General features: G+C 32.6%; 10 protein-coding genes and 3 long non-coding RNA genes across 22 annotated transcripts; 5 read left to right on the top strand and 8 right to left on the bottom strand.

The window, feature by feature from the left end:
- Positions 1-19,015: 19,015 nt before the first annotated feature.
- Positions 19,016-19,819, bottom strand: LOC105951574 (antimicrobial ginkbilobin-2-like protein). Its single transcript, XM_012975029.2, has one exon. It carries the CDS (start codon positions 19,795-19,797, stop codon positions 19,069-19,071), a length of 729 nt encoding a protein of 242 aa, XP_012830483.1. The 5' UTR covers positions 19,798-19,819; the 3' UTR covers positions 19,016-19,068.
- A 2,928-nt stretch (positions 19,820-22,747) lies between these two features.
- Positions 22,748-25,756, bottom strand: LOC105951238 (putative zinc finger protein CONSTANS-LIKE 11). Of its 7 annotated transcripts, none has more exons than XM_088821948.1 (6): positions 24,972-25,756; positions 24,596-24,877; positions 23,665-23,963; positions 23,281-23,468; positions 23,087-23,158; positions 22,748-23,002 (listed from the first exon to the last, which is right to left on the bottom strand). In XM_088821948.1, the coding sequence occupies exons 1-4, from the start codon at positions 25,509-25,511 to the stop codon at positions 23,339-23,341; spliced, it is 1,251 nt and encodes a 416-aa protein (XP_088678074.1). In that variant the 5' UTR covers positions 25,512-25,756; the 3' UTR covers positions 22,748-23,002; positions 23,087-23,158; positions 23,281-23,338. The 7 variants fall into 7 exon arrangements, with proteins under 7 accessions (XP_088678074.1, XP_088678078.1, XP_088678075.1 ...); XM_088821952.1 differs by having other exon boundaries at positions 23,669-23,963; positions 24,596-24,841; positions 24,972-25,749; XM_088821949.1 differs by having other exon boundaries at positions 24,596-24,841; positions 24,972-25,749.
- A 7,051-nt stretch (positions 25,757-32,807) lies between these two features.
- LOC105951239 (cyclin-U1-1) lies at positions 32,808-34,921 on the top strand. Its single transcript, XM_012974632.2, has 2 exons — positions 32,808-33,272; positions 34,553-34,921. The coding sequence occupies exons 1-2, from the start codon at positions 32,884-32,886 to the stop codon at positions 34,797-34,799; spliced, it is 636 nt and encodes a 211-aa protein (XP_012830086.2). The 5' UTR covers positions 32,808-32,883; the 3' UTR covers positions 34,800-34,921.
- A 64-nt stretch (positions 34,922-34,985) lies between these two features.
- LOC148768599 (uncharacterized) lies at positions 34,986-35,251 on the top strand. The gene is made up of 2 exons (XR_016033172.1): positions 34,986-35,039; positions 35,126-35,251. It is a non-coding gene; the product is annotated as an uncharacterized LOC148768599 (long non-coding RNA).
- Positions 35,252-39,140: 3,889 nt separating this feature from the next.
- LOC105951240 (uncharacterized) lies at positions 39,141-41,812 on the bottom strand. The gene is made up of 2 exons (XR_001172269.2): positions 41,638-41,812; positions 39,141-39,356 (listed from the first exon to the last, which is right to left on the bottom strand). It is a non-coding gene; the product is annotated as an uncharacterized LOC105951240 (long non-coding RNA).
- Positions 41,813-50,797: 8,985 nt separating this feature from the next.
- Positions 50,798-55,872, top strand: LOC105951241 (ubiquitin-conjugating enzyme E2 enzyme activator PEX22). Its single transcript, XM_012974634.2, has 9 exons — positions 50,798-51,087; positions 52,961-53,179; positions 53,294-53,341; positions 53,504-53,560; positions 53,797-53,898; positions 54,938-55,003; positions 55,128-55,229; positions 55,363-55,487; positions 55,577-55,872. Exons 1-8 carry the CDS (start codon positions 50,995-50,997, stop codon positions 55,465-55,467), a joined length of 792 nt encoding a protein of 263 aa, XP_012830088.2. The 5' UTR covers positions 50,798-50,994; the 3' UTR covers positions 55,468-55,487; positions 55,577-55,872.
- Positions 55,873-58,746: 2,874 nt separating this feature from the next.
- Positions 58,747-65,164, top strand: LOC105951242 (uncharacterized). Its single transcript, XM_012974635.2, has 9 exons — positions 58,747-59,429; positions 60,103-60,150; positions 60,313-60,372; positions 61,757-61,840; positions 61,939-62,043; positions 62,511-62,624; positions 62,735-62,835; positions 63,910-64,021; positions 64,699-65,164. The coding sequence occupies exons 1-9, from the start codon at positions 59,049-59,051 to the stop codon at positions 64,825-64,827; spliced, it is 1,134 nt and encodes a 377-aa protein (XP_012830089.2). The 5' UTR covers positions 58,747-59,048; the 3' UTR covers positions 64,828-65,164.
- Positions 65,165-66,661: 1,497 nt separating this feature from the next.
- On the top strand, positions 66,662-67,826 carry LOC105951509 (Ubiquitin-like superfamily protein). Of its 2 annotated transcripts, XM_088821955.1 has the most exons (2): positions 66,662-66,801; positions 66,981-67,826. In XM_088821955.1, the coding sequence occupies exon 2, from the start codon at positions 66,998-67,000 to the stop codon at positions 67,736-67,738; it is 741 nt and encodes a 246-aa protein (XP_088678081.1). In that variant the 5' UTR covers positions 66,662-66,801; positions 66,981-66,997; the 3' UTR covers positions 67,739-67,826. The 2 variants fall into 2 exon arrangements, with proteins under 2 accessions (XP_088678081.1, XP_088678080.1); XM_088821954.1 differs by lacking the exon at positions 66,662-66,801 and having other exon boundaries at positions 66,818-67,826.
- A 694-nt stretch (positions 67,827-68,520) lies between these two features.
- On the bottom strand, positions 68,521-73,839 carry LOC105951510 (syntaxin-132). Of its 2 annotated transcripts, none has more exons than XM_088821137.1 (13): positions 73,750-73,839; positions 72,493-72,606; positions 72,325-72,381; positions 72,040-72,088; positions 71,864-71,952; positions 71,696-71,769; positions 71,559-71,601; positions 71,415-71,475; positions 71,248-71,273; positions 71,089-71,166; positions 70,904-70,984; positions 70,737-70,802; positions 68,521-68,705 (listed from the first exon to the last, which is right to left on the bottom strand). In XM_088821137.1, exons 1-13 carry the CDS (start codon positions 73,765-73,767, stop codon positions 68,544-68,546), a joined length of 918 nt encoding a protein of 305 aa, XP_088677263.1. In that variant the 5' UTR covers positions 73,768-73,839; the 3' UTR covers positions 68,521-68,543. The 2 variants fall into 2 exon arrangements, with proteins under 2 accessions (XP_088677263.1, XP_012830420.2); XM_012974966.2 differs by lacking the exon at positions 68,521-68,705 and adding an exon at positions 70,399-70,604 and having other exon boundaries at positions 73,750-73,824.
- A 30,554-nt stretch (positions 73,840-104,393) lies between these two features.
- LOC105951575 (vascular-related unknown protein 1) lies at positions 104,394-105,895 on the bottom strand. Its single transcript, XM_088821956.1, has 3 exons — positions 105,362-105,895; positions 105,168-105,236; positions 104,394-104,902 (listed from the first exon to the last, which is right to left on the bottom strand). Exons 1-3 carry the CDS (start codon positions 105,707-105,709, stop codon positions 104,723-104,725), a joined length of 597 nt encoding a protein of 198 aa, XP_088678082.1. The 5' UTR covers positions 105,710-105,895; the 3' UTR covers positions 104,394-104,722.
- A 3,108-nt stretch (positions 105,896-109,003) lies between these two features.
- On the bottom strand, positions 109,004-112,193 carry LOC105951511 (septum-promoting GTP-binding protein 1). Its single transcript, XM_088821957.1, has 6 exons — positions 111,625-112,193; positions 110,982-111,102; positions 110,804-110,900; positions 110,144-110,183; positions 109,937-110,020; positions 109,004-109,356 (listed from the first exon to the last, which is right to left on the bottom strand). Exons 1-6 carry the CDS (start codon positions 111,952-111,954, stop codon positions 109,192-109,194), a joined length of 837 nt encoding a protein of 278 aa, XP_088678083.1. The 5' UTR covers positions 111,955-112,193; the 3' UTR covers positions 109,004-109,191.
- Positions 112,194-119,230: 7,037 nt separating this feature from the next.
- Positions 119,231-120,006, bottom strand: LOC148768600 (uncharacterized). Its single transcript, XR_016032870.1, has 2 exons — positions 119,631-120,006; positions 119,231-119,525 (listed from the first exon to the last, which is right to left on the bottom strand). It is a non-coding gene; the product is annotated as an uncharacterized LOC148768600 (long non-coding RNA).
- A 7,115-nt stretch (positions 120,007-127,121) lies between these two features.
- On the bottom strand, positions 127,122-133,514 carry LOC105951243 (glutamate receptor 3.4). Of its 2 annotated transcripts, none has more exons than XM_012974636.2 (6): positions 132,772-133,514; positions 130,543-131,906; positions 130,165-130,442; positions 129,924-129,955; positions 128,004-128,413; positions 127,122-127,812 (listed from the first exon to the last, which is right to left on the bottom strand). In XM_012974636.2, exons 1-6 carry the CDS (start codon positions 133,019-133,021, stop codon positions 127,330-127,332), a joined length of 2,817 nt encoding a protein of 938 aa, XP_012830090.2. In that variant the 5' UTR covers positions 133,022-133,514; the 3' UTR covers positions 127,122-127,329. The 2 variants fall into 2 exon arrangements, with proteins under 2 accessions (XP_012830090.2, XP_088678084.1); XM_088821958.1 differs by having other exon boundaries at positions 130,543-131,898; positions 132,772-133,502.
- Between the last annotated feature and the right edge of the window lie 10,665 nt (positions 133,515-144,179).

Here is a 144,179-nt window from a genome sequence, read left to right on the forward strand (position 1 = left end):
TAACACTCAAAATTTCCAACAATCCCCACATGAATGAAATTAATGCATGCAGACACATTCAAAGTCCAAGCGATTTGTTATTGCATCGGGAGATGTAGCTTATGGCTTTGAATATTCCTTAGTAAAATGCTGTCGGATTTACTTGTTGCTTAGTGAGCGCGGTGTCTTGAAATAATCAACTTTTATGTAAACCAAGACAACAACACTTACACAATAACATCTCTAACGTCTTTTGTTCTCACGTTGTGTCCATTTCGGCCTTGGACCAATTCTTGGACTCATAAGTGTTTCATTGAAGCGGCCCTATACTTCACACTTACATAGGTGATCTCCCGTAAAGAATACCCTGCCGTATTCCACTTTAAAAGGTCATAGGAATCATTAAAAGTCACTAGACTTAACCTCACCACATTCGACATGTAGCATTTGGATTTTAGGGAATGGTAGGAATTATTTCCAAATGCTCGGTTTGAATTTCCATAACTTAGTTGTCCCATTGAACCAAGATCTTGGGATCTCCAATCTACAAGGTTGGGTTACCATCATGGATTTTCGTTTGAGTTGTGGGTTTGTAGACCCATTCCCATCACTAACTACCACATTTGATCTATATTGATTCCTTCGTCAAGGATCACTCAAGTTATCTCTTAACTTCGTAAAGCCAACGTTTATAATTTCACTAGAGATCAATTTCTAAATGGTGTTACGTCTACGATCGAGAATTTACCATTTTACATATTATTATGTGCTCTTTGTATAGCCAACTGACTACTACAATTATTTTCAAGCACCAACTAAGTCCATCACATAATGTCCTCTAGAAAATTATGGAGTTATCCAACATTTTTCTTTAACTTTCAAGTTATAACTCAAATTCCATAGTGAATCGAGTTATACATTTATTTTGAGAACTTCCACAATACAAAATCATTTATGGACTTAGTATCTTTGTAGCACATATTCAATTCATAACAATATACTGTTCAAGTACAATTGGATATCTTCTATATTGTAATTTACGTGTGAGGCGAATCTGCTCTTCCAAGAACCCTTATTTAATCCACTTACTACTTATATGATTACTTATTTACTTGAATTGCTTAACGAGTCAATCAACATTTGGATGCACGTAGTTACAATCTCTTCAAGAATATTTTGGTCGAACCATTGTTCACCATTATTATTTATAGCATTATATTGATGACTTCAATATGACAACATTGTCTCAACATAATGAGAGTTCAATAATTCATCAATCCTTAGTGATTTTAATCTCTTATAAGATTGCATCAATAGGACCATATTTTCCACATTGAAATAATTTACTAATATTTCATTAGTTTTCATGATAATACCATGATTATACCACACGACTAACATGTCATTTACTCAAAAACATGTACTCTTATGTGCATATATCACACCCGTACTTTTCAAAACTCGCCAAGTTTAAAATAATTTGATAACAAATTCTTATCAAATATGATCCAATTTCTTTAGAACTTATTTAAGTTCATACTATACGAGTTTCACTAATTTTTCCTTTGTCTCAAAGACAATTAACCCCCAAGTGGACAATACTTCATTAGTTGCCCGAGGTTCATTTTCTAACTCATAAATTATAAAATCAAAATCAAACTGTTGATTTCTTAGCTCTCTTTTATTGAGCGTTTGGTTATTTATCACTTTATAAATTACCACTTGATCTCATAGAAAGATATATCTTTAGCTAACCATTTACACTTAATAAAGTGCTTTAAATGTAGCTCATTGTCAATGTGGGATGGTGACTATTTTCACCTCCCTATACGTTAATCTCTCATTTACCTCAAGTCGTGTTTGAGAAATTAAACATACTAGATTTATCTAGTCAAAATGTAGATTTTTTTTCCATAACTTATCAAATGGAATCCACTTACATTGTTTGTCAAACTTGGGTCAAAATCCAATTTTTCAAACACATTTAATTTCAAAGATCGTACATTTATTTGCATCAAGAATGACTATCTTGAGCACTTTCGTACTTAGCATATTCAATAAATATGCATTTCAATATGTTCAACTTAGGTACTTTTACCTTAGTCAAAACACCCCCACATTTCTATGGTCCAAAACCTTTATGTGGTAAAGTAATGAGAAAGTGGTGAGCCATAATCTCCCCCACTAATTCTAGCTTACTCTAGAATTATCAACATGGCTTTCTTACTCATTAAGAGTTCGAGTACTTCATTTCTCAATACTTTCAACCGTGGTTGATAAGGACTAGCGATTTGATAAGTACAAAACTTGTCAAAAAAAGACTCCATATAATCCACGTCAATCACTTTGAATAACAATTTTTATTCATATACCATGATCATTCTCATTTAAATGCTTCTAAGGCCTCATCTTTGTTACTTAACAAGGATACATGATAAAATTTTGGTTAAATACCACAAAAGTAACAAATACTTTTCTCATAAATTGTACAATCTTTTAAATCACTAATGTGATTTAACTTTATACTCACTGTATTTATTTTATCTTAATAGAACACACTATAAGAAACTTCTCAAGATACTCAAATCAAGAAAGTTCTTATCAAAGTGTGACAGTTTGTACACAATTCAAATCTATAGTTTAGGAACTCCTACCGTTCACAATATAGAAATATTGATCAACAGTGCAACTGTCCAAAATAATCTCTCATATAGAGATCGTTTCACATTTTCCTTAAGAAAACAACCATTGTTGTTTACAAATGGATCAGATGTTCAACATCATACAATTCGATTTCATTCATTCATAAGGTATACTTATGTCTTATGAATACAATATCCAAAATTCAATACGATCCAATAGATCGATCATCTTAGATGTTCTTTTAGATAACAACTGGTCAAATATTTCTTTAGAAATTGAGCTTCTTGAGTTTCGATTGTATATCAATTTCAAACATCACATGCCTCTAATTGCACACACATACGAAATTATCATTTTAAAGATAAAAGTGCATCAACTTGATCTCAATATACTAACTAATAAGTTTAAGCATAATAATATCACAAATAGCATTATATATCATAACATTTGGAACTAATCATGAGCTTATAAATATACATATATGCACGTAATCATAATTACATAATTCCAAATATTCACATGCATCATATAATTTATGCATACAAAATACTTATATGTACATAAGCATTTCAAAATTAAGATGCAATAAATAATCCGTTCATACATACAATAATTCATTATCCGATTAAACATCAATATGCATGCTGAAAATCATTTATATTCATAGCATAGATATTCATGTAATTTAATCACGTAGTACAACATAATTTCCAATTTGTAAACGATATGCTTCAACAAACATATATAATACACTTCTAATTCTATGTACTCATTCATATAGACATCATATATTAACAATATAACATATCATAAAAAATATATATGTGTTATTTCATGTGTGCGAAAATACTAACATCTCATAATATTATGCACTAATTTAATTTAAATAATGCATACGAATTTCAGCAAAATCTCATGCATATATCAAGAGTAATCCAATTATCTCTAGAAATCAAACATTTAATAGCACTATTAGTAAATATACATGCTTCAAGCATAAAAACATTGAAAATTTATCATGCTCTCATAAATAATGTTATCACGCCAATTATAACATCAGTGTAATATTATTACGCAATAACTCTATCATGCAAAATAACCATGTTTCTATCTCATATAATACCATATTATTTATCATATAATATTATCACTTAATTGCATGAGATACAGTTTTATAAATGAAAAGGCGTACCCGAAATAATTATAAACGTGTCATTTCAAACTTTTGGGATGAATTTGAAATTCTCGCATAGAGAATGCATCGGTAGTTTTGGCAGCACTGAAAAACCTTAATCATATCTTTAGCATCCGATGTCCCATTTTGTTGATTCAATATGATCCGAATAGCCAACGAAATTTCCTACAACTTTTGTCTTTAAGTTTTCTGAGATTCGGACTGGATCATTATCAAATTAAGCCTCCAAGTCGAAGTATTTGTGCTGTATAAGATTGCACCTACAATGGAACCATGAAAATATTAAATAATATTCATGAATCAAGAATAATATAATGCCTCATCATATTTAAGGTATGATTCCATCATTATTCTTGGATTCAATCTTCTTTCACAAACAAAAATTCGTGCATTGAGTTGCATCGGTCACGAACGGTTGCATTATTCATGAAAATGTGTGTTGGCAGTTCTGGCACCCTTTCGTGTTTCCATCATAACTCCTCCATATGATCTTCGATTGGGATTATTTAACATGTTCTGGAAAGCCAACTTGATTTTCTACAACTTTTGTGAAATAGTACGTTTACAGATTCTGACCGTATCATCTCCGAAAAAGGGCTGGAACATAGATGTTGTGTTCTGTCCGAAAATTACATTTTCCTCCAATTTGATTTTGTAACTTCTTGGATTTTGGGCAGAATATCTTCTTCTCTATCTCGAACATACAACTAAAAAAATATTGTCTTAATTAACCATGTTTCTATCATGTAAAATAACCATGTTTCTATCTCATATAATACCATATTATTTATCATATAATATTATCACTTAATTGCATGAGATACAGTTTAGGTACTTCAACTTTAGCCAAACACCCCCACACTTTGACGTATTTATAAGATGGTTTCGACCCTTTCATAATTCATATGGTGTTTTATCCATCTTTTTATGAAGAATTTTATTTAAGATGTAATTTGCCGAGAGTATGGCGTCCCCCACGTGTTTTGGGGTAAACCCGAGCTAATTAGCATAGCGTTCATCATATCTTTAAGAGTTTGATTTTTTCGCTCGGCAACTCCATTAGATTGCGGTGAATATGGCGCTGTCGTTTGATGAATTATACCATTAGAGGCACAAAACTCATCAAAAGGAGCGACATATTCTCCTCCTCTATCACTTCGAATCATTTTGATCTTTTCCCCAAAAATTTGTTTCTAATTCTATAATCTCTTATATAGAAGATCATCTTAAGATCCTTAATGTATTGAATTTGCCCCGTGCAGTGCTCTCGGTTACGGCAATTGTCTCCCAAGATACAACGACTATTTCAGTTCCAACAAAGTAGCACAACAATTATTGGAACACGGCTAACGAAACGACGTTTAGGACTTTATAAGACACGAAGAAATGGACTTGATAAATGCAACAATATGCAATGATATGCTATGACGAGAAGTGAATTCAATTAATGTGTTGAATTCGATGTGAAAAAATGAATTAATCAAATGGTGGATTTTGGAATCTATTTATAGATTTTCAAAGGTTATGACCACAAGTCACAACTCTTAGGAAAATAATTACATGAAAAGGTATCACACATTTTCTCATTAACCACACACCTATTCAATTTAATAGGTGTTTAAACACCTCCATCTCTTTCAATGTGGCATTTCACTTTCTTTATTTTCCATTATTTATATTAAGTGATTTTATTAATTTCTCATTCATTTAATTTTGAGAAACTAAATTTAATCCACTTAAATAATCAACCAAAATTGAGTCTAACACTCAAAATTTCCAACACATAGTTGATTAACGTTTCAGCCTGCGCGAAATTCTCTACATGCGCCGTCCTTCGCCCGATCCACCAAAAAACCCTAAATATGCCTCCCCATCATCACCACACCGCCGCCACAACACACCATCACCACCTTACTTTGATATTATGACGGTTTTTTTATTACAAATAAATAAATAAAATCACAACTCGCACCACCAACCAAAGCAGAACCACGACCTATCAAAATGCGATTCCGGCGACAAATCGACAATTTTATCTCTTTTCGCCGCCGATGTAGTAATTGTGGCATTTGAATTCATAATCACTATCAAAATCAATTATAACGTTTGATGGGTGCTTCCTCTTCTTTCTTTCTCCATCTTCCAGCGATGGCGGCGGCAGCAGTGGAGAAGATTGCCAAAGAAAACAGAGAAGAAAAATAAAGGAAAACAGAGAAGAGAAAACAGAGACGAAAGAAAAAGGCTAGAAACGTAAAAGCGGCCGAATGAAAAGTTAAATATAAGATTAGGGTTTTGAAATAGTATGTACTTTTGGAATTATGAAAATATTATATGGGTGGAATATTAACTAAGGGGGTTTTCTCTAATTATTTTTAGGAGGGGTTGTTTCCTTAACTATATTTCCTATATGAGGGGGGTCTTGCTAATAATCCCAATATTTTATTGACTATTCTGGATTTTTTTTGGGCTTGACTAATAAAAAGAGATAGTAATTCAGAATTGTCGTCACTTCCCACATTTTTACAATTTCAGCCGCCACCACTAGTCTAATATAGTGATATGTTTATTTGTATGAACATAATATTGTTGTAACAAAATATTATAAGAAAAAAAAATTAAAGATATGGTTGACCTATAACCAACTCATCAACCAACCCACAAAGTTCAATGTCAATCAATATCTAACCCATTTTAGTTGTGTCAAAAATGATTTTCAGTATTTATCAAAGTTGATTAGTTGGGCTGGGTTAGTTTAGTGGTCGATAATCAACCAACTGAACCCACGGGCAGCCCTAATTTTGGTGGTTGTAATTGGAGTGGGGATCTGAGTTTATTCATAAAACTACAGAGGGGGAGGAATTTTCACCATAATTTGTAATTTTGTACGAGTTGAATTAATTTGTTACCTGGAATGAGTGTGGATTTTGCTAATTCACTAGGCCAAAACAGCTCACTTGCGACGTTTTTTTTTGGCGACGTTTGCGACGATTTTGACTAAAAAACGTCGCAAGATATCGGAAAATAAGATTTCGATGGAATATCTCGCGACGATAACAGTAATCGTCGCAATGTTTGCGACTAATGTCATTAAAACGTCACAAAGGAAAAAAAAAATAATAAAGCACTCTCGTAGCGACGTTTTTATATAAACGACGCATGAAAAATATTTTTTGCAATTTATTTTTTTTACTTTCGCGACGAATATGACGTATACGTCGCTAGTGCAATTGTGAAAAAAAAATTTATTGGGTTGGCGACGAATAATGATAAACGTAGCGTAATAAAGAGGAAATATTAAATAATATTTATTCTTAGCGACGAAAATAGTTTATTCGTCGCAAGTAAAATATTTTGTTAAAAGAATTGTAATTATTATTTGCGACGATAGTGTATTAATCGTCGCCAAAATAATTATTGAAAAAATCCCGCTTTTCTATAGCGACGTTTCCTACAAAAACGTCGTAAGTCTATTTATTTTTTTATTTTTTTTTGGTTTGCGACGAAAGAATTTAAAAACGTCGCTACGAGATTCGTTTAAATCAGACTTTGCGACGATTTGTTAGGAATCATCGCAAACAATTTAATTAGAAGGCAGGCCCTAATCCCCTTTTCCCCCATTTTCTCCGATTTCTTCTCGTTTCTCTCTCTTTCAATCTTCCCCTCCGTCGGCGCCCCCCCTCCGCCGGGTCCTCCCCCTCCGCCTCCGCCGCCGCCGTCTGCCGCTGCCGCTGCTCTCCTCTGCCCATCTCTCCGCCGCTGCTCTCCACCGTCAGCCCATCTCTCCGCCGCTGCTCTCCGCCGTCCGCCGCTACTCTCCGCCGTCCGCCGCTGCTCTCCGCCGTCAATACCTAGCCCTCGATCAACAACCCCAAAAAAGGTAACTTTCTTACCCTAATTTTTTTGTATTTAGTTGGTGGGATTATGGTCTTTTGATTGTAATTTTGTGCAAATTGTAATGCATGAAAAATCTGGATTGTGAAAGGATTTTGGAATCTTGTTATTTATTTATAAATATATGGCCATGAAATTGGAAAACTAAACTCAAATTATGTTACAAAAATAATTGAAATTTCATACTAGTACCAAAATTATGTTGAAAATTGGAATTTTTGTAATTTCATGACGAAATTCCCAAAAAATCGAGTTTCTAATGTAGTTCTATATGGAAAATATAGTGTGTGAAAAACAAAGAACTCAATTACTGTATAGTTCATTAACGAATACATAATTTAAATAACAAGGAAAAATCTAAAAACCGATCGAACAGTAAATGTCGTGCAAAGATTCTTATATTTCATCATTTTGATGCAATCAAATTTTATTCATGGCTCGTTCTGTTTTCATTCACTCGTCATCTATTAGTTAAATCAATAAATCAATATGCAACTCAGTATAAAACTACCCCTGAAAAATTAACTATCGAGAACCAAGACTCACATAAGTCTTCAAATACTAAATAATTAACTATAATATCACCTTCTACTATTAGACTTCAAGATTATAAATACTGAAGCTACAGACCACTATCAGGAATAGCAAATAAATGAATCCCGAATATTGCGAATTTCAGAATTAAACATAAATTTTTCGTATATGTTCAACTTTAATTTAGTTTTAGTTTTTCTATATAATCTTCACTTAATAGAATTTTTTTTTTTTAATTTAAAGCCCTCGCTATTTCTAGGTATACTTGCTAAATAAAGAATGCCAAAAGATAGGAGTTGGGTTTTGTTAGACGATCGTCGTTTGGAAATATTTCAAAAGGGTTGTGTGGAATTTATGGATTTTGCTTTTGCTAACTGTGACGCTGATAGTAAAATAAGATGTCCATGTAGAGATTGTAAGTGTCGTAAGTGGGGGGATCGTGAATTTGTGCATAAGCACTTACTTTGGAGGGGTTGGGATAAACTTTATGGGCAACGTCGATGGACTTTGCATCAAGAGTCTGAAGAAGATTACAATGACGATGAAACGAACAATACTAATGTTGTAGAAGTTCCCGAAGTTGCAGTTGTAAATGAATATGACGGTATTTGCGTTGATGTTGGTCATAACATGGATGATTTATTGCATACATGTTTTAATCAAGGTCAACAAGATCCGCTTGAAGAACCCACCCCAGAAACCGATGATTTCCGTAAACTCATTGAAGAGTGGTGCATCCCCGTTTATGATGGATGTCGTGTATATACTAAACTTTCATTTATCATGGAGTCTTACAAAATTAAATCTCGGGGCAAGATGAGTGATAATACATTTACTGAGACACTTCAGTTAATGAGGAAGCTTAATTTTTTAAATATACCTGAAACTTTTTATGAAGTTAAGAAGCTCATCGGTAAATTGGGGTGTGGTTATGTCAAAATTGATGCATGTGAAAATGACTGCATGTTGTTTTGGAAGGATGATTTGAACTTAAATGCATGCAAAGTGTGTAATGCTTCAAGATGGAAGAATCCCGTAGAAAACCAACCGAGTTCTTCAAGCGCTCAACGCAAAAGGGTACTTACTTACTCCCTCTATCTTATATTATTTGTTTTCTTAGAGTGTTTTTCTTGCCCCCAATTATTTGTCATTTTAGATTCCAATGAAACAAAAATTGTATTATCTCAATTTTACCCTTTATCGCTCATAATTAATTAGTTGTAAAACAATTAATATAAAGAATATTTTAGAGATTTTCTATATTTTTTACTATAATTTACACACATTTATTGATCTTTTTAATATGTGCTCAACGACCTAAAACGTCATTTAAATTGAGACGGAGAGAGTTCAATAAAATTTAATCGTCACAATTGAACAATAACTCGATTTAGTGTGCAAATATATTACTCCCATTTTATTTGTCGTTTTGAGTTGATGCAAACATATTAAAAAGACTAATAAATGTGCATGGATTCTGAAAAAATCATAATCAAATGACTAAAACACCACTTTCCTCAATTGCTTCACCTAATTTAACTAACCGTAATAAGGGCAAATATGAAAAGGACAAATATGCAAAATATTTATAATTGATGCTTCATTGGAAATCCAAAGTAAACTTTTTTTTTTTTTAATCTCTAGAAATAGAACAATAATACCCATACTGTAATCTTTTTTTTTTTTTTATGGATACCCATACTGTAATCTATGAAGCACTTTATTAATGAAAGTTGATTGTTGTTTTCTAAAAAAAAAAAAAAAGGAAAGAAGAGAGAGAAGATTATTGAACACAAATAGAACATTTGGCCCTACAATTCAATTAAGTGGGCCTTCATTAAGGTAACCCTTTTTTTCTCTTCCTCTTTACATGTAAATGATATAAATGTACCAGCTATATGTTTAGTTTTAAATAATATATGAATCAATTCAACATTATTTTAGTGTACATAAAGGTCCATGCATAGGAAAAGGGCAGGATATGCCTCTCTTCCTCCTCCTAGCCCGCCTATTGAGTTGATCTTCTTTTATTTTCCTTTTTTTTCTTTTTGTTAAAACATATTCATTTTTTTTTTATCCAAATATACTGACGCAGGACAGAAGCACAATAAATGACTAATTACAACGAATTAATTCTATAGAATAAAATAACAGTTGGAATCCACCGAAAACTCTAGAATCCACTATAAAATAGAGAAAATACTAAAGATTTTATTAAAATTCGTAATTCTCTGAAAATAAAGTCATAAGGGAACTATTTATACTAATAAAACTGAAAACACTAATCAAACTGGGAAAATACTAAAAATTACCATAAATAAAAAAACGAGTTAGAGACTGATTCTCGCATATCACGTAATTTTGGGAACAACCCAATTTATGGAATCCTAATCCAATTTTTCTATATTTTGATGTTAATTTTATAAAATTGGCCTAAAATAGCAAAAACGAACTTTTAGGAGTCTAAACGACGTTGAATTGTTCATTGGGCCGTTTCACTTTAGATAACGTTCGTTTCGCACTCAAATACAATTCGAGTTCGTAGAAAACCCGTTATTTTTCCGTAATTTCTTTCGTTAGTTCCACCAATTTCCATTAATAATCCTTCTCCGAATTAAATAGTTATTTTACAGTTCTAACTTCTAATCCAATTTGACGGTTTGCATCAATCTCCTCTTCTTCAAAAGACCTTGACCTCGGGATATGATCATAATATAACGATGCGTGTTTATTTGCAAACAACTTCAACTGCTCCACCAATCTCCCCGACACAAAAATCTCGCTTACAAAATCTTCATCCAAACGAGGCATTAGAAAAATTGGCTTCTTAATTGAAAATTTCAATGGCTCACCAATTTTCCGATACAAGAACTTCACATCAAACACTATCTACAATTAGATCACATACTTCCACACAGTACAATTGTTCCTTCTCTTCTCATGCACCTTCCTTTTCTTAAATAAATTTTGCAATTTCAAATTCTTCCTCAAATTTCTTTTTAACAACCTCTAGCTATAAACTCGTCGACTTCCTCTTCAACCTTGCTTACGCTCTCTCCTACCCCGTTGACACTCTCTTCAACCTCGTTGACTCTCCCTTTAACTTCGTCGACGTTCGCATTGATTTCGTTAATGTCATCGTTAATAATACGTACACTAATTTTAACTTTTGCATCAACAATTTCTCCTTTGACTTTGTCAACCGCACGTCATGAATTCATGATCCTCTACCAAAGTGGGAGGTTGAATAAAGAACGGAGTATCTTGTGCCTCCTTAAATTTGATAGCAGGTGGAACATCTTCGATTTTCCTAAAATAACAAAAAAAGGCAACGACAATATTATTATATTTTTGGTTATTATTTTTTCATTTTGTTCGATTTGTTAACAAGTCAACATAATTATATTACTGTCGTTGACAGTAAAATAACTGTAAACACAATAATATTAGTGTCAACCACACCAATATTATTATTTTTTTGGGTTTTTTTTTTTATTTTGTTTGAGTTATTGACGGAGTAACGTAATAATATTATTGTCAATTATTGTAATATTACTGTAAACACAATAATATTATTGTGGTTGACGGTTTGTTAGAGTAATATTACTGTAAATCACAATAATATTAATTCTTTTGGCTTTTTATTATGTTTACCTTTGTTGAACGGTCAACATATTAATATCAATGTTTTGAAAACCAGACCGAACCGGCCGGTTCGACCGGTTTAACCGCGAACCGGTAGCTAGTCAGGTCCGATTCAACCCCAAAACCCGGAAACGCCAAAAAACCGGGTCAGTCGACTATGAACCGGAAATTTTCAGGTCGAACCGGTGAAAACCGACCCCAAAAACCAGGTTTGGGCCAAAAAGAAAATTAAGAGAGAGAGTGGAAGAAAGAAGTTGAAATCTCCACGATTCTCTTCATAGTTTGGGTCGCTAAAGGATCTTCTAGAGAAGATTAAATGTAGATCTTGGTGGTGAGGAGTAGAAGAGGAAAGAAAAGAAAATCAAACAAAAGAATGAAAGGAATTTTTTGGACAGCAACACAAACCGAAGAAGAATAGGCAAAAATGGGCGGCAGAAGGAAAGATAACGATGAGACAGTCACAAATTTAGGGTTTGCAATTATATTTAATAATTTATATAGAAGTCTTATTTGAATATTTAGTGTTATTTATTTACTTAATTGTTTTACGTTTAATATTACTATCTGAAAGGCACATATGTGATATACGAGATGGAATTATTAATTTACTGATTGGAATTTTTGCATGTATTACTTTGAAACAAACATATTATTTTTTTCTCTTTGTATTTCAATTTTATTGTGATTGATTAGTGAATTAAAATATATTGTTCCGAGTAATATTTATGATGAATGTAGTGTTTGAATGTATATTGTATAATAATTAATTTTAAATTTATATATAAATATTTAAAAAATAAAATTATGTAAAAACCCGGTTGAACCCCGGTTGAACCGGTTCAACCGTAACCCAGTTGGTTACCCGGTTCAATGTTCGGTCCGGTTTTAAAAAAACATTGATTAATATTACTCTAATATACAATAATAATTATTTTTTTTGTGTTAATAATACTGTGCTAGAGATTAATATAACAATATTACTGTGTTAAACTGTAGTATAGTTAATTTTACTGTGTTTAACATATATATATATATATATATATATATATATATATATATATATATATATATATATATATATATATATATATATATATATATATATATATATATATATATATATATATATATATATATATATATATATATATGGGTCTATTTGACAAAACTCCACCATTCAATTTTGACTTCGTAATAAATCTTTTTTTTTTTTAATTGATATTTGTTATAAATCCAATTTACTCATATTATCCAAAATGCCCCTATTTACTATTAGTCAAAGTTACCATATTATATTATTATGGAAAATCATTAAAAAAATTAAATATGCAAATCCCTTATTTCTCTCCACTATCTCACTCCACCCCATATTCTCTATCTCCCTATCTCATGCACGCAAATTTAATTTTAGTGTTTTTCCATTTTTTTTAATTTCTTTAATAGGTTTTTTTTTATTTCAAAATTTAAGCCAAAATTTTGTTATTTTTCTATTTTTTTTTTTTTAATTTTATTTCAGTTTTTTAAATCGTTCATATTTTATATAAAAAAAATTCCCTACATAATAATCGAAAACCATTAAATTTATCGAAAAGTTCTATGAAAATAAAGTAAAAATTACTATAAAATAAGCATAATTCACCTTAATATTAATGTAATCCCACTATTAAATTAGTGTAACTCACTGCTAAATTAGTGTAATTCACTACATGTTCATCGAAAACCACTATTAAATTAGTGAAATCCACTAAATTTTTTTCCACCCAGGTTACAAAAATTAAAATCCACTATATACTCATCGGAAACTACTACAAATTTATCAAAAACCATTGTAAAATTACTCTAAAAATCACTGTAAAATAACGTAATCCACTTTACATTAACATAATCCACTGTGTGAAAACCACTATGTATAAACAACTATATAAATATGAAAACCACTATGTATAAACAACATATAACATGAAAACCAATCTATATAAACACTATATAAACATGAAAACCATGTATAGATATCTATATCTGATATGCTAAATCCCACACCAATTTTACCAAATCATACACACAATTGAGAATTTTTCTCTCTCTAAAATCTTATCTTCTCCTTCCCCACCCTTCTTTTTTCCTAACTTTTTTCACAATATCACACACTAAAAACGTCCAAATCATTCCAAGTTCGAATTTGAGAAAAATCTTCATGTGTTCAATTACTAAAATAAAGTTGGAATTTGAGAAAAAAATTGAATTGATATGAATTTAAATAATTAAAAAGGGATAATGAAATTGAAAAATATTAAATAAACCTAGACTCACTTTTTATGATCATTCACGTGAAAGATTAACGAATTTTGAGTGACTTGGAAAAAATCATCATAAAAAAAAAAAGTTACAGAGAATATAAGTAGAGAGATTTTTTTTTAATTTATATGTGGGATTTAGTAAATTTTAGTGTGGGATTTAGCATGCCCCTATCTATATAAACTTGAAAACCACTATTTACAAACAACTATATAAATATGAAAACCACTCTGTATACTTTCCAAAATCCACTATAAAACCACTATGTATACTTATTAATGTGTAAGAACCTAACCCCCTCTAGAAATCCAAGTAAAGGCATGAGATTGAACAATCTTATTCTTTTGCTTTCCATGTTACAAATATTTAACACCATAAAAAATTAGAATAATACATATTTAACCAATTTTCTGTCATGGACGAATCCGCAATCCACCACCAACACGAGTCACTTTTCTTCTTGTAGTTGAGTCCTAATCATCAATAAAAAACACTCGTAATATGAAACCTAAATTTAAAGAAAAACATTAATAATATATAAAAATTATTGTGTGGTTAAACATAAAATGAAAAAAACAGGTACATATCAATATAAATCATGATCGTCGATCCAAAGAAACGGCACTCATCTAATCCATTAATTGCCAAATTCGGCTGCAGCCAACGGTTGTTGTCAAATTTCAATAACAAGGGTCACTGTATCAATTTGAACAAGAAAAAAATTTAATTTATAAGAATTAATAGTCTTTTTTCACAATATCTTATTAATAAAAGGAAGGTTGTTCTGGTGAAACCCTAGGGTTTTTTTTCCCGCTCATTTTATGGCTACATTTGTCATTTAATTATTTTTTACTTTTATTATTTATTATTTCAATTTTCATTTAAACTAATTACGTATCTTTTAATGATATATTATTGTGTGATGAATTCTTTTATACCATTTATTTATTTAATTTTTTTATTATTTCAATTTTCATTTAAACTAATTTTAATGATATTTTAATTCTAAACTAATTACGTTTTTCAAGGAATTATCCTGATTTTCTGGCTACATTTGTCATTTAATTATTTTTTACTTTTATTATTTATTTCTTACTTTTATTATTTTATTATTTCAATTTTCATTTAAACTAATTACGTATCTTTTAATGATATATTATTGTGTGATGAATTCTTTTATACCATTTATTTATTTTATTATTTTTTTATTTCATTTTTCATTTAAACTAATTTTAATGATATTTTAATTCTAAACTAATTACGTTTTTTTCAAGGAATTATCTAGATTTTTCTCCCACACCAAATCTGGGTATCTTTTATTATTTTATTATTTTCATTTTATTAATCTTATTAATAAAAGGAATTTTATTAATAAAAGGAAGGTTGCATTGGTAAACCCTAGGGCAATTTTTTCCGCTTATTTGAATTTTACAATTATCAATTACTTTTATTATTTTATTTTATTTTATTTAGTAAATTAAGAATCAAGATCAAATTTTTAAATCAATCCCCTTCTTTTATCATTACGTATTCTACCTCATCCTCCTTTTTTTTTTTTGGAAATGTCTTCAATCTCAAATTTTCCGTATTTAATTTGATCCGATAAGATCCATTCGTGATTTGGTATTTTTGGTAATCACATTATCCGATTTGTGTGATTTGTTGATTAATCGCAAAAGATCGGGATATGATGAGTTTGTTCACATTATCCGATTTGTGTGATTTGTTGATTAATCGCAAAAGAAACGGGATATGATGAGTTTGTTAATGTTTATATATCTGAAGTTCTATGTATCATTTAATGTGTTCAATTTTCTTTTTTTTTTTTTTTTTTTTCTCTCCATTCCAAAAACCCTAGGGGCAGGGGATTGTTCTACAGCCGTAAATATCATCACCATTAGTCGGAGTAATTTGGATTCAGGAAATTTGTAATTCAATAATTTGAATTCGTGTAATTGCAGATTTTTTTGTCTTTCCATATATAATGTTGATTAATCTTTCAAGGTGTAATCAAGGAGACCGATGAACCTACTCACTTTTTGTCATATTGAAAGTAAGTTCAGAGATAAAATCTTCAATTTCTTCTATTTTTTTACGACGGACACTGTTACTTAAATTCGTTGTATTGGATTCGTTGATGAATTATGTGATAATTTTAAATGAAATCCTTTTAATTTATATTGTTATGCTTAATCAGTGAAAATTAGGTAGGCCGAGGAAGCTACTATTGGTTCTTCATATTGTTTTATCTGTTGCAATATTATGCTTCCAACTTTGATTATTGTGTGCAGTTCGTTTAGCAATTATTTGTTCAACGGGCGATTTCTGGCAACAATCCAAATTCTACATAATATTACAATTTCCCCCCTTAAGCTTTGCCCTTAGTTTATAGATAGCTAGAACCACTTCAATGGTAGATAATAATTTATCAAACTTTAAAGGCAAAACCTGTAATTCTATAAATTTTTTTATTTATTTTCCATTTTATCCAACTGTCCGACTACTAAATGTCCGTTTATTGAAATATAAAACATGTCATTTTATTGTCGATTACCACTCCTTTGCACTTCTATTCAATGTTTATTTTTTGTTCTTATTCTATTATCATGTTCTTCATTCTTTCTTCTTCTTAGTAGAGCATTTTGAAAGACAAAAACCTGTACAATAACATCCCTACATACGTAAAGAAAAATATCGACCACAAGGTACGTATTGTTTTCTTAGTTTATTGTTTGTTAAACTCTCTCCAAATCTAATTTTATACCCTCTTGGAATTTAAATTTTAATGTGAAATTGTCGGTATTTTTTCCATTAAGGATTTATTTGTTTCACTATTATTATTTGTTGGTGGATTAAACTATTTAAGTGCTTGCAAATCAAAATTTGGGGGATAGAGAGTTTAGGGAATCAAAACTTTTCCAGTTAGTTATGTTTATTCGCATGAAATTTAACCAATATTTGTATCCTTTATGAACAATGTTCTTCTGAAAATTCTTTTATTTATGTATTGAGAGTTTCCTTCAAAGAAAAGATGTGTATCGTTTCATTTGTAATTTCTTAACAACTAAACGTAAAAATTAATTTAATTTCGTCATTTGCATCATTAATGTCTACCTATACTAAATATTTTTTTCATGCGTTTGTGTTTTTTTATAAAAGATTGATGAAGATTAAAGAATGCTAGCTAGCTGACAGCAGTTTGTAAGGTTCCCACAACTAGCAAGTGTTAGGGTTATACACTCAATGTATTTCTCCAAAGTTGTGGCGTATAACCAAGCATCTCAGTCAAATGGTAATATGTTTTCAATATATTTATGTATCTTTTATTCTGGACATCTAATATGTTTACAAAAATTACATTTCAGTTTTATGAATAAGAATATTTTTAATTCATTTTTTTTTTGTATTCTTAAGTTTTCTGGCCTGGTTGACATAATAATAATATCACTGCACTAAGTCATATACAAAATATTTAAAGAAACTTTGAAAATCTCGAATCGTGTACATTTTTCATTAATTATATTAAATATTTTTTTTCCATATATTTTTATTTTTATGTGTTTCTTTTTAAATAATCTCTAAAAATACAAAAAATTCGTGCATCACAAATCTAAAGTTAGTTTTGTGTTTACAGTTAAGCATTTCATTTAAATGGTCATATGTTAAGTCTATAAAGCTAACTTAAGTCAACTCCCATACTCCAATCCAGTAGCATTTGAAACTGTACAACATTTTGTTATTAATTATTTTGAATGTTGACTAGGTTTATGAGATTCTACACCCGGTTAAATACACCATATAGTTTTAAACCGTACATCTACATAAATAACTATCCACTAAGCGCACATACATATGGACGTGTGTGTTATTATATGTAGATCTACGGTTGAAAACTACATGGTGTAATTCACTAGGTGTAGGTTCTACAAAAATTCAACCCCTAAAAATTATATTGGTAGTGATAGGGACTACAAGTGTACAACCAAGTGATTGTTACTGTGTTAATTTTATTAGATGCATTGAATTGTTCGTTGCATGCTGGGAAAATAATCGACAATATAATTATGCAATATTTTTTTTGCTTATTATGATGTATCATGAAATTTTGACTAGAAAAGTTCTTTATTTCCATTTTTTTATGGTCTTTCTGCAATTAATAATATAAACTATTCTAATCTTGACACCTTAAATTTATGATATAAACGAAATATTATTTTGCATTAATTTTGTTCTAATCCCGTGCATCGCACGGGTGAAATTACTAGTTTTTATCAAATAAGAACATTCCCCACAAACCCTATAACCATTGAAAAGATGATTGAAAGGGAAAAAAAAAATTACCTTTTTTCTACAACCGCATAGATATCATTCGACGACGATGAAGAGTGATGAAATAGGGGGGGGGAGAGGGGGGGGCTGGGGCGGCATCAGGTGGGGCTGGGGCGGCGCTGGTGGGGGGCTGGGGTGGCGCCGATGGGGGCTGGGGTGTCCTCGGGTGGAGACTGGGGTTGGGGCTATTGGGAGAAAAGAAGGGTTGAACGGAAGGAGAGATGCAACGATGAATAGGAAAAAAAAGGAGAAAATAAAATTTAGAGAGAAAAAAAAAATTGTGGAGCGGAATTTGTGGGTGTGATTGAGAATGTGATCTCAAGGAAGTTAAATTCTAAGATACGTTATAATAAGGTAAGGATATAATTGTGATACTTAATTAACTTTTAAGTTCGCTAGAGTACAATTTTTTCGAACGAATGTGAATATATGATTGCCACAAACAAATTACTGAAATCAATTAAAATTACACAATAATATTTATTGAATAAACACATGAAATTACTGAATTCAATCAAAATTACAAATCATTTATTGAATATATATAAACATGAAAACTAATTGAGAAAAGGATAGATCTCATATCTAATATTACAACTCCCGCCAACAACTCTCCCACCTTGTTTCCCTCCACAGCAACTCGGTAGCTCACTCACTGCGCCGTCGAGACACTTCTTGCAATCATCTCTCGACAAATCTCTACTGCATTGAACCATTCCGTATATTTTCGATTCAATCCCGATATCCGTTTCCCCATGCGCATACATTTTACTCGTTCGAGAAGCATTCGTCGACAGATTTCCGATCAACTCTCTCGTCTTCTGGTTAAACAGCTCGGCGTTCGTGCTCACGTTGTTCAAGTTCCACATGTAGAATTTGTTCCGATTATCGATCGTGCCGTGAAAATTGACGTCGGAGTATTTCAAGTAGCAGTTGTCGTACCAAATGACGGCCCCTTTGAGGTTGGGGCAAATCTTGGTGACCTGGCTGCTTGCCTCGACGACGCATGTTTTGCAGTCATTGGTCGAGACGTCGCCGCGGCAGAGGGAGAGCCCGTAAGCCCGGTCGTTGTACTGACCCGATGATCCGAACCCGAACCCGGTTGGAGGGGTCTTGAAATAGAGATCACCTAAGAGTTTGTTAAGGTTTCTCTCATAAAGACTGTTGGTGGTGAAGTTTTGAGTGCTGGAACATATGCTGAAAAGTGGGGATGCTGAAAGGGCTGTTTGGATGAGAAGAGAATTTATTGAGATTATTAGAATTGGAAGAATGAATGAATAAGCCATGTTTGTTTGAGTTGATGATTTTTTTTTTATGATTTTACAATTGGTGTGGATATGTATTTATAGTGCAATAATTAAATATGAAGTTGATAAGGTCTTTTTGCAGATGAAAATGCTGACTTTTTCAATGTGACTTTGCATCTAAATTAGTTGACAATATAGAAGTATTCAAGATTTAAATTTTTAGTTCTACTCAAGGGAAATCGGAATGGAATATTCCAATCTAAAACTATCCGAACTTGGAACATTATTTTCATTATGATTTCCGGAGACCCGACTTTCAATTTTTCCGAATTCATTTGGAACATAATCTTAATGGTATATTAAATTACTGGAATTTTTTATTTTCGATCCGATTTTAGGCTTATATATTTTTGATTGTTTTTTAAAATATATAATATGATTTTATGATATATTTTATAATTCTATAATATAACTTATGTTATATTATATATGAAAAATATATAAATACTGAAAGGTCAAGTAAATTAAAATCTTTGAAAATATTAATTGGTATCAGAAAGTCTCTTATATTTTTTCTTATTAGAAAATCTCTATTTCAATTTGTTGTTTGTAGTGGTTGTATTTATTTTGTCTCTTTTGATTCTTCCATTTTCCTATAAAATTTCGAATGAAAAATATTGTGAATTTTTTCATTATATCTGAATTTGGAACAAGAGATTATAAAAACTAATGAAATTTTCAAAATTCCGCTGATTATGAGGCGTTCTGGAATCGGAATGAGTTTTTGCATTCCTATTTTTCTGGAACAGAAATTGGAAGCCATTTTTTACTTTCTGGAGAAAAACTTTTCTGAGTCATTTCGTCCGATTTCCATCCTTAGGCTCGTTTGTTTGCTACTATTAGGTTAGATTAACTAAGCAGTAGGAGATAGCAAGATGTTTGGTTGGTAGAATTCGACATTACTCAAGTCCGCTGCTACTACGGACCACCCCCCCCCCCCCCCCCCCCCCAATTAATTTTGAAGGGGATGAATGGGAAATTACTAGTTTATCCTCAAAATAATAATTTAATTTTATTATGTAAAAGACTTTATAGACAAGTTACATATAATAGCAGAATTTTTAATAAATTTAACACAACATGTAATCCAAAGAAACAAACATATTATTAACTAATTAATTAATTAACGAGTAGGGAATTAATCCAATCTAATCTAATATAATTCGATCTAATCCAATATAGGTAAGTAAACGAGGCCTTATTCTACTCTATATAACTTGAGATCAAGCCTTTGACTTGATTTCTTCTAAAGGACATTAAAGATGCGATCATGTGTTAGATTTTTATGACCTTTTCCATGTGAAGTTGCAAACCATTCAAATGCAAATATTTACTTTTTTACCCCTTTTACTTTTTGTCCCAAAGTTTAAAATTCTTATTTAATTTTGGAATGTTCTTATCACAAGATTCTAGGTCTAAAAGAATTTTCTCTAAAAATAATACGTCACTAAATGACTTATAACATGGCATAATTTGTAAGGACAATAGTTGCCTCATTAAATAATAATTAATTCTAAAATCATTTGGACAAGGAAGTAGGCAGCCAACTGATTTACGGCTAAATCGTTTGAAAATGTTGACTTTTTCCATGTGATGTTGCACAGTTGCACCTAAGTTGTTGGAAGTATTCAAGATCTTAATTTAAATTTTTAGTTCTACTATAAATAACTACATATCCAAAACAAAACCTATGACTTAATTTCTTCTAGATGACATTATTAAAGATGTAACCGGGAGTTGAACTTTTATGACTTTTTCCATGTGAAGTTGCAAACCATTCAAATCAAGATTTTGACTTCTTCTTTTTGTCCCAAAGTTGTCTTTTATTTTGGAATGTTCTTATCATAAGATTTTACTTCTAAACTCATTTGCTCATAGGCCACTCACTATATTACTAATGTGATATCATTGGGCCTGCATGGCTGTAGCTCAACTGGTTCCGGAGGTGGTAAGTTGGTGCAAGGTTCTAGGATCGGATCCTGGCAGTCGCAGTGTGGGAATTTCAACTTCGATGATGGTTGGTTCCTTGTGGGCACCAGATCCGGATCCGCTACCTTAACGGACCGTTGAGTTACCATTATTTACATTCCTCCATCAAATACTTATCGGGCCAAGGGATGGGGGCCCTAGGGGCGAGGGATTTCGCCTTTTGGTGCAATGTGATATCATTGGCCCTACTACTATTTCTAAGGACAATTTTGTAAATACATATAGAAATTCTAATGTTTCGACTCTCATAAAATAATGTTTTTAAAATCGAACTAGACATTGGATTAGGCAACTAGCTAACTGATTTACGGTTAAACCGGTTCAACCGAGTTCAGCTAGGTTTTTTCTTCTTCTTATTAATTCTAAGTAAATTTAAAGTGATTTTCTTGTAAAAATACATTTAATAAATATATTAAAGGTTAAACATCAGTTTAATTTAGACCCTCTAATTAATATCTTTAATCATCAACATAACAAAAATAAAAGGAGTCAAACAAATTTTACAGTATCTTATATACGAAAGGAGTATACAAAAGGAGTTAACGCTAGGGTAATCCTAATGGTATACTGCTCGATTGAAGCCGATTTTGATTGATTTGTTTCGGTAATACTAATAGAGAAAGACCGAATAATTGAAACTATAACATAATCTTTAAGCATTCGTGCTTCTATATAATTTTTTTTTTAGAGTCAAAAAAACTTCATTTATAAAGCCAATTCGGCAGAAATAATAGAACGGATACTATCTGATAATATTAATATGTCATAAGTTTCTTTTTTCGATAATCTTGCTATCTCGTGCGCCGCCTTATTGCCTTCCCGAGCAATATGCTGGGCTCTGAACACCATTAGCGTGGAACCTATTCGAATAATATCACTAACAATCGTGCCGTAGTCTGCGTTGCAATTTGATTCTCCGACAGCGGCGATGACAACACTAGCGTGAACTAACTATTTTATTTGCCTTTAACCTCAGACAAATAACCCCTTTTAAGTCGAGGTATCATTGTCTAACGTCAAAAACAAGATTTAAAGAATAAATTAAATAAATTAATTAATTAAAAAAAAAAACCAGAAACAGCAATTCCCAGTATTATTAAGGAATTGCGTGTTCTATTTATCGTTTTCAATCTCATAAAACCACGAAAACTAAACTAGAACGATCTCTTGGGACGATTGTCTTTGACTTCCGGCCCTTCAAAAAATACAGATCAAAATATGCATTAAACCACCACCGTAGATTAATAAACAAGAAGAGTATACAAAGAATCAAACTAACCTCAATCACAGTGGTTTCTTTAGCTGGTCGAGCGGTCCCTCCTACCGCGAGGCATATATACCATAGATTGCCCTATCAAAAAAATGAAATGTATCCAGTAAGGTCTCGTTTGGTTGCCATTAATCAAGATTAGATGTTGGCTAGTGGAATCATCGTATAACGACAAGGGGTTCAAATATACAATTTACGCATACCTTTATGCCTAAAAAAAATTGTGTATCCACAAAAGAAAGAAAGATGAATCGACTTGGCTTAGAAAGGCCTTGTTTCACCGCCGGTTTCAAAGTCACATGCTTCACCGGCCTTCACAAATCTACCTTTAACACGCTTTCTGATATCGGCTCTTGCTTTACGCGAAGCGTATCTTATTTGCTTACCAAACCTACATTTTTACAAATGCGCTGATTCATTCACAGAATCGACACAACAATCACCACTATAAAGCCCGACGCAAACAACTTTTACACATTAAAAAAAAAAAAAGGAAATTCGAACATACCGATCCTTGAAGTAGATATTTCATAAGAAAATTATTCGATTTTTAAAACAAGAAAAGGGAGAGTGAGTAAATTACATACGTACGGGTCTTCTTCTTCTCATTGTATCGCATCTTGGCTTTATCCCTAGCATGTGGGCAACTAGGTTCGAAATTAGAGTCCCACGAAGAATCGCCTGTGAGAAATAAAGGTGACAAACCACAATCTTGATATTCAGAAGTGCTAGTAGTACTTTCCCTTGTGATGTTAGATAGGGCTAACGGCATGCTTGTAGGGACTTGTCCATTATTTGCATATCCAACCCCAACGTTCGGGTTCATAATCATGCAGTTATTTTGAGGTTGAAAAGCAATGCATTCTTGTTGTACGGATGATGATGCCTACACATAAACACAACTTCATTTTATAATGGTAAATTACAACGAACCCCTGAGGCATGGTCAAATTACGAAAACCCTCCTCCTGTATAGGTAATTACTACCACCCTCTCAACTATAAATCTTCTTACACGTCCACCCTTGCGGTTTCAAAATTAGTGGAATCGTCGAGATTATATGGAATATTATCACTTTTGTACCCGTTTTATCCAATTCTAACTCCACATTTTGAAGCAAGATGATCATAATATGTGTTTTTTGACTTGTATATATCAGATTGTCGTGCATCAGAAACTGTATTGTTGCACAAAACGAGTACAAACTAGGCGCACCCCTGTAGAGTATATTTTCCACTAAAAACATAAATCACTACATTACAATGCATGCATATCCACAGTGAAGCCAGGATTTTAAGTCTGCAGGGCCGGATTCATTAATTAAATGTGCTACTAACATGAGTTTTTCTTAATTTTTATATAAAATTTAGGGATTTGACGAATATTAGGATGGTGGTGGCCCCCTTGACCTTATGCTGGCTCCATCATTGCAGTGTGATATGATGTTGATCCTCTAATAGAAAGATGAAAAAGAAGATAAATCTACGAAGGTGTTAATTACAAGGGTTAGAAACGAACCTCCAAAGCAGCGGTGTCGATGAGAGGTGTATTAGATTCCGTGACGGATAAGGTATTATTATTATTATTATTATTATTGTTGTTATTATCGGTAAGTAGTCCGTCGATTACTCCACCATCGTCGTTGGTCGGAAATCGGGGCTGATTCGGCAAACTATCGAATATTTCATAGTCGAAGGTAAGGCTAATGTCATCACCTATATCCACATTCCCACATAGAAACTCATTCTCTTGAACCCCAATATCCTTCACCACATGACTATCAATATCAATAATACCACTCTGGATTGACAAAATACACACAGTGAACGTGTACGATAAATCAATACATATCAATTATTAAATTTAGAGAGAGAATAGACTGAAATAAATTCACCTTTTGAGGCAAGAACGGCACGTGATCTCCGTTAAACGGCGTCGTCCATTTCTGATCCCCGCAGAGAGACGGCGGCGATGGTGGGAGAGACATTGGCATCATTTTCACACGTGCGGCCATATCGTGGAGTGTGTTATTCGTCATCATTCCGCCCGACAAAGAAGAAGAAGAAGAAGAAGAAGGCCAACCCACGGCCCGAGAATCAAGATTGTAAGAAGGCCGGAATTTGAAGAAATCGGGAAGAGGGGGGCAACCGCCGCCGTCCAAGTCCAAGTCGAGACGGTGGTTGTCAAAGCAACAGGAGCATGCGGCGGTGTCATGCGGCGGCGCGTGAGAGAGAGAATCGTTATGGGGTAGGGTTTGGGAGATGTCCCAGGAGGAGAGAGGAGAGCGAAAGTGTTTGACGGATAAGGAGTTGGCTAAGTGGATAACACCGTCGCACTGCAAACAGAGACGAGCTCTGTCTGAAGGGCAGTACACTACTGCTCTCATCACCCTACAAAATTCACACATCGCCGCCGGCACAGGCAGCTCACCCATTTTTTTTTTTTTCTTTTTTTTTTTTTTTTTGTGTTTTCTTGAATTAATAATGCCAACAAATAAATCGAATTCCTTAAATGAACAAAAACAATATTATAATTAATATTCTAAGGAATGATTAAAAGAATCTCAACCACTAGCAAAGAACTGATGATTTCTAGAAAACCCAAAAAAAAAAAAAGAAAAAAAAAAAAAGAAGAGAGGTTTTTGGAGTCTGTGTTTCTCTGCTCCTTTCTGTGTGTAGTGAGTGAGGTTCATTTTCTTTTTATTCACGTTCAGTAGTACGAGGTCCTGGGTTTTCGCCACGTGGATAATTGATTTTTTGGTGCTGACGTGGAAAACAACTTAACGAAGGGGCAAAAAATAACAATTAGCTTTGGGCCGGCTTGATGGACAGGAACGCTAATTACGGGCAACAGTGAATTGTAGCCACAAGTTTGCTGCCACGTCACCCGGTAAATGCGGAGAGCGTTTCGTCAGATTGGACGCGCCATACGTGTGGCGGGCGTTCTTTCGAGTGTACGGGACCTACCACAATTTTAGCCTTTAGGTTATAAATTCAACGGCGGTCTAAAAATACGTTCCAGGTGTATTCATTAACAATTACTCAAATAAATACATATTTTTAAATTTTAATCGAATTATTATATTATAAATTCGAAAAACGTACAGAAGTAAACAGATTGAAAGATTTGTATTATTATATGATAAAATTGATTTCTATTTTTAGTTTAAGATGACTGATAATACTCATTAATTGACCTATTCCGCAACCAACATAGTTTGATGTGAAAGTCGGATGGATCGGAACATAATTAGTCTTTTCAGATTTTTTTTTTATATTTTGGAAGTACAAAATCAATTTCAAATTCAATTCCTAAAGGCGGGGAGATTTTGGAATTTCGGAAATCAAATAAGTTTTAAAATTTCAAAACTTAGCGGAAATTTTCTGAAAATTTTATAATTTTCCGAAAATAAGAACATCAACGTCGATAAAAGTAAAACTAATAACCAGTGTTCTAAAAATCGGCCGAGACGGTCGATTAATCGGTCTCCGAGGTGGAGGCTGTCCCAAACCTTTACGATTTTAGTGTAAAGTTTTGAAAAATCGGTGTTTTACATGTGAGGCGGTTTTAGGGGGTCTGAGGCGATCAAGCCTTTAAGGCAGGTCAAACTTTATGGCAAAAATCGGTATTTTTTTTTTATTCAAAACAAAAGTTGGGATTTTAATAAAAAAAAAAAATAGTTTATGCTTTATTTTGTTTTTGTTAACTGTTACTGTTAAAGAACTAATGATGTATGCCAGGAATGTTCAAGAATAAATCTAAATTCAAAAAAATTGCATTTTTATTTATATTTTATATGGATATTTATGTATTATGATCTTATTATTATTAAACTTTTATTATGTTATTAAGATATATAAGATATATAACTGTGTTGATATATCTTTTTATACATGTTTTGAGTATTTATAAATAGGGATTATTTTGCAGACCCCCCTCATTTTAAAATTATATTGAACTAACTATCAAGCCGATTACACTTTAGGAGAAACCCTCCTCATTTCGAAAATATTTTGACATACCCCCATCGGCCAGCCTGAAGTACCTATAATGCCCTTTTAAAATCAGTTTTAAACTCTAGTCACTCACATTCGTCTCTCTCTTCCTCTCTCTCAACTCCCAGATTCAAATCACGCGGCCTCCATATATCTCCAACGGGCGAAATTGCTTCCTAGAGTCATTATAACTCTCCCTCCAGTGGTCGGAATTCGATCGTTTAACTACCGTTGGATTCCTCTCGTCGAGCTCTTTCTTTTAGTGGTGATTTCATTCAGTTTGGAGTGTCGATATGTTTCTGCAATTGTTTTTCAGTCGACGCATATTTCGACGACGGTGGGTCTTGCTGGAGGTGTGTTTTGTGTTCCAGCAGTCAGAATTTGACGGGCTACCCACCGTTGAATTCCTCTTGTCGAGATCTATATTTTGATGGTAATTTCGTTCATTTTTATATTGTCAGATTTATTTTATATTTTTTTTCATTTGTGAGCGCGAAACCTTGGGTGGTTATTGGCGGCGGCTAGGGTATTCGTAGGAGGCGATTGGGGTGATGAGTCACTGGCTGTTTGGTTTAAAATTCGTAGCATTTTCCAGCAATAGCCTCTCTTTCTCTCTCTCTATCTCTCGATCTCTTAGTGTTTGCTGATTTTTAAGTGTTTTAATGTTTCTTCAATTTTTGTTGATTTGCACTAAAATAATTTTTTTTTTGTTTTGATTTTGCAGTGCACCTTAATGAAAGTCATTGATCATCTTCCTGAATGTGTCAAAAATTTGATTGAAGTTACATCTGCTTCAAGTTACAATGTTCAACAGATTGTTTACATTACTGTACATTACTATATATTACTATACATTACTAGTTACATGTAGTTACATATGCATATATTTGTGTATTTTCGATTTGTATTTTATTGGTTCTGAGCTGATTTATAATAAAAATATTAAAATTTGTAAATTTTTGTTGTTGAGTTTGATGAATTTCTTTTGTATAAGCCAGTATTCGTGTGTGTATGCAATTGATCGACTAGAAATATGAGGGGAAAAACGAACATAACTACGAATTACTATAGTTTATTACAATTACATGTAGTTACATTTTATTATTTCAGTACAGTAAACATATTGATTTGAAGAAAAAAATTAAAATATATATATATATTAATAATAATAATAATAATAATAATAATAATAATAATAATAATAATAATAATAATAATAAAAATAATAATAATAATAATAATAATAATAATAATAATAATAATAATAATAATAATAATAATAATAATAATAATAATAATAATAATAATAATAATAATAATAATAATAATAATAATAATAACAATAATAATAATAATAATACTAATAATAATAATAAAAAATAATAATAATAATAATACTAATAATAATAATAATAATAATAATAATAATAATAATAATAATAATAATAATAATAATAATAATAATAATAATAACAATAATAATAATAATAATAATAATAACAATAATAATAATAATAATAATAATAATAATAATAATAATAATAATAATAATAATAATAATAATAATAATAATAATAATAATAATAATAATAATAATAATAATAATAATAATAATAATAATAATAATAATAATAATAATAATAATAATAATAATAATAATAATAATAATAATAATAATAATAATAATAATAATAATAATAATAATAATAATAATAATAATAATAATAATAATAATAATAATAATAATAATAATAATAATAATAATAATAATAATAATAATAATAATAATAATAATAATAATAATAATAATAATAATAATAATAATAATAATAATAATAATAATAATAATAATAATAATAATAATAATAATAATAATAATAATAATAATAATAATAATAATAATAATAATAATAATAATAATAATAATAATAATAAATCAGTGAAAATGCTAAATGCAGGACCAGAAATGCTGAATGCAGTTTGACCGAAAATTGCATATAAGGGTAGTAACGTACTTTCGCCTCTCCAGGGGGTATGTCAAATGATGATTTTGGTTTGTGTTTATCCCTAGTTTATTTGGTAGCTAGGGGGTATGTAAAATAAGCCTTAATATATAATATCTAGAAATATATTATATTAAAATTTAAAAACCGATTTATTTTCGATTTATCTCTGATTAATCACCGCCGCACCGATTTATCGTGAGTCGGTGCATGACTGCCTCCGACTCACGATAAACTCAATAATTTACAATTAGCGTATTAATCAAACTATGTATAGTTAAAGTTTAGTATCTTTTTTTATTGATTTTTATCATAAAAAATAATAATATTTAATTCGTAAGAATCGTAAGATTTAATCGGTTCATGGTTAGATTAAATCTTACGATTTACAATTTGATTCTTACGATTTTACGAATTAAATTATTATTTTTTGTTAAAATTGAATTAAAAGGATAGTAGACATTAATTATAAATAGGTAACTCGATTAATACGTTCTTGTCAGTTGTTGAACATAATCGATTCAAATTTTTGAATAATGTTTACAAATTAAAAGGATTTGCGCTTAATTGATTCAAATCATACGCTTTAATTAATCTTATGATTTGATTCTTACGTAATTTAGGAATTATTTATTTATGATAAAATTGAATTAAAAATGTATTACACTTTCATTAATAATAGTTAATTTGATTAAGATGTTCTTGTCAATAGTTGAGCGCGCTAATTAATCGATTCAAATATTTGAATGATGTTTACGAATTGAAAGGACTTGAGCTTAATTGGTTCAAATATTACACTTTAATAAAATATTACGATTTACGTTAGGTTCTTACTGTTAGGAATTAAATTTATTATTTTTTATGACAAAATTGAATTAAAAAGATATTAGACATTACTTATAAATAGTTAAATCAATTATGTAACACGTTATGTCAATAGTTAAGCAACCGATTCAAATATTTGAATAATGTTTACTAATTGAAAGGATTTGAACTTAATCGATTCAAATCTTACTATTTGATTAAATTAAATATTAAAAGAAAATTCACAATATAGTATTTGTAGTATATAATTTTATCTTAAACTAAGAAAACTACTAATTGGAATGAGTTATAATTTTTTCTTCTTCTAAATAAATATATTATTTTATTCTTTATTTGGATTTGTCACACTATCGATTTAATAACATAAGTGAGTTTGAATTAAGTTATGCATTTTTTTTATATTTAATTGAGCATTCTTTACATTTTTAAATGGTGGAGTTTATTAATATTTCTAATATTATATAATTAATGATAGATGTTTGGCGTATTGAAGTGCAATTCTTTATATTTTTCAAACTTTATTATATTAAATTTGTTAATAATTTATTTAATATCATTTAATAACAATGAATGTTGCAATTAATATTTTAATTAACAGTATTTATACAATTATGGTTAAATTTATCATAATAAGTTAATGTGCTTGGATGGTTAGGAGTGATGAATGTATTAAAATGTCAGAAGTTCAATCCTTAATGAATGCATTTTTTTCGATTATTTATCAAATAAAACTCTGTCACAGTGAATTGAAATTAATTATTTAATTAAAATATAGTAGGGGGTACATTAGACAATTCAATGTTAATCAATTTTATATTAATTTAATAAAAAAAAAATCGAAGGATAATTTGGTAAAGTACTTTATTTTTTAGAACATAAGCCATGTTATTTTCCTAGGGTCCAGATTTAATCTTAGAAAATGAATTGTAATTAATACATATCTCATATAAGTTTAGAACACATTTGGTCTCACCCTAGAAAGACCCTATTTATTAATTTTTGTTATTGTTTTTTACTCAAAAGAAATTATTTTTTTATAATAAAAAATAATATCTTTTTTTGTAATTTATTTATTTTTATAAAAAAATAAAAAAAAATAAACATATTATTGCTATTTTTATGGCATTATTTGATGGAGCCCTCAAATGAAAAATATGTTGAACTAAATAGGAAGGAGATTACATCATTGTACATATCTCCTCACTTGTTTTCAGAAATTTGACATACCTCCTGGGCGACATGAAGTACCTAAACTTCGCGTCTCTCTCTTCCTCTCCCACTCTCAAATCCTATTTCCACCCCTAGAGCTCTCCGTGAGATGCATTACCCCGTTGGGGTGAGCGTTGGCGTTGTTGTATGGGACGTTCCCCATGTGATTGGTGGATTGCTGCATCTGGAACCGTGAGTCCGAGGTGGATGAGGACACACTTTCGGTGGTCGTTGTTCTGGACAGGTTGTTGTGGCATGGGTGGCATCGCAAAGGGAGCATTTACTTCTATTGTGGCGATGTATTGGCTCACTGCCTCAGCGGCTGCGCGAGTAGAGGCTTCTACTATCATATGTTGGAGTGTTTCCTCGGTTATATAAACCGTTCGCGGAGCAGGGAGCGGTGGATCGGCGAGTGTTGGATCCCGAGGGGGATTCACTTGGACATCGCGAGGTGGATCCGGAACACGGGGAGGAGGTTGTTTGAACTACTATGTAGTAAGTGTTTGGGGAGTTGACATTGTGTTCGTCGTTCAAAGCAAGCCATTCTCGTGTTGAAAAGTGGGATTTTAGTCAAAATTACTTTACTCGTGTATAGTGATGTTGATGATTGTAATTTTCCAATTTTTTGTGGGTTCGAATTGATTTATGATATCAAGATTCAAATTTTGAATTTTGTTGGTGATGTAGATGAAATCTCTTTTATGTAATCATAGGTCTATATAATCGGTCACCATAACTTTGGGGAGAAAGACAATACATGACTACATATGTACTGTACATGACTATATATAACTTTGGGGTAAAAAAAAAGTACATGACCATACATAGTTTGGAGTAAAAAGAAGATACATGACTATATATAACTATACATGACTATATATAGAACATGTAGTATAGTCATTTCTAGTCAATTTTTGTACATGAAACTTATTGAAAATTTATTTTTTTAAATTAAAAAAAATAATATAAAAAATTTAAAAAAAAAAAAATAGAGGGTATATATAAACATTTATATTTTTTTATTCAAAAAACTTGTAAATATGATAAATGCAGGTGGCCATAATGATGAATGCAGTTGGCAAAAATATTGAATGCAGTTGGACGAAAATTGTATATAAAGGCACAATAGTACTTTTACTTCTTCAGGGGTATCTCGAAGAAAGAATTTTAGGGGTGACCATAGCCCTATATATTTTCCATATTAGGGGTGTATATCAAATGACCCTATAAAAAATTTCAACTACTTAATTAATGGGAAAATTACGGCCACCCCCCAAAGTATCGCCAAATTATGAAAAACAAACCGTCTTGTTTGGGTAATTAGACTCATCCCTCTTTAAATATTTTTACATAAAATTTATGTAATTCGGTTATTTACCGAATCAAATCGTATATTAAGTTCGATAAACAATATGAAATGTTGGCGTACCGAAATTTCGGTTCGCTTTTACCGAATTAACATCATTAAATTTATCTTTGGATGAATTTTTTTGTAAGATAATACTTAATTAAGGGGTGATTGTAATTACCCAAACAAGAGAAGATTTTCGCAACTTGACCGGAACTCATAGCGTTGGTAATTTGGCCTAATTGTAATGCTTATCAGAGTATAATCTTGAAAGGCAGATGCAAGTGCCACGTGTCAGTCAGTCATCACCCCATAGTAGATAAGACCCACACGCCTTTCAAACTCGCCTAAAAACGTGGTCAGATAAAAACGGAAGAAAAATGCCTCCACCACCACCACCACCACACAATGCCAATAAGACTGTAGATGTTTACCGGCGGCGAAGCGCAGCACCGCCAGCCCCGGCTGACGGAGCCGATCATTTTAGACGCCACAGCAACGCCAAGAGTCCTAACTATCCTCTCCTACGTGCTCGAAAAGCTGGTCTCCCGGAATGACCGGTTAAGCGATGGCGGTGGCTCCGCCGGAAATATATTGACCGCATTCCACGGGGTACGGTCGCCGGCGATAAGCCTGGAGAAGTATTTGGAGAGAATATATAAGTACACAAACTGTAGCCCGGCGTGCTTCGTGGTGGGGTTCGTGTACATAGATCGGCTGGTTCATAAGTATCCGGACTCACTTGTGGTTTCACTCAATGTTCATCGCTTGGTCGTCACCAGTGTTATGGTTGCTTCCAAGATTCTTGATGATGTGTATGTTTTCTTTTCTTTTCTTTTCTTTTTTTTGTTTTTTTTTTTTTTTTTTGGTTATTTGTTTTAATTTAAATTTTCTTATACCTATGTATATTTAGTAGGGAAATTACAGTTTTCATCGCTCAAGTTTGTACTGATTTCATATTTGGTTTTTCATGTTCATAAAAAACACATTTGGTCCATTATGTTCTAATAATTTAACATTTTTGATCATTTTCGTTAATTTACTGTCCGTTAGTATTAATGGAAAATTAACGAAAATGTTGAATTTTAAAAATATAAGGGACCAAATGTCGTTTTTTTAACCTGGTGACCAAATGGAAAATCGGTGCAAATTTGAGGGACCAAAACTGTATTTTTCCTTATACTTTTAGGATTTTTAACTTTTGAATGTGAAAATTGTTTTCATTGGTATTTTGTTTGATTCGGATGGTTACAAATTTTGCAATTCGTGAAGTTATTGTTTCCTATTCTTTACTGTTGAATCTTGTTTCAATAGTAGTTCTTATTTCCCAATTTTTAGTAATAAATAGGATATAAAAGAAAATATATATTTATAGTATAAGGTTGGGATATTAATCGTTATTAACTAAATAATTGGATTATGTTTGATATTTGGTATTCTAGTAATTTGCTGGGTCGATCCGCAAATATTATTTGCCTTGTAGGTAGTCTTTTTATTGGACGTCTCGGTGACCAATAAAATAATTGAGTTTTCCTTAGATTATTTAATCTTATTTTGGCAACCAAACGAGACCTTAGTGTATTACGATTAAAAAATGTGATCTATCCAATGTCGAAATTGCCCCGATATCATTGACGAGTGATTGGAGAACAATTGGTGATGTTATTCACATGTTTCAGAGATGTTGCACCAAACGAAATATATTAGATTAGACGATATTTCACCATTAATTTACGTATCTTCACATACATATATTTCGATGTATTTAACAATTTAGCGAATATATGTAATGTTGGTAGATATATATTACTCGGTAAACTTCACCTAGTGAGCACAAGATTAAATCGTTATAGAAATTAGAATTGTTGCTAGCAAATTTATATGTAGTGGGTGCAGATGCCTAATTTTTTTATTTTTTTTTTTTCCGATGATAAGTTGTGAACTAAAGTCGGGATTCGAACAACCAACTGAACAAATTAAATATCGAGTTGAACTGGAACCCAATTAAACTTATTTTCTATTAAATAAATTGGGTAATGTATATTATTGGCTTGTATCTGCTCTATTGTCATCCCCTAACATTTTTATTAATCAGGCACTATAATAATGCATTTTATGCCCGAGTTGGAGGAGTGAGCAATGCAGAGTTGAACCGGCTCGAAATTGAACTGCTTTTTTTGTTAGATTTTGGAGTATGTGTTAGCTCTCGAGTTTTCGAAAGCTATTGTCAACACCTCGAAAACCAAAGTCCACCCCGCATCACACTCATCTCCGTCGATGATGTCACCGACATATCTGTTGAAGATACGCATAATTCCTCACCACCTCAATTGCGTGCCTGACTCATAGTTAACTTCAATTTTATTGTATTATTCTTTTTTATGTATGATATTTTTTATACCATCAAAATACCAACTTGTTAATCTTGATTTTCTATGTAATATGTCAATTTTCTTTTCTTTCAGGTTATCGTAGATATATATATATATATATATATATATATATATATATATATATATATATATATATATATATATATATATATACATCTTTCGAGCACCATATTTACTCTGACTTATTTGGTTAGTTTTTGAATTTTTCGTTTCATTATTGTTTGGAGAATGTGATGGATGAATCGAGTAACGATCGTTTGTGTTGTGCGGACTAGGGAGGGCAATTTAAGGGGTATTTGGTATAAAGATCCGAGCAATAAGATGAGTCCGAGGGCAATTTAAGGGGTATTTGGTGTAAAGATCCAAGCAATAAGATTTTACTACTTTAAGAACAAAACTAACTACATTTCTTTTATCGAGTGCACCTATATGGTTGGTTTCAGATTCTTTCATTACAAATAAAAAAATAAAGAAAATAGTATTTGCTACAAATCTTTTTATCATCCTTAACAAAAAAAAAATGAATAATAACAAAGATATGGACACGCGCATTGAAACACTCGAACAAATACACAAACAAATAATAAAACTATGCGCAGACATAGAAACACACACTTGAGTGGTGAATAGTTTCCTTCTTGGTATAAAGCGACATGGGCGAGAAGAGTCGGTAAAGTTCTATTTGAAGCAAAAGGGATAATGTTGGAGCTAGATAGTCGGCACTAATTTCTAGATTGTCTTAGTCATCTTTATCGGGAATGTGTAACTAGATAACTTTTTATGAGGTTTTAGTTGTAGTGAGAAGATTTCTAACTTGGTCCATGTTGCCTCTAGCCTTACTTCCCGGCCTTACTTCCCGGATTTGCAGAATAATTAGCCATGTTAGGCTTTTGCCCAAGTGTGAACGGCAGACGACTTTCCGGTGGTTGGGTTGGTCCGGAAAGATATGGGAATTTTTGGATTTTTTTTTACTGAAATTGGTATTTTGGTTATATAGAACTCCAAACCGCTCTCTTATGTGAGAGCAAAGCATGTAGAAATCGTCTCACCTGCTAAGGCATTACATTTTCTACCCCTAATCTTTAGCAAATATAATTAATGAAAAAAAAATATTACTTTATTATTTAATGGAAACAAAATACAAATTCTATAAGGTAGTTGATGGAGTAAGAGATTGAGGTACAATTTTACAGCAATATGAACATTCTTAGGGAAGTAGCAGTATGAACATTCTTAGGGTAGTAAAGAAAGCTCTACACTTCCCCCCTTTCGCTAGCTAGTGGAGGAAGGCAATGTTGGTAAATCTACTCAATGTGCTCCGCTGGGCCGGTGGAGCCATTGTACTCGAAAGAGATGGATCTATAGTTAGCTGGAATAGGATCGCTGTCGATTTCCTTAGAGAATGGATTCGCCACCCCAAGTCCTTGCCTAGCTCCACGCTGTAAGGCTTTGAACTCATTTATGTGCCTTCATAAGCTATCTACCTCAGTTCCCACGTCTTGGCTTTCTCCACCCAATTCGCTGAATAGCTATCACATTCTTCCTCCACTCTTTGGCCAGACATGCTTCTTCTTGCTTCTCGCCTCGGCCTGTTTTCCTGGGGAGCTAGTGGTGAGCAATAATTCTTGATGGCAGCGGCAATCATGGCATGCACCTTTTCGCCAGTGTACATTTGCTCAGGGGAGGGGTGGTACCACACTGGGGTGTAGCAGGCGGGGAATGGGAGGCTCCTCCGAAAGCATACTCAAATGTGTGAGTTCAGGGAAACTCAAATGGGTTGGTCCCAGGGTGTCGAGGCGGAGGCATCTCCTCTCCAAGAGTGGATCTACCATTCTGCAGGTTGCCCAGATGAGATCTGCGGTGTTTCTGGAGGGGGTGGTCCTTTTCATGTTGCTGCAGCGTCCATCTCCTTCTGTAGTTTTCTTACAATCATATCTTCACCTTCCATTCTTTATCTCCACACTTTAACTAAGATCTATCACCTCAAGGTTGGTAAAGACTCCAATATGCGTTTCTGCACCAGGGGTTATTTGTTTTACTCCTTTCTTTTTCCCACAGACGGCGCTAATGAACAAGTCTGCTTCTCGTGAGGTGATGACGTCAGCTTCTTGATGGTTGATTAGGTTGGATCTTGCCGGGAGCTTAGCCGGAGGGGGTACCTGAAACTCCGGAAGGGGTTTTCCCGACGTTGAGACTCTAGCGATCAAGTCAGAAGCAACCTTTCAGATATTTTTCTCTAAGTGTATTAGGGTGTACGTGTGTATAGCTGCGTGTGAGAGATTTTAGGGAGACTTCATTTTATAGAGGTTCCTTGCCTTGAAGGTCCATGCTTTCCTTTTAGGGTTTTTCCCCAGCTTCTTGGGTCTGCCGCCTAGTATTTGGCCTTTCTGAATCTTCTACAACCTTCTAGTCCTTTTGGAGGTCCAAAGTGAGATCTTTGCTCACCTCACCTAGTGCGGTTTATTAGGTAGGCTCTTTGTGACTCGAGATAAGGTTTTGTCCCTCTAACCTCGTGCAACCCATCAGGCTTCTCATTGCCCGAGCTGGGATATTTGTGTAAGCCTTTATTATAGCTTTTATACTGTTTATTGGGCTAGTTATGTAGTTTATTGGACCTTGAACTCTTTATAAATTATATTTATTTATAAAAAGATCCCTAAGGCGAGGTGGCCCATATCAGGTATCTTGTCAATAATATAAATAAATTAAAGGGTAAATTACAAACACCCCCTGAGGTATGGTCAAATTACAAAAACACCCCTCTTGTTTGGATAATTACATCTACCCCCCTCAACTATGATTTTTTCTTAGACCTCCACCTTTATGGTGCCAAATTCAACATAGTCATCTAGATTCCGTGAAATGTGCTCTAGTTCGTACTCTTTTTTTGTAAAAAATACAGTTTCCGATGCACCACAAACAGATATATACAAGCTAAAAATCACATATTATGATCATCTTGCTTCATAATGTAGAGTTCGAATAGGATAAAACGGGTACAAAAGTGATAATATTCCATATAATCTCGAAGATTCCACTAAATTTGATAAGTTGAGGGGGTGGTTGTAATTATCCAAACAAGAGGGGTGTTTTTGTAATTTAACCATACCTCAGGGGAGTGTTTGTAATTTACCCTAAATTAAAAAATGGAAAACAAAAGAGTTGAGAATGAAGATTGAGCATATTTCCTAATTTCAATATGATGTTTTTGTTAGAATTTGAAATTATATACAAAACTCACACAAATATTAATTTTAAATGATTTGAATTTTTAAATACCAGAAAAAAATTTGAATTTTTCCATAAAAATATATCAAACCAAACCAAATCAAATTAGTAAGTGAATACTAAATTTCTTTAATTAAATCATGTACCTCAAAATAGGACATCAAATTAAAGTAAATATCTTTCAATGCAAATTGAAAGCCTAACCCCCAGCATATTCAGACTAAAATATGATCTGTCATTATAACCTAGGAAAAAATATGCTCCAGTTAATAAAATATTAAAATAAGCTAAACAATTCCTTAAATCATCCTCCAATTATTGTTTGCAAAATAAGTTCTGTTGGAAAAAATAAAGGAAATGGTGCTTTTATATTTCTTATTTTGTCATATATTTTTCATAGACTACGAGTGGGAGTAAGATTGTAATTGCACAAAAAAATTACAAAACTAATATTTTTGTAAGTTTGATAAAAAAATGTAGGAAGTCTTTAGTACGTTTTATAACTTAGGGGTGTGTATGCGACACACCCCATAATTTAGATGGGAGTATCAAATGGATTATCAAACACATAAATCACCTTTTTGATATTCTAAAATTAAAAATTTCTACTCCAATAGGGGTAATAAAATGGGTAAGTATTTTGATATTTTATCTCTTTGCATGTAAAAATACATCCTGAAAATTGAGTTATCAAAAAAATAACTACCTAAACATCAAATCACAAAATGACACGTGACAATTACAAATAAAACCACTAAAAAAACTTCCAATTGATTATTAATTTTGATAACTATGGTTAAAATAGATAATATATTGATGGATATTAAAATATAATCTTAATTATCAAATGTGTAACACCCTCTATGAATATTAGTTAAAGAAGAAATATTTTAGTGGACTTTAAAAATTTCGAATCGATTTGAACCTTGAGAAACCCAAATTTCGAACTTTAAAAGTATTTCTCTTTGCTTAAAATATAACCCACAAATCAAAGTTACGATTTTCATAAAGAGTGCTACCTAAACATCATCGGGGCTTGAAAAGAAAACTTGTAAGACAGCGGAAGGAAAATAAACTTGATTTAAAATACCCCCGTTTAATAGACTGGATTCCTAAATCAGAGTAAAATAAAAATCTCCATTTTTACATAAGACCCTTTTTATAGACGAAAGTGAAACCATGGATCCTTTTTACGAAATCCGGGTAAGACGTGCAAGGCATCAAGGTTCGTGATTCCTCGAACTCCGCTCCGCTGCGCACTCTGATTACTTCGAGAACCTGAAAAGGGGAAATTCGCATAAAGAGTGAGCCCAACCACTGGCTCAGTAAGAACATTGGCCTGACGATACTCACGCCTCTCTCAACGTGTCACTCACGTCCTATAAGAGCCCTAAAGTCCTCGTCTCTATGTTCTTTTGTGTAGGGATACTTCTAAAGCTTCTACTATGTCCTCTATATTCAATTTATTCGTTTAGACCAAGACATTCGATCACATAAGTGAAAGCACATAACATCACATACGAATACAGTACTTCTATTCTTCAAAATTAAGATCCACGGAGCATGAATATTATCATAAAACATAGTCGAACATATAGCTCTACATATAAACATATATTATTGTTTACCTCAATCTTGGTATATTGCACACACAGTCCCCTTTCATATTATACGGATATAAAATCCTCATATTACTCGCGGACATAAAGTCCCTTTAGTATAAATTTAACACTTTACGCATATAAATGCAATGCAACAGGATCCTTATCAGAATCCCAACGTGACAATCTAAACATCAGGTAATATACGACAACACACGGGTCACAAAAGCACATTATTACACATAAGTCATAAAAGCACACTATACCCACATAATTCACTTTATTATGCAAAATAACCAAAATGCATGTGAATGCAATGCATGGAAAAATATTTTTACTTTATCGGATCCGTGAAAGATTAATTTCTATATTTGGATAATAAACCGTTTCGAGCCCGTCTATGGATCCAATATCACTCATATCACTCGTATCACTCCTCTCAACCCTAGTTGGATACCGGCCCACCGTATCCGATTCGTTTATTACCCAAACATTCCATTAATCTTTCAATTTTCAAAACACGTGTTATGCATGGACATGAACACTTAGACCATAATTCTATTACCTTTTAAACACCACAAATAACACACAAATATGTCACAATAAAATAACACAAGGATTATTAACCACATATCATCACATAGACTAATTAAATCACACATATGACACAAATACATACACGGCTGTACACACACACGGCAATGATATCCAAACAAGTATAGCACAATAAACACAAATCACGTAAATATTATTGTTCATCTACACACACACATATAGCTGTACACACCCACACATATATTTATAATAGTATATTTTATATTTACATAAACCATGGATCGGAGTTTTCACTCGACGACCACGTAGGTTGCTATAGAGATATAATATACTATAGTATACATATATAAGCCATGGATCGGGAATTATTCCTACGACCACGCAGGCTAGGATATATAAATATATAGTCGTTGATTTAACATATATATAAAGTATGAAATATAGGATATACTATATAGCATTAACGAGTTTAATTGACCAATAATCCCACAAGTAATCTCAACAATCTTCAATACTTACACACAATGCGGCACACACATAATGAATTTCAAACCATCATACCAAATCAATCGAAACACACATAATGACTTAAATGAATAATTCATGACTATAACTATAATTAAATTCAACTTTTTATATTTTATTATCTTAATATAATTTTAATTCTTCTATTAACTAAGGATCAAGAATTCAAAACCATACTTCTAAACAAACTTTCTAGTTCAAAATAGTTTATTTTAGAAAATCGGACAGTTTCGGTATTTCAACTTTGAAAATTCATATCTCTTAGAAAATATATCCAAAACCCCTGAAAATTTCACACAATGTTCACCTATAAGTATATTCTACCTTGTTAAAACAATTTAGCAAGAGACTTAACCGTTTAAGAGAAATAATTAATTTAGTGCAGTGACACAGTCAAATTTCCAGAACAGAGCAATCAACTTTAAAATTACCAAATAATTCATACCTTAACCCAAACACTGTGAAATTTTGCAAAGAAGAATTTTAATAAGTCTTTAATCATATCCAAGTAAATCACATAAATAAAATTAGTATAAAGTCGTATTAAACACATAGTTCATAAATGACTAAGAAAATGTGCAGTTTTAGAAAAATGGTCATAACTTACTCAATATAAGTCCGATTTATGCATAATTTATATCAACATGAAGCTAACCGAAAGATCTAGTCTACTATGAAATTTCATAATTTTATCTTAGGGATTATCCGATGAGACATGCAATACAAACAGAGGCTGCGAAACTGAAATTCAATTAGTGTTCATCAAGAACTTTATCTTCTAAAGCCCAAAATTAAAACCACAATCATATAATTCATTTAAACACATAAAATTGATATTAATTAGGTTATTATTTCAGTAAAAACCAAGAGGTCCTTACCCATGAAAATCAAAGGCTAAGAAGGAGAAGAAACCAAGGATCCATGGAGTTTTGGCTTGGAAGTCTTTGGGCTTGACATGGGTGGTATTGGATTGCTTTGGAGCTGAGTTTTGAGAGATTATATGGTTATTTCTTTGAGTATATTTGGGAATCTCGAATTTAGGGAGAGAGAGGCATTTTGAGAGGATTTTAGAAGAGGAAAAGAGAGACTTTTATGAAGAATCTTGAAGGTTTGGAAGTGGAAGATAAATTCTTCCTTTTGGGGCTGTATTTGGACGAGAAAGAGAGGAGATGAGTGATTTTTAGGCTCATGTATTTATGCTGAAAATTAGGGCTGGAAAATAATTACCGCCTACCGAATACCACGGTATACCTACCAAACAATACCGAAAAATTACCAAAACTTCAGTAACCACTACATTTGGTACGGTATTGGTACCGTACCACTATCATACGGTACGGTAGCGGTATTGTATTTTCAGCACCATGGTAATACCGTACCGTACCGCACCGCAAATTTGAAATTTACAATTTAATTAATATATATTTATTTTATATTGGTTAGTAATTAACTAAAATTAAAATTACTACATAAAATAAATAGATCAAAACTTAAAAATTGAATTACAGTTCTTAAAAATTTATGAGACAACATTGAAGTTTAGTGCAACAAAAAAAAATGTACATCCCATTTGGTTTTCACTGAAATAGTACGGCTGCAAATTGAGATTGAAAAAAAAATCATGACTCTAGTAATCTTATTTTGCAAGGTGTGGCTAAATCATTGAAGTTGAAGTTTGACAAATATTCAAGGATCTTTAAAAATTTGAATATGATCATATAAATAGCCAATGTTCTTTTTTAAAGTGTTGTGTTTTTATAAAGATCGTCTTCAAAGTGACAAATTAAAATTAACGGTAGAGTTACCATGTACCGATATACCGTACCGAAAGTAACGGTATACCGAATAACGGTATACCGCACTTGTTGGTACGGTAACGGTATCGAATTTTTCAATACCATATAATTCGGTAGGTACACGGTATTCATCAAAATATTCGGCAACCGTACCGAAACCACCCCTACTGAAAATAGTGAAGAGGAAGGGTCAATTTATATGGGAGTAGAGGGACTTACTTGCAATAAAGAAGACAAGAGGGCGTAGATTGCAATTAGGGGAATTAGGACACTTGTATACACACCAAAAATCCAACACACACAACACATACACACGGCTATTTTACAACACTCAAGCACATGCAAACACAAAATCTATAGATATATATGTATCTATATATAATATTAAAATAATAGAAAGAAGAATTTGGGAGGAAATTACCATGTATTTACCGAGAGAGGGAGTTATGGGCATTAAATAAACATGCACATAGAACATACATACATGTATACACATAATTAAATCCTCACATATATAATCAAGCACATATAATATAGGGATTATTTGTCAAAAGTCCCCCATTACACATGTCTAATTACACTAGATCCATTTTTTTTAGAACTTTTTGAGATAAATCCATTTAATTATGAAATAATAAAAAATAATAAATTATCACTATTATACCCCTAACTTAAAAGTAACGTATGTTTTATGATTGGAAATAAAAAAAATTAAAAAAGATTTGTAATATATTTTCCTATTTTATAGTAACAACACATCATCATATCCCACGATTGCGCCCCTTAATTACAGAGAAACCGTTTCATAGATATCTGTATTTTTCCACACTTCCTCTACCGATCCAATTGTACGAGCAGAACGTTTCATATTAACAACATACAGAGTGGTTCTCGTGCTATTACTCAAACTCTGTAAGTTCTTAACAGTCATGTTCTCTTTCTTTTTTTTTTTTTCTTGGTGTTCGAAATTATGTGTACATGAAAGCAACTGTTTTTTTCCCAGCCATTGTTACGCGGTTGTTAGCATATACGAACCTTTCAAAATACAGAGTGGTGTCTACGAATAATAGCCGACACCCATAATATTAATGATTTTTATTTTTGTGCAAAAATATGTTAATATGAATACAGAGTGGTTTTCCCCGACATTGGTATGTGATTTTTAACATATAGCCGATCGAACTTTTTTGAAAATTCAGAGTGGTTTTCACTTGTTTTTTTATGGGTTCAAAATTATGTTAATATGAATGCATCTACGTGGCAAAATAAAAGTGGTTTTCAGTAAATAACAGAGTGATGTTCACGATTTCATTGTTTTATTGGTACAGGGGTACATTAACGTAACAATAATCAGTGGTTTTCAACAAAATATATAGTGGGAAAATATAGAGTCTAATTATGCAATACAATTGTTAAAAAAAATACATAGTGGTTCTCGTGCTTCTCCGCAAACCGAGATAGTGCGTAATAGTCATGGGTTTAGCACTTTTTGAATTAATTTTAATACGAATTCACATTTTTTATGCTGTCGTAGGATATATTCGATCGATAATTTAAAATGTCATAGTGGTTTTGATATATTCCCGGATTACAACGTTACATGTCCGTTTTAAAATTATGAACAATGTACATGTCAGATGTGTAATGTATGTCTCAATCGTGGTAATAGGGTATTTTTTTCCCATATCTAATAGCATGTTTTTTTTTTCGTCATAATTTACCATGTAATTATTTTGTGCAGTTTTCATGGATTCCAACGTGACATTTGTGTTGAGGTTTCGAGGGATTGTTGCAATAAAACGATGGTCTGATAGCATGAATTTTGATTCATTGATAAAATATGTTTGGTCTGATAGCATGAATTTTGTTCACGAAGCTCATCAAGTAATCAACTACCCCCTTGCCCCAGTTGTAGTCGTTCAGCTTTTCCAAATTGTTACAAATCCTAAATATCCACCAACTGACTACTTCACCGCCGTTTATGAACAATACATTTGCCAATATATGTATGATTATTATCCTAATTGTATCTTCGATATCATCATGTAAATCACTGGCAATGTACTTTAATAGCTGGACCTTCAAGTATTTTGGCCGCAGCTTCTTGTACTCTTTGAATTTGCGCATCGCCAACGGTGAAGCCGAACGGTTTGCCCTCTTTCTGTCAACCTCCATTGACCCAGACGTTATGCCGAATATCAAATCACATTCTTCTGGTGTAATCACTAATTCCTTCCCTCCGAGATTGAAACACTTGCTCTGTTTGTCGTATGTCATTAACAGCGCAGCTGTACCACTTTGCGTAGCTCTCACCGACCGTCGTGTAATCTGTCTTCTCAGGAACGACATGACAAAATGATAGAATGGTGTTTTCCGCAGGCAGTCTAAATGTGGTTGTCGTAGAGGCATGTCACGGAAGAAGGTGACAGTTTTACAGATTCCACCACGGAATTGTCGCGTCCATGTTTTTTCTTGCCGGACGGTTTGTCCCAATTTCTTCATATCATCTACGAATAAAAAGTTAAAATATCGTTGGTTATGCATTGATTGACAACCACATATCAGTGCATAAACAACTGAATATGTATAGTAATATATATTTATACACTCCAACACTAATTAACATTCATACAAGCACCAAAACAACGCATTGATGAAAACTGTTTAAAAAACAATACAAAACGTACCATTAAGTGGTTTTAGATAACACCATTAAAGGAAAAAAAAACATTCTTGCACACTTCCGAACAAGTTGAATCACGACACATACATTTTTTTTTTTAAATTCTGAAGCAAAACATACATAAATTACACAACATTTGTACCAACTGCACTTAATTCATAAACACATAACATTTTTCAAAACCACATAATTAAAACCACATACTTATTTAAGGCACCAATCACAACACTTAATCGCATACCATTTAGAACACTTAATACACTTAATACAGAACCACCGAATAAAGACCATGAATGAAAACCACTTATTCGAGTACCATTAAGAACACATATTACACTTAATATCTACGAAAAACAAACTTACTACAAAAACCACCGAATATGTTTCAAACTCAAAACCACTAAATCGTAACCACATATTTTTTTGTGGTTTAAAAACCAACTCATATAACCAGACGAACAAAATAGCATGTAAATATGGTTGCTGAAAACCACTAATACATAAATAGATTTTGAGACTTTTGTGGTGGTTTTGAGCTCAACCCTTAAAACCACTAAAACAAAGGAAAGTATATATTTTGGTTGTAACAACAAAACCCAGGAAAAACCACATTAACACTTAAATGTTTGAACATATACATACCAGGATGTGCAAAACATCCAAGTAACAGACTTCCACTTCAAACATTATTTTGGAACCAAATAAGTTGTTTCCAAATTAAGAATGCACTTCGAAACTGTAATTGGGCAAACACCCATCCCAAAAACAAAACAAAATTGAAACATTTTTTCACAATTTACGGATTTAAAAACTCACGAGCATCTACGGGCATAATGTCAGGACCGGTTTTGGATTTCCTTTTCCCTGTAAAAAAATACAGATTACAACTTGCACATGCACAAAACAATGAGAACACCCATTTCGATTTATTGTGGTTTTCTACTACTTGAACGGAATCAACCTATGGTGACACCGATTACTTACTTTTCGCTGCTGATTTTTGTACCATCTTGCCGTTGTACAAAAATACGATGAAATTTCGCTTCCTCTAGCAGTTTTCGTCTCTGATTTCAGCGTAAAAGAAGAACGTCTTCTACCGTAGTGTGGGGCATTGCAGAAAACGGGGGATAATGGGCTTAGCCGGAGTGGTTTTTTCTACCGTGATTTGGGGGGAAGAGAGGCGAAATATACGTCAATTTGATTTTGGGATTGATATGGGTTTTGATTTATTTTTGGGAGGGATTTGGTATTAAAGTACCGTAATATTTAGTTTAATTTTTTAGTGGGGGCATATACGGATTTTCAAGTCCAATGGACTTATCTCAAAAATCATTAATTAATTATGGATTTATCAAGAATAAAAAATCCAATGGAGGGTGTTTGCCATATTCCCCCTATAATATATGATAGTATACATATTCATATAATATGTCATATAAACACACCATACACATGCACATGGCACATTCATATAATTCACACATATGCATAAGAAATTACACGGCTCATGCACATACTTAAGCACATATAAATATTTAATTACAGAATAGAAGAGAAATTGACAGGAACTATTAACCAAATTATAAAATCTATTATAAGTCATATAAACACTTAGATAAATGGGATTAACTAATTACTAATCATAAATCCATTAATTAAACTATGAAAATTCATGAATTAACTATTTCAATTAAGTTGCATAATAAATTCTAATTCACAAAATTCGTAGGAGCCGACTCACAGAATCACAAGAATCACTTAATCACGGAATCGAAGTTACTAAATCATTTAATCAAACAAGTACACCTAATTCATAAATTTCATAATTTATAAAATTCACTTAAACATTTAGAATGCATTGAAATTACTAATTAATTAATCCATGAATGCATATTCATCATTTATTCAACATAATCTCATATAATGCATATACGCAATTAAGGTGCATAACATTTATTAATTAATTCATGAAAAGTAATGTATGTATAGAAATGTGCATATCGATAATTTATTCAATAAATCCCTATAATATGCTTATGAAAATACGGGGTGTTACAAAATGAGTATTTGATAATTCAATTTTGAAATTTCACATTAGAGTTGCTCTAAATATTATAACATAACACCGACAATGGGTTACCACGTACCCCCACCGAATGAGCAAGAAAACATACAACAAACTATACATGAAAAATAGATCATAGGATTATTTTGTAAAATCTCTAATAGTTTAACGATAATTTTTTTTATTAATAATCAATTAAAAAAAATATAATTAAACGCATTTTTTTTTAATTAAATACAAAAATTTTGAAATCGTTTTACTTTTATTTTTTTGAATATTTTTGAAAGAAAATCGAAAATTTCTTTTTTTGAAGAAAATCTAATTTATCTGAAGATATAATTTTAGAGTCACTCTATAAAAACATTTATCCTTGTTTTTTTTTTTTGATGAAACATTTATCCTTGTTAACATAGTTATATTTTAAATAATTTCTCTTTAATAGAAAAATTTGGAAATAATAGTTGGGGTAATATGCCAGAAGTCCCTCAAACGAAACTTAATTTGAACTAAATGACAAATTCAAATTAAATTTTTTAATTAAATCCTTAATTTAAAATAATATATGAGCCACATCCTTAATTTTTTTATTATCCCTATCTTGCCCTTGTACCCTAAATCCTATAACTTATACTCCCTCTGTCCCTTATTATATGTCTTTTTGGAGTGTTTTTTTTGTCCCAAATTATTTGTCATTTTAGAGTTTCAATATGGTATTAATTGCATTTTTATCAATTTTGCCCCTTATCACTCTTAATTAGTTAATTAAAAAATAATTAATGACAAGGGTATTTTAGTATTTATTATGTTATTTTTGGTATAATTTATACATATTTATTGACTATCTTAATCTACGCGTAACCACCAAAAACGACATTTAAAATGGGACGGAGGGAGTACATTCACACGATCCTTCAATTAACATTTATTTTTCTTCTTTTTATTTTTTTTGTCACGTTCTCTCTCCCTCTACATCTCTTGTCTCACGTTCTCTCTCCCTCTCCATCTTCTCTCTCTCTCCTATTCTGTTACCCACATCCATCCACCCACCCACCAACACCATATGGATTCGGCAGAGTCTGCCTCGTTTTGAGGCAAAAGCGTGTTGTTTTCAGAAGCATGATTGAACCACAAGCACGAGTTTGGTATCTTTAATTATTCCTATCTTTCTCTCTCCCTCTCCCTCTCCCTCTCTCTCCTTTTCTCTTTATCTCCCTTTCTCTCATCTCCCTATATCTCTCTTTTTCTCCTATAGAAGCACGAATCGAAGGCCGTCGCTGGCGGTGGCAGGAGAGGAACCAGCAGCAACGGTGGTGGAGGCGCGACGGCATGGGCTGTGCGGCGGTGGATGGGGTCGTGGTGGAGGCGGAGAATTAGGGGCTGTGCGGTGGAGGTTTGCAAAGGCTGTGCGGCGGCAGTGTAGGGGGCAGATCTAGGGTTGGTGGGGCGGATCTAGGGTTTGGTGGGGCGAATCTAATTTTTTCCTATTTTGATGTCTATAGATGTCTGTGAGTATCTAGCGGCTGGCGGTTAGGGTTCAAAGGAGGATTTAGGGTTTCAAAGGAGGATTTAGGGCTTTAAGATGTATGTGGGTGACTACGGATTACTACGGTTTCTATGGGTGTTTGTGGGACTGTGGGTGACTACGGATTACGATGGTTTCTATGGGTGTCTGTAAATGACTACGGCTGGAAAAACAATTTTTAAAAAATCATAATTTTGAATATTATGTAGAAAAAAAAATCATAATTTTGAACATTATGTAAAAAAAAATCGTAATGAGAAAAAAAAAACAAAAAGCCAGACGTATGCTACTAAAAAAATAAAATAAAGAAAATGCTAAATGCAAATTAAAAATGTTAAATAATACTCCCTCTGTCCCTTATTATATGTCTTTTTGGAGTGTTTTTTTTGTCCCAAATTATTTGTCATTTTAGAGTTTCAATATGGTATTAATTGCATTTTTATCAATTTTGCCCCTTATCACTCTTAATTAGTTAATTAAAAAATAATTAATGACAAGGGTATTTTAGTATTTATTATGTTATTTTTGGTATAATTTATACATATTTATTGACTATCTTAATCTACGCGTAACCACCAAAAACGACATTTAAAATGGGACGGAGGGAGTATCATAGTACATCATAGAATATTTATAATCTGACTTAATTTCGAATTTTGTGAGTGAGGGGTATTTTTGGAATGAATTTTAATAAAGGATGTCAATCAAATTTTAATTAGGCCTGTCATTTAGTTCTAATAAGGTTTGGTACCAGGGACTTATATCTTAAGACCCCATAATAGTTTTAGAAATTGAATTAAAAAAATCATGCTAAAATTGAAATTTTTTGAATAACCAAATGTTAGTGAAATGTATCATTTAATATTAATATCTCTAATATTTTTTACATTTGAAGCCTTGCACTTGAAATATTTTTAAATGTGTGGCAGTGGGATTTGAACTCAGGACCTTTCATTTGGTCTGGCTCTAATACCATGTTGAATGACCGTCTCAACCAAAAGTTTAAGCTGTTAGTGAAATGTATCATTTAATATTAATATCTTCAATATTCGAAAGAGAGAACTGTTGAGGTTTAAACAATGTTTATTTAGATGTCCATTTTAAACAATGTTGGTTAAACATTAAAAAATTCGCAAGTTTATATATGTGTTTATTTATACATCAAGGCTAGGGGTGGAAATTAGAATGAAATTTCTGAATTCTGTCAATTTCGATTCGAAAATATCCGAATTTGGAACTGTTTTTTTTTTTCATTCCGACTTCCAAAGTTCCAATTTTCAATTTTTTCGAATTTATTTGAAACGAAATCGGAATGATATATAAATTACCAGAAACTTTGATTTCGACTCAATTTTCTATATATATATATAATAAAATTTTATGATATATTATGTAATTCCATAATATATAACTTATGTTATATTTTATAAATACCAAATGGTCAAGTAAATTAAAACTTTAGAAAATATTAATTGATGTCAGAAACTTTATGCTGCATTTTCCTTATAAGAAAATCTATATTTCAATTTGTTGTTCATAGTTCTTACACGTGTTTTTATTTATTGTTTTTTATCGAACTCTGTTTTGGATTTTTTGTTTTTGCATTTTCATGCAAAAAAAAAAAAAAATAGACAAATATTATTATATCCGAATTTGGTATGTAATTTCTATTTTTTCTTTTTTTTGAAATTTCATCAATTTCAAGGCATTGCGAAATCGGAATGAATTTATGCATTCTGATTTCTTTGGAACAGAAGTTGGAGCCGTTTCCAAAAAAAAATTGAAAATTTTTCAAAAAAAATCATTTTCGATCGGATTTCCACAACAAGACCTCCTCTTGTAGACCGCATGAAAATGGTATTAGGACATTATTTGTAGTCAAATGGTACTTTGACCCCAACAAAATAAATTGTAAGGGACCAAAGTGCAATTAGGCCCAGTAAAAACCTCCACCTATACACACAGAACAAACAAATATAAACGCACAAAATTTCATGTTCCCCTTTTGCAGTTTACCTCGGTCATCATCGATCTGCCAATTGTTTCACACTTGACTCTTAATTCTTCTGCAGAACCCAAAATCTTGATTTTTTTCCATTTTTTTAATCCCGAATCGGTTTTTGTTCAATTGGTACATACATATAACAAAAAAGCTTGTATTGATTTCTGATGGCGGATAACTCCAAGGAAGATTCTCTGCAGTTGATCAAGCGTCTCGGAGCTTTCCTCACCCTCAAGCTCTCCAATCTCTTTCGCCACATGGTTCGTTCAATCTCTCTCTCTCTCTCTCTCTCTCTCTCTCTCTCTCTCTCTCTCTCTCTCTCTCTCTCTCTCTCTCTCTCTCTCTCTCTCTCTCTCTCTCTCTCTCTCTCTCTCTCTCTTGTTTTTTGTTGATTCTGATTTGTGAAGAATTTAGGTACTTGTTTGGGTTCAGGGTGTTAGCTGAGCATTTAGGTTTTCTAGTTTTCTTGTTTGTATTTTGTGAGTTGGAGTATGATTTTTATATTTATGTATATTTCTGTCTGGTTTTCTTGCTCAGTGAGCAATTCTGTTTTTGTGCAATCAACAACCGGAAAACAAAATGCTAATTTGATGATGTCATATAGTAATTAGTTAATTGGTAGATGCTAGTGTAAATGTTTCCTGATTAGCGATGCATATTCTCCGTGAATCTTATAAGTCATTGATCAGTGTCTCAATGTACCGAAAAACAGATGTCTTATTTTCTTCGGGCTCCCTCACATCCTCCCATCTAAATGCAACCTTAGTTAACGGAATCGAGCTTCCTTTTGTTTCTATACACTAATAATTCTTAACCGTCTTTCCTCGTGCTCTGAACGCATTGCCTTTTGATTTGTTTTTGTTTTTGCTTGTAATCTATTTATGTCATATAATCTTTTTTTTTCTTCTTCGTTTATCTTGCGTGAAAGGATAAATGAGAAAGACTGAATCTTTTGTTGCAAACATATACATCATGTAATGAAGAAAGTCCGCCTATACCCCACCATTAATGATAAATGAATGAAGTGATAAAAAGTCACGAAGGGGTAATTTTGTCAAATAAGGGTCTTTCCCCCTAAACTCAAGACTATCTAATATATTCCTTAATTAGTGCGCATTCGACCTTAAATGACACTTGAAAAGAAACGGAGTGAGTAACTTTTATTGGCTGCTTTAATGAAATCGACTCTTAAACAGCTGTGGCAAGAGATTCCTAAGTTTGAGATTTCTATTCTGTTTAAGATTACTTACTTTTGTCAAGAGAAATGATAAACAAACCATCTACTAAGGTTTTCTGAAGAAAACAATATGTAGAATCTACAGTAGTCTTTATGTATTAAACATAATGATTTTACGATGCCATAAAGATTAGAGTGGTCCGTGTTATTTTATGCTACTATAGAGTTTTGCTCCTTACAGATAGTAGTTATGGAGATACAATGAGTATTTTTCCCTCTCAAAGATATCTCTATGTTGAAACTCTTGACAAGTTTTCACGTATGAATTTACCAGAGAGGTCCGTTTATTATACTCATGTAAACTGAAAATGAAAGATTGTTATTTATTACACTACGACACTTCGAAACTGAGAAATTCAAATGTCTGACCAACAAACTAGATTCAAAATACTGCAGGCAATAATTCATTACTCCTTAAATTCAATAACCAGAACTAGTCGTTAATTATGCCTCTGTTCATGTTTCATCTCGTTTCTTTCTTGTCCCATTTTATTTCGTTGCGAGTTAAGTAAATTAAAAAGGTATCAGAATAATATTTTGGATTCTGTTAGGACTTGGACTCCTCAGCATCATCGAAAGTTTAATGCTTCTTCATCTCCATCTCGTTTTCGCTCCCCTTCTTTACTATCACTTTCTTTTTCTGCTGTTATACTTACTCTATCTGCAACAGTTTTAGCAGTTTAATCAATTCTCCTATCATGCTTTTCCCGTGCTTTAATTTAATACATTATTTATTTTCATTAATTTAATACATTATTTATTTTCATTAAACAACTTTAGTTACCGATTAATGCTGTCAGTTGCTTGCAACCTTTTACTGACTTAGTTGCAGAAAAAAAAGATGAATATTTTCTGTGAATATTTAATGTATTGAAGTAATGATGGATTGGATGCAGGACTCGAGATCCGTTGGGGCGATAGCGGGGCTAGCATTTGCAATAGTTTTTACTTGGAGACTTCTATCAACACCTCAAAGAAGGCAACCTAAACCACAAGCTCCGGAAGCTTCTACTAGTTCCGCTGCTGTACATAGTCGTGAAACCATCAACGCGAATACCAATCCTACACAAGATACCACCCAGAATGTCATCGATGAGTTTTTTCAGCCCGTCAAGGTCTTTTTTTTTTCCTGCTTCTTCGCCCTTTTTTTTTTTCTTTTTTTTTTTTTCAATAATCATGTGCAGCGTGTTTCAAGTGACTCGGATTGTTATTCTTTTGTCTAACTGCAGCCAACTCTCGGACAAATTGTTAGGCAAAGGTTAAGTGATGGAAGGAAGGTAATATTTCAAATACTAGGTGGTCTGTTTTCGTCGGCAGTGTACTGCACTTATTTATTGGTTGCTTTCTCTAAGTGGCAGCTTACGAACATATGAATCATTACAGACTAGAAGTTCTTAATGTAGCTTCAATGTATATTCATTCAATCTTTAATGGTGCAGGTAACATGTCGATTAGTTGGTGTTATCCTTGAGGAAAGCAGTCCCGAGGAGCTGCAGGTTGTTAATTTCATTTCCCATTCTTGATATTTATTTATATAAATATATATATATATATATATATATATATATATATATATATATATATATATATATATATATATATATATATATATATATATATATATATATATATATATATATATATATATATATATATATATATATATATGAAAGAGAAAAAAATAATTTTAAAAATCACTTATTATTCTTGTGGTGCAATGAATGTTGGGCAGAAGCAAGCAACGGTGAGATCATCTGTTCTTGAGGTGCTGCTCGAGATCACAAAGTTTTGTGACCTTTATCTCATGGAAAGGGTACTCGATGATGAAAGCCAAGTAAATAACCGTCTTTTTTTCTTATTTTTTATTTTGTCATGTTGTCGATTTCATTTTCCCATGTTTTACTCTCCTTATCTGTGTTTTAGAGTTCTGCGCGCCTTTATGTCTGGTTATAAATGCATTCTTCTTGTTTGTCACGACATGTTTTTATTTGTATTATTTTTATTTATTTATTTTTTTGCAATGGTAAAAAATAGTTAGGGAACATGAAACTCCCATCCCTTGCTAAGATAATGTTTCGGGAAATAGTAAATATAAATGCTCGTGTATTATTTTGCTATCGATGTTATTTTAAATATTAGTTTCTTAGTCTTGGATTGCTGGTCAATATGTGTTTTCCGGAACAGATAATTTTGTGTGTGGAGTTTTCGATTTTTAGATTGGGCAACTTTACGTTGTTATTATTTTAATATATTTTTTTTCATTATGGGTCCACTGAAGTTTCCATAATTACTCTCTATTCCTCTTGTTTAATTTGTAGGTAAATTACAACCACCCCTGAGGTAAGGCTAAATTACAAAAATTCCCCTTTTCTTTGCATTCCCCCTTACGGCGTGAATGCTAACATAATCTTTTAGATTCCACGAATATTAGTCCAAAAGTTTCAATTTAGCCCCTATAACTCTTAGGGGTGTGATTGTAAGTTTTTTTTTGTTTATTGGGGTGTAAATGTGATTATCCAAAAAATAGTATTTTTTCCTTCGTAGTTTTGCCTTACCTCGTTTGCAATTTACTCTAGGTAATCTGAATATCGAGCCTTGCTAGCTGTCAAAATTTTGATATTGTGTGATTCGCTTCTATATATTCATTCTTCATCTCGTCGTTGGACTATATGATTTCGATGGATACTTCCTTTCTAAGTTGGCAACTACGGACGTAGAATGAATAATTACGATAAAACCTTCACGGGCAGTATAAAAATACGGTTTTGCATATCGTATCTCTCTTACTCTTTCTTATATGTTTGTGGTATTTAATTAATATAACTTTGTTAATGCTGTATAAGATCACTAATAAGATGGATGATTTTGTGCAGAACAAAGTCCTCGTAGCTTTGGAAGAAGCCGGGGTTTTCACATCTGGTGGCTTAGTCAAAGACAAGGTAATGAATCCCCGACTACCATTAACTATTTCAATTATTAAAAATATAATCGATCCTTTTTTTTTTCTCCTTCTTCGGAATTCTTTCACACTATTTCATTACAACCGAAACGAACTCTGTGCAGGTTCTCTTCTGCAGCACGGAGAGTGGACGAACATCTTTTGTGAGACAACTGGAACCTGATTGGCACATCGATTCCAATCCCGATATTATTACCCAGTTATCTGTACGTACCGCCATCTCTATTCAATCAATATTCTTTTATTATGCTGCTCCGAAACATTAATATATTATTTTTTGGAATATTCATTATTCTCACAATCACAATCGTTATTTAAAAAAAAAAAATCATTTTGCAGAGGTTCATCAAATATCAGCTTTATATCTCCCAAGTCAAGCTTGAACGACCGGCGTCGAATGTGGTCACAGCGACATCTTTGGAACAATTCTTTGGATGTGTCTAATCTTGTTATGCAATAAAGTAGTAAGGGAAATAATTTTTCGTGCAGATTATAAATTATTTGGTTTTTTCATCTTTCGTTTGATTCACTTGCGTTTTCTGATGATTCTCAGACAAGGGTCGGTTTTAGAAGCGAAAAGTTCTTCTCATACAAGTATAAAACTTCAGATCAGTTGATTATATTGATTCAAATTGTAATGTTTAATAATGTATTATGGTATAGAAAGAATTTTGGTCCTTGCTTGAAACTTTTTTTGTTTTAGTGTGGTTCATGTCATCAGCACCTAACTATACAGCATCATCTTCTTTAGATTAGTTGGAATTGAATATTGTGTAATTAGCAATAATTATCAAAGATATTGTGGTGTATTCAATATCTGAAATGTCAAATGTCAGTTTCAAATTTACTGATATGGTTTTGACTTCGAATACGATTTTAATCATTTTTCTAGTCTGATTTTGGCAAAATTCAAAAATCGGAATTGGGTAGTCCTTTGAGTTAGCTTGAATCACTAAGATTGAATGTCGGGTGACAAAGTAATACATGAATGAGTTATATTTTAAATTTATGATCATTCAAAACATCAAAAATTGTGGGTAATGTTAACTGATCCAATTTCGATGATTCAAATTGGATTCGAAAGCAAACACAAAGAACTACAAATTTCATGTTTTGAGGTTTGCCGGATTCAAACTAAAAAATGGTCAAAATCACATTTAAAGTCGAAATAACATTATTACAACTGAAACGACAATTTATCACATCTCATTCAACATTCATTGTTTGTTAAGTATTTATTTTTCCCTTGTTTCCAATAATATTTATATACTAACGAGATGAGTATAAATTGTTAGAAATTATCCTCAAAACATTTGATTTGATTGTAGATAATATTTGGTTAAACTGAAAAAAAAGCACTCATCGTTATGAAGCACATTTAGTTCATGATTTAACCTATACCTTACCTAATATTTCACATTGGCTCCAATTTTAACAAATATTGTATATTAGCGGCATCGCTGATTTATGGAAGACAAAGGGGATGTTTGGTTTCATTTCCAAACCCACTTTCCAGTTTTATACTATTCATAAAACCGAGATCATGTTTGTTTCACAATTTTATCCAGAAATTCCCATTTTTTCTTATCAAATTTCTATTGAAAATACACTATTCATACTTTTTCCAATTTTCAAACCTACTACTAACCTATATATTTTATTCCAACAACTCATTTCTCTCTCCTCATTAATATTCACACTATCTCTCCTCTCTCCTCATTAATATCTACACTCTCTTTCCTCACAATTTCTCTATCTACTACTAAAAATAAAATAATAATAATAATAATAATAATAATAATAAAAATAATAATAATAATAATAATAATAAAAATAATAATAATAATAATAATAATAATAATAATAATAATAATAATAATAATAATAATAATAATAATAATAATAATAATAATAATAATAATAATAATAATAATAATAATAATAATAATAATAATAATAATAATAATAATAATAATAATAATAATAATAATAATAATAATAATAATAATAATAATAATAATAATAATAATAATAATAATAATAATAATAATAATAATAATAATAATAATAATAATAATAATAATAATAATAATAATAATAATGATAATAATAATAATAATAATAATAATCTACTACTCAGATTCAAATTTCTAGAAAAAAACCCCACCCCACACACAACGAGAGAGATGAATTCAGCACCAAAATAATAAAATAATAATAATTATAATAATTATAATAATATAAGAATATAAACAACAACAACAATAATAATAATAATAATAAAATAATAATAATAATAATAATAATAATAATAATAATAATAATAATAATAATAATTATTATTATTATTATTATTATTATTATTATTATAATTATTATTATTATTATTATTATTATTATTATTATTATTATTATAATAATCATCATCATCATCATCAATCATTATATTCTACTTTTGCACGTACTTTCGTAGAGAAAATTCACCACAACCAAACATATTCTCATTTCTACACCTACATAAAACTAAAAATACACCTTCATCCAAACATATTCCCATTTTCTACACAAAAACCAATAATCTACTTTTTCCATCAGAAATTTTGAAAACTAGAAATTCGTTTTGGAAACATAACCAAACATCCCCAAAGAAGGTGAGTTCGTGGCCTTGTGTTATTTGTTTTTTCTTGTAGGTAGCTTTTGTGTGTTTTAATTTTGTGGTCTTGTGTCTTTTTTTTTTTTTTTTTTTTTTTTTTTTGTAAGTAAGGCGTTATACTATTTCTACAATTAAAAATAATAATTTGATCTTGGAATTAGTATTTCAAATAGTCGCCCGCATGGGTGTAGCTCAACTGGTTTCGGAGGTGGTAAGTTGGTGCAAGGTCCTAGGAACGAATCTTGGCAGCCGCAGTGTGGGAATTTCAACTCCAAATGAGGGTTGGTTTCTTGTGGGCACCAGGTCCGGGTCCCGTTGAGTTACCATGATTTACATTCCTCCATCAATCCTTGTCGGGCCAAGGGATGAGGGCTCTGGGGGCGAGTGATTTACATTCCTCCATCAATCCTTGTCGGGCTCATCCCACATTCCTCCATCAATCCTTGTCGGGGCAAGGGATGAGGACTCTAGGGGCGAGCGATTTCGCCTTTTGGTACAAGTATTTCAAATAGTCAAGGTCAAAATATAATTGAGGACTAATTGAATGTTTACATAGTATAAAACATGAGTGGGTGTGAGGTGAACATTAAGGTCAAAATATAATTGAGGACTAATTGAATGTTTACATAGTATAAAACATGAGTGGGTGTGAGGTGAACATTGTTACAATTTATTGATATCATTCTGTCTTCAAATATAATTTTGGCCCTTTTTCAAGATGTTTGTAGTTTTATAAATAAGGACGGCTAAAACAAATACCGTTTATTTTTCACTTTAATACTACTAAAAAAAAGTAGAAAATTAATAGGTAATGACATTAATACTCTTAATAAAGTCAATATCACATAAAATTCGCGTGTGGTACTGATTTTCATTAAATCAATACCTATTTTTTTTTTTATGTTGGTTGTATTGAAGTGAGAAAAAAAAAAGGTATTTTTTTAACCGCTCCTTCTAATCCAACTTGGGCAAACTAGATTAGATGTGACAATCCGTATTTGAAAAACTCAAAATATCAAAATTGCAACTAATGTTTGTTCATTCATGCACAACTCTCTAATCCGACATTCAATCTAATTATTTTTAGTTGGATAGAAAATCAACTCAAAGAATTCAAAATTTGTATTTTGACTTTTGTCAAATTCGAATAAAAAATGGATCAAAATCACATTTGAAGTTGAAATGCTACGGTAAAATAGTTAAAAATATTTCAGGAAGTGAAATTAAGTAATTAACCCATATAAAAAATTAGGAAATTAAGAATAGTTAATATTTGAAAATATAATTGTGCATTAAAATTGTTTAAGAGATTGGCGTTGAATCCGTGAAATGATTTCATATATTATTGCTAAAAAAATCCTAATTAAATTTCATGCACCGATTAAATCGTATCAACTCGGCAAGGCACCTCCTTGCATTTTCCACCGCCACCGCCACCGCCACCGCCACCGCTGCCAATCCTCTCCGCCTAAATCCGCCACTCAAGCCTCTAGCCTTCATACACTCCTCCCGCCGCCGTGTGATGGATCCTCCGTCTCCTGCGGCGACTGACGGAATCGATGATTTTGCGGACTTAGGTGAAGGGGATAATAATTCCGTCGAAAATCTGGCCGAAAATGACAACAATTACTCTTATGAGAGGAAAATCCTGCCGCCGGAGCTTTCGAGAAGTGTGGTAACACTTAATTGCGAGTCGACTGCGGAGGGAGGCTTGTGTGATGTTTATTTGATCGGAACTGCCCACGTTTCTACGGTAATTATTTCATCCATTTTGGCCCTCTTGTTTCTGTTGATTTTATTGCCTTATTTGGGGGAATTTGATTCTCTATCTTTTTGCTCAATTGCTCATTTTTCTCTTGATTTTTTTTTCTTTTTTGGGTTTTTGAGGTCTTATTGAAAGTTCAATTGTTGAATTTCGACATTCGAGATTACTGAATCTTTTTTCTTTATCAGTCAAACTTTTAAATCTCTGACCTGGTAGAGTAGGATTCTTTTAGGGTTTTACAGTGTTGTGGTCGAAATTTGGGAGAATGAAGACAGTGTTGAAGTAAATTAAGTTATCGTAGTCAGAGGAGGTGAAGCAAATCGGTTGATAATGGTGACAATTGTAATTTTGATTAAAATTTTCATGTTCAGATTTGTAGGATTAAGGTGGACAAGTGATTTAATATGAACAAACTTTAGTGGAGAAGTTGATTTATTTTATTTTACAAATGGCTTCTTGATGATTGTTATGTTCTTACTTCTCTTAGAAAATTCAAGCAATTTCTAATTGAATTTAAAGCTTTTAGTTATCTTTCTTCTTTCTGGAATGCTGGGAATATCATTTTGGTTTTCCATGTATGGTTACCCATGTAAAATAATAATAGAAACAAAAAATGTACTTATATTAACACTGTCGATTAAATTATTATATATATTTGCAGGAATCTTGCCAAGAAGTTCAAGCTGTGATTGAATTCTTGAAACCACAGGTGCTTCTCTTTTGAAAGTTGGATCTTGCATGATTGTTGAATACTTAAATTATAATATGCTAGTACTCTTCCTGTATTTTAGGTGTTTATCCTGTGGGCTATTTTTGCCTCCTTTTTAATTCTCAAATATAGCAATGTTTAGACGTTTTTTTTTCATTGCAGGTTGTTTTCTTGGAGTTATGTTCTAGTCGTGTTGCTGTTCTTGCGCCACAAGATCTGAAGGTTTGCCTTATGCTTCCTTTACTTGTGTTTCTTTACTGTAAGTTCTTTTTATCAAGTTAACAAATAGTGGGAGGCAATCATGAAAGTGATTAGCAATAGAACCCTAAACTCCTTCTTTGTTTCTTTAAGATGTAAATATACAGCGTGTGAAACAAGTTTTTGCTAGTGTGCTGATTGAACTGTTTCCATCATTGCATACTGCTTGTAGTAATTTTGATTTGTTACAGAATTTGGGTGGCGGCACATCAAGTTCATAAGAGCACTAGCACAATGATAGAACTGATTTCGAGGCAACGAAAAACAAACGTGAATAGTTGAGTGCAAGAGCAAATCACAGCGCAACATATTTCAAATAAGTTGTCTGTATGGAGAAGACATGACTCCAAATACAAATATAACTCTGAATTCAATTTGCAAACTAATTGTTAATTTTACAAATATTTATAAGATTTTAAAGTGGTAGAAGTGGGCCGAATTGGGGTTAGTGTTCTGTTAAACCAAAGATCGTGAGTTTCGTGGTTTCTCCAAACTCCTTAACTTGGTCAGCCTATATATCCCTTCTTTCCACATGTCTCTTTTTCCTAGAATGTCTTCAACGGCTGAATTTTATCAAATGAGTTCTTGTTGTGAACTTTAGGTTCCAAATTCGAATTTTCAAAACTTTTGCAGCACAATCGCTGAAGTTTCAAGCTTAGCTGAACTTTTTATAGGAATATAAGTCTCATAGCGGTATAACTGGACCATCATTCCTTCAATGTGTACTAAAGCATCATTCATTCAATCTGTACTATCTTAGCCAGTATGACGTTGTGGAAGTAATTTCTTTAATTCATTTTCTACTCTGGTGTTCGTGCAGTCTACTAGCTTCTCAGCGTTACACGTGGTGTAGTTTCTCTAGTTGCTCTTTAACTCAATGGGAGTCTGGAACAGTCACTAGGGGTATGGGGTGGAAAGAAAAAAATGGAACTCTTAATTTCTAGGTGTTTTATGCAATGTGTTTGGGAATACCAATTGTTGTCTGGGATAAGGTATGCTCAAAATTGTAGCATGCACTCATTAATATTAGTAATGAAGTGTAAGAGTAAACCAATTACTTCTTTTGCACCTTAAACCTAGGGGTGCCTGTGTATATTTGACTAACAGTGCACTTCGGGACCTGAAATATCGTACTTATTAACCATAAACCAGGCGAATCAAATTTTTATCATGTTTAGTGGGCTAAGATATTTATTGTAAATTACTAAATCAGTAGCCAGGTCACAGTTGGAACACTCCTTTTCTGACCTCATATGAGTTTTTTTTTTCTTATACTCTTAATAATGCTATTTTCGGTTCTTGAGTCAGCATATTGGGAATAGAAATGACAATAAGCTTGGTCTTTCAGGTACCAACAATGAAAGAAATGGTGGATATGTGGAAGAAAAATCAAAATCTTTTTGGGATACTTTACAGCTGGTTTCTTGCTAAGGCATGATCTTTTCTTTTACTTATGCTAGTTATGTGAGAAGCAAAAAATTTTTGTCTTTTGCCACTTGATTGTCTCACATGTGATCTGTCTTTTACTAGGTTGCTAGTCATCTTGAAGTTCTGCCAGGAGCAGAGTTTCGTGTGGCATATGAAGAAGCAATGAAGTACGGGGGCAAGGTTATACTTGGTGATCGAAATGTCCAAGTAAGCTACTTCTCTTTGTGTTTGTCCTACTATTAAATAAAAATCAACCAATTGTTCCCGGTAATTAGTTTTGGAGAATGCTTGCTCATTTCCTGAGAAGGTAGATTGATGGATCCAGTTTCTTTGTACCGTCGGTACTGATCAATTATGCAGAGATCCCTTTGATGACAATTATGCAACTTCTTATCTTAACATGTCATCTTGAGTGTTACTTACGATATACATTTTCTTTAAAATAAACGCTTTTGCTTTAAAAGAGTTGCGTCGTCCCTTTCTATGGACCAGGTGAGAAGATTTTTAATACATACTTTTCAGCATTTCTCATTAGTAATTTCTTGTAGATGTTTTTATTGTTGTCCGACCTCACTCACTTTTATATCTACCACCAGATTTTGCAATAGGCTGATAAATTTTGCAGCAATTTGCTTCAGTTTGCTTTTCTAATATTGATTTGTTTTCTTTGGCAGGTTACATTGCGGAGAACATGGGCAAAGATGCCTCTTTGGCACAAGACAAAATTATTATACTCCTTAACGTTTCAAGCAGTTTTCTTGCCAAGTCCTGAAGATCTCAGTAAAATGGTAGACTTCCATACCCTGTAAGACTGAGATCTTATCCGTGTTATATCTGAAGGACTCGGGTTTTATGATGTTACTGGAGCAAATAATAACTCTTTTGTGCCTTTGTGCAGCTGAAGGAAATGGATGATGTTGACATGCTAACTCTTGTAATTCAGGAAATGAGCAAGCATTTTCCAACTCTCATGGAAACCCTTGTGCATGAGCGCGACCAGTTAGTGTTCTTATCATTTCAGTTTATTCTTCATATATAACTTACTTTTTTTTTTAATTTATTTATTAATTTATTATGTTTTTCCCCTCTGGGGGAATTGAACCCACAATTCTTCACCTAAATGCCTAAGTTCCCTAAGATTTCCGTACTTCATGTTCATAAACTAGTTATGTTATATGTATATATACATATATATATTTTCTTTGTTTTACTCTCACGGTCAACTCTACTGGAGTCTGAAACCTGTCATTTAAGAATCTGTGAGAATGTGAAGTATGTTAGGGTAAACTATGAACACCCTCTTGATTTTGTAATTACATTCACCCCTTGCAGGTGTGCATCATTTAGCATCCTCCTTGCACTAAATTTTGAACCTTCTAATTATCTTTGAAGAAAAAAAAAAATCTTTTGCTACGGAAAAAACACACTATTTTCTTAGAAATAACATAGGGGTATAACATATATATTAGTATTATATTCTTTTTCAAGAGAAATTAGCTATCTTATGATTTCCATTAAAAATTTTGAACTGTCGTTCGTTTGAGTGGGTAAATGTAATTTTACAAACAAAAAGGGGAATTTTGTACGAATGTTGTTAATCCTCCTATGGCGACAAAGGATAGTATGAATCCAGATTCTGATTGCTCCAGTTCAGACATTGAAAGTGTGGTTCTAGTACGGCCCTAGTTGTCTGGCAGAAGTAAAGGGACTACTTATTCTCCTTTAGCTTCTGAAATTAAAGAGAGAAACATAGCATTTTGTCCTTGGATCACCAAATTATGACAGCAAATTAGCGCAAATAAATTACAAGTCTGAGAAATCTTGCAGGCGGTTGAGGTCTTGGAAGTTTTGAGTAGGGGACAGTTGAATTTGCTGAAACAAATGCGAAACATGGTGCTCTATTCATATCTGTGTTTCCATCAAAATTCTTTTTATTTTCCCATTTATCCCATCAAATACTTTGGTTACAATGACATATTTTGCATCTTTCTGCTTGGAACCTTATTCTGCTATTCTAGCTTTCTCTCATCCTTATGATTATTGCTTATTACATTCTAAATTTGCTTTATCCAGATACATGTCTGCCACATTATTAAGAACTGCCAGTCAGCATAATTCAGTGGTGGCTGTCGTGGGAAAAGGACACCTGGCAGGAATCCAGAAGAACTGGAAAAAACCTGTTGATGTAAGCATATTATACAACATATATTTGTTCTATTTGCTAAAAACATACTTGGTTATCTTTAAGTCTCTGCCTCATCGTTATGTTATGACTAAAGCATACCACTTCACTTTCTTGATTTCATATCCTTCTGCTCTTTACCCCAGAAAAAGGAGAAAAAACATCACCCCTTAAAATCACATGTGCACTTTGACTTTGGCCTTTGACCAACTGCGTAACCGAAAAGATTGTCAAGATTCACCCTATCAGCTTAGCCAAACCCTTGACCCTGTAAAATCTCTTGTCTGAGCAGTTGAATCCTTGAGATTTCTTTTCGAAAATTGAGTTTACTTGAGTCTGAGGAAATATATCGGGGGTAAAGATTGAGTGATAGACCTCTTCTACTTTGTTTGGTTTTATTTTCTGGGAATGCTTTAGGAGAATGTGTTTTTGGGAGGAAAATTTATTGTGAAGTCTTTATATTTTTAGAAAGCGCACGAGCATGAGAATTGAGAAGGGTTGAAATGCAATGTACTAAAACTTGATTAATACATCACCCTATTAAACAAATTGCATTGAGCCCAAGCAAATCTGTAATCTAATTATATTTGCTTGTCAAAGGTAACTATTGCTACTTTCATGTTCAAGATTGCATTGATTTACAACTTTGTGACGTGGTATTTATTTCTACTCTAATATAGATGAAGCAACTTACTACATTACCGGCAAAAAACAAAAGTATCGGAGTGGGCAAGATACTAGGTACAATTGGGATTACAGTTGCAGGGGTTGCCATCGTATCTGGAATTTACATGTCCGTCAAGAAATAGTGTGTGTTCTTCCCCTCCCAAAGAAAAAAAGAAAGAGATGAAAGTTGTTTATCGACACAAGAATTTCCTAAGTATATGAGAGAGATTAACAGATGATGGTTAACTTCTTTCATAGAGTCTTTTTTCGGTGGGATCTATCTCTGCGTATCTTCTTTAATGCCGAAAACATTTATTTCCCAAATTAATGATCAGGTGAGGTGTGTTGACTTTAGATACCCTCTTCAATTAAATAGGTTGGGAAATAGATTATGAATCCTTACAGAGTTTTTTAGCTGCATATTGTGATATTTTGAAGTCGGGATCTAAATATTCATTCTGATTTCGAGAGGCTTTGAAATTTTGGAACTCCAGGAAACATGTCAGAATTGTAGAGACATGTAAATGAATATCTTGCAAAAGTGAGTGATAGAAATGAAACTAAGAAATCATGTCTTCATTTCTGCATAAGTTTTTGTCATTTAAAAATAAGAATATTCTCTTCTTGAAATGTACGTATATGCCCATATAAAATGTAAATGATAATAAAAAAATATTATTATTATTATGATAATTAACTCCAATAATTATATAATTTATATTTAAAATAATTATTAGAGAAGAATATGTTATTTTGAGAAAAATATGTATGTTATATATAATAAAATATATATGTGCGAATAAACCAACATTGATGCATCGGATTTCATTAGAACTATGAATTTAGGGGTGCTTGGATTATAGTTGTATTAAGATGAGTGGCCTAGGGAAATTCTTGTGTTGCACCTCCGCCGTTTTACTTGTGTGATTTATGAGCTATGGCATGCAGTGGGAAGCCAGTGTCGGCTCAGGTGGGTATGGCCCGCCCTCAAATTTTAAATTTTCTTACTAATATATATGTATATATAAGTTATTATTTATAGTTTTATATATATATAAAAAAAAAAAAAGAAAGTTAAGTATTTTTAATTGAAAAAAAATGAAGAAAAATAATAAACGAATCTAACATATAGCAAATTTTGACTTTTAACCAAGGGCGAGTGCACTCTTGAGCAAGGCCGGAGTCAAGTCCACCCGCAATTGAAAAAAATCCACAATATTATATTTGTCCGCCCAGCTTTTATTATTTAGTCCACTTAAAATCTGAATTAATGCAAAAAAAATCCTAAAAGTTTCTTTTTTGCAAGTTCATTTCTATCTTCTAGCTTTGTCAAAAAAAAAAAAATCATAATTTTCTTCCTAGTTTCGCAACTCTTGGACTATCATTCTTGTCTTTAATTTATTTACCTTGTTTTTCATTTAAATTTTTGAACGTATATTTGGCCCCGGTAACGAAATCCTAAATTCACCACTGATTGCATGAGAGTGGAGGGTTACAAAGTGCACTTATATGGCCGACTGTAGGTTTATTCATTACCAAAAATAAATAAATAAAGTATATCTTAAAACCAAAAAAAATAGAGTATTTTTTTTTAAGAAACAACTTATAGGCACTCTAAATACTAAATAAGATCATTTGAAAATTTACCCAAAAAAAAAATTTAATAGCTTATAAACTATTTAGGAGAGCTTACAAGCTTAGTCAAACACCCTCTAAAAGAATAGGCGATGGAGATATCGCGATTACAAACTTGTGGCGCTGGTGGACATTTATGCAAAGAAAAGGGGTACTGAGGCAAGGACATGAAAAGGAGGTTTATGGTGAAATTTTGTAAATCAGACGACAAAAACCAAAGAAGAACTAATTTCGGTGTACTAGCACCGATTTAAATGACTTTCGTCTTTACAAATTTAAATTTCGGATCACGAGATCTCTCAATATATAGCATAAAATCAAAGTTCGAAATATGACCACACTACAAAATCTCAAATATAAGGAAAAAAACTTCGAACTTCTCGAACGTAACGAGCGCTACATTGTATATATTATATATGATCTCCCCATTATATGCATGAACTCATTCACAAGTCCAAAATGAAGATGACCAAAAACAGCTGGTAACTTTCATTTGTTCTACATGAGCATGAATATATGATTATATTCTCCACTTTAAATACCATTAATTATCATGCACATTCATCCATTAATTAATTCATTAATTAATTAATCACTTCCAAAAAAAAAAAAGAAAAAAAAGTGATAAATAAATTGATGAAGATCAGCATTGTAATGACAGGGTACTGCATATTCTCCATGGAAGTGAGCAATCAAGAACCTATAATCGAAATCAAGCATAAAATCAAACACCTTCTGGGCATCCCTTTCGACTCACAAATCCTCACGATTTGCGACTGCGAGCTTATCGACGGCCTCGATTTAGACGACTACCCACTCATCTCCGACGGCACCAAAATCCACCTCTCAACCACCAAGCAAACTCCTCCTCCGCCGCCGCCGGCGGCGGCGGCAACCAAAATGAAAATCACAGTCAAATTCTCGGCAAGAAAGATCCAAATCGACGTCGACGAAACCGACACAGTCAGGAGCCTGAAGGAGAAGATCCACATCGTGGAGGGAACGCCGATGCGGCGGATGACGTTGTTCTTCAACGGCGCGGAAATGGAGGACGATCACCGGAGTCTGAGCGAGTACGGAGTGGGGGGAGATCGAGGGTTTGAAATCGTGGTTTATTTGAGGTCGATGAGCAGGGTGAGCATGGTGGGGGAGGCGCCGGCGAGGAGGGTGGGGGTGGTGGTGCAGACGTCGACGAGTTTGATGAACGGGGCGAAGATTCCGGTGGAGATGAACGACACGAGTAGGGTTGATGAACTCCGGCGGGTGATGGTGGAGAGAAGAATGCTGCCGGAGGATGAGTATATATTTATACACAAACAGAGGATAATGCGTGATGAGTGCAGCCTCCGTTGGCATGGTGTTGATAATGGTGATTTTTTGTATGTTTTTAAGGGTACTGTCACTCGCGGCGGTGACTGACCCGCATGTAGCTTTAGCTTTTCTCGCTCAATTGAATTGAGGTCAGGTATTCATATTAGTTTCAAATATTCTCTATAAAATATTTTAATTGAATAATTTTATGTTTTTTGTTAAATTCTTCTTTGGAATTTTTTTTTTTTTCCAACAGTTCTAGAAATAATCTAACTCTGCTTTTACTTTTTCTTCTCAAAATATAAACAAAAATTACTTTTATTATTAAATTCTTCCATCAATACCCTTTTTTTCAAATGCTTCCAAACAATTACATGAATTTATTGTATAAATTAATTTCAAATGCTTAATTTTTATCTCAGTTTTGAACAATTATTTTTGAGTTCTATGGAATTTCGTAAAATCACTCCGTAAACCCGTTATTCAAACGAATCTTCCGACAAACACAACCTGAATATTGGCTCAAACCTTTGGAAAATGAAAACATTGTCGATACGAAATAAACATACAAAATCTCAAAAAATACTTTTCTAATTGATGTCCAAGTTACATCATAAAGTCCAATTGATACAAATTTGATTTTTTTTTCGGCATATTTTATTCGAAGTAATTACGATGCTACTTCAGGTGATTTTAACTATTGATGTGATTAAATAACCATCTACTAAGCACACATACACATAGGTGTGAGTGATTATATGCAGATCAACGGTTAATAATCGTCCGATGTATTTCACCAGATGTAGCATCAAATAAACCGTCTAATTACCCTTGCAAACTAAAAGAGGGGGGAAAATAAATAGGGGAAAAAAAAGGGGGTAAGCTGAAAATTGTTTGATGGGATTAGTGGATTCTACTTTTTCCATGGTTTGAGAATAGAAAGCAGCAATATGATTGCAATAAACAAGAGCAAACTTATACCGATGATCATACATTTTCTTGATTTTTTCTGCAAGCTTTTTGCTGTTTCAAGAGCATCCGTACCCATATTCACATGATCCACTGTATTTCTCACCTACAATTTTAAGCAAAACAATTGGTAATTATTATTATTATTATTACAAAATAGAACTATTTTATTAATGAGCTAATTATTTTTAAAGCTCGAGTTGAGTTCAAGTACACTGAAGCTCATGCAACTTCGAGCTCGAGCCAGAAAATTTCAACTCGCCTAGCTCGCCTCGTTCACACTCCAACCCGAACACATCTAGACTTTATACCCTCTATATATACATCAATTATTAATTAAATATAGTTGTAAAAATAAATCTATGAAATTGAATTCTAGAAGGACTTATTAAGTCTCAATTCGTATTTGTAATTGTAAGTAATTAATGTTTATATATATATATATCCAATAGTGAGATTATAGAAATAGTAAAATTATTAATACCTAAAACCAGTTATTACTAGTAGTCCATTCTATTATCATTTAATAAGTGATGGCACGGTATTACTTGCAATTTCTGAAAAATAATAGTAGTATATCAACCAAGAATTGAAAATATTATATATAAGAATATCTAACCATTATAACCTAGGGGTGGTAAACAACTCGGCCGGCTCTAAAAAAACTCGAATCCAGACTCGAGTTTTTCGAGCTCGAGTCAGTTTTTAGTTATTCGTAAGCCCATAAGCCGGCTCGCGAGCCTTATTTATTATTTTTATTTTCTTTTATTATTTTTTTATATTTATATTTTTATTTAAATAATGTATAATAATATAAAATATTATAGAAATAAATAAAAATAAAATTTAGATATTAAAAATATATATAATTACAATTTATTGTTTATTTTGTAATTTTTAAAAAAATAATTTTTAATAATAATTAAAAAAATATCTATAAAAAGAAAAGAAAAACAATACAATGAGCTTGGGCTCGAGCTCGACAAAATGAACACGAGCTCGAGCTCGAGCCAAAAAAAAAAGGAACTCAACGAGCTTGAGCTTGACAAAATAGACTCGAGCTTGAGCTCTAGCCCGTCAAAAGAGGCGAGGTCGGCTCTTTCACCTCTACTATAACCACACATCATTTACAAAAACTTGTACAAAAGTATTATTTAGTAATTATTTATTTTTAAAAATTGTATTTACTAGCAATGTCGAACCCGGCGACCGTTGACAGTGGATTTCGAATCTTGGTCAATTGACACATACTCACTTGTTCCAACCCCTAGGTCATCTCTTACAGAATTGCTTAGTAATATATACTAAGTTGGTGCTTAGTATATATTTTAGATTGTCAATAAAGTGGGCATGCTTAGTTATTAAAAAAATGATCTAAAAATGAAGGAAAAATTATCAAAATTCAACAAAACTTCTTTTCCATTTCAAAAATAATGTTATTAAGCAAATAATGTATACTTCTAATTTTCCTTTTTATATATAATATAACAAATATATATATATATATATATATATATATATATATATATATATATATATATATATATATATATATATATATATATATATATATATATATTATATACTTACGAACTATCATTCAAAACCTCACCTATTCACAAGATAAAACACACTCAGAAACACACCATATCTAGCCTATGCAAAAACTCCTTAGTTCAATTTCTCCCTAAATACCTCATCTAAACTATATATATATATATATATATATATATATATATATATATATATATATATATATATATATATATATATATATATATATATATATATAAACACACACGTTGATTATCGATATTAAGGACAGAAAAAGCTAAGCGCCGTTGCCGTTTTTCCAAGGTCGGAGAACACCAACAACGACAATAGCTACGATTAATAAGAGAATAATAATAGCAATGCACATCCATTTTCTCGATTTCTTCTGAAGTTTCTTTGCATTCTGAAGTGCACCTGTCCCTGATTGAACATGATCTACCGCATTCGAAACCTGGCCCACATCCCCTCATTAACAAACACCCCCCACCACAATCCAATCCATCCCAAATGCATTCACTTTTCGATATATTTTATTATTAAAATAAAAAAAGATTCGAACATTATCAAATGTTGAGAAACAAACCTGGCTCTCGATGTTGTCTAGGATGTCTCCTTGAGCTTCGACTAAAACAGCCATATCGAGATAAATCTGATGAAAGATTTAAAATAAAAATAAAATGGAGATTCGTAAAAGTTAGTCGAAGGTTTTGAGGTTGCGATTGTGCCCCAAAGGTTGAATTGAGAAATTACCTGATGCAGGTCGAGAAGTTTTTTCTCGATCTCTCTTACGGCATCGTGCCTCTCCTGAATTTCCTCTAAAACATTCAGTATCTGCAAACACAAAATATAATTACGAAATTAGTACCCACCAAAAAAAGAATGAAAAGGAAAAAGTAACGGTGACATGTTGTAACATCGGAAAAAAAAAAAAAAACCTGCCCATGGCCCGTTTCTTGGATAGCCTTGTTGAATATATGTTCACTGTTTCCAGTTTCAATCAGATTGTTGATAGTCTGTTAGTCATAATTTCCAAAATAAATATCTTACACATCGTCCGAAACCCGAAAAAATTATTACATAACAAGGTAGCTTACCTCTTCGTCCGGTCTGCTTCCAGTTACTGCAAGTCATGAAATTTAAGTCACAAGATACACCGAAATAAATAAAATAAAGTGTAATATATCCATTACACATACATAAACAAGAAACGGCAAATGAATGGTGCATGCTAGCACATGTGCAGTTACGTGCTTGTTCTAACCTGTTATTACTCTTCGCTCGACAACCTCGCGATATTCGTCATCTATCCTCTGTCTTAAGGTCTGGTCGAATAAAAGAAAAAAATTCTCAAAAATTACCGACATCTAAAAGGGTCAATAAAATAATTACCAACGGGAAAAAGGACCTGAAATTCCGTCATAAGGTCCTTGAATTTTTTGGTCAAGGCACTGCAATCCGGGAAATAAGGTTACATACTTTATAACATGAAAACGAAGAAATATTAGAGATTTTTAAAACTTATATTATATACGGCATACGCACTTTGTCATGTTCATTCTTGACCTATCCACAGCAGTTCCTTTTCCGCAACCTGGCTGTTGCCGATTGGCCAAGTTCTGAAGCATTATTAAAAAAATTAGATTATAGTATGATGGCATAAACGCGATGAAAATAGAGAAGATAACAAGAGTCGAATATTTCGAGAAATACATCTTTATTTATTTCTTCGACTCTCAGTTTGACATTGCGTGCGATCTTTCCAACTTCATCGACATCTTTCTCCATCCGCTTCCTGATAGCTGGAACAATTACAAACATGTTATGTATGTACGAAAGTAGGATAATATAATTTTTTTGTTGAAGATGCGCGATAATTGAAATCGCACCTTTCATAGAAGATGCTTTCATAACCGATTTTGACTCCTCGTTGGCATCCTGGAAAAAAGATACTCACGTAAATTTTATATCACTAAAGAAAAAACAAAAAATAAATATTTTCAATCTTTATTTTCGGAAAGTTTAACGAAAATAAATATTGAAAATAAAAGGGAATAAACTCCCGGTTGAACAAAGAAATATAAATGTCAAATAAATTATTTATAGGCAGCACTACTCAAATAATAACATACGATCTTAACAAAGAATAAATGAAGCAGAGTGGTATTTCATACCTTAAGCTTTACTAGTAAACCAGAGAGTTTGTCCATCTGTTTTTCGACATCTTGTATCTATAGAATAAAATTAATTATTACAAATAATTGCAAAATAAAAGCAGGGGCATGAAAAAATGTGCACCACAACTATTATTTCTTAAGAAGTAATATTTATTTAGGACACACCTGCTTATTAAACGATTCCATAGCCAAGTCGGAGTTACTCCTAGGGAATCGAGAGCCCATCTCTATATCACGTTCTCTGGAAGTATTGCCTTTCACATCACTAACAAACGAATCCTGGAAAGGCAAATTACACATTACGAAATTTTGAACATCAACTTTACTTAGTTTACGTATTACCCTGTTAATGTTATAGGAACATTCGAGTAAACTAGTTGAACTGATTGTTATTACAATGAAAATAAGGTTTATCCATGAAAAACCAACAGCGAAGAAAAGTTGATAGGTAAATCATTCGTTTATAGATAGTATTTTCACTTTTCAAACTGGAAATATAGTTTTTCTCGACTCCTAAGATTGTTCAGGAAATAGTTCCAGGAAGCACACATATTATCAGAGTATAGACTATTTCAAAACGTATGTACCCCACTTTTAGAAAACTACAATATGTTGTCAAAGAAAATCGAAAAAATAAGTTACGAAATCAATTCATCAATCTAATTGATCCAAATTGCACCTTACTTATCAATTACGTTTTATTTAATTTTTTTGGTATAAATCTTCCGCGTTTCTTCAATTAACTGAAATGCACATAAGAGATAATGGAAAATATAACATATTTTGAAATTTATGCAAAAACTTGAATTTTATACATGAAATTGTTTCATAGCCTAATGCTATTCTTGAATCTCGATAATTCTTGAAGTTTAGAGTGGAAAAACGAGAAAGTGCGAAATGTTGCAGGAAGGTGGAGGAAGTGAAATAAACGTAAGATGATGGTTTCGGCCTACAAAATCACGCATGCCTTGCATGTGATGTGAGTAATTCCAAGTTGAATATACCACCAAAATTCACTCCTAATCGCATGTTATCGATTTCGAATATAAAAACCTGCAAAATATCACAGATTTGTTTCCGTAGCAGAGCCTAAAAACTAATTTAGTACAGTTTGTTTGATCATTGATGGCAACATGTTTTTTTATCCCTACATCAAAATCTCACTGTCAACAATTATCTGATTTCACAGTCGAAAAAAACACATTTTTTGCATTATTTGTACATCTTACGAAGAATCAAACCTAGATTATACTAAACTAAACCATTAATTTTACAAATAAATGGATAGCTTAAATCACAAAAATGAATTCAGTTAGAAACAGCACCACAACTGCACAATTATCAGTTCATGAACCCAAAAGTAAAACCCCACATACCCAAATAATCATAATCCGGCAGAAATTGAACAATATATAAACTAACCGTGAGAAGATCATTCATTTTCAAAGAAAAGAAAAACACCTTTTCTTTATTTTATTTTTTCTTTTTTTCGTTTTTGCCGCTAAAGGGAATGTGTAGTGTAGTAGAAATGTGTGTACAAATTATATATTGTGTTGTGAATTTATTGGGGAAAGCGTTGGGGCCGGCAACAATCAAAGGGGAATTTGTTATGGTTTTAAATTACAATAAAGAGAATATTGTATAGAGTTAAAGACAAGGCGTTAGGTACAACATTTACATATTTTTATTAAGTTAGAGACAAATAAATATAAGATTACATTCGATTCATGCGAAGATTTGAGGGGTAAGTTTCAAAACTGAAATGATTTTTACGGGACTAATTTTACGAGAATATCGTTCATTCAAAAAAAATGATCTAAATCTCACAAATTTTTTGAAGTTGGGCGTGAAAAATCACATTCCACGCCCAGCTTGGACGTTGTGAGGGACTCTTTTCTAAAACTATATATCTATATATAAATAAAACTAGGGAATTGATGAATACAGAACAACTTTTAATAAATGTAGAACATTTTTAATTAATTTAATTTTTATCTCTATTTTAGAACGTAGATTACTAGCTATAGACATTTTAATATAAAAAATAATTATCATCCAATATTTTTCATTAATTGTCAACAAAACTACATTTATTCTCTACAATTTTCAATCTCAAACATATCTAGAAACTCTTTAAATTCGTTTATACTACAAAATATTTTGTTCGATGAAAAATATTCTTTATAATTGACTTCTTTGAGATGATCCTGGTCCAACTTAGTAGCATAATTAATATATATTATAAAGTCTGGCACAAAAAAACAGAAAAAGGGAATTTGGCACAAAAATCAGGAAACATTTTTCGCACCAAAATGATTTTTTACCTCATTTTCAATCTCACTTTTAGCCGTATAATCCTCCAAAACCAATAAATCCGTGTTCTTGGTGATTAATGGTGATTAATTATGTGATATTCTTCCAAAGTAATGTCAATGGAGACTTATAAAAAAAAGTTTGAAAGAATAAGATGAGATATATTAGGTTTTGGATTTTTAAATAAAATGTGTACGTTTACTAAAACTCTTCATGTGATATCCTCCATGTCGTTAAAAACTACTAAAAGAAAGGAATTTGACAAAATAAGATGGGATATATATTAACTTTTGATTTTTTTAAATAAAATATCATACATTTACTAAAACACGTCATGCATTTATCATCACCCATAAAACTAATAATTTTTACAATAACAAATATAAAAGTTGATAACCAATTACCAAATAATTACAAAACAATCATTAGTAATTTGTCATAATCATTAATCAATAATTAACTAATTGTTCATTAATTACTAAATATTATTAATCAATTAATTGATCATTAATAATTAAATATTTATTATTAAGTATTCATTAAAATTAATCTATATCTATATAATATAGGGTCAATTACAAGGTATGGTTAAATTAAATAAAAAAAAACTCTTGTTTAGGTAATTATAACCACCCCACTCAACTATAAATATTCTTACACATACATTATTGCAGTGTCAAATTTAGTGAATCTTTTTTATTATATGGAATATTCTCAATATTGTACCCGTTTTATCCCATTCGAGCTCCACATTTTGAAACAATATGATCATAACATGTGTTTTTTGGCTTGTATATATATATCAGATTGTGGTGCATTTGAAATTGCATTTTGCATAAAATGGGTACAAGGTAGAGAACATTCCATGAAATCTAGAAGATTATGTTTAATTTGATACCATAAGGGTGGACGTTGAAGAATATTCATAGTTGATGGGTAGTTGTAATTATCCAAACTTGAGGGACTTTTTCCTGATTAACTATACCTCAGGGGTGGTTGTAATTTACTCATAATATATAAGGGGAGAATACACAATCAAGAAATGTCATCTCCGATCGTATTTTGACCCCATTTTTTTATCTTTATTTCATTTCGGTTCACTTTCCTTTTATGTTACGATTTATGTCGTGATTACTTTTCTTGTAGTCAGAACCCTACTCTCCATCGGTTGGATACGGTAAGGCCTCATTCCTACTTCCTCAGACTTTCGGCCGCGTTTGAACATTCAAGCATTAAATATCCATATCACGCCATTAAATGCGCCGATAGGGCGCCATGGGTGCTTGTCACACGCATTAAAGTCGATCTTCCGTACCTACCCCGATCTCCAAGTCTATAGCAAAGCTTCCCTAGGTGTAGCCCGAGAGTCTCTCCAACACTCGTGCGACCCCTTGCTAGTCGTAGTAGCTGGGATCTTATGCCCCCGAGGAAAAAACTTTCTTCTTCATTGCCCCCCTCGAGCTTGGTGTCGTGGTGGGCCTCTGAAGGGCTCTTCTTAGTGGACCTCCCAGGTATTGGGTCGTTTGGGCCACATATTAGTCCGAATCAATAATATACTTCCAACTAATCTGTCAATTAACAATAATTGAAAACCATGTGATATAGCATGTTATCTAGCAGAAAATAACTTCGTTTAGAATCTAATAGATTCTAAAAATAATGGATGAAATTTCAAAATTTGAAACCTTAAGGACCAAACTGTAAATTTTGAAACCTTTAGAGACAATGCTGCAATTTTAAAAATTTCAGTTAAAACTGAAAATTCTGAAATATATTCATAATTGCAGATGCTGAAAGGAACGACCTGCATATTCAGTAAAATATTTGGACTGAATCGTAATTTTTTTAAATATGGGGGGCTAAAATGAAAATTTTGAAAATTTGATGTAGGAAGTTGTAAATTTTGAAAAATTAGAATATGCAACAGGTTTGGAATTTTAGCAAGAAAATTAGGTCGCCTTTTCTTTTTCGTTTGATTTGAAATTTCATCTCACTCTATATAAAATATATATCTATATAATATATAAAAGTTGAATTCCACACCTAATTGATTGACATTTGTCAATTTCAATTGATGACATGTATTCAATTTTATCCAATGTGGCAAATTGATTGGTGAAAATAAATCATCAAAAAACATGTCATCGTTTCCAAAATTAAAGGTAATTAAATATATTTTATTATTTTATTAATATATTTATATCGTACCATTTATAAAATTTACAAATATATCAACTTTCTTGGAAACTATAAATAGATTTATTTTTTAATTTAATTTTAATAGTAATTAATTTAATTTATATTTAGTTAAATTCAATTTAAAGGCTTCTCTTATTATTGTTGCATGATTGCTGATGTTACGGAAATTTTGTGTTTTAATTAATAAATTTTAATTTATATTAAAAAAATATGCAGAATACATCATGTGATATTAATATATTATACATTTTACATGAATATAACCAGAGAATATGTTTTTTGTACTAATTTAATATTATATATTAACATTATCTGTATAAAAGAAAGATTCATGTTTGAATTTACTATATTGCGGAAATTGACACTATTTTTTTTTGTTGCCATTGTGCAGTAATATTATCCAATTATTTACCATATTGAAAATTATACTACATGAATTTCATGTTATTGTTTTAACTTTTCTTTTTTCTTCACCGGATCCAGTGACAATAAATATTATAATTGATTTATTTTTTTAATTATATACTAATTAAAATACAAACTTTCTCATGATTATACTAATAAATTGAATAACATAAGTTAAGTTTAATCAATTGATAAAAAAAATATTATTTTATATATTTCAAAATATGACAATACTATTCTAAATCTTCGGTATTGAATTCATTTATTCACTTCATTTAATACCAAAATTTAAGAATATCAATTGTTTTGTTTAAAATGTATAATGATCGTATATACTATATATTGTATTCTACTAATAAGTATTTCCCTATAACTTTGATAGATATAATTAAGTACATATCTAGAGCAACTCCAACTCAAAAGTATCAAAATGATTTTGCAAATATTTATGTGATATTTAATATGCTCTAACCATAGGTATTAAATGGTTGTTAATTAAAAATAATTAAATTAATTTATATATCTAACTGGCACATGTCATAATCTAAATGGACATTGAGGTGGTTAAATTCATAACTCAAGTTTGATATTTTATTCCGCATGAAGTATTTTTAAATTCCGAAAGATGGCATATCAAAATACAACCCTTATTTCATAACTCTATTGGATTTAAATTTTTTTTTTTTTTAGTTTGAAAATTGTGGTTAAAGGTTTTGATAGCCCATTTAATAACCCCACTAGAGGTGTTGTTACTTTACATAGTTTACATTAACAAATACAATATCAATCGGCAAATCAGTAGTTTCTACGATCCATTTTTAGTTAAACCTGAATAAGATATTTATATATTATATAAATTACTACAATTATATAAGAAGTAATTGCATAATTATGTGTGTGTCTTTCCAAATCGAGAAAGTTTGATGCAATATTGTTGCTATGGATGGATAAAGTTATCAAATTTCAAGTATCATAGTATACCAATAAAAAATTATCTAACAAATATCAAATTAGTGGTTATCATTTCATTTGGTAGGATATTGGTACCATATTGAAATTATACGAGATTTACTACAATCCATTATAGTGTGGGTAAGGATATAGACATACTATCACGGAAAAAAAGGTTTAGGTACAAATGTTCTGACTAATTTTTAAAATTAATATTTTAATGATAGGAAAAAAAATATTAATGTAGGGTATTATAGCGTAAATAATTGATTATTAAATGTTTAACATCGTATATGTCTCACTATATTCTCACAACATTAACATATTAGTATTAGATATATTATTACTTATAGTATTAGTATTAGTATTAATATTAGGATTAGTAATAGTATTAGTAATAGTATTAGTATTAATATTAGTATTAATATTAGTATTAGTATTAGTTTTAGTATTAGTATTAATATTAGTATTAATATTAATATTAATATTAGTCTAAATATCAGTATCAGTATCAATATCAGTATCGGTATCATTATCGCTATCGGCATTAGTATCGACATCAGTATCGGTATCGGCATCGGTATCGGTATCGGTATCAGTATCGGTATCGGTATCGGTATCGGTATCGGTATCAATATCAATATCAATATCAATATCAGTATCATTATCAATATCAGTATCAATATCAGTTTCAGTTTCAGTATTCGTATCCGTATCAGTATCAGTATTAGTATCAGTGTCAGTATCAACATTTGTATCAATATTAGTATCAATTAAATATCAGTATCAATATCGATACTAGTATCACTATCAGTATTAATATTAACATCAATATCAATATCAATATTAGTATGAGTATCAATATAATTGTGAGTATCAGTATGAGTATGAGTATCAATATTAGTATGATTATCACTATTAGTATGAGTATCAATATTAGTATTAGTATTACTATGAGTATCAGTACGAGTATCGGTATTAGTATCAGTATCAATATCAAAATTAGTATTAGTATTAGTATTAGTATTAATATTAATATTGCTATGAGTATCAATATTAGTGTCAATATCAGTATCAGTATTAATATAATATTACTATGAGTATCAGTATGAGTATATTTATTAGTATTAGTATCAAAATTATTATTGTTATTAGTCTTAGTATTAGTATTAGTATTAGTATTACTATTAGTATTAATATTAGTATCAATATCACTATAAGTATCAGTATTATTATTAGTATTAGTATCAGTAGTAGTCTTATTCTTAGTATTAATATTAGTATTAGTATTTGTATTAGTATTAATATAACTATCATTATCAATGTAAGTATATATCAATATTATTATCAGTATTAGTATCAATATTAGTATTATTCTTAGTATTAGTATTAGTATCAATATGAATATTAGTATTAGTATTATTGTTAGTATTAATATTAGTATAGGTATGAGTATGAGTATGAGTATTTGTATGAGAATTAGTATTAGTATTAGTATTAGTATTAGTATTATTAGTATCAGTATTAGTATTAATATTAGTCTTAGTATCGGTATTAGTATTAGTATTAGTATCAGTATTAGTATTAGTACCAATATTAGTATTAATATCAGTATTAGTATTAGTATTAGTATTAGTATTAGTATTAGTATTAGTATTAGTATTAGTATTAGTATTAGTATTAATATTAGTATTAGTATCAATATAACTATAATTATCAATGTAAGTAACAATATTATTATTAGTATTAGTATCAATATGAATATTAGTATTTGTATTAGTTTTATTATTAGTATTAGTATTAGTATTAGTATTAATTAGTATTAGTATTAGTATTAGTATTGGTACGAGTATAAGTATTAGTATTAGTATTAGTATCAGTATTATTATTAGTATTAGTATTAGTATTGATATTTATATTAGTATCAGTATTAGTATCGGTATTAGTATTAGTATTGATATTAGTATTAGTATTAGTATTAGTATTAGTATTAGTATTAGTATTAGTATTAGTATTAGTATTAGTATTACTATTAGTATTAGTATTAGTATTAGTATTAGTATTAGTATTAATATTAGTATTAGTACCAGTATTAGTGCCAATATTAGTATTAGTATCACTATTAGTATTAACATTAGTATTAGTATTAGTATTAGTATTAGTATTAGTATTAGTATTAGTATTAGTATTAGTATTAGTATTAGTATCATTATCACTATAATTATTAATGCAAGTATCAATATTCTTATTAGTATTAGTATCAATATTAGTCTTATTCTTAGTATTAATATTATTATCAATATCAATATTAGTATTAGTATTAGTTTTATTATTAATATTAGTATTAGTCTTGGTACAAGTATGTGTATTAGTATTAGTATATGTATTATCATTAGTATCAGTATTAGTTTTAATATTTGTATTAGTATCAGTATTAGTATCTGTATTAGTATTAGTATTAGTATTAGTATTAGTATTAGTATTAGTATTAGTATTAGTATTAGTATTAGTATTAGTATTAGTACAAATATTAGTATTAGTATCACTATTAGTATTAACATTAGTATGAGTAATAGTATTAGTATTAGTATTAGTATTAGTATTAGTATTAGTATTAGTATTAGTATTAGTATTAGTATTAGTATTAGTATTAGTATTAATATGAGTATGAGTACCACTGTTAATCGAATTAGTATCACTATTGGTATTAGTATTGGTATCGGTATTGGTATCATCATTGGTATCAGTACTGGTAGTGGCGCATACATCATATCTCTTTTGCAATATTTATAAGTTTTATTGTTGTTTGAGTAATGTGCATCACTAATTGAACGCCATTAGTGATAAACTTGCAGGTTATTTGAATATCTATTGTGTTACTTCTCTGCTACCGTGTTTGTTGTTACCTTAGTTATTTTGCAGAAGACTCACATGGTGTAGTAGATTGCAGTCCAAGAAATAGAGTTATACCATATGTTTTAAATGATTTCACTTAATATTAATATCGTGTTTTGCGCTCCTCATGTTTTCTTATTTGTAATATTTAACTTAATTTCATATGTTACAACTATAAATTAAGAGATAAAGTTTATATTTTTTTATTTCCTTCCATTTTATTTTACTTGAACTGGTATTGTTATAAAGAGATAATCGTTTACATAAGTTTATTTTTCTCATTTTGAAACTCACCTCCGTGCAACGCACGGGTGAAATACTAGTATATATATATAAAATCATGTACATCACAAATATGGATTTGAAATGAAATTTGCATCTCTAAACTTTTGTGATTCAAAAATCTTTAATCGGATTGGTCAAAATCATAACTCTGAAACAACGCAATTTCTTTTGTTTTTCTATTGGTGCTTGATGTATCAATTTGCTTTATCGTAAAATGGATATACGACCATTCATTTTTCATAATTCTCACCTCTAACAGTGAAATAAATTTGTAATGTAATAAGAACCATGATATCTATTTAAGATGTCTATTGAAATATTTTGTTGTTTTCGTTGTGTAAGAATAATAACAATGAACTAGCTTTGTATTATTTCCATTTTAGCTAACAACTCGTGTTATAGTACGATATGCCATCAAATATTCTTGATTTTACTATCATGAGCAACTTGAGTTTTTATGTTGACACTTCATGATCATAATATAGATCCAAAATATTGCTACTATGATAGCATTTCAAGTCATACACTTAGAGATATGTTCTCTTATAAATCTTACTAACTAACTTTGTTTTAGATATCTATGATGATGGTGTTTGTACTTATGATGATGATGATGTTTATGTTTATGTGTTGACGGTCATATGGCAATGATAAGGTAAAGTATGATAGGTGTACTTAACGGGTATTTGTAAGTATATATGAATATGATCAATTATCTTAATCCTCGGTAATTGCCAAGGTAGTTATTGAGTTTTTTAAAGGTTTATATATGATATGCCTAATTGGGCCAACCCAATGGGCCTATAAATTATTTATCTATTGGGCCACAAGCCCAATATTGAAGATCACTATCACCGAGGCCCAATCACCTTCAAGTAAGGTTTGGGCCCGAAAATTTCAACTAAGCTATAAATAAAGGTTTGAATTTATTCCTTAAGGTACGTTCTATTATTCGGAAGTAATCTAGAGTTTGATTCTCTCTACTATTTTCCACGATCCGTACACCTGACTTGAGCGTCGGAGGGGTTTCCGCCGGATCAACCCCCGGCTTAGTTCACGTGTGCTCATTTTGCAGGACCTCAGGATCATCAAGTTGTCAAGCTACTGATCAGCTTTGCTCTCCCAGCTCGTTTTCTACACTACCCTAGGTGATCTAAGTAATTAGCATCATCATTTTGGCGCCGTCTATGGGATTGATTCAAACCAGATCACGTAGCCAGAAAGATCCTCCTGAGGCATCCGCTCGGAAAGAGAACGACACAGCTAACAACCTCCCCATCTGCGGAGGCTCTGGCTTGCCACCTCCCCCACGTGCTTTGGATTCGCCTCGCGAGGTTCAGGTGATCCCCCTCGGGATCCACCACTCGCCGATCCACCACTCCCTGCTCCCCGAACGGTTCAAATAACCGAGGATGCACTCCAGCGCATGATAGCAGAAGCCTCAACTCGCGCTGCCACAGAGGCCGTGACCCAATACATCGCCACGATGGGAGCAAATGCTCCCAACGCGATACCAGCACATGCTCCACATGTGGAGCTACCTATGGCACCACCGTCAGTCCATAACCAAATAAGTGTCTCCTTCTCTACCTCGGACCTACGGTCCCGAATGCAACAATCTACTCATCGCCAAGATGCACGAACTGGGCGACGAGACCCACGTTCACCTTCAAGAGGCAACACCTCTCACCAACAAGCTCCTCCACACAATGGTGGAGATGATGAAATTAGCAGTCAGGTATCTCGCTCAAATCACCTTCCCCACATAGGTAATCCCATTGGTGGAAGGGCAATACGTCCAATAAGGCACAATCCCTTCACTGTCACAATAATCAATGAGATACTACCCCAACGGGTAAAGGTCTCGAGTCTACCGCAGTTCGATGGAACTGGTGACCCACTGGAGCACCTTGAAAAGTTCTACGCCATGGCAGATCTATATGGCCCAACTGATCAGGCAATGTGCAAGATGTTTCGCACAACGCTCTCCGAACGAGCATTGAGCTGGTTCAACTCCTTGGCCACTGGGTCAATTGAAGCTCTCTCCCAACTAACAGATCGCTTCACCCACCATTTCGCTATCAACAAAGAGTACGCAAAGACTCCCGCGTACCTTTTCACTATCACCTAGAGAGAGGGCGATACCCTCCGCAACGACATTCAACGATTTGTAGAGGCATCTCACAAAGTTCCTAACGTGGGAGGAAGCATGCACGCTGGAATCATTCAACAAAACTTGAAGGAAGGTAGATTCAAGGAATCTATTGCAGGAAGACCTCCAACCACTCTGGAAGAGTTTACTAAGTCGCGCTGAGAAATACGTGCGCATCGAAGAGGCTTCGGCCCTCCCTCCTCCCAAGAGGAAAAGAGATGAAGATTACTTCAACACCCGGCGACGAAATGGCCAACGACAATCGTCAACATCTCATTGATAATCTCCTTATACGTCCTTGTACTTCCAATGATGTCAATGACACTTGGAATCTATCGAGCCCATAACATTGTTCGTGATCACATCATCCTAAACTGGGGCCTATCATACATTAAAGATGATACATCCCCTCACCTCTCGACATCAATTGAACGAAACACCTACATCATCTACTTAGTACAAGTTTATTTATTTCGAGTGATTCGCTCCCTACTTGTTTATTTACCTTCGCCTCAAGTAGGCTCGTAAGCTTCACATTTTCGATCAATGAATAAAGCCAGTTATTTCCTTTACTCTCGTTGTTATTGCTCTTTCACCACATAATTATTAGCTCAAGTCAATATAAAATCTGGGGGTTTATAGTGCACCCAAAATATTTCGTTCGCCAAGGGTTATCGACTCCCTGGAGTTTTATAGTACCCCCAAAATATTTCGTTCGCCAAGGGTTGTCGACTCCCTAGGGGCCTACCTCCACCCCCCCTCGAACGGTTCAGATAACCGGAGAGGACCTTCAACGTATGATCGCCGAAGCTTCAACAAGATCAACTTCTACTTGCTCCTTTAACGGTTCAGTTAACCGATGAGGACCTCTAGTGTACGACCGCGAAAGCTTCAACTCGTGCTGTCACTGAAGCAACAACACAACCGTGCGCATCCACCTCAGACCATAGATCTCGAGCACCTCATCCTACAGTGGGCGGTTATCCCATCCCAATGTTGGGCATCACCCTTACCTTTCAACCCCAGGTTGGTTCACATCACATCTCAAGAGACAAGTATAATCTCCCTACTAAAAAAATAGAACATCCCCAAGGGGTGAACATCAACCACAAAAAAAAAACGGGGGTAAAATCGCGCGCGCGAGACCCAAGAATAAGAAGAAGAAAAAAGAGAGTAAAAGAAGAAGAAAGAAAGAAGAAAGAAGCAGAAGAAGAAAAAGAAAAGGAAAAGAAGAAAGAGAAGAGAAAAAAAAAAAAAAACGGGGGGGGGGGGGGAGGGGAAGAGGCGCGCGTGACGTGCGCGCACGTCAGCACAGAAGAAAAAAAAAAAAGAGGCGCGCGTGGCGTACACGCGCCTGACGCGCGCGCGCATCAGCAGAGAGAAAAAAAAATTTTAAAGCGCGCGCGCTTCTTCCCAAGGCCACCTTGGACCGCGCGCTCCCATCAGATCGCGCGCAACTTTTACTACTCTCCACCAAAATTGCGCGTAGATTTTGACTCGCTTCACCAAATCGCACGAGAATTTCAACGCGCTTCACCAAATTGCGCGAGCTCTCCAACGCGCCTCGCCAATTCGCGCGCGCTCTCAAACGGATAAATAAAAAATATTGTTTCTCCACACCACGCCAACAGTTATCGGTACACCACGACACCGATATACTCTCGACACGATCCGGTTTTCTTTTCGACTCGACTCCCACATGGAATCGAGAGTGGGGGGCTTGCAAGACTCCCACGAGGAGCAAACTCGCTCGATCCTACAAACCCGTTGCGAGACAACTCCCATGAGGAGCCAACCCCATCGGTATTACGAACCCGCAGTGAGACAACTCCCACGAGGAGCCAACTCGCTCGGAACTACAACCCGTAGCGAGACAACTCCCACGAGGAGATAACTCGCTCGGTCATATAACCCATTGCGAGGCAACTCCTACGAGGAGCCAACTCCCTCGGGTCTACGAAACCACAGCGAGATAACTCCCACAAGGAGACCACTCGCTCCGTCCTATAACCCGTTCCTAGGCAACTCCCACAAGGAGCCAACTCCCTCGGGTCTCAACACCACAGCAAGACAACTCCCATGAGGAGACCACCCGCTCCGTCCTACAACCCGTTGCGAGGCAACTCCCAAGAGGAGCCAACTCGCGCGGTGCAACAACCCGTAGCGAGACAACTCCCACGAGGAGCCAACTCGCTCGGTACTACGAACCCGCAGCGAGACAACTCCCACGAGGATCCAACTCGCTCGGTACCACAACCCGGAGCGGGACAACTCCCACGAGGAGCCAACTCGCTCGGCACTACAAATCCATTGCAAGTCAACTCCCACGTGCAGCCACCTCGCTCGATAATAAGACTCGCTGCGAGACAAATCCCACGAAGAGACAACTCGTTTAGAGCGACCTCAATCCGCACGCTCCTCAGTCGCGCGTCATCCAATGCTCCTACAACTTCGCTGCAAGATAACTCTCTCGAGGAGACAACTCACTCGCAATTCACTACACAATCGCAAGCTCAAGTTAGCACGATTACAACCTTAGAAACACTTAGAGATATTATGGGAATCTATATAGCCTGGCCAGCTTGATTACTCAAATTTCTCTACTTGTTTTCGACGGGTCCTTCATTTAAACGTGGCCACGGTTCAAACATACTTACAACCTATGAGGTCTAACAAGGGGCACGATCCACATAAAAAAAAATCTTGAGAGCTTGATCCCCTCCTCAAGTACATCACGCACAAGGCTATATGTAAACACATACGAGCAACACGTCGAAACATTGACAATGTCAATAAATAACAACTCCCATGAGGAGATTACTTGATCCGTGCTACTACATTATCACGAGACAACTCCCACAAGGAGATAACTCGATCAACTCCATTACCCCGCGACGAGACAACTCCCACGAGGAGATAATTCGCTACTACATCGTCGCGGGACAACACCGACGACTCAAGTAACTTATATCACGGCAACTTAGTTGTGCTACGCGCCAACGCGCCTTCACGCCCCTCCGACACACACTCCACCGCGTTTTCGCACACCATCAGACCATACGCCAACGAGCGACTACTACAATTTCTACTCTCAACACGATCTGGAATCCATTCCGACATGGCCCCCACATCGACTCGAGAGTGAGGGGCTTAATGATATGCCTAATTGGGCCAACCCAATGGGCCTACAAATTATTTACCTACTGGGCCACAAGCCCAATATTGAAGACCACCATCACCGAGGCCCAATCACCTTCAAGTAAGGTTTGGGCCCGAAAATCTCAACTAAGCTATAAATAAAGGTTTGAATTCATTCCTTAAGGTACGTTCTATTATTCGGAAGTAATCTAGAGTTTGATTATCTCTACTGTTTTCCACGATCCGTACATCTGACTTGAGCGTCGGAGGGGTTTCCGCCGGATCAACCCCCTGCTTAGTTCACGTGTGCTCATTTCGCAGGACCTCAGGATCATCAAGTTGTCAAGCTACTAATCAGCTTTGTTGTCCCAGCTCGTTTTCTACACTACCCTAGGTGATTGGGCCTCGGTAATAGTGATCTTCAATATTGGGTTTGTGGTCCAATAGGTAAATAATTTGTAGGCCCATTGGATTGGCCTAATTAGGCATATCAATATAGGTATTTTTTGATGTAGGTAATTCGAGCACGGGCAACGATGAGTAGGGTTAGAGCCAAATTGAAAAGTAAAGGGATTGGGTGAAGGGAGTCAACATGGATTGTAGTAGCTTTACTTATAGCACTATGGTTCCACTTGTATAATTTCCTTTTTTAAAAGTTATAACTTAATTAAGGAATCTTATGTATGCTCGGAAAATTAATTTTACCAATATATTGTTTTTGGCTAAACTTGTCTTACTTGAAATTACTTCTACCAAGTATAAGTTATAATAAAATGAAAAACGAAAATCAGATTTATGTTGTACCAAACTATCGAGAGGATCAACACGTCGAATCAAAGTATTCAAACTTTCGACATTTCAAAGTATAAATAAAAGAAAAAAAAAATATCCGTCTCTCAAGCTTAAAAAAAAAAAAAAAAAAAAAAAAAAAAAAAAAAGAAGTAGATATTTCCGCTGCCATTAAACGAATAAAACCTAATGAAAGTGTTTTTATTCTCCCATCCAAAATCTTTAAATCACCATTACACCTAAAATTATAGTGATTTAGTTTAGTCTCCCATCCTGGTCAAACTCTGTATCACTATATCCTTAAATCCTATATTTTCACCAAATTTTTTGGTGAAGAAATTTTCATCTCCCACCGTTCTACCATTATATTTTACCATTTTTTCCACCAAATCCTATTTTTTCTATCAAATATAGAAGTGAAAATAGAATTTGGTGTAATTAACACCATTCTATAATCAACATATAAAATTATTATATTAACTAATTTCATGTGATTACCAATGAAATAATTTTTTGGCCCAAAAAAATGTTGTAAAGTTTTTATGATTAATTTACGGTGTAACGTTTTTAGGCAATAAATTCTGAAATTTTTGTCTATGTGGTTTTATTATATGTATAAGGCCAAATTACGGCCACCCCCTGAGGTATGGCTAAATTACGAAAAAAAACTCACTTGTTTGGGTTATTACAACCACCCCCTTATTTTAAATATTTTTACATGTAATTTAGTTATTTACCGAACCAAATCGTATGTTCAGTTCGGTAAACGGTATGAAAAGTTGGCGTACCGAAATTTCGGTTCGGTTTTACCGATTTAACATCCGTAAATTTACCTTTGGAGGGGTATTTTCATAAGATAATACATAGTTAAGGGGGTGGCTGTAATTACCCAAATAGGAGGGGAATTTTCGTAATTTGACCATAACTCAGGGGGTAGCCGTAATTTTCCCTATGTATACTAATTAATCTAAGTCGATTTTCATTCATGTTTCAATAAATTTTTGACATTAAACATAATTTTTAAATTATATACTTAACAAAACCATTGTTTAAGATTAAATTCATAATCAATATTTTGATAGTAAAATAGACTAAGTTTACAATTAATATTAAACTTATGATTTTGTAATATATTTGGTGACATGGCATGGGAGACCAAACCAAATCCTATTCTCTATAAATGGTGAAATATTGATATTTTATTATTTGGTGTAAAATTTGATATAATTGGTGAGAGATCAAATACACTATTTTGTCACTAAAAATAGATAAATTATGGAATGGTGTACTACGGATGGGAGAAAACACCATTTTTCACCACTAAAAATAGAATTTGGTGAAAAAAATGGTGTTGAGGGTGGGAGATCCTCTTATGCATACAGGTTCCTTTATAATTAGTATAGTTGAACGTCTATTTCATCAAACTATTTCATCTAATCACTTTGCAAAAGTTGTCTTGGCACAATTGGATAAATTGAAGCTCTATCTTGATGGTGTTCTTTTTTTTTCAATATTTTCTACTAAAGTAGTGTTAGCAAAAGTTTTTGAAAAGTGATTTCGAGCTTTTTGGGTTCAGAATCATTTTAAAGTGTTGCACTACTAACTTTTATTTCTACTTCACTTCAAATAATTTGATTTAAGCTCAAATATTAAAAACACCTCTGAATCAACTTATCTTCAAATAAGTTGCTGGGAATTGATCACTTCATGAAATTTACAAACACCAACAATTTCATTAACTTAACTTATAATCATCAACTTCTACTTTTTTAACAGCTTTTACAAACTCTACCTGAGCATTAAGTAGTGAACATAAAGTTTTTACTACAAGTCCAACAAGTTCTTGGCCCCATAACACATTCACTATGCATCCCACCCTCGGCCCAAATCTCTGAGTCTGCCTGCTATCAAATTATCCTAATACATTATTGATTTATTTCTTATCATTTGCACCGAGAAAAAAAAAATACACGACGATTATATATACAGGACTAGGGTAACTGGCATTTGCCTTCTCTGAATTATGATTAGGGGTGCAGTTGGAACGGAATTTACAATTTCCGCCGGTTTCGATTTGAAAAGTTCCGATTTTGGAACAACTTTTTTCATTCCGACTTCCGAAATTTCTATTTCCGAATTTTTCCGATTTTTTTGGATTTGAATTGGAATTATATAAAATAAATTTGAAATTTTCGATTTCCGATCCGATTTAATTCCGAAATAAATACTGAAATCAATAAAAAAATTCCGAAAAATACACATATGAATAACACACACACACACACACACACACACACACACACACACACACACACACACACACACACACACACACACACACACACACACACACACACACACACACACATATATATATATATTTTATTTTCTGAAAAATACACCTATAAGTTTTGTTTTAGGATTCTGACATAATTTCAACTTCAACGAGGGTTGGTTCCTTGTGGGCACCAGGTCCGGGTCCGCTACCTTAACGGGCCGTTGAGTTACCATGATTTACATTCCTCTATCAATCCTTGTCGGGCCAAGGGATGGGGGCCCTGTGGGTGAGGGATTTCTCCTTTGGTGCAAGGATTCTGACATAATGAATTATTGTTAGAAGTTTTATTGGATATTATGTTGTGTTTATTTTTATTTATTTATTTGAACTGAAATTTAGTAGTTATTAGTTTTTGTCAACGTGGATGTTCTTATTTTTAAAAAATTATGAACATTGTAGAAAATTTTGGCTAAGTTTTGAAATTTTAAAGCTTATGTGATTTCCGATTTTTTTTCCGAAATTCCGAAAATTCCGGGCCTTTTGGAATTTGAATGAATTTTTAGATTTCGAAAATTTTGGAATTGGAATTGATTTTGTACTTCCGATCTTATTTGGAAATTTTCCGAAAAGTCTAATTCCGATCCGATCCGATCCATCCGATTTTCATGATCATTTAATTGGCACACAACATTAAATTTATATGTAGCACAAAAATTTCAACATCTTAACTTATTCGCGTTTCGGACATGTTTTGTGTCTTCGAGGACATCTTATGGATATTTTATGAGCCATTTTGTAATTTTTATAAAGTTATAAACATGTTTGAATAGCAAATTTCTATTTTAATTTTTGTTGTTTCCCTAATTATTTACATGGTTTAATGATCAATTGTAAATTAATAATTGACAATAGTACTTATTTTGAATATAGTATGGAAATATATAAAAATAATTTATATATATAAAAAAACTATATGTTTCTATAGCATATTTATAAATATACCCCTACACTTTTGATATTTACACGTTATCCCCAGGTTTCCATATCCCTATTTTTGGGAATGCATTTCCTCATATCTGTTTTCTCGTTTCGCCGCATCACCGTTTTTGTATACGTGCTGCATAGGACCGTTTAAATCTTGGTATCCGTTTTTAAGGTTGAAAATTGAAAAGTACAATTAAAATTTATCATTTCAGAAAAAGATTTCTTAACGTGAAAAAGAGTTTTCACTACAAATTTTAAAAATTAGAAAAAGAGAAAAGAAGTTGGTTGCATCAATGATGCCTTTTTTTATTTAAAGAAACTATAAAATAAAAATAAGGAAGAAGACAAAAGAGTTATTACGTAGTTGTAGTTGTATTATTTTTATAAAATATGGTACTTTTGGCATTAATATCATATGGGGCTCACATACATGACTTCAATTTTCCGAGGGAATTTATGAATTTGACAGTATTGCCCCTTATATTGTACCCGGAGATTAGTTTTCTCGGTGAGCAATTCCACCGGGAATAAATTAGTGCATTTTCTCTCACTTAATCCCAGTTTGCACTCTTGAAATATAGTATTTAACGTTTTATATCATTGGAAAAAAATAATAGCACTTTAAACTATCGAAATAAATCATTCACAATACATTCTATATAGACTATTTCAAAATTAATGAATTTAATTTCAATTTTTATAGTTTTTTTTTTCAAGGTGTAAAATAACAAATTAAATTGTTATTTTTTCTACCACCAACATAAAAACTATAATTTATCACAAAAAAATAAAAAAAATCTCACTAAATTAGTAGATTGATGGATCTTCTATGGTAATTAGTGAAAATATTTGGAAGAAAATAATAATTTTCAAATAACTTAATAACAAAATAGTTGAAGGTTTTTTGTTTTTTTTTAGTTTTTGTTCTGGCATCCTAAATAAGTACAATTAAAAATATTAAATTACCTTCATAAGCTTTAAAAATTCATTTAGAATGCATTTTGCATGATTTATTCATTTATTGTATTTCAAGAGTGCTAAGTGCTATTAATTTTTTTTGAGAGTACAATGTGCCAAAAAAATAATAATTCGAGATGCAAAGTGGAATTAAGTCATTTTCTATATTTCATGGTGCTTGCCACTGCCACATTAGTTAGCATGATTCAAGGGTGCAAAGTCATTTTTTTTTTAATTTTATTGTCCCAATTAGCCATAAATATATTAGAAATGAGTTTTTATTGAAACAATTGGTTCCAAGTTCCAACCTATAGATGTATGTATCTATTTATTAATGTTTTTCTCTGTACTTTTTTATGCCCGCCGGCGAATAATTAAATAATAAATTAATAAAAATTGTCGATTTATTGTTGCTTCACTCTCTCTTTAAATTATATACAAACCAAGAGATACGAGACATTGTCCAAAGATTTTATTCTCCTTTAAATTCCATTTTTTAAGAATCTAGTTTTATCAATTTTTGGTTTGTTATTATTATTATTTAATGGAACAATAGGGGTATTAAGTATAAACTGATATTGAATTTGAAAACAAGATTAGGAATATTCCTTGAATTTGTCACGGGTGTGGAAAAGTTTGCTCTATCATATGTGGTAGTCTCCAATTCAAATAATCTTCCACATTTAAGAAAATTTAGCAAAGATACTTAGCAAATAGTATTAATTAATTAATTAATTTGTATCATTGAGCTTATGGCATTTACTATCCATGTGAAAGTAGATATCGTAATTGCGGCCATGTGATAAAAATTTAGCAAATACCCCTATAGACCGCACACTTGACTTATTTATCCTTTTTCCGTTCACTTGTTCTGGAAAGAAAAAAAACACCTGAACGGTTTTGCTTTTGACTAATAAGCATAGGAGAGTATTTGCTACTACTTTTTTTTTTCTAATAGGGGGAAAATAAAGCTGCGATTTTCATAGGGATAGTAAATATAATAAGCTCGGTAATATTTGAAATTATTCTTGGAAGGGTAAATTACAAACATCCCCTGAGGTATGGTCAATTTACAAAAAAAAACCCCTCTTGTTTGGATAATTACATCTACTCTCTCAACTATGATTTTTTCTTACACCTCCACCCTTATGGTGTCAAATTTAACATAATCATCTACACTTCGTGGAATGTGCTTTAGTTTGTACTCGTTTTGTGTAAAAGTACAATTTTTGATGCAACACAATCTGATATATACAAGCCAAAAAACACATATTATGAACATCTTGCTTCAAAATGTAGAGTTGGAATGGGAAAAAATGGGTACAAAAGTGATAATATTTCATATAATCTCAAAGATTCTACTAAATATATATAATCTCAAAGATTCTACTAAATATGAGGAGTTGAGGGGTGGTTGTAATTATCCAAATAAGATGGGGGTTTTCGTAATTTGACCATACCTCTTGGGTGGTTGTAATTTACCCTTCTTGAAAAGAAAATTAGCTATACGTTCCTAAGTATGAACATTCTTTTAGTAATTAAGCCATATATATATATATATATATATATATATATATATATATATATATATATATATATATATATATATATATATATATATATATATATATATATATATATATATATATATATATATATATATATATTGTTTCTATAAAAATCTCAACTTCATATTTTCATTTGCTATAAATGATTTTACTAATATTTAAGCATGTTGTGATTGTCTTAACACCATACACGCAGACATACATATGTTTAGGGGTGGGAACGAGCCGAGCTCGGCTCTTTTGGCCAGCTCGAGCTCGAGCTCGAGCTCATCGAGCCAATTTTTTTTGGCTCGAGCTCGAGCTCGAGCCAATTTTGGCGAGCTCGAGCTCGAGCTTATTTAATTTCTTTTTTTTTTTTTTTTTTTTATTAAAATCATTTTTTTTTATTAAAAATTATTCATAGGAAAATAAAAAAAAAATTATAAAATAAATAATGAACTCTAGTTATATATATTATTATTATTATTATTATTATTATTATTATTATTATTATTATTATTATTATTATTATTATTATTATTATTATTATTATTATATTTTATATTATTATGAATTATTTAAGTAATATAGATTTGTTTCTATTTAAATACTAGATATATTTATTATTATAGACTATTTACTATTTAGTTAATAATAATAATAATAATAATAATAATAAGAATAAGAATAATATATATATATATATATATATATATATATATATATATATATATATATATATATATATATATATATGTAAATAAAAAAAAAAAGAAAAAAAAAAAAAAGGCAGCTCGCGAGCCGGCTCGCGAGCTGCCGAACAACTAATTTTAGGCTCGAGCTCGAGCTCGTCCGAAGCTCGAGCTCGTGAGCTCGAGCTCGAAAAACCCGAGCTCGAGTTCGAGCTTTTTTCGAGCCGGCTCGGCTCGTTTACCACCCCTACATATGTTACACTTATGAAAATTGGTAGTGAAATAACTTCTGAAAAGTAACATTTAAACAAAACATGGTAGTAAATTGTGAACATAGGAAATGAACTTATGAAAAATGATTAGTTTAACAAAATACGGTAGTGACAATACGAAAATCGGCTATGAATTAAACTTCTAAAATTTGGCAGTGAACTTCTGAAAATTTGAAACAAGTTTCGATATGAACTTCCACAATAAATTTATCGCCCAGAGAGCATCGAACACTGACTACAAAAAAAAAATCTATTGAGTGACAACACTTATTTTTCACATAGTTGGGCAAAAAGTGCTATCACTGTGCTTGTCACTAACGGGATGTCGCTAATGCTCTATAGTGACAATAAATAAGTATTAAGTGACAACAAAAAAAGCTATTAGTAACAAAAAAAAAATATGTCACTTAATATGTACATTTAGTTACAACTTTTGCATTTGTCACAATTGGGGTGTCGCTAATGCAACTTTTTCTTGTAGTGACTATTCACCTGAACTTTTAGCTAATAAAAATATAGGAATATTTTTGTAAAAAGAATGAGCAAGATACTTTTCTCGCAACCAAAATATTATTTATTCTTATTGATTTTTAGGTAATTACCATTCCAAAAAAAAAAATTAGGTACTAGTCCCTCGTGTGGAACTTATATAGCAAAAAAGAACGTTTTTTTATTATTATTTATTTTTATTTTTTATATATATAATCATTTTGAGCCTACTTTTTTATTTGAAGGGAACTTATAAGTGCACTTATATATTACCCTTCATTTCATCCTTGTAACGAATTGGAAAGAATCAACAATTTCGATGCTGAAACATGTCGGATATTTGCGATTCGACGTTATTTAGGTGTTGAAAAATATAATTTTCTATCTCTTGTAAATTCTTAAATTGTAATAACTTTGAATAAAAAAAAAGTCGAATTTCAATTCCAACAATTGGAGATTAGGTTTAATTATTTGTTGCATTTGATTTAAGCATTATAGAAAATATTGGTAGAACCATAGTTGAGTCAAAAGAAAAGGATTAAGCCAAAATGAAAGCACGTGAAGATGGGATAAATCACTAATCACACCAATTGTCTTTTCTTAGCTTTATTAATTTTAGTGGGGGATGGTTAAGGAAAATTAAGCAAACCATGTTCCATGTTAAATCATTAAAACTTGTCCATTAATCATCTGACTTATCATCTAATTGCCGTCGTAATCACGATTAATTAAGTGGTCGATAAAAGGGCAAGACATCTTCTCTAGTTAACTGCTTAATCGGTCGGGTTATTTGGACTAATTAATTATTAATTTTATGGTGCTCTCATAATAATTAGTCAAACATCAAATCAATTGTATTTCTCCATTGAAATTTAAAAGCATGTATGTATTCCAATCGGTAAGAAGTTCTTGCTGATAATTCAAGTCTTACTGTAGATTACTACCTTTTTTCCATTTATTTATAGTTTTGAGGTGATGCACACGTATTAAAAAAATTAATAAATATTGCATATATTCTAATAAATTATAATAAAATGACTAAAAAAGCACTTTCATTAATTGTTTCACCTAATTTTATTAAGAATAGTAAGGGCAAATATGAGAAAAAAATACAATAAATACTTAATTGAAAATCCAAAATGACAACTATTTTAAAATAAAAAAAATATTATCAAGAAAAACAAATAAAATGAGAAGAGGGAGTATTTATTATTACTTTCTTTTTAATTACAAGTTGTGGTCCTTTTATTTAGAACAAATTGGATTTATGGACATTATATTGGGATAATATTTATGGGCATTATTGAAATACAAAATTGATGATGCTAAAATATAGCTCACCTAGGGTGGTGTAGAAAAATGAACTGGGAGAGCAAAGCGGATCAGTAGCTTGACAACTTGATGATCCTGAGGTACCTGCGATCATAAAACACATGAACTAAGCCGGGGGTTGATCCGGCGGAAACCCCTCCGACGCTCAAGTCAGACGTGCTGATCATAGAAATAGTCCAGAGAATACGTATTGTAGTATTGCTCAGTTAATAGGACGTACCTTAATAAAATGAGTAAAACCTCTATTTATATGTCGTTTATTGGGTTGGGTTTGCTTTGTTGGGCCCAAGCCTTACTTGAAGGTGTTTGGGCCTCGGTGATATTGGTCTTCGATATTGGGCTCGTAGCCCAGTAGGTAAAGAAATTGTAGGCCCATTGGGTTGGCCCAATTAGGCATATCATTAAGCCCCCCACTCTCGAGTCGATGTGGGGGCCATGTTGTGATGGGTCTCAGATCGTGTCGAGAGTAAAAATTGTAGAAGTTGATCATTGGCGTATGGCCTAATGGTATGCGAAAACGCGTTGGAGCGTGTGTCGGAGGGGTGTGAATGTGCGTTGGCGCATAGCGCGACAAAGTTGCCGCGATATAAGTTAGTTGAGTCGTCGGTTTTGTCCCGTGACGATGTAGTAGCGATTTATCTCCTTGTGGGAGTTGTCTTGTCGCGGGGTAATAATGTTGATCGAGTTATCTCCTCGTGGGAGTTGTCTCGCGATAATGTAGTAGCACGGATCAAGTAATCTCCTCGTGGGAGTTGTCTCTGGGGTAATCGAGTTGATCGAGTTACGTTTTCGTGGAAGTTGTCTCACGATAATGAAGTAGCACGGAGCTAGTATTCTCCTCGTGGGAGTTGTTATTTTTCGACATTTTCAATGTTTTGACGCGTTGCTTGTATGTGTTTACATATAGCCTTCTGCATGATGTACTTGAGGAGGGGATCAGACTCTCAAGATTTTTTTTTTTATATGGGGGTCGTGCCCCTTGTTAGACCTCGTGGGTCTTAAGTATGTTTGGACCGTGGCCACGTTTTAATGAATGACCCATCGAAAACAAGTAGATAAATTTGAGTAATCAAGCTGGCCATGCTATATAGATTATCATAATATCTCTAAGTGTTTCTAGGGTTGTAATCGTGCTAACTTGAGCTTGCGATTATATGGTGAATTTCGGGCGAGTTGTCTCCTCATGGGAGTTGTCTCGCGGTGAGTAATATTATCGAGCGAGGTGGTTGCACGTGAGAGTTGTCTTGCAACGAATTTGTAGTGTCGAGCGAGTTGGCTCCTCGTGGGAGTTGTCTCGCTGCGGGTTGTAGTATCGAGCGAGTTGGCTCTTCGAGAGAGTTGTCTTGAGCGAAGTTGTAGGAGCATTGGATGATGCGCGATTTAGGCGCGTGTGGATTGAGGTTGCTCTGAGCGAGTTGTCTCCTCGTGGGAGTTGTTTTGCAGCGAGTCTTATTATCGAGCGAGGTGGTTGCACGTGGGAGTTGCCTTGCAACGGGTTTGTAGTATCGAGCGAGTTGGCTCCTCGTGGGAGTTGTCCCGCTGCGGGTTGGGGTACCGAGCGAGTCGTCTCCTCGTGGGAGTTATCTCGCTGTAGGTTGTAGTACCGAGCAAGTTGGCTCCTCGTGGGAGTAATCTCGCTGCGGGTCATATGATGGAGCGAGTGGTCTCCTCGTAGGAGTTATCTCGCTGTGGGTTCGTAGGACCGAGCGAGTTGGCTCCTCGTGGGAGTTTCCTCGCTGCGGGTCGTAGGATGGAGCGAGTGGTCTCCTCGTAGGAGTTATCTCGCTGTGGGTTCGTAGGACCGAGCGAGTTGGCTCCTCGTGGGAGTTTCCTCGCTGCGGGTCGTAGGATGGAGCGAGTGGTCTCCTCGTAGGAGTTATCTCGCTATGGGTTCGTGGACCCGAGGGAGTTGACTCCTCGTGGGAGTTGCCTCGCAACGGGTTATATGACTGAGCAAGTTATCTCCTCGTGGGAGTTGTCTTGCTGCCGGTTGTAGTACCGAGCGAGTGGACTCCTCGTGGGAGTTGTCTCGCTGTAGTTTTGAGACTAGAGGGGGTTAGCTCCTCGTGGGAGTTTCCTTGTAAGGGGTTGTAGGACCGAGCGAGTTGTCTCCTCGTGGGAGTTATCTCGCTATGGTTTCATAGACCCGAGGGAGTTGGCTCCTCGTGGGAGTTATCTCACAACGGGTTGTAAGACGGAGCGAGTGGTCTCCTCGTGGGAGTTATCTCGCTATGGTTTCGTAGACCCGAGGGAGTTGGCTCCTCGTGGGAGTTATCTCGCAACGGGTGGTAGTACTGAGCGAGTTGGCTCCTCTTGGAAGTTGTCTCGCAAGCCCCCCACTCTCGAGACGATGTGGGAGCCAACTTGAAAGGGGTACCGGATCGTATTGAGAGTAGATCGGTGTTGTAGTCTTGCGTTAATCGTTGGCATGGCGTGGAGAAATAATTTTTTTTTATTTTTTTATTTTCCATTTGATAGCGAACGCAATTTGGTAGGTGCGTTAAAGAGCTCGCGGAATGTGGTGGAGCGCGTTGAAATTCTCGTGCGATTTGGAGAAGCGAGTCAAAATCTACGCACAATTTGGTAGAGAGTAGACAAAGTTGCGCGCGATTTGATGGGAGCGCGCAGTCCAAGGGTGTCTTGGAAAGCGCGCGCACGTGCTCGCGCGCGCTCCAAGTATTTTTTTATTTTTTTATTTTTTTTTTTTCTTCCTGCTGACGCGCGCGCGCGTCAGCGCGTGTACTCCACGCGCGCGTGCGGTGCACGCGCGCCTCCACCTGTTTTTTTTTTTTTTTTTTTTTTTTTTTGTTGTTGCGCGTGCTGTGCACGCGCGCGTCCGGCGCGTGTTAGCCACGCGCGCGTGCTGTGCACGCGCGCCTCCAGCTTTTTTTTATTTTTTTATTTTTTTTATTTTTTTGCGGACGCCAGCGCGCGTCAGCGCGCGCGTGCACTGCACGCGCTCCTCCTTTTTTTTTTTTTTTTTATTTTTTATTTTTTTATTTTTCCTTCTTCTTTCTTCTTCTCTTTTCTTCTCTTTTTTCTTCGTCTTTTTTTTTCTTCTTCTTTCTTCTTCTCTTTTTTCATTCTCTTCTTTTTTCTTCTATTTTTTTTTTATTTGGTTGATATTCACCCCCTTGGGGATGTTTTATTTTTTGAATAGGGATATTACCCTCGTTCCTTGAGATGGAATGTGCACCCCCTTGGGGATGTTCTATTTTTTGAGTAGGGAGATTATCCTCGTTCCTTGAGATCGGATGTGTGCCCCCTTGGGGATGTTCTATTTTTTGAGTAGGGAGATTATCCTCGTTCCTTGAGATGGGATGTGCACCCCCTTGGGGATGTTCTATTTTTTGAGTAGTGAGTTTATACTCGTCTCTTGAGATGTGATGTGAACCCACTTAGGGTTGAAAGGTAAGGGTGATGCCCAACCTTAGGATGGGGATAACAGCCCACTGTAGGATGAGACGTTCGAGACCTATGGTCTGAGGTGGATGCGCATGGTTGTGCCATTGGTTCGCGCGTGCGCGTCATACCATTTTTTCTGTTTTTGAAGTAGGGACGTGAAACACTTGATGGGATGTGAAACCCCTTGGGGTTGAAAGGAAAGTGGATGTACCACCCTTGAGACGTGATGCCCAACTTTAGGATGGGATAGCCCCCCATTTAGGATGAGGCGATCACGAACCACTGGGGTGAGATGCCCCACCTTGGCGATATATGGTGCCACTGATTCAGTGGCAGCACGAGTTGAATCTTCCGTGATCATACGCTGAAGGTCTTCTTCGGTTATCTGAACCGTTCGAGAAGTAAGTAGAAATTGATCATGTTGAGGACCCAGTGGGGCCTCACGAGGAGGAGCGTTGGCTCCTGCTATGACGAATGAAATGTTTTGGGGGCGATGTGACCCCCAGGGAGTCGATAACCCTTGGCGAACGAAATATTTTGGGAGCAGATGTAAGCCCCCAGGGAGTCGATAACCCTTGGCGAACGAAATATTTTAGGGGCGATGTAAGCCCCCAGGGAGTCGATAACCCTTGGCGAGCGAAATATTTTGGGGGCAGATGTAAGCCCTAGGGAGTCGATAACCCTTGGCGAACGAAATATTTTGGGGGCATATGTAAGCCCCCATGGAGTCGATGGCGGTGGTGCCATAGGTGGCTCCACATGTGGAGCAGGTGCTGGTATCGCGTTGGGAGCATTTGCTCCCATCGTGGCGATATATTGGGTCACGGCCTCTATGGCAGCGCGAGTTGAAGCTTTTGCTATCATGCGTTGAAGCGCATCCTCGGTTATTTGAACCATTCGAGGAGCAGGGAGTGGTGGATCGGCGAGTGGTTGGTCCCGAGGGGGATCACCTGAACCTCGCGAGGCGGATCCATGGGACGTGGAGGAGGTGACAAGCCAGAGCCTCCACGAGGTGGGAGGTCGTTAGCTGTGTCATTTTCTCCCCGAGCAGACGCCTCAGGAGGATCTTGTTGGCTACGTGATCTGGTTTGCATCGTTCCCACAGACGGCGCCAAAATGATGATGCTAAAATATAGCTCACCTAGGGTGGTGTAGAAAAATGAACTGGGAGAGCAAAGCGGATCAGTAGCTTGACAACTTGATGATCCTGAGGTACCTGCGATCATAAAACACATGAACTAAGCCGGGGGTTGATCCGGCGGAAACCCCTCCGACGCTCAAGTCAGACGTGCTGATCATAGAAATAGTCCAGAGAATACGTATTGTAGTATTGCTCAGTTAATAGGACGTACCTTAATAAAATGAGTAAAACCTCTATTTATATGTCGTTTATTGGGTTGGGTTTGCTTTGTTGGGCCCAAGCCTTACTTGAAGGTGTTTGGGCCTCGGTGATATTGGTCTTCGATATTGGGCTCGTAGCCCAGTAGGTAAAGAAATTGTAGGCCCATTGGGTTGGCCCAATTAGGCATATCAAAAATGGACTCGTTTTATGTCTTTTATAGAGTTTCTTGTAACCAACAGCAATATATTAATTAAACACATAAGAATATATTGTAAGGGATAGTCTAGCGGTTGGAGCGATGGAGTCTGTATTAATTTACTCAGTTTAGAATCCTTTTATCAACTGTGTTGGGTTTAAGTCTCTCATATGATTTGCTGTTTGCAAACCCTGCACTTATTAACTCTTCAAACACTCTATATGCATTAATTAGTAAATAATGAGTAAATTTTAATGGCGAACTTGTGCTTGAAAACTAAAAATGTCTCGAGCACGAGGTTGAACATTTCAAACAAGATAATCTCAACGAAAATTCAACTCATTCAATACACCGTTAATTATGTGACACAAATTATAACATATGGTTGTTATCTGATAATTAATAATTAAGATGACCCATGCATGCATTTAAACTTAATTATGACAGGCCTAGCTAATTAAGCAAGCCATGTTACACTTAAATCATGAAAACTTATCCATAATCTCATCATATAGCCCCCATCATAATCCATATTATGTCCATATATCTCTAATAATTGCTTGTAATATACATTTGTTTCAACTTTCGAAAATATGGCTTATTCGACCCTACACCCGGTGTTAACAGCTAAATTTATTCGACTTTAATAATTGCCTTGCAGAAGAGTATATTATGAGGCCGATTTATTTATATCTATTTTTCTTTTTAAACTACTAATTATTCTCGTCTATGTCAAATAACTAATGATTTTATTCCACTTTGCATCTCGAAAAAAATTACTAGTATTTTGCACATTCAAAAGATTTGATAGTATATCTAAGTAGATGGATGACAATGGACGGATTTAGGGCGGGGATCGAAATTTTCCATGCATCCTGGTTCCGGTCAAAATCCTCGAATTTTTTTAATACTAAAAAAAAATATCCTTGAATATAATAGACTAATAATAAATTTGTTACTTCAACTAAAAAAAAAGGGATTTTCTCATCATTATTAAATTAGTAATGACGTGGCACCACATTAATATTGTTCCTCCTTATTTAGTACAGCATGAAACACAACTATAATATCTTAAAAAGCAATTTTCCATGTCTTGATTAAAATTATTCTCTATGCTATTTTCTTGCATACATGACAAAAATTCCCTAAATATTTGAAGTGCTAAAATGAAGGTCAACAAATTAAATCAGTAATGGAGTGGTTTATTAACATTCAAGTGCAAACATGTGTAAAAGAACCAACCCACCTCGTCATTTCCCATCATTATTAAAGTAATTATAATTTTCATTATTAATCTGTAATTAATTAGCGTTAAAACGGGATTTAAGATAATGACGTGATCTAACGAATAAGAGTCCATTGAAGAATCTAACGAATGTTCCAAACATAAACAATTTAAATTCACCTCCCGTGATGACTATTGCACATGGGTTAGGGATAATAGTCGTCTCAATTTATATTATAACTAATTTTTTTCTGTGTGCGATGCACGGGATAACAGTTCAAAAGTGAAAAAAGTAATTAATTTAATTAATACATTACAATTATAGTAATTAAGAAATTTATTATAATAAAAATTTAAATATTATTGATACTTAAATTATGGTAACACCATCAACATTTATATAAATCTGATAATACAAACCCAATAATCAAAAGGTTATATAAACTCAATTGTCATAATATGAAATTCATCGTTAAATAAATGAAGTAATTAATTACAAAGTAAGTGGAATAAAAAAGAAAGCTGAAAATGGTACCATTGACATAAGAAAGAAATAGTTAATTGAGAAATTAAAGAAAAAAAGAAACATATACAAATATTTACAAAGATGCAATTAACATAGAAAAAAAATGAGAAATAAGAATATAAACACAAATTAGGTGAAGAAAAAATAGTAAAAAAATCATTGCAAAACAAGTGAAGAAAAAAAGTGAAACAAGATAATTATAATTTACAAATATGTCATTAGGGTACAGTTGCCCCAACAATTAACTCTTTTTATATATAAGATTTAACAGTCTTCAACAAATTTAGCAAATTCCATTATTCACCCTTACGTGGCATACGTGTCATATTTTGAAGCTTTACACGTGGATTTTATAGTGAGTGACAATGAAATTCAAACCCTTGACCAACATTCATTTGATTTTGTTCAATAATAATAATAATAATAATAATAATAATAATAATAATAATAATAATAATAATAATAAAAATAATAATATATCATTTTAGATGACCGGTTCATCAAAAAGCTCAAACAAATTGTTATTTATATATATAGATATTCGTATTAGTTAACACCATATTTAGTTAGTTGTTATTTTCGTTAATATTATATTTGTTTTGTATTAACTTTGAAGCAACACTTATAATTAATATTTTTAATTACATATTGGCTTTCAAGTAGTGCTGTTTATTCAATCAAATTAAATAAGCCATTGATATATATTTACATGCATGACCTAAATGGAACAAGTCATAAATTCATAATAATGACTGCTGAGCATATTGAACGGATATATTATTAAAAAACAATTGTACGAATTAGCTAAGTTTTTGAAATGAGGTGTATATATAATATACACATATACTTACTACCATCTAGGCATCTACTAAATTTAAATTATAATCAATTAATTATAAACCTTTACCAACTACTTAACTTGTCTCTTTCATGAATTTTCTACGAGTTCTCTCTTTAGATAATTTAAATAAAATTAATTAAGACGACCATAATGAATACTGAAAAGAATAAATACCGATCAATCGAGTTAATATTATAAAAATTCCGATTAATTCGTAAAAATGATTTGAAGAAAAAAAATGCTATATATGTATATGATAAATTAAAATACTACAACATTAAAACGAAAAATACTGCCCACCACAATAATTTCGACTTCGTTCCGATTTCAAATTATGGCAATGTTTGGTTGTGTTTTTATTTTGTTTTCATTGATTTCCCAAAACAAAATTATATTTATTACACTTCTCAAATAATTTTCTCAGAAACAATCACAAAAGTTTATGTCTCCTTCAGGCATGATGTGACTGCTGCAGTAAAAAAATTTCTTCACTAAAAAACAAATAAACATCACTTCATCTTTCAATTTTTTTCTTCTAAAATACTTTTTTCTAACACTTTTAAACATGATGTGATTGCTACAGTGTATTTTGCTTCATTCCAAAATATAAACAAACATTACTTTTAATTCTCAAATTCTTCCCTCAAAACACATTTCCTCAAAGAAATCAAAATAAGTTCCAAAACGCTTCCAAAGATTGCCTTAAGAGATTTGTGAATCCATAAAAAGAAAAAGAAAAAAAAAACAGTATATATTTAATCACCATCCTTAATTTTAAGACAAAAATTCATTGTCTAGCTATGCATGTAAGACTACATATAGTATCAAAAACAAAAGTAAAATCTATATATATAGTATCAAATATATATATATATATATATATTTTGCTTGAAACATATTAATGTGTGAACCACTACGGTTCCGCTAATGCGGCCGAGTCAACATTTTACATGTCACACACTCACTCTCACACACACACACACACATATATGAACAAAGTTCAAAAAGAGAAGTAGTGGGATAAAAATTAAAAAAAAAAAAGTCGAAGAGAATTCTATACAATACCGGATCCGGCAATTCTTCATTTTATTACGTATTTGTATGTAACATCTTTTTGCATCACGATGAAATTTGAAAGATCGATCAGACGGTCGACACCTCATCATCGTCACGTTTGAATTTTCAGCCGAGGTAGTTCATATTCATAAGAGCGGAGATAGGCATCAAACACAATCCCCTCGTCCTAAGATCAACAAATTGATGATCAATATTGTTTTTGCTCTCAATCACAATATTTTTATTATTCTCATTTTTCTCCTCGGTCACAACTTCCGAGAAATTACTCGCACCGGCTTGTTTGCCCTAAACCCCAAAACAAAAAATTATGAAAAAGAGCTCGATCGTAAAGAGTTGTTGCATATGTATATATACAGTAGAACTTCGATAAATTAATAACCTCACTTAAATAATAGTTTCTCTCAGTCCCGACTCGGTGAAAATATGTTAAATTATTAACTCGATAATTTAATAATTCACTAATTTCCCTTGTCTCAACTGTATTAATTTATAGAGGTTCAACTGTATTTCTTTTAACGAAAAAATAAAAGTAATACACGACGTTAATTACCAGAAAATTGGCAGCTGCAAGATCATCTAATTTTCGGTAGTTGACCTCCATCTGCTTCATACTGCTAACCTAATATTCAATAATTAATTCAGACATCAAATATATATATATATATCATAATAATTAATTAAAAAAAACCTAGAAATTCTTGAATGATATATATATTATATGTGTATATATAAATATAAATAAACCTTGGGGCTGTTGACAGGAGAACTAGCAGTATCTTCATAATCATCTTCGGCGTAAGAATACTTTCGATATTTATTCCTTTTCAAATTCTTGAAATTCAAAATCCTTAAAGGAGAACTTATGTTGTTGTTGTTTTTGTTGTTGTTGTTGTCGGAACCGTTCCATGCTGCATCGGAAATCAAAGAAGGGCTGCCAAAAGAATTAATACTACTTCCGCCGCCATTGTTGGATTTGGAGTATGAATAATCATCCAAGTAATCAGTCCAACCACTCTCTTCTTCCTCTGATGATGATGAAATATTATTATTATTGTTATTCATCAAATAACTCTTGTTCATAGATGAACTCATGGAGGAAGAAGGAAGGAGAGAGAGAGAGAGAGAGAGAGAGAGAGAGAGAGAGAGAGAGAGAGAGAGAGAGAGAGAGAGAGAGAGAGAATAAATGGTTGTTGCTTTGCAGGTATAGAGTTTTTTTTTTTTTTTTTTTTTTTTTTTCTTGATTATTTATTTAGTTTGTGGAAATTATTAGTGTTGAGGATGATTGTGTAAGAGGGGATTTATATAATTGTTTAATTGGCCTTTGAATTAGGATGTGAAATTTTGGAGAAAATAATATAGGGGTGCCCACCATGTGGAATCTTGTTGTGGGCCATATATATATATATATGGAGTTGAAGCAGTTAAAGATCAGTTGGGGGACTTAAAAATTTCAATTAATTACTGAGATTGGTTGACAATTATATGGAATAAAAGTTGGATAATGGTATATTTTTATATTTTTCATATTTTTTTTTATATGTTGTAGGGCTGCATTTGGTCATATATTGGATTTGTAGCTAAGTATTCTAAATTTATTTGAATATATAAATAATGTTTCAATAATTCATTTTTCAAATGCATAGTGTTATTTAAAAATGCGAATTCTTTGGTCGAATTCAAGTCCTTCATTTTTTTTTTTTTTTTTTTGTTGTGTCTCGTGTAATATCTTATAAATAATACGAGATATGTAACCATACTAGATCTAACCATGTGTGACAAACGCTCGATCTTGCGACCATTGACAAGGGGATTCAAATTTCGATCAATTGACACAGACTCACTTGCTCCAATCATTAGGTTATTCTTTGCGGAACAAGTCCTCCAATTTTAAATGCAAGCTAAGTGTAAAATTAGTATTTTCTTTATAAATGGAGATTGGGTGAAAGTGACTCGCCACAAAATTATATTGATATAATATTGCTACAAGGGCATTTTTTTTTTAATTTCATACCTTCACAAGCTCTCTTTTAAGACTTAACTATTAAATTTGATGGTGGGAAACAATTTTTATGTGGTGGAGATAACAACACTAGATCATTTAAATGCAACCAAGTGGTGGATAGGTTATAAATTTTGATATTCGAAGGCATCGCCCAATTTTTTTTTAAGGGATTAAATTAACAATCTTTTTCAAGAAATTAAATATTAAATTACTTTTTCGTGAGTTTAATTATACATCATACGACTCTCAATTGATCGAGAGCTTAATGCAATAGTTAAGCTCTCGAATAAGAGTTTAGTTGGTGGAATACGACGACCAACAAAGTTCACGAGAGAAGTTTAACAAACACAAAAGAATACAGTCCTTGCATTTTTTTAGGAGAAAAGGAGATGAAAGATTTTCATAAAGTTGCCATTTTAATTTAATTAATTTCAATTTCAACCTTTTTTTTTTGGTGCTTTCCATTTTATGTAGTTAATTTCAAACATATTAGGTTATATCTATAGCTCTTTCATATATTTTACACCAATGAGAGCATGTAACATGCCAGTTTAATTTTTGAAGTCTTCTTTGTCTTTATATAAGGTATATAATTATATATATATTTTTGAAAAATAAATATGATTTAGTGTTAGATTTAAAATAATATTGAAATTGATCGACCAGTATCACTAACTAATTCAACTTTTGCTGGATACGGTCTCATACTAATCAACATTTTTTAATGCATCAGTAAATTTAATATTATTTTTGTAATCTAATTGTTCAGGTTGGATTAAAAAAAACCCAAGTAAAGAATACTTGATCATTGGACTGTTAATAAGAATTTAGTTACAAAAATATTGGTAGGTTGTTTTGGGGGGGGTGGGTAGTAACTGGTAATTAATGTGGAATGCGAGACGTCAGTCGTGAAATATGTCACCGCATGGAGAGCTATGTAAGGTAGAGGTCCAATACCTGAGAGGTGAACATATGTAAAGTAGGCGAGGTTGGTCCGACAAAACCTCTCAATCAGAAGCTCAAGTAGGTCGATATGCTCAAAATGGGAAGAGATGTCCAAAAAAAACTCAAGTTACGGTATTATTCTTTCATTGCTTGAGTTTTCTAGAGATTTCTTCCATTCTTCAGCATATCAACTGACTTTAGCATGGGGGGCCTTCGTTAGACCGACACCATACATAGTTTATGTGTGTTCATCTTGTAGGTATTGGATTCCAATCTTACATAACTCTCTACGTGGTGACGTGCTTCTCAACTATCATCTACTCGTGAGCAGTAACTGACGCCTCACATTCCATATTAATTACTATCCGTAAGTGATACTACATCAACAATGACGGGTATGTTAAAAATATTGTGCGTTAGAGGGCATCACCCTAAATTTTTCCGGAGTAATTCATACAAAAATGCAACAATAAGTAAATATTCATAGATTTGTTTTCTAATATATTATAAGAATTAACCACAATACTTTTTTTTTATTATAATGATAAATATGAAGAAAAAAAACATATAATGGTACATAATATAAGGGAGATAAAAAAAAATTAAATTGGCAACAAAACATATTTATAAAAAAAATGGGGGGCAAAATATATTTACAAACAAATTTGTGTTATTCCCTCAAATTCAACAATATTTTGCAAGCTTAAATAAAAGGATGTGATATTAGGATGGCCCAAAACCTTGGACCATTATGGAAAGCAAATCTTACCAGTGAGTCTTTTTATAAACACTTTGGCCCCTAAAAGAAATTGGTATAAGGTACATAGTTCAATAATTATTTATAGGTGGTTTTTTTTTTTTTTGATAAGTGAAATATAATATATTCAAATCGGAGGGAAAAACGAACTACAAAAGTCAACAATGGGGTATCCTCCATCACAAAAACACGATATAGAAATGATACTAAGAGGAATAACCCCATTACAATTTGAATTGAGAAGCCCGAGCAAGTTTATGGGGATACAAAATTTCATTGCGAAGATATAAATATAGAACGCCATTTAGGCCAAGCAGACCAATGCACCTCATATCGAGTAACAATGGTATGGGCCAAGCGATTTTCCGAATGTTTAACAAACTTAACATGACAAGTTTTATAATAACTAGCAATAGTTAAACTTTCTTCAATGAACAAGTAGGTTAACATTACCTATGTTTGAAAATTAGATCGAGCGTTCAACCAAACGTCCGATAGGGTCACAGTTAGATTAGTTCAATTAAGTTTGACGAAATCATATATATACAAAGAAAAGAAATGTATATATATATATATATATATATATATATATATATATATATATATATATATATATATATATATATATATATATATATATATATATATATATATATATATAATGAAACGTAATGAAACGTAATTTTGGGATGCAAAGCTCTTGACTAGTATATTCAGCTCCTCTTGTTTTGTTTAGCACCAACAACACAAATTCACCGGATAAGATAACCTTAAAACAGATCCGATCCGGTGACTGGTTATGATCATGCAATTTTCTTTTTTTCTATCGCGATAAAAAAAAACAAAATGATAAAAAGAAAAAAAGAAAAACTAGAAATCGATAATGGGTTCTCCAACGGTTAGATTTCGCTCCAAATTCCATTGGAGATTGAAAAGCTTAGCTGTAATGAACTTGAAGATCTTGTTCACGTTTATGTTGTATGTTGCACTTGAAAAGAATAACGTCGCGTTCAATGCCTTTGCATATGCTCTTGCCTGTATTATTAGGACAACAACTTTAAGAAATTACTTTTTTTTCGTGTAAAAATAGCTGTCTTGAGTTGTTCCGCATATATTACGAATTTAACACAACTAATAAATATTTATAGATTACACGAAAAAATAATGTAAAATGATTAAAATATTCTTCTCGTTAATTGTTCTCAACTACTTATCATTCAATTATGTAAGAATGATAAATGCATCAATACAATTATAAATTTACAAATACTCCTCAATTTTCTTTTTAAGTGACACTTTATCATTATTTTTTCTCATATTAAGTGTCATTTTAAAATTGAAGGGCATAGTATTTTTTTTAACCGATTTTACCCTTTGTTATGAATGGGTATTAATATAGAGAAAAAGGTCATATATATATTGTTGCAATATGTGTAAATTGGTATTTTTGGGCTTTTCTATCAAAATAAATGTTATTTACTACAATTGTTAAGTTGTTTACATGTATCTAAAAGTATGTAAGAAGAAACAGTCAGAGGTTTCGGGTGTTCGGGTAAGGACACAAATATTTTGGTATCGAATGTTAGATTTAGGTGATTATAAGAGAAATAATTACCTCGTTCGCGATGGTCCATTGCATATCAATTGGTAATTGGATGAAATCATCAAACTTAGTTCCAATTAATACTGGAATTGCCGTCTGCAATTTTATGCCAAAAACAATTGAAGACAAAATGCAATGTTTTTAATACATGAAAAAATAAATGAAGATATTATTTTGTAAAATAAAAAATAAAGAAAAAGAAAAATGATATTCCCTTACCTGGTTACATTTTCTTGCTTCCTGATACCATCTGATCACACTGCCGTTACAACCACAATTGTAGACTTAGTCACGAAATACAATTTCGGAAATTTATCTAATATTTAAGGGTAAATTGCAAAAAAGAAAAACCTGAACTTAGGTAAAATTACAAAAATACCCCACCTATCCTTAATTACCAAAATCCCCTGGACGTTTGTTTCCGTCTTACATCGACCCACATACAATATATATGATTTTTCATGGAATCTTTTTTATTCAAGAGAATATTTTCAGAAAAATGTCAATTCTACCCCTACAGACGTAGAAAGGTAGCCATACACAAATGTTAAAACAATTGCCTATGTATGCTGTCGTGGTCCGTAGTAACAACAATCAAGAAAGTGTAGTGACATTGCAATGTGATGTTGATGAGAATGAGGTTACTGTATAAGTTATACCAAGGCCACTTACATTTGAGATACTGTTTTTGTAATAGATTTTTCGGGGAATATTCTTTGGAATCAAAAAATTTTCATGAAAATCACATTATATATAAGGGGGTCGACATAAGACAAAAACAAATGTCGGCCAGATAAATGGGATTTTTTCGTAATTTAGCCTAAATTCAAGGGTTTTTTTTTTTTGTTGTTGCGCGTATTAGATGATCGAAAAAATTACCTATTCAAGGTGCGTCGACTCGTAAGATCAAACATAAATAACATAGCCACTGAATCTTTGCAGGCAGCTGGAATATGATCAAGTGAAGAATGATCACCTGCATTGCATTTATAATATAATTAATCAAAATATTCATAAATATAGTGATTAAAATAAATAAAATAAATAAATAAATCACCTCTGACTTCCCAAATGCTATAAGTAATCCTAGCACCTTTAATATACAATGTCTTGTCCACGTGGCTTATTCCTGTCACTCCTAATTCTTCTTCCCCTTTCTCTCTTCCTGCATATTGTGTCTGCAATTCAAATCAAACCTTTTACCATTTAATAATTTAATTAATTAATTAATTAAGGGTAAATTACAAAAACCCCTTGAGGTATGGTCAAATTACAAAAACCCCCCTCTTGTTTGGATAATTACATCTACCCCCTCAACTATGATTTTTTCTTACACCTCCACCCTTATGGTGCCAAATTCAACATAATCATCTAGATTCCGTGAAATTTGCTCTAGTTTGTACTCGTTTTGTGTAAAAATACAGTTTCCGATGCACCAAAAACTGATATATACAAGCTAAAAATCACATATTATGATCATCTTGCTTCATAATGTAGAGTTTGAATGAGAAAAAACGGGTACAAAAGTGATAATATTCCATATAATCTCGAAGATTTCACTAAATTTGAGGAGTTGAGGGGGTGGTTGTAATTATCCAAACAAGAGGGGTGTTTTTGTAATTTGACCATACCTCAGGGGGTGTTTGTAATTTACCCATTAATTAATTAATATGACAAAACAATCGATCACGAGTACTAACCAAAAAACTGGTTTTGCCAATGTGAGAATCGCCGAAGAGACTGATCTTGAGAGAAACTAAATCCGACGAGTCCTTACGAGGCAGATGCAGCACGTTGGTGGCGGCGGAGGAGGAGGAGAAGCCATTATCTATAACCGGAGGAGAAAAGGAGGAGGCGGCGGAGGAGGAGGGCGGTGGAAAGTGGCGATACCTAACGGAAGATTTGCCCAACCAACAAGCAACAAATCTGGACCAAATTGAGCGTAGATAGCGGCGTAAGACGGAGATTCGCCAGAGGATTCTTTTCTTAATGTTAAAGTGAAATGATTTTCTTCTGCATATCTGCTGCATTTTTTATTTTATTTATTTGATTTTTCACTTTTTGACCTTCAAAAATGGTCCCTCCTCCGGTGATCTCTATGTAATTGGCATTCATTCATTCACTCATGTATATGTTTTTGTGTTGATGATTGATATGTTTAATTAATAGGAGGAGGTGATTTTGTGGGCATAATTTTGACACACGTTTTGGTGGGCGGCGTGTCATTGGTTGACCCATTTTTACGGGTTGTTTCTAGGTCTTCTTTATTGTTATTAATTATACTCCAATTATCTTACTTCTAGGCCCCTATTTGTCCCACCCTTTAGATCAATGTTTTCAAAATAAGATCCGACATTGACTCGGATAAGTTATTGGATCACAGTTGGATCGGTTCAACCGGGGATCTGATCGGTTTTTTTTTTTTAATTATTTATACATATTTTTTTATAGTAAATAAAACATATTTTCTTTCAAACACATTACTCATTACTCATTTTTAATTAAAACTAGGGCTAACAATTGGGTCATGTGAGTCGAGCTTAGGTCGGCTAAAACTCACATACCTTCGGACATCGTTAGTCGATAGTCGATACTATAGGCTCAAACTCACATAACATCGAACCTCATTAAGCTCACATAACATCGAACCTCATTAGTATAGATTCAAGTTCGCCTCGTGTATTTTTTTGGATTTCCGGTTTACATCGTGCCTCATTACTATAAAACGGTAATGAGCTTTTTATTTATTTATTTTTTTTTTATCAAAAACAAGTGATAAACAAATTTTACGTCCATTGAAGTCAATCCAAAGAAACCCTAAACCATCTTTGCAAGTTATCGGAAAAAACTTAAAAACAAGACGGAAAAAAGTATTAAAAAAAAAGATTAGTATCTCTTATTATTGGAAACGTTTTATATTCTCACACATTGGTGATAAATTTTAACAATTGGGTTTGGGTAAGTATGTTGGATTTGATTCTTATTCTACCTATTGCCACCGCCACCACTTAATTCATTTTATTTATTTTACTTTTTTGCAAAATAAAATAATCTTATACGATCCTAACCTGTATGTTGAGCCATATCATTAAAGTAATAAATATATTATATATTGTATTATCAACTTAATCGGTCGGCCTTATTAGGGTTGATCAATAGTAGGCCAAACTCGACTCATAATTAAATCGTGTTTAGTAAAATAGCTCAAATTTGACTCGGCTCACTGAAAAGTAGGTTCGACTCAAATATAATCGTGTCGAGCCATCGGGCTTGGGTAGGCCAACCTCAATTGCCGGTCCTAAGTAAAACGCAAATTAAACTTATTTTTCTTTTACATACGCAACAAGTCAACACACTTATATTACACCCAATCATTTCAAATATAAGAGAAATTATAATAAAAAATAACATGGTTTTCAATTTCATTTTTTTTTTGCAATTGGGCAGTAAAAAGATGTCGCTTTGGCCATTTGTTTAGTTTTTTCTAATGTTTTCACAACCGGACCAGCTATAGAATCGGACGATCATTTGGGTCATGGATTTTATAGGGTCGAACCGGTTTAACCGGGTTTAAAGATTTTTTTAATATGCCATTATTTTATTAATTTTAATGTTTTAAAAATATTATTTTCTTTACATTTTTAATCTCCCACTTATTATTTTCACTTTTATCTACTTCACCTCACTTTTACATATTTTATTGCTTATAGTCTATATTTTTCTATTTTTTATTCTTCACACCCGGCAATCGGCCACCCCTATTCGATCACCCATGATCATATCCGACAATCCTTCAACCACTAATGACTAGATCCGGCCACCCACTTCTAAGTCTGTGAAGGTTTGCTCAAATCTAGCCACAAATAACTAACTCAGCGGTGATTCGAGACGTTTTAGCCGAAAAATATATTTTATGATTTAACTCAAAAATATATAAATTCTAGAATACTCGCCATAAAATTTATTATAGTTTCAAATATATTAACAAGGGAAGAGAATTATGGGAAAATGTGGGATAATTACATTTTTCGTTTCGTCCCTAAACAAGTTGGAGTGACATTATTCGTCCTTAAACATGCCATTTTTTAGCAGTTTTCGTCCAACCGTTAATTCTTGCTGTTACTTTGGATGGAAATCTGACGTGGACTTGAAAATCTTAATATGTGCTGCGGACATGAATGATTAATCCACGTGGCTACTCACATGTATGCTGCTGTTGATATGCTTCGTGAAACCAACTCATATTAACTCAAATTACCCATGCATTGGCACCCAACAAGTCTCATCTTTAAACTTTGCTAGAGAGAACGAGCCACCATGCACATGATTCCATTTCAACTTAGCAAATGAGCCACCACCATGCAAGACACCTATTCCCACCTAATTAAGAGGAAATTCTCAGAATTGAATGCGAACGATACAATTGTTGTATGAATAATATTTATTTCGACTTTGCATGAAATTTCTATATTTGAACTCAAAACATACTTTGAAATAACCTTTTGCAATTTGTGTGCATACACACACTTTAGAATTAATGAATATAGAAGACATGCAACTACATCTAATATATTTTTCTATTCAATATTATTAGAGACGATTGAAGATTGCATCAATCAAAAACAAGTTTAAAAACAATTAAGTTTAAATAGTATGGGATTAATATCCCCTACACCGGCCATGACAATTTTTTTTGTTTAAATGAGTAGTTAACGTCATTGGGTTTTCTTCCAATATGGAGATATGACTGATAAGGTTAGGCCATCTAAATTAAAATTTACAAAATTGCAAATCGTGCAAATCCTCAATATGTAACAAAACAAAGAATTCTTGTTGAATAGCTTAATATATTATAAATTTCATTCAAAAAATCCAAATATAGTAATTAACATCTTCTCTTCGAAGAAAAATATCATTCAAAATATAAATTGCATTGCATCAGATTTGTATGATGGAAAAAAATGTCTTTTGGGGATTATTGAGGCTATTTACGAGTCCAAAGAGGTGTGATATTTTTTTTTTTGAAACAAGCAAAATACTTCATATATTACACAAGCAAAAGAGTTTTAGTACAAGGTTTACTAGTTTTGCGTACATAAAACGTATCCTTATCTTTATCCAAAAGATCAAGGAGAAACTGGGGTGGATTATCAAAAGTACAAACATGGTTAATCAAAAGAGACGTTCCCATTTTTGCAAGTGCATCAGCAACACTATTTGTTTCTCTATATCCGAATGTGATGCGGACACTTCGAAACTCATGCAGTAGATTCCTCGCGTCCTCCATGAGAGTTGTTAGCTTGCTGTGGAATGTTTTGTTCCTGTTAAAACAAGATAGAAGAAAACAAGAATCAGTTTCGACAATCAGACGTTCAATCTCAAAATCTCGAGCGATTTTAAGACCCATAACGAGAGCCCAAACCTCTGCTTTGTTATTGCTAGTTGTTCCAATATATTTCGGAAAAGCTGTAATAAAATTTCCATTACTATCTCTAATAACGCCTCCAATACTAGCTTTTCCGGGGTTTGAGAGGGATGCTCCATCAATATTTATTTTGAACCAAGTAGGAGGGGGAGGGGTCCATTTTAAGGTGGTAAAAGGTAGTATTTTTCTATCTTTTTTATATGTATTTATGTATTGATTTGCAGTAATCCAAATGTGTTGGTTATTTAACCCAGTTTTATTGAAAATAGACTCATTCCTTGCTTTCCATATAAGCCAGAAAATGATTGGTAATTTATGATGCATGTACTCATTATTCCGAATGTGGTAAAGAAGACTACAGAAATGAAAATTTGCATATCTTTGTATAAGGGGTATTTTCATCCTTAAAGGTTTGAATTTTTCACATTGAAATATAAGGTGATAAATAGTTTCCGGAAACTTTAAACAAAACTGACATGTATTGTGGTTAATAATTTTTCGTTTAACAAGGTTATCACTTGTTGGAAGGGCATTATGTGCGAGTTACCAATAGAAGAATTTAATCCGATGACATATTTTTAGTTTCCAAATCCTATTCCATGGTAGAGAAGGCCCATACCCAATGTGGGAGTAAAGAAGCCATAAATAAGCACTCTTAAGTGTAAACTTACCATTCTTTGAGAGAGCCCAATGCATGACATCTTTTTTTCCCGAAATAGGGATGTGTACAGCGTAAATTTTCGAAATTAAATAATCAGGAATAAGGTTTTTGATAGGGTCCAGATTCCAATTTTTAGTATTGGGATTTATTAGGTTGGCAATTTTTATTTTCTCTTTGTCGGGTAGGATGTTTTGCACGTAATCAACAATTTTTATGTTATCAATCCATTTATCATACGCGAAGTTTATATTCCTGCCGTTGCCCACACTCCAAAAACAACATTCTTTTATGAGAGGGATATTTTTACATATAGTTTTCCACATATAACTATGACCCGCTTTATTTTGTTGTGTTTCCAAAAAATTATGTTTCCTAAGGTACTTAGCTTTCATAAATTGAACCCATAAAGATGATTGATCTGTGAGAATGCGCCATGTTAGTTTGAGCGTGAACGCTTTGTTCAGTATATGCAAATTTTTAAAACCTAGACCTCCGGTCAACTTGGGTTGGCAAATGTATTTCCAGTTAAGAGGGCCTTTTTTATGTGTATTCAGGGATGCATTCCATAGAAACTTCTTAATAATACTATTGATTTTTGTTATAGTAATTTCAGGTATTTTAAAGGATGTCATAGTATATATAGGAAGGGGGTTTAGAACATGTTGTACAAGAGTACTTCTCCCAGCGTAAGAAAGAAAATTATTATACCATGTAGAGATTTTGTTTTGGGTTTTAAGAACAATATCGAAAAAGGATTGTTTAGTAATTCGCCCAATGATCATGGGTAATCCAAGTTACCTATCCTTATTATTTCCAGGTTTAATGCCCATTTTTCTACAAATCGCTTGTTTAGTCCTAGGAAGAGTTTTTTTTGAAAAGAAAATTTTAGATTTATCCCAATTAATTTTCAGTCCGGAATCGGAAGCAAAGCTTGAGAGTGTTTCTTGGATAAAATTCACACTTTTATCGTTAACCTTAGAAAAAATAATACAATCATCTGCAAAACAAAGAGGTGTGATATTGAAGAAATTAGCCATATAATTTGGAAAATAAGGCTTATGTTCTAAAGAAGATGCAATCTAAAATTGAAGAGAGGGATTGACTCTTACGTATCATGTGCGAAGCAGATGTTATTTTCCGTCCAAACTAACCAGCCAAATTGACGAGGGATGAAAATAGCATAAAAATGGCATATTTAGGGATGAATAATGTCACTCCAACTTGTTTAAGGACGAAAAACGAATAAGTGGTAAAGTATAGGGACGAAAAGTATAATTAACCCGGAAAATGTTGATTTCTGTAATTAGTTCATATGGCATAATATAGCGACCGAAGGACTCCACCATTTAGGGAGTTTTTGACAATTACAATAGTTACCTGCTATGCAAATATTTACACAATATTCCAATATATTCACTTGCCTAATACTACAATAAAATATTTGTTTCCCTAATAGAACCACTTGAGATAAGTAGCTTGGGAGAATATTGAGTTACAAAGTTAGAGGTGGAAACTTAAAAAAAAAAAAAAAAAAAAAAGTTAGGGGTGGAAATCGGAATGAAATTTTCAAATTTCACCAATTCTGATCGTAAATAATCCGAATTTGGAATAGTATTTTTCATTCCGATTTTTGATATTCTGATTTCCAATTCTTCCGAGTTTATTTGGAACGGAATTGGAATGGTATATAAAATTACTGAAAATTCAGACTTTTGATCTGATTTTAGTTCAGAATATTTCTATGATTTTTCAAAATATATAATATAATGTAATTTTATGATATATTTTATAATTCCATAATATAACTTATGTTATAGTTTATATGAAAAATATAAATACCGTAGGATCAAATAAATTAAAACCTTAGAAAAAATTAATTGGTATCATAAACTTATGTTGTATTTTTTTTTCCTATAAGATAATCTATGTTTCAATTGGTTGTTCCTACATTTGTTTTTATTTATTGTGTTTGGTCAACTCTTTTTTTGATTTTCTTGCATTTTCATGCAATTTTTTTTTAAAATAGAAAAATATTGTGAAAATTTCCATTATATTCGAATTTTGAAAAAAAATTATAAACTAATGTAATTTCGCCTTATAAGATAATCTATGTTTCAATTTGTTGTTCCTACATTTGTTTTTATTTATTGCGTTTGGTGGAACTCTTTTTTGGATTTCCGTGCATTTTCATGCCATTTTTTAAAAAAATATAAAAGAAAATATTGTGAAAATTTCCATTATATCTGAATTTGGAATAAAAGTTCATAAATTAATGTAATTTCCGAAATTTCCAAACTTCCGCCGATTCCAAGACATTTCGAAATTGGAATGAATTTTTGCATTCCGAACTTTTTAGAACGGAAATTGAAATCCATTTTTCACTTCCAAAAAAAATTGGTAATTAAAAAAAAAAAAAAAAACATTTCCGATCCATTCCATCCCCAGTTAAAGTTGATGATGAATATAGTGGATCTCTACACTCTACTAGGCCGAGCTTTAGAATAAACCGATTGAGAATGTTCGAGAAACCTACACCACCAATTTAGAAGCGGTGTTTGGTTGCACAACTAGTAAAATATATGCACTAGTAATAAAAACATTAATTGTCGGTGGATCCGAATTCCGAACAAGACGAGTGAATAGATGTCTGGGTCACGTACCAAACCAACACACAACGTGTCCCCACGTAAAGAAATTGTAATTTGCACACACACAAGTGTGTATTTATTTATCAATGTTTTAAACGTTTGTTTCTTGTGTGTCAACACACGAACCGACAATTAGCTGTAATTAGAAAAATTTGAAATATCTAATTGAGTTATCAAATATTTAATTTTATACTTCACTAGCAATTCTCACGAGATTGCAAAAGGAATAAAATTTAAATATATATGCTAACTAAATTGTATTAAATAAATCAACACATGTGCGAAAGGGAGAGAAATAATCATAAAATACACTATCTAAACGAATTCGGATTTGTCACCGGATTTGCAAATCCGATATGTTAAGAAAGGTATTAAAAAAAGGGGTTTTTGTGATAAAGTCTCCAACCATACAACTTTATTATTCTAGGTTGGGGTTGTCTAGGGTCCGAGAGGGGTTGTACTACTCGGACCCAAACGATTGAAAATCAACCAATAAAAATGCGACACTTATGATTTGTATGAACCCCATAGAAAAAAGTACGATACCTGCATTATAAGTGAAATTACATAAAAACCCCTATAACTAAAACTTAAGTAATAATTAATAATGATTAATAATTAAGATGTTTACAACTTAATTTTCAATATTGCGTCTTCTCTTTTGTACCATCACATCAACAGTAAAGCCTAACATTTTTTTTTTCCTTCTTCTTTTTTTAATTGGGATAATTATAGTTTTGGTCCCCAAGTTTATTTATTTTTCACTTTTGGTCCTTTTAGAAAAAAAGAAAAAAAAGAAAATCTTCTTCTTCATCGTCGTCCTCTCTCCCTCTTGGCAGCGAACAGGGAGGGGAGGTTTGTGACAATCTAGGCAAAACAAAATTACAGAATCATCCATGACCATCTATTTGCATCAATTTACAAAGGGGGAAGAAAATTAAAAGAGTCTATTTCCCCCAAACAGACACAAACCTTGCAAATCAAACGGGTTCAATTCATTTGACCCTAAAATATCATTCACTTGTTTCCCATCTCAATCAAAAATCATAAAGCACAACCCAAATAAGATCGCCATTTTCTCCATAACTTCTTTGTTTCTGTGTTTGTCATTGTTCTCTCAATAGCCTTCGTTGTTTTCCAGTCAAGAAGGAAAATCCTAATGAACTGCAGAGGAAGACCCCACCATCATCTTACTCCGCCGCCAGTCTACTCCCGCCGGAGTCCACCTACGAGGAGCTCGACTCATCCACTAACCATTTCGACTCCAAACGCAAAATCGACGACGGAGTCATTGATGTGGAGGGGAAGGGCGGACATTCATGTATATCCTAATATTACCCTCAACCCGTTATAAGCCATCCCTTTAATATTTATTATAAATAAAGGAAACATTCATGTATATACTAATATTACCCTCAACCCGTTATACCCAATTTTTAATATGCTCCAATTTCATCCTTAACTTAATTTAACCTCAATTTGACCTCAATTTGACCCCAAATTTCACAAATTATTCAATTTTGACCCAATTTTTTTTTTTTTTCCAATTTTTTTTCCAGCCGGATTCCGGCGGTCAACGCCAGACTCCGGCGTTGACTTTTGAATTTTTTATTTTCTTTTTTCTTTTTTTTTTTCTTCTCTTTTCTTCCGGATTTTTTCGCCGGTTTCCGGCGTTGACTTTTTTTAGAGTTTTTTTTAAGTTTTTTTTTTTTTTTTTTACGTCCGTCGCTAAACATTAACCGTAATTGTGTTGTCACTGACAGTAAATTAACGTAATTATACTGTCAATGATAATTAATTAACGTAATTATATTGTCGTTGACAATACATTTATGTAATTGTTCTTCCGTTGACAGTAAATTAACGTAATATTATTATTTTTTTATTTTTTGTTATTTTTTTTTTATTTTGTTTGATTTGTTGACAAGTCAACGTAATTATATTACTGTCGTTGACAGTAAAATAACTGTAAACACAATAATATTACTGTCAACAACAACATCAATATTATTATTTTTTTGGGGGTTTTGCTTTGTTTGAATTATTCACGGAGTAACGTAATAATATTACTGTCTATTATTGTAATATTATTGTAAACACAATAATATTACTGTGGTTGACGGTAATATTACTGTTGTTATAGTAATATTGCTGTCAACCACATCAATATTATTATTTTGTTTGTATTTTTTTGTTTGTTTGAGTTATTCACGGAGTAACGTAATAATATTACTGTGGTTGACGGTAATATTACTGTCACTCACAGTAATATTAATTCTTTTGGCTTTTTATTATGTTTACATTTGTTGAACGGTCAACATAGGAATATTACTCTATTACACAATAATAATAAGTTTTGTTGTGTTAATATTATTGTGCTAGAGATTAATATAGCAATATTACTGTGTTAAACTGTAGTTTAGTTAATTTTACTGTGTTTAACAGTAAGATAGTTAATATTACTGTCAATCACAACAATATTTTTGTGTAAACGAAAAAAAAAAATTACAAAAAGAAAGAAAAGAAGAGAAAAAAAAATTCGAAAAAGTCAACGCCGGAGACTGGCGAAAAATCCAAAAGAAGAAAAAATATATATATATTTGAAAATTCAATGCCGGAATCCGGCGGGAAAAAAAAGTTTTTGAAAAAATAATTTTTTTTGAAAAAATAATTTTTTTTGAAAAAATAAAAGTTTTGGGTCAAAATTGAATAATTTGTGAAATTTGGGGTTAAATTGAGGTTAAATAAAGTTAAGGATGAAATTGGAGCATATCAAAGTATGAGGGGTTATTTTAGTCTTTTACAAAAATATGGACCATGTGTGGACTTATTGGTAAATGAGTTTTTTTGTGTTGATCTCTTTATAAATATACCCATTGATGGGCTTATTTGTAAAGACCCCTTAAAAAAAAAAGGAAATTAGCTAGACACCCTTTTTCTAGACTTTTTATATAGATGGAGATCCAATTTGTTAGATGAATATAAGTGTAGATCCATTGACTCAAAAAACTAATATAAATTAAATAATCTTACAAGTTATTAGACATAAATACCCTCAAACTATTAATTGTTTTATATGAAATTAATTACTTAAGTAAACAAGTGAGAAAACAAATCCCACATATCACTATCTTCCTTCCACAAATTTCTCTCTCTCCTCCCTCCTCTTTTCTCTTCTCACGTATTTTATTTCTCTCTCGTTTCTGCTCTCTACTCTTTTACGCTCTCGCTCTCTCTCTCTCTCTCTCTCTCTCTCTCTCTCTCTCTCTCTCTCTCTCTCTCTCTCTCTCTCTCTCTCTCTCTCTCTCTCTCTCTCTCTCTCTCTCTCTCTCTCTCTCTCTCTCTCACATACACCACATTTATATACCTCTCTTTGATTTTTCCGATGGAATACATAAAGAAACAAAAGAGAGGTTCTTTACATTATGAGATTATATGTTGGTGAAAGAGTTAAAAGCCGACAACGAACAACTCATTGCTTACAAAAAGTTAGCTCTTTACTTCTCCATCTCTGTATTTATTTGTAGTGATTTTATAATTTTTGTTTGTGTTTTCTAATTATTTTTGCTCCAGCAAACAACAAAAAAAATTTAAAATAGCAAAATAAATTTGAAGCATAAAACAGAAAACTGCAAATTACAATCCATAACAGTTGATTTTTTGCAAACTGTAAATTGTAATTTTAGACATTGTAAGATTTTGTTGTTGTTTTTTACATTTGCATTATGTTTATTTTTTTGATTAATGTTGTTATTGCGTTTCAATTTAGATGATTTGGATCATATTTTCAGTTTGTTGTTTGCAATTAGATGAAGTATTTTGTTGTTTGCATTTGGTCGGTTCATAGTTATTCTGTTGTTTGCAATTAAATAGTGCAAATTACATTGATGTAGTTGACACTAATATTATTGTGTTTACAGTTATTTTACTGTCAACGACAGTAATATAATTATGTTGACTTGTCAACAAATCAAACAAAATTAAAAAAAAAAATAACAATAAAAAATAATAATATTGTTGTTTACTCTAATTGTACTGTCAACGGCAGTACAATTACATAAATGTATTGTCAATAACAGTACAATTACGTTAATGTACTGTTAGTGACAGTATAATTACGTTAATTTACTGTCAGTGACAGTATAATTACTGTTAATGACAGCACATTACGGTCATTGTTTAGCGGCGGGCGTAAAAAAAAAATCACTAAAAAAACTCAACATCGGAGATCGGCGGTCAACGACGGAATCCAGCGGTGAAAAACACAGACTAGAAAAAAAAAGTCAAACCCGGAATTTGGCGGCAAAAAAACAGGCCATAATTTTTTTTTCAAAAAGTTAACGCAGGAGACTGGCGGCAAAAAAATAAATTTTGAAATTTTTTTCTTAAAAAAAGTCAAAATTAATTAAATGGGTTACAATTAAGAATTGAGTGTGAAGGGTTGGGGTAATTGCATCAATTTTTTCTTTATTTATAATGAATATTAAATGGATGAGTTTATTGGCGAAAGAGATATAGCCTCTAAACCTAGAATAATAAAGATGGTTGGTTATGAACTTATGCACAAGAACCCCTTGTATATATATTAAGAGGAAAAATATGAGAATAAAACTTTCATTTGATAACTTCAGAGTTAATATATATATATATATATATATATATATATATATATATATATATATATATATATGTGTGTGTGTATTTTTTGAGTATTAAAATGATGCTAAATGATTTAGGGCCTCTTTGAGTAAACCCCATCAATCATAGAGAAATGTTTAATTCATATTTCACTACTATTTGAGATAAATTCATATTTTTTCACTTTTTCTCTAATCTCAAAATTGACATTCTACTATCTTCTTCCATCCTCATTTTCCTTTTTATTTTTTATTTCTAAATCAATTTTCATTTTTTATTTTCTATTTTTATTATTATTTTATTCTACTATAATTTTTTTAATTTTGTTTTCTCGTTTTATAACTATTTTTTTTTCATTGTCACGTACATTAATCGACTATCAAGTAACGCATAGTCAAACACGATTCTACAATAATAAAAATCATTGTTGAATAATAAAACTTGACTACTAAATATAACCAAAACAACCGAAATGTTGTCAAACACGATTCTACAATAACAAATCCAAACAACCAACAAATAAACCCATATTTTCTAAACAAATACATATAAAATGTAATTGATTTATACAAATCGGATGGTGAATTGACAATGGCAGAACAAAAATACGCCATCACTGATAAGTATTCGTTTTGCACAACTTTTACTTATCTAATCTTCGTGTTTTGGTCTTCATTCGTCCGAGTTTTCGGCTTTATTTGTATATATTATGTTGTTTTTGTTTTATTTATATTTTTAGGTAATGATAAGCTATTTTTGCCGATTCGAGACGATTTTGTAAGCGAAGCCGAGAATCAAACCAAACACGTGCAAAAGTGCATTCTCGCGGATTGTGGCAGTGTTTGGTATTTCAAGCATAACTCTCGCATACGACCTCCGATTGGGCTGATTCAAGTGGATTTAGAAAGCTAACTTCAAGGGCTACAACTTTTGTGAAATGCACAATTGTCGAATTCGGGCTGAAAAAGGGTCAAAACAGTGTTTGAAGTTGATGCAGAGGCCAGATCGCGATCCAGCATCACCGGATCGCGATCTGGTGGCAAATTCCAGTAGCAGCGAAAAGTTGGGGTAGATCGCGATCCGCACTTCCTGGATCGCGATCTGGAAAGGCGGTGGGCAGTTTTCGAGGTTGCCAGATCGCGATCCAAGAAGTCCAGATCGCGATCTGGGCACATAAATCGAGACTAGATATTTTTCTTTGATATCTCACTATAAATAAAAGGTCTCCTTTTCATTTTTCGATATCTCGACGATATCTCGACCTTTTCTTCGGTTTTCTCTTCGGTTCTCGCCAGTTCTTCGCGGGAAGTTTCGACGAGGGTTTCGACTCGGGTTTTTCATAAGCTTTTCTTTACGTTTAGTTTATAATTTCTTGTGTTCTTCATTTTGATGCTATGTTTGTAATGAACTGAGCATTTTCTTTTAGGGGAAATGAAACCTTGTATATATTGATTTTGATTTCCAGATCTGTGATCTATTTGTCGTTCTTTGATTCTGTTTATGTTTTCCTGTATTAAATGCTTTCGATTGTTTGGCCAACAGTTGAATTGATTCTAAATGGGAATGAACTCGAGAGAGGATTTCTCGTTTGATTTTAGGAAAACATAGCTCGGGTTGTGGAAACGGAGACGTGATGCACCTCGGGTAGCCCTTAAGGACTTGACCTAAATGCTCTCTTAATATCAGGTTCTGAACGGAGACGTCGGATCTGTGGGTGGACTCTAACTACACTGGAGACGGGGGTTAGGGTATTTTAGTGTCTGGGTTAGCGAACATAGAATTGACAATAGATTCGAATTTGTAGATCTTTATCGATAGTACACAGGTGGATTTTACCCTAGAAGCCATCACACGTCGGAATTCCTTGCTTGTCCTGGCTGACCGGTGTTTTTATTATTGGTTCCTTTTAGCTTCATTTGATCTCCCATCCTTTCGATCGTCTAGATAAAGATTATGATAGTATAATTACGGTACTTGGTAGATTTAGGAACTTAATTCCCTGTGGATCGATATCTGGAATTCACTATTCTACAAAACGCGATACTGTACACTTGCGGTTATTTATACGTAGGTTTTAGGCGTGTCAATCACTATGCCCCAAGTCCGATTACATGTGGCAAACAAAGGAATCAACAATAAAAATCTAAAAATGAATTAAAAAATGCAGTCGATTAACCTCCGTGAACTTCCTCTGCCCACGTCGTTCTTCGCGCAAAAACCCTAGATATGCCACCATTACTCCACCACCAGCCTTATTAACACCACTCGGTCCACACCTGCACCACCATCTCCTCCAAAATATCCACCGCCACCTAATCCACAACATTATTAAAGGTATAATTGGTAGTTTCCTTTTATTAGTCACCTACTTAGTAGGTAGTAACTAAAGGGGTTATGTCAAATTAATTATTTGTAGGGGTTAATCTTACGTGATTTTTCTAAATGAAAAGGGTGTTACTGCATTCGTTGCTCTAATCAGGATTTTAAATACGCACACTCCATTTCTTTTCTACTGTAATAAAAATGTTACACATATAAATGTTATAAGAAAAACTCTATTTGACTCATAAAATTATAAGATTTTTTTTTTTAAAGTCTATCAATTAATTTAGAAATGATGCAATAATTATTATATTTTTTACCCATTTTTTTTCTCTTATTACTCCTCAATTAGTTCATATATTAATTCTAACCGACAAACTAAGTATTTGAAAGGAGAGAATTAGTGTCTTCGAAATTAAAGTGAAACGACGAGGAACAAATACGCACAATATGATTGCACAAAACTCTCAAATAGCATACGAGATTTGAGATTTAATAAATGCGTGAATTGCATATTACTCCAGAGCAGAGGACTTATTTATACTCCTATCCAGACCAAAATCAGTCTTACATAGAAGCCATTCCATTGTCTCTGGTCCAGAATGCCCCTAACAATATAATTTACATCTTTTTTTTTTTTTTTTTTTTGAGTAAAATATAATTTACATCAATCTCATCTATAATCAAAGTTGTAAAACGCGGGAATCAGACCCGAGTCAGTTCGGCACCACCTCACGATTAATCGGTACGGCGGTGATTAATTGGCGATAAATCAGTTTTTTTAATTTAATGTAATATAATTTTAGATAAAATTCTAAATACTCAAAGTATATAAAAAAATATATATTTAAACATGATTTTGTCCCCATCATTTATATATTATAATCACAAAACAAAATTTTAATTATAATAAGATTATAATATAATAAAAATCCTTACATAATAAAAATGAAATAAAAATCTCGTTTATTCAAAATTATACTTGAACATTGCAAGCTCATATCATTAGGTCCTATAAAAATAAAAATTAATATTAATAAAATAAAACAAAGCATAAACTCATTTTTTATTAAAAGCCCATTTTTTCTCAAAAAAAAAAAGATTTTTGACCGATTTTGCCACCTAAATTTGACCTTCCTTCAAGGTTTGACCGCCTAAACTCGCCTCACATGCAAAAAACCAAAATTTTAAACATTTACACTAAAATCGTAAAGATTTTAGACCGCCTCCATCTCAGAGACCGATTAATTAGCCGTCTCGACCGATTTGTAGAACACTGTCCATACATAATATCTGAACTTAACAAATATTGTCAGTGACCACAAATTTTAACAAATATATTAAATTAACCACCATTTTAACCATATTTTGATTTTTTTTTCTCAAAACTATTTTGTTTCCCACCACTGACCGGCGCTGATTTTTTTCTTTTCTATTTTTTTTATAAATTATTTTATTTTCATTCCAATTTATGCAACACCAAAAAACATTAAACCAACAATATTGTGTAACACATAGTCCATGATATTTCTACATTTGCACAAATACATGAGTTTTACAAGTTCAAAATCAAGAAAAATAAAACTATTGAAAACTCTTTATTTTATTTCTTATTTTGTCTGAAAAACATCTTCCTAGTTGTACAACATATGGCTATTTTGTAAGGAAATTTATGTATGTAGTATTGACAATGTACATTGTAACTGAAATTCTAAGTGGTCTGCCCCTGAGAATGAGAAGATCCTTGATGCCTCTTAGGTATTTCCTTCCTCATAAGTATTTCTTTTATTTCTGCTTCTTTCTTGTCTACAAAATCAATCAAGTCCTTAAAGCTCGGCATCCTTCCCGAGAGCCTGCTAGGACGACCTGCGGGTCGCCCAGATTCCTCAACGCCGTCCACCTGGCGGCGCTCTTCTTCCTTCACTTCTTCGTCTGGTGTACGGTACCTGCTGTACTGCCAGCAAATCCTACAGAAGAACACGGTCAGTGCTATGAAGCACACAATGCCGCAAATAAGGAATAGTCCCCAAAAGCTCTTTAACGAAAGTCGACTATCGTCGATGGGGTTTGTTTGGCCCGTGCACGCCTCCCGAGAAAGCCATTTGTCGTTTATCCTTTGCAGCTCTCCGTTTTCCGATAGTTGAAGGATTGCCGTCGATAAATCTACCGCTAGTGGCGAGTCCCGTTGAAATGCCTGCCCCATTTATTTTTAAATCAATAAAATTGGAAATACAACTGTAGAAACGTAATCGTGGAATCTGATCGAGAAATTGTACGTTTTTAATTAAATGTAAAATTAAGAGTAAAAAAATTGCACTAAATGCAATAAAATTAAAATCATAATAACTTTAAAAAAAAAAAGACAAAAAAAAGAAGTATACTTACAAATCCCCATCCACTCTTAGTGAACACCCTTCCGACGGTACTAAACTGGCACTTTGTGTTGGACAAGAAAAGCTCGACATACGGAAGCTCGTCGACAATGGCGGCAACACCACCGGCGGCGGGGCCCAGCTGAAGGGCTCTGACATATTCGTCTTGTGATTTCAACACACGAAGCCTGGACTCGGCTATGCTCATCTCGTTTATCAGATAATTATAAGCGAAAGAACCGTCCTGTATCCCTATTGGATCGGAACTCGATCTCAAAGTGTCGATTCCTTGAATTCTCGAGGAGAGCTGCTGTACTGTGAGGATTGATGTCAAACTAGCTGTGTAGCTCGAGTTTATTATCAGTACTACGAACAGCCACAGTAACAGCACTAACCGTCCTAGTGTGCTCACTGTGTTTTCTCCTATACACGTACGTCGAATTTGAGGTGATAACTATATACATATATATATGTATATTTATTGTAAGGCGGCCGTTATATGCAAGCCCATTTTTTTATTAGTTCAAAACCACATAAAGGAGTTTATTAGTTCAAGCCCGTAAATTAATCTAATTTTATTACATCAAGACCAAAGATGACAAATATACCCTTATCCACAAATAATACTCAAATACAAATAAATCTTATTTTTAATTTGTTCAAGACCAAAAATCAAAAAAAAAAAAAAAAAAAAAAAAAAAAAACAAAACAAAAAAGATATATCACGACTGCCAAATATTAATCTATGCTAAATATGTATGAATGAACATTAATCTATGCTAAATATGTATGAATGAACATTAATCTATGCTTATTTCTTGTTGGGTTGCAATGATTTGGCTGATTTTGGATAAAAAATTGAGATTGAAATTGGTTTTTTTATTTTTTTTCGTTGGTTTCCCAAATCGGTTTATCCAGACCGATTTTGTACACGAAAATCGGCGTCATAATATCGATTTTTGTTAACCACATCGGCGACACAACGTCGACTTTACAAGTCAAAATCGGCGTTCTAATGTCGATTATTGAGTACAAAATCGGTTTTCGAATAACGATATTTTTTGAATTTTTTTTTTAAATAATACATTATATATTTGGTTAATTGATATTTTTTAAATATTTGAAACGAAAATGTTTATCACCATTCGGTGGCGTCTACCACTCCTTTAACCCAATTGAGTAGAGCTTTTCGTATCTCAAATATTTATTCGTTAGATAATTCATTTGAATAATCCTCCATCAATCCCCTAGATTGATGCACGAAAGTATGAGAAAACGGTCTTAAAAAAAAACAGATAATAAAATCGGTATTTAAAAACCGAATTTTGTAGTACAAGTCGGCATGACAATACCGATAATACAAAAACAAATCGGTGTTGTCATGCCGATTTTTACTACAAAAATCGGTTTTTAAGTACCGATTTTTATTAAAATAATCGGAATGTGGTTACCGACTTTAGTAACAAAAATCGGTATTTGCAGACCGATTTTTGGTATCGTCGAATTTTTTTTGCAACAAAAAAAAAACGACCCAAAAGTAAAAATAAACGGTTAAAACATATTTCATTGTGTTCTCCACCCTCGTAAACCACCATATCATTGTTTTCTGGTTCCATCGTGAATGTTTGGTATGTATTTGATAACTTTGGTGTGTAGGATTTCTTGGTGGGTTTGTGAAGAAGAAAGGGAAGGAGGAGAGTTTTAAGTCGTGAAATAAGGAAGAGGGGTTTCTGGATTTATGTATTTTATTTGGTCTTGCACAAAGGAAATGTTTATTTTTTATTTTTTAATGCTTTGTGTTTTTTATTTGATTTTAAATTTCATTAAGGGTAAATTAGTATTTTTATGTTGGAGGTCTTGAACTAATTAAAAAAATGGGCTTGCATATAACCGCCGCCTTATTGTAATAATAACGCAGAATTCGTAAACTTACTGTGTGCGAAGAACATTGTTGACAGACTAAACCTGAAAAAAGATTTCGATAGGACTTAAGTGAGAACTCTTATAAGTGATTTCGAGTATTGCTGCAAATTGAGAACTAAAGATTCAAAATCTATTCATCCAAAGAATCTTATTTCGATTAATTGTAAGCGATTTGGAAACATTATATTAGTTGATAGTGGGTAAACAGTTGAACTCGAATATATTGAATACGGTAAGGAAAACATACTAACCAAAAGACAGTAATCAGTTGTTTCCTCGGAGGCCCACGGAACTCGGTATTCATTCTATGCTCGAGAATCCAAACGACACTTCCGACGAATAGAAAGAAGACACCTGTCACAGCCCACATCTGCCAAGTAAACGGCATAAGAAACGACCACGGATGGGACTTGATCTGCTTCACAGCAGCGACCACAACTAAGCCCGATTCCATAAACGGCTGCGTAAAGTCCACAATCCTCGTTCTGTTCGTCGTTATAGTTACATCTCCCACCGCCGCATCATATTTCTGAACACCACCCCCCACCAAAAAAAAAAAGAAAAAATTAAAACAAGTGCCGAAAGAAAAGATTTGATCTTGTAATGATTCTTGAAAAGGGAATATTCACATTTTGTGCGACGTCGTTGACAAGATTACCGAAAGAAGGATTTCTTTTGCCATCTCCGTACAAAATATATCGGTGAGGAACAGGATAAGGCAACAACTCAACGGCAGCTTCGAATACATCAATGCAATATCCTTTTGCACCCAACGGCCCTTTATCTTTCGTCACAAAATCCGGATAAGTAACTCTGTAAGGCACCGCAATCTGTAAAGGCCTCCCGTTATTCGGAAACACCCATCCTCTAGGCTTCACCGTATTTTCCCCGGGCCATACCACACTATAGAGCTGCTGCTGCTGCTGAGGATTATTACTACTACTGTTAAACGTGTCGTTTATTGGCTTTGAGTACAATTTTTCTGGAGGAACAGTCGATAGAACAGAGTAATTTGACCAATAGCCTAGCGTCCGGGATCCTGTTCCGACAATGTTAAGAATATCAAAAGCCGGATGAATCAAGTTCTTGTCAGAATCGAACCGAATCTCTCCAGTTAGTCCTGTGAAGTTTGTTGCAGTGAGTATCTCAAGCAACTTTTGGCCTTGATCGAAAATTCTGAGAGATGTCAAATTGAGGGCGCTACCCTTGGTATCTTTCAATAATGGGTCATCGGAGAAACTTATTATATTCCCATTTTGATTCAAGAAAGCATCGATTGCCCGCGCAAGCAACCACACGGAATCATATGCGTACAGAGCATACGAATTGAACTTTAAGGTCCGTTTGTTTTTCATATTTCTCCAGCGATTAGTAAATCTTGTTTTGAGCTCAGATTCGGGAGTGTACCGGCGGAGCGCAATAACACCCTGGAGAAGATCTGCCTTTTCGGGATCGATTGTTCCGGAAGAATCTAGAAGAGTCGGAAGCCAATCGGTTGCAATCCAAACGTAGCCTTTGCCCATCATACCAAGCCTCTTTGCAGCCGAAAAGATATCGAGACCCGAATCTGGATTCACGTGCACAACATAAACACGAGATTCCAACAGGTTGACACGTACCAACAAGTTGTCGATGTCGCTTCTAGAAGCTTCCGGAGTAAATGCCGCCTTGTAAGAGATCTTGGCACGTTTCTTGGACAAGGCGTCGCCTAACACAGAAACGCCGTTTCTTCCGTAATCGTCGTCCACGAAAATGGAGACTAAGTCTTTCCAACCGAAATATTGGATGAGATCCGCAACCGCCTGCATTTGGAAATAATCGGAGGTGGTTGTACGGAGGAAGTAAGGGTACTGGAGAGAGGAGAGAGTGGGGTCCGTTGCGAATGATAGAAGAGGGATGTGGAGTTCGTTCGAGACATGCGAGATCACGTGCGCTATTCCCGACGACTGTGGGCCCAGTGCAGCTACTACTTTGTTCCCCATTAGCTGCATTGCTACATCAAAAATTGTTTTTTTAAATTTTTTGTCAGAATCATTACTAAGATTAGTCCTATAATTAACCACATTCATTAATTGTTTATAGCATCCTAATTAACATCATTTTTCTTAAGGCCATCCTCAACGGAGTCTCTAAACAAACTCTTTTACGATGCGAGATTTCGCATGAAAATGCAACAAATCTTGGAATTGTTTACGGAGACTACTCGAATATAATTTTTAAATAGGCTCGATTACATACATACTCTTTCGTCGTATAGGTTATTTTACGGACACACTGAAATTTTCGAGTCTATCATCCAATTATTATATGCTAATAATCATAATAAACAATATGGTACTCATCAAAGCACCAAAAAAAAAAGGGCAAATTACGGCACACCCCTTGAAGTAAGGTCAAATTATGAAAAGAAACCCTCATGTTTGGGTAACTACAACCACCCTCCTCAACTATGAATCTTCTTACAAGTTCATCATTACGGTATCAAATTTAGTGGACTCTTCTAGATTATGTGGAGTATTCTCCAGTTTGTATCCGTTTTATCGCATTCGTGCTCCTCATTTTGAAACAAGATGATCATAAGATGTGTCTTTTGGCTTGTAATTGTAATTATCAGATTGTGGTGCATCAGAAACTTCATTTTTGCACAAAACGAGTACAAACTAGAGAACATTCCACGGAATCTAGAAAATTATGTTGAATTCGACACCATAGGAATAAAACGTGTAAGAAGGTTCATAGTTGATGAGCGTGGTTGCAATTGCCCAAATACGATGTTTTTTTCGTAATTTGGTGGCCGTAATTTACCCAAAAAAAAATGAATGAATGAAAAAAGAAAAAAAAAAGAAAGAGTATAGTACCTTCAACAGTGCCAAGAAAGCCACTGCAATTAGTGTCAAGCAAGATGAGATTAATGTTAGTGTTGAGGAGGATTGAAGCATCGTTATTGACGTCATCAATGGCGGAAAGTATAGCTGGGCCCACAGACATTCCAATAGCTGAATTTGAAGTGAACAAAGCACCAACATTCACCACACTTTGCCTCTCTGAAACTGCACTGCTGCATAAATCGAAACAACAAATAAACAACACCACCAAAACCCTCTTCATTATTTAATTAATCCCCAGTTTCTTTTTTCTTTTCTTTTTTTTGGAGAAAGATTAATTAAATCATTCTGGTGACTGTGAGTGGGATTCTTATTACAGACATGGATAAAGACAGCAGTTTGAGTCGAGTTAAGGGCATCAATTCTGAAAAAATTGAGGGTTTTTTGTTTTAAAACAAGAAAAGATACACACACCACAGAAAAATAAGAAAACTTTCAAGAAAATTAATAAGACAAAAAAAGAATCAACTTGGAAGGTGTATAAAAATTGATTGCTAATATAGATAGTGAAGGGGGAAAAGTAGTTAAATCAACATCCTTAATTAAATAAATAAATTAATTAATAAATAAAGAAAATGAAGGAAGAATAGTAGTAGTGGAAATGGGATTGTACGAAAATTTGGAGTTCTTGAGAATATATTTAAAACGTGGGTGGTAAGGACTGGACACAGGAAGTTTCCTCATTGGTAACAAATAATACAGACAGAAAACAAACGGTCAAAATTTCACTTATATTTACAGACAATAATCTAGACATGGCCACGGGTCGGGTCTGACCCGGACCCGCCCCGGACCCGACCCGGCGACCGCCCCGGCCCCGCCCCGTTGACCATGGACCCGGACCCGGACCCGAAAATGTATGGGTCGGTTTCGGGTCCCGATATTTTGGACCCGAGACCCGACGGGTCCACCCGGCGGGTGGACCCGAGGACCCGGACCCGAGGACCCGACCCGAGGACCCGTCGGGTCCACCCGAATAAAAATTTATTTATTTTTTCAAAATTCGAAAATGCAATGGCTAGGAACCGGACCCGAACCGGACCCGACCCGGACCCGGCCCGGACCCGGTCCGAGCATTCAAAAAATGTTTTTTTTTTTTAAATTATAATGGCTAGAAACTCGGGTCTACCCGGAACCGACCCGGACCCGACCCGAAAATTCAAATTTTTTATTTTTTTATTTTTAATTTCAACGGCTAGAAACTCGGGTCCACCCGGACCCGAACCGGACCCGACCCGAAAATAATAAAATTAAATAAAAAAAAATAAAAATTCAAGAACCGATTTTGGACCCGGACCCGACCCGGACCCGGAGGACCCGGAGGACCCGAGTGGACCCGACCCGGACCCGGACCCGCCTCCACGCGGGTCGGTTTCGGGTCCCAAAAAAGTAGGACCCGGACCCGGCGGGTCCGACCCGGACCCGGACCCGACCCGGCCCGTGGCCATGTCTACAATAATCTATTCAAATATTTTAAATATTCTATAATAACAGTCTCTTTTTAAATATATTTTTGTTTCATATCTTATAATTTGTCTATTTGGATTTTTAATATTACATTAGAGGTATATTTTTTTCTTTGTTTTAATCTTATTAATTTTACTCTAATTATTAATTTTCTTATATTGCATCATTAAGGTGGTGTTGCAAAAGTTTATTTAAAAGTAGAAGTTATATATTATAAGTTAAGTTGATTTTAAGTGTTTATTTCTAAAAGTTTGGGGTGTTAGCAAATTTGCTGGAAAATTAACTTAAATAGCAAAAGTACGGTCATTGGTGCTTAATAAATTATAGCTTAAATTTAGTTATTTTAAGAGAAGCAAAAGCAAAAGTTTATTTTGCAAACACTTAGAAATAGATTATGGGCAAAAAAAAAAAAAAAAAAAATCATAATCTATTTGTTAAACTCTTGCAAACACCACCTAAATGACAAATGTTATTTTAGTTTTTTTAATGTATTTTTCCTAAAATCAATACATATTTATTATGATTTTAAATAATTGTACAAACATGAAAAACAATAATTCGACAAATAATTTGAAAATGTGGGAGTTTATAACATAAAAGTAATGTGACTCTCACCTTGTAGTTTTGGTCAACTTTTAAGAAATTGATGATGTTAATATGACATTCCAAAAGATTAACTGCACTCAAGTACAAAGGAGATTATTCAGCGTTGATAAGATGAAATAACTTTCCACTTAACACACTTACGTAGGGGTGTGATTATATGCAGAACAATGTTAATAATCAAGCTAATGTATTTCAACGGGTATAAAATTAAATAAGCCGACAAAGTGGCTCTCTTAGGTGTTTTTTTGTTGCTATCTTTTGGGGGTTAAATATGTTATTTTGCACCCCTAATATATATGGTATATCATATATGACACTTATGCTTTCTAAGTGAAGGAGTAAGTGCCACGTTTATTAATGGCTTAGTTCCACTTTGTATCCTTGAAATGGATTCTTTTAACACTTTGCACCCTTGAAAAATAATAATTACACTTTTCACCCTCAAAACACAATAAATCATTCACAATGCACTCTTAATTGAATAATAAAGGATAATTCATTTTTTATTGTTATTTTTTCTGGTTCAAAATAACAATTAAATTGTTATTTTCTTCAACCTCCAACCTAATTTCGAGCGCACTAAGTGCGAAAAAATAAAAATCACACCAGATAATTGAAAAAAAATATATTTTCTTACAAAATAAAATCAAATAACTTTTATCACTAAATTATTTGATTGATAGATCTTTAATTGTAATTGGTTGAAATATTAAGTACAAATATTTGGAAGAAAATATGATTTTCAAATAACTTGATAACGGAATAGCTGAGGATTTTTTTTTTGTCGTAAAATATTTTTTTGTGATAAAAATAATAATTTTTAAATACCACTAAAAATATTAAATTACCTTTATTATCTTTAAAAACTCATGAGGTGCATTATGCATGATATATTGTATTTCGAGAGTGCAAAGCTATTAATTTGTTTCGAAAATGCAAAGTGCCAAAATAGTATATTTTAAGTGTGCAAAGTGGAATTAAGCCGTTTATTAATATACTATTTTCATTAGCTTAGATAGTTGATTCTTACACGGGAAAGCGAAAGTAAGCAAGTAACATGGCATCTTTAATGAAAATGTTTTACAAAAATAACATATATGGACAAAAAATCATTCTCTAATTTCAAGTACATAACCATGTAAGATACAGGTGTGTAAGCATCATATAAAGGACAATAAAAATTAAATTATTAATTGAATCTAGAGGAACAATTAGCAATTTTTTATTAATCAAGGAACTCAAATGCGTGAACTTCCACGTAGTTCAATAATATACAAATCATAAGAGAAACGTACACCACGCTATGCATAAGTTATGTGTGAAAATCTTAACCTAAAAATATTTAAAATCAGATTTTAATTTGGATCATTGAACAGTATACTCTCTTATTTCACCAACTACACGGTCCTTTGCCAGATGCAATCGTTTTTTTTTTCTTTTTCTTTTTAACATCGTGCACATGAATAAATTAAGTTAATAAATAAATGGAAAATGATTGTTAATTATTAATATAGCAGTTGCACCCTAAAACCAATACAATTAACAGTACGCATTAGTTGGGACAACTATTTTACGACCTAAAGTATAGTAGAGTGAAGTAGAGATCGAGCTCGATAATAAAAAAAGCATTTACTAAAATATATAATTTGAAAAAAAAATAATAATATTCTTGTAAGAATTTTAATGAAGAGGGACTTCAAAAAATTAGCTTTAAGGAAAAAAGGGCGCAATATGTATTCTTGCAAGGTTGGAAAAGAATACGATTCTTTGTTGTTTGCTTTAATTCTTCTATTACTATTTAGCTATCTTGTTTTGCACTTGATTCTACAAGTGTGATTTGCATGTTTAATAGTCTTCACAAAACTTATCCATCATCCCATGATTCAATTATTAAATACTCTATACTATTATTAAATAATTTTTTTTGGTATTTGATTAAAGAACTCTTGAATAAGTTACTTAAATGGTCTGGTATTTAATTAAATGAGATACTAAATTTGGTTTATTAACAATATTAGATGCTAATCTTTTTTTTTTTTTTTTTTTTGATGTGGGTAGATTCAACGCGAAACCAGAATTTATAACTAGGGGGCTGGATACACATGAAAATAAAACAATGGCGGTACTAAGAGCATGTTAGGCTAAGCTTATAAGCTCCTACAAACATTTTATAAGATGTTTAGGAGCTTATAAGTTGTTAAAAGGTGTTTGGTAAAAAAATTGCAAAAGATCTTATTGTTTCCAAAAATAAGCTGTTAGGGAGCTTACAAGATGTTTTTAAAAAGGGGCCATTAGCAATAAGCTCCTCATATAGCTAATAAATGGTGATATGTCCACCCCTTAAATCTTTCTTTGTGATAACTCCGTAGAAATTGTATTTCCAATAATACCCTACTATCAATTAGCATAATTTGTCTCAATTATTCCTTTTTTCTCTCTTTCCATAACAACAATTTAATTCCCTAAAAACCTGCTTACAAATTCCTAAAAATATGCTACAAAATCAAAAATAAATAAAAAAATTGAATATTTTATTTTTTATTTTTTAGTGTTTTTTTAATAAAAATATTTTTTAAACAAAAAAATGATTTTTTTTCTCAACTTATTTACTTTGCCGAATATGACTATGGGTAATATGACTATATCGGCTGTAGTCATATTTTTTATTTATATTGCAGTTTTTTATATTTTCAATTTATAAATTCCGATTATCATATGTAGTAGAGTCATGTTTACCAAATTATATAAAAAAAACGAAGATTGCCTATTGTTTACGAAAAACATCCACACAAAAAATCACAATTTGAATGTTGTTATTACAAGTCAACTTGAAACGAAAATATGGAACATATTTGAATATGACTACAGTCATATTCAGACAGTAGTCATATTCGAATATGACTATAGTCATATTACTAGCTAGTTCAGATCTGGAGAAAAAAAAATTCGAATATGACTATTGTCATCTCGAATATGACTATAGTCATGTTACTGCTCCTAGTTTAGATCTGGAGAAAAAAAAAATCGAATATGACTATAGTCATCTCGAATATGATTATAATCATGTTGCTGCTCCTAGTTTAGATCTGAAGGGAAAAAAATTGAAAAATACACAAATAGAGAGAGCAATATAACAAAAGAGAGGGAGGGGAGTTCACGACAATGGCGGCGGCGGCGATGAACGAAAGCGAGAGTAAGAGAGGCTGCGACGGTGGTGGTGGTGGTGGATAGATTTGAAGAAAAAAAAAAAACAAATATCGAACTTAATTTGAAATGTGATCGGATAAAATAAACTTTCATTCTTCTGTATGATACAACGAGAAACTTTGCTACCTCTTCTTTGGTTGTACAATGGAGGCCCTTCCATTCCTTGTGAAAAAACTCGTATTGGTGATTCGCGTAACATACGAGAAATTAATAAATCACTAATCGAGTGAATCAGCAATAGTCATAGTCGAACCAGGCTATAGTCACGTTAATTCTGCTGCTTCAGATCTGGGAGAAAAAAAAAGAAAAAAAAAGTCAGAAAATAACAAAAGGGAGGGAGGGAGGAGCATAATTATTAAGATAACAGTAAGAATATGACTATTATGTGAATGTGACTCTGCTTTGTAAAACATTATAATTAACAGACAATAGAAGCATGATTCTTAACAAAAACAGCGAGAATATGACTATTATGTGACTACGGTTTGTATAACAGTGACTGAACAGGACAGTGGGAATATGACTATTATGTGACTATGTTCTGCGTAATGTGACTACAAGTAATCAGCACTTGAAAAAACTTGCAATATTAATAGCAAAATACATTGCAAAAAGAAAAAAATGACTAAAAAAAAAACAAAAATAACTAATGTGATCCCCCATCGAACATGTTTTATTGTTGCGGTATCCAACTCGGTTGCACCGACTGCACTTAATCTTCCGTTTGATCTTCTCTGTTAAATATGACTAGAGTGTTGAACATATGCAGCACTACAAAAAACAAAGGAGAAGGCGGCGGCAACGAGCGATGACGGTAATAGTTGTGTACAAATCTAACCTGAAAACCCAAACAACATGAAACACGAAAAAAAAATATAAATCACAACTCTTATCATACCAATCCACAACTGTCAATGCATACAAATGCATAGAAACATGCTATAGGATACGAAAAAACAAAAACTCACAAAAATTAATAAAATGCATGATAATAGAAATCTACGCATTCATAACAAACCAAATAATATAACTATTGTAAAACATTGTAGAAAAGAAAACATTGTTGTAGAAAAAAAAAACAAAAGAAAAATTCAGATCCATAACAAGTTTTACAGCTAATTAATTCGAGAAAAAATAAAAATAAATTATACCGATTAATTTGTAGATATTTAGCAGTTGCGGTTTTGGCAAAGGACGGCGGCGGCGATTTCGACGGAGGGCGGCGGTTGTGGTGAGAACATGGGTGGCGTGGGGTAATTTCTAGATCTCCATCGGTGTCCTGCTGCTAGTCCTTTGAATCCTTTACCATCTGTGATTGTCGATTCCTGCCGACAGAATCTTATGTTGCCTCCTCGATTTTTTAGTGGTGGAAATATTAGATCTAAGATTTGGGAGGATGAAGAACAGGGAAAAGAGAAAAAAAAATCAGTTGAGAAACGAGAATGACGATTGGGAGCGGAAAAAAAAAAGAATTAGGATTTAGGGTTATTGTGGTTGAGGGTACTTTTGTCTTATCACATAGGTCTAGGGGGGTCTCACAAATTAAAACTGAGATTTGGGTGTAGGCAAAAGTCTTTAAATTCAATTGGGTTTAATTCAATATATTTCCCATATGAGGGGGCTATTGCATATTTTCCCTTTTAAAAAAGTACATCTACCCCACCTTCTTTCTTTAAGATCTTATTTGCTTCTTTACTAAAACACTTAAAATACAAAATTACCCTCAAATACTTTATTATATTACATAAATACTAACAATATATATATTTTATCAAAACAACGTATTCTTGTAATCAAGATTAATAATTAGTTAAATTTAATTATCGTAAGAAGGGGCGGGTGGATCCCCGAAGATTAATTTTTTTAATAGATATTTTGACATTGTATTTTTTTGATATTACTTTTTTTCCCCGAAAGTTTTTATAAATATGTGTCTCAAACTTTAAGTTTTTGTTTCTTTTCCATAATATATATATATATATATATATATATATATATATATATATATATATATATATATATATATATAATGAAATGGTTAAACATGTTAAATTTTAAATAAAATTATGAATATTTACTTTTTTTAACTTTTTTTTTTTTTTTTTTTTTTTTTTTTTTTTTTTATCAATGCCTCTAAAAAATAATATGAGATGATGCCATGAATCCCCAAATATTAAGTGCAATGCAGTATTAGAATAATTGAATTAATTTAGATATTTATGTCCTGCTTAAAATAGGGAATTGCTATTTGTTGTTTGAAAATTGCTATTTGCGGTTTATAACAAAAAACACTTTATTTCTCTAAAACCCCAAAACTTTCCAAAAAAATCCAACCCCCCCCCCCCCCCCCCCCCCTAAAACGCGTAAAAGCCCAACTTGGGCGCCCATCCATGCAGTGCACGCCCAAGTTGGGCGTGCAAGCTGCATTTGGGCGCCCGAGTTGGGCGTCCAGTGCAATTTTTTTTTTTTTTAAATGTTTGAACGCCCAAGATGGGCGCTCAAGGCGTGTACGAACGCCCACATTTTTTTGCGAAAAAAAGCCCTACAAATCGATTTGTAGGGCTTTTTAACATGAAATTGGTTCCGTAATCGACCTACCCAATGCATATTACACATAAAAGAGTCGAAATTACATCAAAAAATCGAAGCCCAACCCTTCTTCAAGCTTGATTTTGAATTTTCGATTTTTTTTTTTTTTTGCCATTTGCAGTTTGGGTGGTTTTTTGATTTTTTTGGAAAGTTTTGGGGGGTTTTGTGAAAAACCGCCAAATAGCAATTTTGTAACCGTAAATAGCATTTCATTTAAAATATGATAAAAATATATATGCTATTTAATTAAAAATTAGGAATATAAACCTATGTTTGCAATGTTATTGGTGAACCTAAAAGAAATTTTAGTTTCTAGCCCCCCTCTCCCACGTTTTGATCCTGGTTCCCAATGTAGACAAATTAATGATAACAATGATTGTTCCAAGGGTAGCGACTCTAGGAATTTGTAAACATAAATTTCAGAGGTTCACGGCCAGCGCCCAAAAAAAAAAGGTGTTTTTCAAAACCAGAAGATAGGAAAATGAAAAGTCTTGGGATTTTTTTAGCATTAATTCGGACTTTGGGTGGACTAAATAATAAAAATTGGGTGGACAAAATAAATATATAAGGGGTGGAAATCAAAGTGGAATTTTTGAATTCCGCCAATTCCGATCCGAAACTATCCGAATTCGGAATCGTATATTCACTTTGATTTCCAAAATTCTAATTTCCAATTCTTCCGAATTTATTTGGAATGAAATTGAAATGATATACACAATTACTGAAAATTCCAATTTTCGTTCCGATTTTAGTTCCAAATATTTCTATGGTTTATTGAAATATATAATATAACTATATGTTATATTTTGTAATTCCAAAATATAATTTATGTTATATTGCATATGAAAAATATAAATACCGAATGGTTAAATGAATTAAAAGATAAAACCTTATAAAAGATTAATTGGTATCATAATCTTTATGTTGCATTTTTTGATTTTCCTGCAAAAAAATAAAAAAGATAGAAAAATATTGGAAAATTGTCATTATATTCGAATTTGGAACAAGAGATTATAAATTAATGTAATTTATGAAATTTCCGAAATTCCGCCAATTCCGAGGCTATCCGAAATTGGAATGAATTTTTTCATTCCGATTTTTTTGGAACGGAAATTGGAACCTATTTTGTACTTCCGAAAAAATTGAAAATTTTCCGAAAAAGCCATTTTCGATCAATTCCGTCCAATTTCCACCTCTAATATAAACATAATCTAATGGTTTTTTTTTTTTTTTTAATTGAGGATGGACTTGAGTAGACTAATTCTTTTTTCTATGTTTTCTTCAATTACTAATACTTAATTTTACTTTTTGTATAAAACTAAATTGTAAAAACTTAAGGAGCACAATACAACTACACTAAATTATACGTACATATATAGTAGTAAAATAATTAAAATTTGAGGGGAGGTCATGACCATCTCTAACTCTACACTGACTTCTTCACTAGGTAGCTTAGCTAATGAATACAAAATATATTTTTATTATTTGTTCACATGAAACAAACACATATATCTATATTTGACATGTATAACGAAAATGTAAATTTCATTGACACAACATACATTATATCAATAATTAATAGGGATTTTTATGCAAAAGTCCCCAACCAAGCATGTTTATTATTCTAGGTTTAGGGGACATATCTCTTTCACCAATAAGCCCATCCCTTTAATATTTATTATAACTAAATGAAACATTCATGTATATCCCAATATTACCCTCAACCATTTATACCCAATTCTTAATTGTAATCCAAATTAATCAATTTTGTCCATAAAAGTTCAATTTTGACCACAAAAATTCAATTTTGACTTTTTTTTGGAGTATAATTTAATATGCTCCAATTTCATCCTTAACTTAATTTAATCTCAATTTGACCCCAAATTTCACAAATTATTAAATTTTGACCCAAAACTTTTTTTTTTCAAAAACTTTTTTTTTGCCGCCGGATTCCGGCGTTGACTTTTTTAATTTTTTTTTTTTTTTTTTTCTTTCTTCCGGATTTTTTCGCCGGTTTCCAGAGTTGACCGGCGGTCAACGCCGGTCTCCGGCGTTGACTTTTTTTTTTTTTTTTTTTTTTGCTTTTTCCTGTTTTTTTTTCTTTTCTTTTCTTCCGGATTTTTTCGCCGGTTTCCGGCGGTCTCTTTTTTTAGTGTTTTTTTAAGTTTTTTTTTTGTTTGGTTTGTTTTGTTTTTCCACGTCCGCCGCTAAACGTTGACCGTAATTGTGCTGTCACTGACAGTAAATTAACGTAATTATACTGTCAATGATAGTTAATTAACGTAATTGTACTGCCGTTGACATTACATTTATGTAATTGTGCTGCCGTTGACAGTAAATTAATGCAATATTATATTTTTTTATTTATTATTATTTTTTTTTATTTTTTTTTTATTTGTTGACAAGTCAACGTAATTATATTACTGTCGTTGACAGTAAAATAACTGTAAACACAATAATATTACTGTCAACAACATCAATATTATTATTTTTTTGTGGTGTTTGTTTTGTTTGAGTTATTCACGGAGTAACGTATTAATATTACTGTCTATTATTGTAATATTACTGTAAACACAATAATATTACTGTGGTTGACGGTAATATTACTGTTTGTTATAGTAATATTCCTGTCATCCACATCAATATTATTATTTTGTTTGGATTTTTTGTTTGTTTGAGTTATTCACGGAGTAACGTAATAATATTACTGTCTACTATTGTAATATTACTGTTGCTATAGTAATATTACTGTTGCTATAGTAATATTACTGTCACTCACAGTAATATTAATTCTTTTGGTTTTTTTTTATTTTGTTTACATTTGTTGAACGGACAACATAGTAATATTACTTTATTATACAATAATAATGAATTTTGTTGTGTTAATATTAATGTGCTAGAGATTAATATAGCAATATCACTGTGTTAAACTATAGTTTAGTTATTTTTACTGTGTTTAACAGTAATATAGTTAATATTACTGTCATTCAAAGCAATATTGTTGTTTAAACGGAAAAAAAAGTTACAGAAAAAAAAATTAAAAAAAAAATAAAAAAAAGTCAACGCCGGAGACCGGTGTTTACCGCCGGTCAACGCCGGAATCCGGAAAAAAAAATCCGGAAGAAAAAAAAAAAAAAAAAAATTAAAAGTCAACGCCGGAGACCGGCGTTGACCGCCGGTCAACGCCGGAATCCGGAAAAAAAAAATCCGGAAGAAGAAGAAAAAAAAAAAAAAAAAAAGTCAACGCCGGAATCCGGCGGGAAAAAAAAAGTTTTTGAAAAAAAAAAATTTTGTGAAAAAAAAAAAGTTTTGGGTCAAAATTGAATAATTTGTGAAATTTGGGGTCAAATTGAAGTTAAATTAAGTTAAGGATGAAATTGGAGCATATAAAAGTAAGAGGGGTTATTTTAGTCCTTTACATAAATCTGGACCATGTGTGGACTTATTGGTAAAGGAGAATATTGTCTGGATCTCTTTATGAATAAATTCCCACTGATGGACTTATTTGTAAT

Source organism: Erythranthe guttata, chromosome 8, assembly GCF_056151865.1.
Source record: "Erythranthe guttata isolate IM_541 chromosome 8, IM_541, whole genome shotgun sequence".
NCBI lineage: Eukaryota > Viridiplantae > Streptophyta > Magnoliopsida > Lamiales > Phrymaceae > Erythranthe > Erythranthe guttata.

Bases quoted from the DNA above. Each gene is read 5' to 3' on its own strand.
- LOC105951574 (XM_012975029.2), bottom strand. From the start codon at position 19,797: ATGGCTTATTCATTCATTCTTCCAATTCTAATAATCTCAATAAATTCT.
- LOC105951575 (XM_088821956.1), bottom strand. From the start codon at position 105,709: ATGAGTTCATCTATGAACAAGAGTTATTTGATGAATAACAATAATAAT. The intron at 105,237-105,361 runs GTTTATTTATAT...ATTGAATATTAG, and splicing joins CTCCTGTCAACAGCCCCAAG to GTTAGCAGTATGAAGCAGAT. The intron at 104,903-105,167 runs GTAATTAACGTC...TTTGGGGTTTAG, and splicing joins TTGCAGCTGCCAATTTTCTG to GGCAAACAAGCCGGTGCGAG.
- LOC105951510 (XM_012974966.2), bottom strand. The intron at 72,382-72,492 runs GTGTGTCCTAAA...TTTATTCTATAG, and splicing joins TGGAATCGTTTAATAAGCAG to ATACAAGATGTCGAAAAACA. The intron at 70,605-70,736 runs GTTTGTTTCTCA...GATGTGGGCCAG, and splicing joins TAGACAACATCGAGAGCCAG to GTTTCGAATGCGGTAGATCA.
- LOC105951238 (XM_088821948.1), bottom strand. From the start codon at position 25,511: ATGGGTGAGCTGCCTGTGCCGGCGGCGATGTGTGAATTTTGTAGGGTG. The intron at 24,878-24,971 runs GTGAATTTATTT...TTGTCAATCCAG, and splicing joins TGCCGTTCTTGCCTCAAAAG to AGTGGTATTATTGATATTGA. The intron at 23,964-24,595 runs GTTCGTTTCTAA...GTTTATGTGTAG, and splicing joins TCGACACCGCTGCTTTGGAG to GCATCATCATCCGTACAACA.
- LOC105951509 (XM_088821954.1), top strand. From the start codon at position 66,956: ATGAAGATCAGCATTGTAATGACAGGGTACTGCATATTCTCCATGGAA.
- LOC105951511 (XM_088821957.1), bottom strand. From the start codon at position 111,954: ATGCAGCAGATATGCAGAAGAAAATCATTTCACTTTAACATTAAGAAA. The intron at 110,184-110,803 runs GTAATTTTTTCG...TTGTAACGGCAG, and splicing joins AGTCGACGCACCTTGAATAG to TGTGATCAGATGGTATCAGG. The intron at 109,357-109,936 runs GTAATTATTTCT...CTAATAATACAG, and splicing joins AATGGACCATCGCGAACGAG to GCAAGAGCATATGCAAAGGC.
- LOC105951243 (XM_012974636.2), bottom strand. From the start codon at position 133,021: ATGAAGAGGGTTTTGGTGGTGTTGTTTATTTGTTGTTTCGATTTATGC. The intron at 131,907-132,771 runs GTACTATACTCT...TTTTTGATGTAG, and splicing joins CTTTCTTGGCACTGTTGAAG to CAATGCAGCTAATGGGGAAC. The intron at 130,443-130,542 runs GTGAATATTCCC...GGTGGTGTTCAG, and splicing joins TCAACGACGTCGCACAAAAT to AAATATGATGCGGCGGTGGG.
- LOC105951239 (XM_012974632.2), top strand. From the start codon at position 32,884: ATGTTTACCGGCGGCGAAGCGCAGCACCGCCAGCCCCGGCTGACGGAG. The intron at 33,273-34,552 runs GTATGTTTTCTT...TTTATTAATCAG, and splicing joins TCCAAGATTCTTGATGATGT to GCACTATAATAATGCATTTT.
- LOC105951241 (XM_012974634.2), top strand. From the start codon at position 50,995: ATGGCGGATAACTCCAAGGAAGATTCTCTGCAGTTGATCAAGCGTCTC. The intron at 51,088-52,960 runs GTTCGTTCAATC...GATTGGATGCAG, and splicing joins CCAATCTCTTTCGCCACATG to GACTCGAGATCCGTTGGGGC. The intron at 53,899-54,937 runs GTAAATAACCGT...GATTTTGTGCAG, and splicing joins TACTCGATGATGAAAGCCAA to AACAAAGTCCTCGTAGCTTT.
- LOC105951242 (XM_012974635.2), top strand. From the start codon at position 59,049: ATGCACCGATTAAATCGTATCAACTCGGCAAGGCACCTCCTTGCATTT. The intron at 60,373-61,756 runs GTTTGCCTTATG...TTGGTCTTTCAG, and splicing joins TTGCGCCACAAGATCTGAAG to GTACCAACAATGAAAGAAAT. The intron at 61,841-61,938 runs GCATGATCTTTT...GTCTTTTACTAG, and splicing joins ACAGCTGGTTTCTTGCTAAG to GTTGCTAGTCATCTTGAAGT.